Source organism: Theropithecus gelada, chromosome 19, assembly GCF_003255815.1.
Source record: "Theropithecus gelada isolate Dixy chromosome 19, Tgel_1.0, whole genome shotgun sequence".
Lineage (NCBI taxonomy): Eukaryota > Metazoa > Chordata > Mammalia > Primates > Cercopithecidae > Theropithecus > Theropithecus gelada.
In genome coordinates this window covers 29,351,442-29,495,620 of record NC_037687.1, presented here as the reverse complement: position 1 = coordinate 29,495,620, position 144,179 = coordinate 29,351,442, and the positions used below count along the sequence as shown (strand labels likewise).

The window sequence follows — 144,179 nt, the reverse complement described above, 5'->3', positions numbered from 1 at the left end:
GCCGTCAAGGCTGCCCCCGACCTCAGACACCAGTTCCAAGTAGTAGGTGGTCACATGTTCTTCTGACCAACCAGCTGTTAAGTTGAGTTTCGTCAACCCCTTTCTTGGGTTTGATTACTTTGCTAGGGTGGCTCACAAAACTCAGTGAAACATTTTCTTGAGTTCATGATGAAGGATGTTTCACAGGACACAGATGGACAGCCAGATGAGATTCACGGGGTGGGGCAGTAAAATGTAAATCCATAGTCACTCTCTGATATAACAGTTCCACACATGATTGATATAAAACAGAATACAAAGACTATCACACAAAATAGGAAAATGATTATTAAATAAATAAAATCCAACATCATGTATAATATGTAGAAATGAATAACAGTGTACTGAACACTAGAGGCATCTTTCCAGGGAGCTGTGCTCCGCATAAGGAGCGAGGGAAGGTTCACTGGGTGTGCCGTGCCCCAGGCCCTGTGTGTGTTCAGCATTTGGAAGCTCTCATCTCCCGTAGTTTAGGGATTTGCGTGGAGGCTTCATCACAAAGTCATGATTGATGGTAACTCAGTCTCCAGCCCCTCTCTCCTTCCTGGAGGATGGTGGATGGCAGTGACTGTCCATGCCCCTAGGCCTAGCCTGTTCTTGCTGGTGATCAGCTCCATCCAGGAGACCATAGAGGTTGCCTCATTAGGACAAATCATGCTCCCGCACCCAGGACGTCCCAAGGTCTTTGGAGCTCTGTGTCAGGAACTGGGCAAAAGACCAATATATGCATTTCTTCTTATTCCACAAGGCCCCTCAGCCATTCTTCAGTTGTGCTTCATCCACACTTTCCTGGTGTGTGTCACAGGGGAGTAGGTGACTGTTCTGAGATGGTTACTCAGCTGAGTGGGAAAGACAGTTGACAGAAAGACCCTGTATTGGGGCCCAAGGTCCTTGTGGGGAGCATAGGTCACTGGAATGATGCCTCTGGTACGAAGTTCACTTTTATTTGGTTAAGCCACTACTTTCATCTTGGACATTTCTATATATTACACATGATCTTGGATTTTATTCATTTAATCATCAGTTTCTTTGTGTGTGTGTGTGTGTGTATGATGAAGTCTTGTTCTCTCTGTCACCCAGGCTGGAGTAGAGTGGCACAATCTTGGCTCACTGCAGCCTCTACCTGCTGGGTTCAAGTGATTCTCCTGCCTCAGCCTCCCATATAACTGGGACTATAGGCACCCACCACCACGTCCAACTAATTTTTGTATTTTTAGTAGCTATGAGGTTTCACTATGTTGGCCAGGCTAGTCTCAAACTCCTGACCCCAGGTGACCCTCATGCCTCAACCTCCCAAAGTGATAGAATTCCAGGCATGAGCCATGCACCCGGCCTCCCTCTACTTTTTTATTGTTCAGCGCTCTTGTAGTTTTACCCATTATTGAAAGTGGAATGTTGAAATCTCCTAGCATTACAATGGAGCCATTTTTTTTTTTTAGTTCTGTAAACATTGGCTTTATATATGGAGCTCTCATATTCATGCATATATCTCTAGTTATTGTATATTCTTGGTGAATTGACCCTATTATCATGATGTAATATCTTTCCTTGTCTCCAGGAAAACATTTTCAAGTTAAAATATGTTTTAGGTCTGGGTGCGGTGGCTCACGCCTGTAATCCCAGCACTTTGGGAGTCCAAGGTGGGCAAATCATGAGGTCAGGAGTTCCAGACCAGCCTGACCAACATGGTAGAACACTGTCTCTACTAAAAATACCAAAAATAGCCAAGCATGCTAGTGTGCACTAATTCCAGCTACTTGGGAGGTGGAGGGAGAAGAATTGCTTGAACCCAGCAGGCAGAGGTTGCAGTGAGCCGAGATCACACCACTGCACTCCACCCTGGGTGACAGAGCAAGACCCCATCTCTAAAAAAAAAAAAAAAATTTCTATAACCACCTCTGCTCTCTTGCGATGACATTTGCTTGGAATATTATTTTTATTTTTTGTGTTATTTTCTACTTAAAAATTTTTTTAGATAGAGTGTCTCACTCTATCCCCCAGGGTAGAGTGCAATGGTGGGATTAGGGCTCACTGCAGCCTTGGATTCCTGGGCTTAGGCGATTGGCCCATCTCAGCCTCCCTCGGCAGCTGGTACAGGTGCATGTCACCATGAGGGGCTAATTTATCACTTTTATTTTTCTTAGAGACAGTGTCTTACTGTGTTGTTGAAGTTGGTCTTGATCTCCTGGGCTCAAGAGACCCTCCTCAGCCTCCTGAGTAGCTGGGGTTACAGGCACCAACCTCCATAACTAATTATTGGTTTTTATTTTTTAAATTTTAGTGTATGTGTGTCCATAGGGCTAATGTGAGTCTTCTATGAACAACACGTAGTTGGTTCCTGTTGATGGAGCCAGTCTTCGCCTGCTGAGTGCAGAGTTAAATATTTGCATTTGAAGTATTCCTGATGGAAAAGACCTTACCATTGCCTTTCTGTTACATCTTATCTGCGTGTCTTGTAGGTTGCTTTGTTCTTCATTTCTCATTTACTATTTTTTGTGTATAATTGCTTTTTTGTGTAGATGTGCTTTGACTCCCTTCTTATTTACCTTTTTTTTTTTGTTTATGATGAAGTCTCACTCTGTTGTCCAGGCTGCAGTGCAGTGGTGTGATCTTGGTTAATCACAGCCTTTGCCTGCTGGGCTCAATGGATTCTTATGCCCCAGCTTCCTGAGTAGCTGCAACTACAGGCACGCAGCACCTGCCCAGCTAATTTTTGTGTTTTTAGAAGAGATGGAGTTTCGCCATGTTGGGCAGGCTGGTCTCAAACTCCTGATCTCAAGTAATCCATGTGTCTTGGCTTCCCAAAGCACTAAAATTACAGGCACGAGCTGCCGTGCCCAGCCATTGTTATTATTTTAAATAGTTTTGTCTTTTAGTTTTTAGTAAACATATAAGTGGTTGAAGCATGATTCCAGTGAGACTATAACAACCACGTTAGTGTCCATTCCTTTCAATATGAAGAACCAAAGTGTGTTGTATAGATGTTTGGGCGAGGTTATTGTTGAAGGTATGTTAAACATTTTAAAGTGGTAGCATAATAATGAAACTTGAAATTTCCATTACCTGGCTGGGTGAAATTCTGTCTCTACTGAAAATGCAAATGTTAGCCAGGCATGGTAGTGGGCACCTGTAATCCCAGCTACTCAAGAGGCTGAGGCAGGAGAAACACTTGAATTTGAGAGGTGGAAGTTGCAGGAGCCGAGATGGTGCCATTACACTCCACCCTGGGAGACAGAGTGAGACTCCATCTCAAGGAAAAAGAATGAAACAAAACAAAACAAAAATTCCATAACCTGCAAAAACTACTCTATCTCCACTAGAACTCTTTGTTATTTATGTCAGAATTAGTTCTGTATATGTTGTATTTTCATTAACATATACGTAGTGTTTTCTTCATGCTTTTTTCTTCTAAATGGAAAAGTTGAGTTATAAAGAAAAGGCACACTTATACCGGTTTCTGTATCTGTTTGTTTGTTCATTTATTTATTTATTTACAAGATGAAGTTTTGCTCCTGTTGTCCAGGCTGGAGTGCAATGGCATGATCTCAGCTCACTGCAACCTCTGCTTCCTGGGTTTAGGTAATTCTTCTGCCTCAGCCTCCCGAGTAGCTGGGATTACAGGCATGTGCCACCACGCCTGGCTAATTTTGTATTTTTAGTAGAGACAAGGTTTCTCCTTGTTGATCAGGCTGGTCTTGAACTCCCAAATTTAAGTGATCTGCCCACCTTGGCCTCCCCTCCTGAAGTGCTGGGATTACAGGTGTGAATCACCTTTGGTGGGTGCACAGCAACATATTCAAGCTTATGTACAAGGCATTTGAGGTTGAGGCATGGAAAAATACTGAGGCACTGTGTGTATGTTATTTGTGCATGAGACTGTAACTCCTTGACCCTGAAATCAGGACAAGGAGTAGACTGTGTGATAAGAAATGCTGCAAACAGTCTCCTGTGAATGTGGTCTAAGTGCTTTTACAAGGCCATATGTGCCTCATGACCTGACTGCACAGAGCCCCGAGGTGGATGCATTTTGTTTGTCTGAAGTGTCATTTATTATTATTATTATCATTATTATTATTATTATTATTATTATTATTTTGAGATGGAGTTTCACTCTTGTTGCCCAGGCTGGAATGCAATGGCACAATCTCGGCTCATTGCAACCTCTGCCTCCTGGATTTAAGCGATTCTCCTGCCTCAGCCTCCTGAGTAGCTGAGATTACAGGCTTGCATCACCACCCCAGCTAATTTTGTATTTTTAGTAGAGACATGGTTTCTCCATGTTGGTCAGGCTGGTCTTGAACTCCTAACCTCAAGTGATCCGCCCACCTCGGCCTCCCAAATTGCTGGGATTACAAGCATGAGTCACCACGCCAGGCTGAAGTGTAGTTTAAACAAGCCCTTTAAAAAAATACTTGGAGGATGGATTCTGGGGCGGCACTCTCTCAGAAGGGTTGATCTCTGCCCCCACTCAGCTGGAATTGTCTGAGTACTTCATTCTTGGAGTTCACTGCAAGCTATAAGCTGCACCATGGCGCCTGGCCTATCTGCTTTTTATTTGCCTTTAATGGAGAACTTTATATATATGTGTGTGGGTTGGAGTTACTCTTTAGCCTTCTTTAATTCCTTTTGTTAATTTTTTTTTTTTAATTTTTTTATTTCAAAATGGAGGCTCAGTCAGTCACCCAGGCTAAAGTGCAGTGATGTGATCTCAGCTCACTGCAACCTCCACCTTCCAGGTTCAAGCGCTTCTCCTAACTCTACCTTCCAAGTAGCTGGGACTACAGGTGCGTGCCACAATGCCCAGCTAATTTTTTTGTATTTTTTTTTTTTTTTTAGCAGAGACAGTTTCACCGTGTTAGGCAGGATGGTCTCGATGTCCCGCCTCAGCCTCCCAAAGTGATGGGATGACAGGCGTGAGCCACCATGCGTTGCTTGCCTCAAGGTTTTTAAAACATGAGAGTGCTATTAGATGGTTTGAAGTATTGCAAGGTTTGTAGTACAGACTGTAAACTTCCTTTGTTTAAACAGATTTGTCAGCCTTCAGTGCTGATGATGAGATGCTCCTTCTCCTGTCTCCGTTATCTCGCTGTCCTGTCAGAAAGAGTTTACATTGGCTGGCCTGGGTGGGTCACACCTCTAACCCCAGCATTTTGGGAGGCTGAGGTGGGCAGATCGCTTGAGGTCAGGAGTTTGAGACCATTCTGGCCAACGTGATGAAACCTCGAATCTACTAAACAAAAAAAAAAAATGGGCCAGGCACGGTGGCTCACACCTGTAATCCCAGCACTTTGGGAGGCCAAGACAGGCAAATCACCTGAGGTCAGGAGTTTGAGACCAGCTTGGCCAACGTGGTAAAACCCCATTTCTACTAAAAATATAACAATTAGCTGGGCGTGGTGGCTTGCACCTGTTATCCCAGCTACTCAGGAGGCTAAGGTAGCAGAAATACTTGAACCAGGGAGGCAGAGGTTGCAGTGAGCCAAGATCATGCCACTGCACTCCAGCCTGGGTAACAGAGTGAGACTCCGGGCTGAGGAGGGAGAATCTCTTGAGGCAGGAAAATTGTGCCACTACACTGCAGTCTGGGTGATAGAGCATCACTTGGTCTCAAAAACAAACAATAAAGGAAATAGCTTAAACTGGGAGGCTGAAGACACAGACATTTATTTCTCATGAATTTGGAAAGTTGGAAATCCAAGAGCAAGGTGCCAGCCAAATTGGTTACTTGTGAGAGCCTTCTTCATGGTTTAGTTCAGCCATCTTCCTGCCGTATTCTCACATGCTGGAAAGAGAAACAGGCAGTGAGCTCTTTAATATCTCTTTTTATAAAAGCACGAGTCCTAGTCACTAGTAGTCAACACCCATGACCAAATTCTCTCAAAGGCCCCATCTGCAGGAACACCCTATTGGAGAATAAGAACTCCGAACATGGCTTTTGGTCAATAAGAACATTCAGACCTGGGAACCTGAATCATGTTTATGTTTTTATTGTGCGATTTGTTTTCTAAAATGTTTCCTATAATCTCAGTTTATAAATTTACCCAGTACACATTCTATGTTTTGTATGTTATGCATAGTAAACTAGATAACTAAGGGCAATGCATATATATAGAATTGCTCTGAGGCTGGGCACGGTGGCTAACGCCTGTAATCCCAGCACTTTGGGAGTTCAAGGTGGGTGGATCACCTGAGGTCAGGAGTTGGAGACCAGACTGGCCAACATGGTGAAACCCCGTCTCTACTAAAAATACAAAAAATTAGCCGGACATTGTGGTGCACACCTGTAATTCCAGCTGCTCAGGCATCTGAGAAAGGAAAATCGCTTGAACCCGAAGGTTGTAGTGAGCTGAGATCACGCCATTGGACTCCAGCCTCCAGCCTGGGCAACAGGAGCAAAACTCTGTCTTAAAAAATAAAATAAAATTAAATTAAATTAAAATATAAATAACAAAAAGAATTGCTACATTGCCTAGCTGTTACATAACTGCAGTTGTCACATCATAATTACAATCTTTGACACCGTTAGTCATAACTTTTTTTAAATTTTTTTTGAGATGGAGTCTCAGCCTGTTGTCCAGGCTGGATTGCAATGGTGTGATCTCGGTTCACTGCAACGTTATAATGCTGTGTATTTTCTTGACCTCATACATCAGAAGGTAGTGATCTTAACATGTATTTCAGTTCTTATATTGTGTGCTGGTGGTAAGTAGAAGTTGTGGCTTTTTTCTTAATGGAATTGTTTAGAATTCAGCAGGCTGTATAAATATACTTATTATTTGCTTGCTGGTTTTACGAATTACAATATTTTACTAATTAAGTTTTGTGATTTTACATCAGGCTTTTTGGTATGTGTTATGGAATATAACTGACACACTCCACTCATTAATGTCAAAAGTGCCACCGGGAGCCTTGGCTCCTGCCTGTAATCCCAGGAGTTTAAGAGGCTGAGGCGGGGCTGGGCGCGGTGGCTCAAGCCTGTAATCCCAGCACTTTGGGAGGCCGAGACGGGCGGATCACAAGGTCAGGAGATCGAGACCATCCTGGCTAACCCGGTGAAACCTCGTCTCTACTAAAAAATACAAAAAAAACTAGCCGGGCGAGGTGGCGGGCGCCTGTAGTCCCAGCTACTCTGGAGGCTGAGGCAGGAGAATGGCGTGAACCCGGGAGGCGGAGCTTGCAGTGAGCTGAGATCCGGCCACTGCACTCCAGCCTGGGCGACAGAGCGAGACTCCGTCTCAAAAAAAAAAAAAAAGAGGCTGAGGCGGGTGGGTCACTTGAAGTCAAAAGTTTGAGGCCAGCCTGGCCAACATGGTGAAACACCATCTCTACTAAAAATACAAAAATTAGCCAAGCATGGTGGTGTGTGCCTGTAATCCCAGCTACTCAGTAGGCTGAGGCAGGAGAATTACTTGAACCCAAAAGCAGAGGTTGCAGTGAGCCGACATCAGGCCATTGCACTCGAACCTGTTATGATAAAGCTAGACTTCATCTCAAAAATATAAAAATACAAAAAACTTTTTAAAAATGTCACAACATGCCTTTTCTGCATGGATATAAGTAATTTTATGACAGTTATTCAGAAAAATGCTCTGTTAATTTTTTTTTTTTTTTTTTTTTTTTGAGATAGAGTCTCACTTTGTCAACCAGGCTGAAGTGCAGTGATGTGATCTCGGCTCATTGCAACCTCTGCCTGTTGGGTTCAAGCCATTCTTGTGCCTCAGCCTCCCAAGTAACCAGGACTACAGGCATAGGCCACCATGCCTAGCTAATTTTTGTAATCTTTTCTTATTTTCTCAGTGCTATGATTGTTTGACAATACAGAATTTCCATTGATTTTGGTTGTCCTTACAGTAGCTTGTTGTGGATTATTTATCGATATAGTATATTGTGTGGTTCTTTAGCCTTTATTTGTACACAGTAAATATGCTGTAAATATGAAGAATATGTATTTTTTCTCTTCTTTGATGTGACAGTGATATGTTTTTTGCAAACGGTTATACACCTTAAGTTCACATTGGAAAAATACTCCTTACTTTAGGCTTATACATGTTTGCCCCCATCAGTGTTTTGTCATGATGTTGGAAATAGGCTTCCATACAAATGATTTGAAGTACATGTAATTGTCCTTATTTATTAAAGAACCTTACTCCTTTTGTGTTCCTAAACTTGGAAGATCATGTTGGGAAGTTTTTTGTTTTTTTTTTTTTTGAGACAGTCTCTCGCTTAGTCGCCCAGGCTGGAGTGCAGTGGCGCGATCTCGGCTCACTGCAAGCTCCGCCTCCCGGGTTCACGCCATTCTCCTGCCTCAGCCTCCGGAGTAGCTGGGACTACAGGCGCCCGCCGCCTCGCCCGGCTAATTTTTTGCATTTTTAGTAGAGACGGGGTTTCACCGTGTTAGCCAGGATGGGCTCAATCTCCTGACCTCGTGATCCGCCCGCCTCCGCCTCCCAAAGTGCTGGGATTACAGGCGTGAGCCACAGCGCCCAGCCGGGAAGTTTAAAAATAAGTATTTTTTTTGTGTCATATACACATTTTAGTATTATTTACCATCTGTACTTAATTGGAAACCTATTGGTGTTTATATTTTGTAGCTATCTCTTCCAAATGCAGGATGAAGAAGTTCTCTTCAACAGGGCAAGGCAATACAGAAGTGATCCACACAGGGACATTGCAAAGACAAGCAAGTCATCACATTGGAGATGTTTGCTTCCAGGAAATTGAGAAAGATATTCATGACTTTGTGTTTCAGTGTCAAGAAGATGGAAGAAATGGCCATGAAGCACCAATGACAAAAATAGAAAAGATGACTGGGAGTACAGACCGATATGAGCAAAGGCATGCTGGAAACAAGCCTATTAAAGACCAGCTTGAATCAAGCTTTCATTCACATCTGCCTGAACTGCACATATTTCAGACTGAAGAGAAAATTGATAATCAAATTGAGAAGTCTATCAACAATGCTTCCTCAGTTTCAACATCCCAAATAATTTATTGTAGGCCCAAAACACATATTTCTAATAAGTATGGGAAGAATTTCCTGCATTCTTCATTACTCACACAAAAACAGGAAGTACACATGAGAGAGAAATCTTTCCAATGTAATGAGAGTGGCAAAGCCGCTAATTGTAGCTCATTCTTTTTTTTTTTTTTTTTTTTTTTTTGAGACGGAGTCTCGCTCTGTCGCTCAGGCTGGAGTGCAGTGGCCAGATCTCAGCTCACTGCAAGCTCCGCCTCCCGGGTTCACGCTATTCTCCTGCCTCAGCCTCTGGAGTAGCTGGGACTACAGGCGCCCGCCACCTCGCCCGGCTAGTTTTTTGTATTTTTTAGTGGAGACGGGGTTTCACTGTGTTAGCCAGGATGGTCTCGATCTCCTGACCTCGTGATCCGCCCGTCTCGGCCTCCCAAAGTGCTGGGATTACAGGGGTGAGCCACCGCGCCCGGCTGTAGCTCATTCTTAAGGAAACACCAAATAATGCCCTTAGAAGAGAAACAATATAAATGCGATGTATGTGGCAAGGTCTTTCATCAGAAGCGATACCTTGCATGCCATCATAAATGTCACACTGGTGAGAAACCTTACAAGTATAATGAGTGTGGCAAGACCTTCAGTCAAAATTCAGCTCTTGTAATTCATAAGGCAATTCATACTGGAGAGAAACCTTATAAGTGTAATGAATGTGGCAAGGTTTTTAATCAACAATCAAACCTTGCACATCATCATAGACTTCATACTGGAGGGAAACCTTACAGACGTGAAGAATGTGACAAAGTTTTCAGTCCCAAATCACACCTTGAAAGACATAGGATAATTCACACTGGAGAGAAACCATACAAATGTAAGGTTTGTGACAAGGCTTTTGGGAGTATTTTACACCTGACACTACATACTAGAATTCACACTTGAGAGAAACCGTACAAGTGTAATGAGTGTGGCAAAGCTTTTGGTGGGTAGTCAACACTTATTCACCATTAAGCAATCCATGGTATAGGGAAACTTTACTAATGTAATGATTGTCACAAAGTCTTCAGTAACGCTACAACCATTGCAAATCATTGGAGAATCCATAATGAAGTGAGATGTTACAAGTGTAACAAATGTGGCAAATTTTTCAGACATCTTTCATACCTTGCAGTTCATTGGCGAACTCATACAGTAGAGAAACCTTACAAATGTGATGATTGTGGCAAGGTCTTCAGTCAAGCTTCATCTTATGCAAAACATAAGAGAATTCATACAGGAGAGAAACCTCACAAGTGTGATGATTGTGGCAAAGCCTTTACTTCACGTTCACACCTCATTAGACATCAGAGAATGCATACTGGACAGAAATCTTACAAATGTCATCAGTGTGGCAAGGTCTTCAGTCTGAGATCTGAGGTTACTCCTTGCAGAACATCAGAAAATTCATTTTTGAGATAATTGTTCCAAATGCAATGAGTATAACAAACCATCAACCATTAATTGGCAATAGAGTCATTTCAGTACTGACTTGAGTTTGAGTTGACTTAACATTGAGTTCAAGCATTAACTGACATTAAAGTGTTTATGTTAAGAGGATTGGGCCATGCAGGGTGGCTCACACCTGTAATGTCAACACTTTGGGGGGCCAAGATGGGTAAATCACTTTAGGTGAGGAGTTTGAGACCAGCCTGGCCAACAGATGTGAGTCACTTTTCCCAGTTTGCTTTTTGTTTCTTTAACAAAAACTGATAGGGATTTTCATGGGTATTGTGTTGAATCTAAATCACATTGGGTTATATAATCATTTAACAATATTAATTTTTTCCAGTCCATCAATATGGGTTGTATCTCTATTTAATCATTTTGATGAATGTTTGTAGATTTCAAAGTAGAAACTGTTTGGGTGAAGGAGAAAGGACAAGATGGAGGAAGGTGAACAAGAAGGCATAATCCATGTTGCTTCCGGGTTCTTCCTCACCAACTTTCCCGCGCGCGGGAAGATGCAGATCAACCGAGCATGCTCCAGGTGATGTCAATCCGAAGAGATCAAAACTTACCCGGCCACGCCTATGGAGACGCCCCTATCACGCCCTTATCCTGCCCACTGCCCTCCCCCTTCCAGTACCAATGCATAAAAGTCTGCCACTGGCAGGAGCCAGCGTGACTTCTTCGGCCCCCGCATTTGTGGACCGGAGAACATCACCCGAGAGCGCCGGTGCGACTTCCCTGGCCCCCCACACCTGAGGACCAGAGAACCTCGTCCGAGAGTGTATGCATATTTGCAATAAAAGACTGCCACTTTCTTATGTACTTTGGCCTCATGTTTAATTACTTAGCTCTCCCAAATTAAGTTACATTAAATGAAATCAAAACAGTTAGTGCCAAATTAAATTAAATTAAAACAGTTGGTGCCGAAACCCGACCCAGGAGGAGACCCTTCCTCAACATCCCCTAAGGGTCTAACGAACCTCCTCCACAGCGAACCGGCTCCCAACCCAACCAGCCACGAACACCAAACAAGTGTTCCAGCTTTCCACTGGTGCCGCTCTGAGAATTTCTTCTTCGGTGAGTACTCCCCTTTGTTAACCATCTCCGTCCGTTTCCGTGTCCTTGGCCTAGAGTCGTACGTACGCCCAAGGACGTAGCCACCCTGTGGCGCAGTGAGGCCTTCAACCCGGAGACGTCCGTCTTGAAGTTCCTCAATTCTCCGTTAGTGGCTCCAGGAGCCCCCGGTCCCCAGCAGCGGCAAAGGACGCTTTGCCACTGCATGAGGTCGGTTTCCATTTCTGGTGGTTAAACAATGGGAACCTCACAATTGAAAATCCCTACGAACACCCCTTTAGGGTGTCTCCTCCAAAACTTGGAAGCCTTACATCTAGCTCAAGATTTAAAACGAAAGCGGCTAATTTTCCTCTCCACTGTGGCATGCCAAAAACCCGGGAGGAGACCCCTCCTCAGGGCCCCCTAAGGTCCGAGGAGCCTCCTCCTTCACGCCGCGGACAGACCAGGACCTAGACATCGCTTTCCACACCTCCAAGTCTCCTAGGGGTGAGTATCTCTTGCCTCCCTCTCATACTCCTTGGCCAGAAGTCCTGCGCAGGCCCAAGGTTTTTTGGTCACCAGGTGACCCACAGGAGAGTTCCCAAAGGTAGAGACGTCTGCCCAAAGGAACTCCATTCCAGTCCATGTGAGACCCGTCCAGGACGGAGACGTCCGCCTGGAGGTAATCTCCATTCCGGCTCCAGGAGCCTCCCGGTCTCTAGTGGCTCCAAAGGACGCTTTGTAGCCAGGTAGAGTTCGGTTTCCGCCTATGGGTGAGAGAAAGGCAATGGGAAATCCCCAATCCAAAATACCTAGAGACACCCCTTTAGGGTGTCTTCTAACTAATCTCAAAACTTTACAATTACAGCAAGATCTTAAATGAAAGCGACTGATTTTACTCTCCACTGTGGCGTAGCCAGTCTCAACGGCCGCCTGAAGGCACTTTAGACCGTAACATTTTAATTAGATCTCTCTAATTTCTGCCAGAGGCTCGGAAAGTGGTCAGAAATTATCTATGTCCAAGGCTTTTAGGACTTGCGCTCTCGCCCAGACCTGTGCGCCCAGTGTTAAATGGCCCAGGTCTTGTTAGCCTAAACCCCTAAACCCGGCCCTTGGCCCCCACCTCAGCAACTGAGGAGGACTCCACCTCCATTTCAGATGGGGCCGACGGCAGGCGACCTCCCTCCCGACTTTCCAACCCCCCTCCCTATGGACTTCCTACCACCCCTCCCGACGCTCCTCCTTCAGCCACTCCTCTCACCCCTCCCTATGGAGCTCCCACTGCCCCGCCCGACACTCCTCCCTCAGCCACTCCTCTTACCTCTCCCATTTCCATCTACACTCGCTCCAAGACCGTGGTAGCGGCCCCCATTAGTCAGCCCTCTATCAGTCAGCCTGCCTCAACCCCCTCTACCAGTCAGCCTGTCTTAACCTACCCTACTGGTCAGTCTGTTCCAACCTCCCCTGCTAGTTTGTTGCCCCCTCCCCCACCCCAAGAAGTTGCTGGAGCCAAAGGCGTGGTTAGAGTCCACGTCCCCTTTTCCTTGGCTGACCTTTCCAAAACTGAAGAACGACTTGGCGACTTCTCAGCCAACCCCACCTAATATTCCAAAGAGTTTCGATACCTAGGCCAGAACATATAACCTTACCTGGCATGACTTACATGTCATTCTTACTTCCACTCTTAACCCAGAGGAAAGAGAGTGCATTCTCGCAGCCGCCAGGCAACATGCAAATCAATGGCATTTAATCGACGCCACCGTCCTGTTAGGAGAGATGGCTGTCCCGTCCATAGAACCAGATTGAGATTACCAACCACAGCAGCCTGGCCGCCGTAGGAAGGACATTATGGTTCAATGTCTCTTGGCCGGTATGCAGGCAGCCTCTAACAAAGTGGTCAATTTTGATAAACTAAAGGAAATCATCCAGCACCCAGATGAGAACCCGGCTTCCTTCCTAAATCGCCTTACAGAGGCACTAGCCCAATTTACTCGGCTAGACCCCACCTCCCCAGCCGGAGCAGCTGTCCTAGCCTCCTATTTTATCTCCCAGTCAGCCTCACATATTCCAAAAAAGAAAAAAAAAAAAAAAAGGTTGAAGATGGGCCTCACACTCCCATACAGGAAAATTGGCCTTTAAAGTTTTTAACTCCAGAGAAGCAGCAGCTGAGGCCGCAGAGCTAGACAAGGAAAAAAGAAGGGCTGTGCTTCAGGCGCAAGCTCTAGTGGCTGCCCTCCAACCAGCGTTGCCCACTCTGCCGGCAGGGAAGACACAGGGCAAGTCTCCCAGGGGCTCCTGCTATAAATGCGGAGACCCAGGACACTGGGCAAACCAGTGTCCCCAGGCCAAGCCGGCCACTCTGTCTCGTCCATGCTTTAAGTGTGGCACAACTGGGCATTGGGAAAAAAGGTGTCCAAATCCTCGCCTGCCTACCACGCCATGCCCAACCTGCCAACAGGAAGGACACTGGAAGTCTGATTGCCCCGCCAGCAGGGCAGGCATTGCGCCTCAACGTGGTGCCTCTCCTCAAAGGCCGGAAGGCTCCTTCCAGCTCCTACACCTGGACGACGACTGACGGTGCCCACACTCGGAGACCCTGGTCACCCTCGCCGAGCCTAGGGTAACTCTACAGATAGCGGGTAAGCCAATTTCTTTTCTCATCAATACGGAGGCTACCTATTCTGTTTTGCCAACCTATGGAGGTCCTAGCCAGCCATCCACTATCTCAGTAGTTGGGGTAGACGGTAAACCGTCTAACCCTCGCCAGACCCCAGTGTTAAATTACTGCCTGGACTATGCATGCTTTGCCCACTCTTTCCTCATCATGCCCTCTTGTCCCACCCCCCTCTTGGGATGAAACATCTTAACCTAACTCAAAACATCTATTCCCCTTCCCTTTCTCCAGGTGGCCAGGTTCTACTCAAGGATCAACACCCTCCTCAAATTTTCTCGCTTCCTCACCATTCTTCATCTTAACTTAACTGACTTTTCCTTCATAAACCCCATAGATACCCTCCTTCCCGACCCATCTCCCAACCAGTAGGTTTCCCAACTTTTTACTCTCATAGAAGACCTAGCTTGGCAGGGTGCCCTTTGTGATTTCGGCAATGTTGAACTTACCCTCTACACCTTTGTCATCATTATTATGGTTCACTCTAATTCCCCTAGTTACTCCTACTAATCCTAACTTTGTATGGAGATTCTAAACCTGGTCTACAGACAACCAGATACACTCAGTCATGCAGGGCACTGCAGATTGTCCCCCCCCCACCCCCACCCAGGGTTGTCACTCTGCCCTCTCCCTAAATAAAATGTGGACTCATTAGGCCAGGATGAAGGACAGATACAGGGAAGGAGAGGCTGTAACCAGAAGGCAGTAGAAAGCCCAGACCTCCCCAAGGGCCTCTGCTGCACTCAGTCCCTGTTGAGTCAGAGATAGGGAGAAGCCAGGAGGTAGGGGAGTTGGTGAGGGGAGCAGCCTTGGTGAGCGGGAGGTGGAGAGACAGAAACGGAGATGGAGATGGAGACAAAGAGATACAGACAGAGAGAGAGAGAGACAGAGGTGGAGAGAGACAAAGACAGAGATGGGGAGAGACAGAGATGGAGAGAGACAGAGAGAGAGAGAGACAGAGATGGAGAGAGACAGAGGTGGAGAGAGACAAAGACAGAGATGAGGAGAGACAGATGACAGAGAGAGAGAGAGAGAGAGAGAGAGACAGAGATGAGGAGAGACAGAGATGAAGAGAGACAGAGAGAGATGAAGAGAGACAGAGATGAAGAGAGACAGAGTGAGACAGAGATTCCTTTTTGCTACTCTACGCCAAACTCTTCATGGTGTAATTGCACATAAGCTCCCAGCAGGACCCAGACGGCCCCTGTTGGAGGCTACTTTTGGTGTAACCAAACTCTATCTAAAACTCTTAACCATACCTCCATCACCCAGTCCCTTTGCGTTCCGGTATCTTTAGTGCCTAGCTTAACCCTATATAGCAAAGGAGAATTGTCTGAACTAGCTTCCCAGCTCAGCTCCAGCAATAACATCCAAAAGCGGGCTGTTTTTCTTCCCTTAATTATCGGGGTTTCCCTAGCTTCAACAATTTAACGCCCCCTTAACCCCCGGACCACCGGTATGGCTACCGCCTGTAGTACAGCAGATGCTTCCATTCCTAATTCCCATACTAATCCTCTGCCTTATGTTATGTCTTGCTCCCATTCTAATAAAATTTCTCCGAGCCAAGGTTCAAGAGATCACCCGAGTCACCTTCAACCAAATGCTCCTGCATCCCTACACGCAACTGCCAACCTCAGACCCTAACTACGCCCCTTAACAGCAGGAAGCAGCCAGACAGACCACGGCGCCCTAAATTCTTATAATCAATAAGAGGTTGGACTGTTTGGGTGAAGGAGAAAGGACAAGATGGAGGAAGGTGAACAAGAAGGCATAATCCATGTTGCTTCCGGGTTCTTCCTCACCAACTTTCCCGCGCGCGGGAAGATGCAGATCAACCGAGCATGCTCCAGGTGATGTCAATCCGAAGAGATCAAAACTTACCCGGCCACGCCTATGGAGACGCCCCTATCACGCCCTTATCCTGCCCACTGCCCTCCCCCTTCCAGTACCAATGCATAAAAGTCTGCCACTGGCAGGAGCCAGCGTGACTTCTTCGGCCCCCGCATTTGTGGACCGGAGAACATCACCCGAGAGCGCCGGTGCGACTTCCCTGGCCCCCCACACCTGAGGACCAGAGAACCTCGTCCGAGAGTGTATGCATATTTGCAATAAAAGACTGCCACTTTCTTATGTACTTTGGCCTCATGTTTAATTACTTAGCTCTCCCAAATTAAGTTACATTAAATGAAATCAAAACAGTTAGTGCCAAATTAAATTAAATTAAAACAGAAACTTCTCATCTTTTTACTTTTATTCCTAAGTATTTCTTACTTTAAGTAAACCACCTCCCGGGTTCAAGCAATTCTCCTGCGTCAGCCTTTCAAGTAGCTGGAACTATAGGAGCATGTTGCCATGCCCGGATAATTTTTTCATATTTTAGTAGAGATGAGGTTTCACCATGTTACCCAGACTGGTCTTGAACTCCGGAACTTGGGCAATCTGCCTGCCTCAGCCTCCCAAAGTGCTATGGTTAGGTTACAGGCATGAGCCACCGTGCCTGCCCCGGGGATGTATTTCTGAAGGACTTGGGAACTCTCTTTGAAAGGCAAACAACAAGGAAGATAATATTTGTATCTCAGTAAGAAATTAAGTAATTCAAACCTTAAATACTTCCAATTTAAAGCTATGGACCTTTAAATAATTCTGAGCCTTGAGAGGAATGTGGTCCTTCAACCTGAGTCCAGTGGTATGCAGGCGCAACTTCTAAGAGTTTTCCTGTAGGTAGTTAGGAAAACTAAGCAGTCCCAGAGAAAGACCTCCTCTGATCGTTGTCCCTTCTTCTGGAGTGATAAAGTACCTTCCTTGAAGTGTATCAATCTGTAACCAATCAAGTTGCTGCACCCTATGCACTGGTCTTGAATGGAAAATGTGGTGATTCTGCTAAAGCTTTTCTGGCTTTCCCTATGTCTGTGAAACCTTAACGTCTCTACTTGGGAATGCTGATCGCATTCATTTGGAGTTGACGTTTTGAGGTGGCTCTCTTCAAACTATGTGTTCAAATGATCTATACTTAATCATGTAGTTTAAATTTTATTATGTACTGCTGACATCAGTTTCTGTCGTATTGTAGGAGCCTCACAAGAGAGGTCACCTTTCACCATGTTGTAAAACTCACACTTGCCAAAAAGACATGGGTTTGGGTTTTTCTCCCTTCTTCTGGATGAAGTTAAGTAGCTGACACAGATGGTCAACTATGTTAACAAGTAGAGCCCGGATGAACTATGTGTGACCAAGAGTGTTATCAGTTCCTCTCCCCTGAGGACTGATTAGTGTTTATGTTGAAAACATGTACTTAATGGGTTGTATAGAACAGGGAAGTTGCTTTCTCTCTTTTCAACCTCTCAGCCGTTTGCCTCTATCTCCCATTGTCAGGCCTCTGAGCCCATGCTAAGCTGTCAGATCCCCTGTGACCTGCATGTATACATCCAGATAGCCTGAAGCAACTGAAGAACCACAAAAGGTGACATTCCACCACTATGATCTGTTCCTGCCCCACCCTGACTGATCAATTGACCTTATGACAATACACCCTTCCTGTCCTTGCGATAATGAACTTTGTGATATTCTCCCGCCCTTAAGAAGGGTACTTTGTAATATTCTCCCTGCCCTTGAGAATGTACTTTGTGAGAGCCACTGCTTGCCCACAAAAAATTGCTCCTAACCCAACCGCCTATCCCAAACCTTTAAGAACTAATGATAACCCGACCACCCTTTGCTGACTCCTTTCTCGGACTCAGCCCGCCTGCACCACCCAGGTGAAATCAACAGCCTTGTTTCTCACACAAAGCCTGTTTGGTGGACTCTCTTCACATGGATGTGCATGACATTTGGTGACAAAACCCTGGACAGGGGGACTCCTTTGGGAGACCAGCTCCCTATCCTCACCCTCACCCCATGAGGAGATCCACCTACAACCTCAGGTCCTCAGACCAACCAGCCCAAGTAACATCTCACCAATGTTAAATTGGGTAAGCAGCCTCTTTTTACTCTCTTCTCCAACCTCTCTCACTATCCTTCAACCTCTTTCTCCTTTCAATTTCTGTGCCACCCTTCAATCTCTCCCCTTAATTTCAATTCCTTTCCTTTTCTGGTAGAGACAGAGGAGATGCGTTTTATCCGTGAACCCAAAACTGCAGCGCCGGTCATGGACACGGGAAGACAGTCTTCCCTTGGTGTTTAATCACTGAGGGGACACCTGCCTGATTGTTCACCCACATTTCAGAGTTGTCTGATCACCGTGGGGAAGCCTACCTTGATCCTTCACCTTGGTGGCAAGCAACACCTCCCCTGGGGGGCAACTACCTTCCACCCCCATCTCTCCATGTCTCTACCCTTTCTTTTTTCTGGGCTTGCCTCCTTCAGTTTGGGCAACCTTCCACCCTCCATTCCTCCTTCCTTTCCCCTAGCCTGTGTTCTCAAGAACTTAAAACCTTTTCAACTCACACCTGACCTAGAACCTAAAAGCCTTACTTTCTTCTGCAACACCGCTTGTCCCCAATACAAACTCGACAATTGTTCTAAATAGCCAGAAAATGGCACTTTTACTTTCTCCATCCTATAAGATCTAGATAATTCTTGTCGTAAAATGGGCAGATGGTCTGAGGTGCCTGATGTCCAGGCATTCTTTTACACATCAGTCCCTTCCTAATCTCTGCTCCCAATGTGACTCATCCCAAATCTTTCTTCTTTCTCTCCTGTTCCTTCAGTCTCCACTCCAAACTCTGAGTCCTTTGAATCCTCCTGTTCTATGGACCCATCTGACCTTTCCCCTCTCCAGGCTGCTCCTCACCAGGCCAAGCCAGGTCCCAATTCTTCCTCAGCCTCCACTCCTCCACCCTATAATCCTTCTATCACCTCCCCTCCTCACACCTGGTCTGGCTTACAGTTTCATTCTGCAGCTCGCTCTCCTGAACCTGCCCAACAATTTCCTCAGAAAGGTGGTTGGAGCTGAAGGCATATTTAGGGTACCTGTGCCTTTTTCTCTATCAGACCTCTCTCAGATCAGTCAGCATTTAGGCTCTTTCTCATCAGACCCCACTAAATATATACAGGAATTCCAATATCTAACTCTGTCCTACAATTTAACCTGGAGTGACTTAAATGTCATCTTAACTTCTACCCTCTCCCCAGATGAACGGGAAAGAGTTTTTTCTCTAACCGTCTTACAGATGTGGCTGGAGCTGAAGGCATAGTCAAGGTTAATGCTCCTTTTTCTTTAGCCGACCTCTCCCAAATCAGTTAGCATTTAGGCTCTTTTTCATTAAATATAAAAACAGCCCAGTTCATGGCCCGTTTGGCAACAACCCTTAGACGCTTTCCGGCCCTAGACCCAGAGAGACCAGAAGGCCGTCTTATTCTCAATATACACTTTATTACCCAATCCACTCCTGACATTAGAAAAAGCTCTGAAAATTAGATTCTGGCCTTCAAACCCCACAGCAGAACTTAATTAACCTTGCCTTCAAGGTGTATGATAATAGAGAAGAGTTGCAATTATTTGCCTCCGCTGTGGGAAAAACCCCAGCCACATCTCCAGCACACAACAACTTCAAAACACCTGAACTACAGCAGCCAGGTGTTCCCCTAGGACCTCCTCCCCCAGGATCTTGCTTCAAATGCCAAAAATCTGGCCACGGGGCCAAGGAACGCCCACATCCCAGGATTCCTCCTAAGCCATGTCCCATCTGTGTGGGACCCCACTGGAAATTGAACTGTCCAACTTGCCTGGCAGCCACTCCCAGAGCCCCTAGAGCTCTGGCCTAAGGCTCTCTGACTCCTTCCCAGATCTGCTCGGCTTAGTGGCTCAAGACTAATGCTGCCTGATATTGCCTTGGAGGCCTCCTGGACCATCACGGATGCTGAACTTCAGGTAACTCTCCCAGTAGAGGGTAAGTCCATCCCCTTCTTAATCAATATGGAGGCTACCCACTCCATGTTACCTTCTTTTCAAGTGCCTGTTTCCGTTGCCTCCATACCTGTTGTGGGTATTGATGGCCAGGCTTCTAAACCCATTAAAACTCCCCAACTCTGGTGCTAACTTGGACAACATTCTTTTATGCACTCCTTTTTAGTTATGCCCACATGCCCAGTTTCCTTATTAGGTCGAGACATTTTAACCAAATTATCTGCTTCCCTGACTATTTCTCGGCTACAGCCTCACCTCATTGCCACCTTTCCCCCCAGTTCAAAGCCTCCTTCGCGTCTTCCTCTCATATCCTCCCCACCTTAACCCACAGGTATGGGACACCTCTACACCCTCCCTGGGAGGGAGAAACATTACAAATGTCATGATTGTGGCAAGGTTTTCAATCAAACTTCATCTTATGCAAAACAGGAGAATTCATACAGGAGAGAAACCTCACAAGTGTGATGATTATGGCAAAGATTTTACTTCACGTTCACACCTCATTAGACATCAGAGAATTCATACTGGACAGAAATTTTTAAATGTCATCAATGTGGCAAGATCTTCAGTCTGAGGTTCCTCCTTGCAGAACATCAGAAAATTCATTTGGGAGATAATTGTTCCAATGCAATGAGTATAACAAACCATCACGCATTAATTGACATTAGAGTCAATTCAGCATTGACTTGAGTTTGAGTTGACTTAACATTGAATTCAAACATTAATTGACATTTAAGTGTTTCTATTACGAGGACTGGGCCAGGTGCGGTGGCTCATGCCTGTAATCCCAACACTTCAAGGGGCCAAGACGGGTAGATTACTTGAGGTCAGAAGTTTGAGATCAGCCTGGCTGACAAACATGAGCCACTTTTCCCAACCTGTTTTTTGTTTCTTTGACAAAAACGGATAAGGATTATTATGGGTACTGTGTTGAATCTAAATCACATTGGGTTAAATAATTATTTAACAGTATTGATTTTTCCAATCCATCAATATGTGCTGTATCTCTCTTTATATAAAGTTTTTAATCATTTTGATGAATGTTTATAGGTTTAAAGGTACAAAGTTCTCACCTTTTTACGTTTATTCCTAAGTATTTCTTACTTTAAGATCTCTAGCAAATGAAAGTGTTTTTAAATTTTATTTTATAATTATTTATTAATGTATCAAAATTCAACTAATTTTTGATGCTGATAATTTATTCTGTAAATACACCGAATGTGTTTATTAGTTACAGTAGTATTTTGGTTGACTCTTTATGATTTTTTTACACAGAAGATTACATCATCTACAAACTAATATAATTTTACTTCTTTCTGATTTGGATGAGTTTCTTTTTTTTTTTGAGACGGAGTCTCGCTCTGTCGCCCAGGCTGGAGTGCAGTGGCCGGATCTCAGCTCACTGCAAGCTCCGCCTCCCGGGTTCACGCCATTCTCCTGCCTCAGCCTCCAGAGTAGCTGGGACTACAGGCGCCCGCCACCTCGCCCGGCTAGTTTTTTGTATTTTTTAGTAGAGACGGGGTTTCACCGGGTTAGCCAGGATGGTCTCGATCTCCTGACCTCGTGATCCGCCCGTCTCGGCCTCCCAAAGTGCTGGGATTACAGGCTTGAGCCACCGCGCCCGGCCGGATGAGTTTCATTCGTTTTGCTATTTAATTGTTCTGGCTAGGACAGCCAATATTTATTGAGTAGAAGGAGTGAGAGCATTTTTGCATCATGTGAAATTCTACAGGAAAAGCATTCCATTTTCCCTGCTTGGTTATTTCTGCATTGGTCATTTCATGGATGCTCTTTCTATTGTTGAGGTAAATTTCCTTCTCTATTTTGTTTTGGATTTCCATGATGACTGGATGTTGAATTTTGTGAAATGCTTTTTCTCCATCTATTGAGATGATGTGGTTTTCACCTTTCATTCTGTTCAAGTGGCATATCACATTGATTTGCTTGAGTATGTTGAACCATCCTTGCATCCCAGAAATAAGTGGCACTTGAATATCTACAATCCTTTTTATATCCTCTTGAATACAGTTGCCTGTACAAGGGGTCCTTAAGAAGTTCATGGAAAAATACATATTATGAGAAAATTGTGCATAAATTTCACACCCTTTACACCCAAATGAACCGATACAAATCTGTTTTAACATGTCTGAACAGGCTCTAGTTTGAGGCACTCAGAAGAATAAGACATGAGTTTGAAAAGAGACTATATCAAAGCAGTACAAATTCTGCTAAAATTGAAACAAGAAAAAACATCAACTTTCTGATTAGAACAGATGAAGTGGGGCAGGCCTGTAATACCAGCACTTTCAGAGACTGAGACAGGTGTGGCATGTGAGCGCAGGTATTCGAGACCAGAATGGGCAACATGGCAAAACCCCCTTCTCTACAAAAAAATCTAAAAATTATCTGGGCGTGATGGCATATGCCTGCAGTCTCAACTACTGTGGAGTCTGTGGTGGGAGGATGGCTTGGGCTTGGGAGGTCGAGGCTGCAGTGAGCTGTGATCATGCCACTGCACTCCAGTGTAAGTGACAGAACAAGACACTGTCTCAAAAGAAGAATACTTACGCTAAAGTTTGGGTAGAGAAATAATTAAATCATTAATCCTTTATGAAAATGTTATGGTGATGATGCCCCCCAAAAATCACCAGTTTGTAAATGGATAACTCATTTTGAGTTGGTACAAGACAATGTTGAAAGTGATGCATGGAGTGGCAGGCAGACCATTCACATCAGTTTTACAGACAAAAATTAATCCTATTTGTGCCGTAATGAAGAGGACTGACAGCTAACAGATGAAAAAATAGGAGTTTGAGACCAGCCTGGTTAACATGGTGAAACTCCATCTCTACTACAAATACAAAAATTAGCTGGGTATGGTGGTGGGTGCCTGTAATCCCAGTTACTTGGGAGGCTGAGGCAGGAGAATCGCTAGAACCCTGTAAGTGGAGGTTGCAGTGAGCCAAGATGGCACCATTGCACTCCAGCCTGGGGAACAAGAGCAATACTCCGACTCAAAAAATAAATAAAAATAAATAAAAATAAATAAAGATGTCAAGCCCCTTCTTTTCTTTTCTTCACCATCGTAGCACTTGACTCTGCTTCTCACCATGTCCTCTCAAGAGAGTTTCAGGATTAAGAGATTCCTGGCCAAGAAACAAAAGTAAAATCATCCGATTCCCCTAGTGGATTCAGATGAAAACTGGTAATAAAATCAGGTACGACTCTAAAAGGGTACATTGGAGAAGAACCAAGATGGGTCTATAAAGAATTGCAGATGAGATAGCACACATATTTATGCTGTCTAAGCGTCACAATCACGTTACCATATCAAACTGAAAATGTCACCACTATCTGGAGAGTTGGACATTTTTTATTGCTAATATATTTTTTCTCTCTGACTCTGTTATAAATGCATACATTGGCTGGGTTCAACAATAAATATGTGAGACTTTTCATTTCAAAAAAATAAAGTAAAATGATGTAATTCCATAGAGATCCATAATTTGTGAACTGCTTTTGGATTTTTTGAGATGGAGACTCCACTGGGTTCAGTGGATCACACCTGTGGTCCTGGCACTTTGGGAGACTAAGGTAGGATGGTTGCTTGAGGCCAGGAGACTCCTGGGAATCTTCTTGTCTCTCTTAACCCACTTCATGATAGACCCTTGGACTTCACTGTTATGGAAAAATCTATATAAAGCAATATCAGTGTGTCAAAGCATTATGTCAGTCACAAGCTTGTGAAAGAAAAATAAAAATTGCTAAGCCAAAGAGAAAAGTCAAGCTGGGAACTGTGTCAGACAAACCTGCCTCCCATTTTATTCCTAGACAAGATAGCTACAAGTATTTAAAAAACAGTTACAGAGAGGCTGGGGGCGGTGATCACCTGAGGTTGGGAGTTTGAGACCAGCCTGACCAACACGGAGATACCCCGTCTTTACTAAAAATACCAAATTAGCCAGGCATGGTGGTGCCTGCCTGTAATCCCAGCTACTCAAGAGGCTGAGGTAAGAGAATCACTTGAACCCAGGAGGTGAAGGTTGCGGTGAGCAGAGATTGGGCCACTGCACTCCTGCTTGGGCAAGAGTGAAACTGTCTCAAAAAACAGGAAGGAAGGAAGGAAGGAGAAAAGCTACAATACTCCCCTCACTAACTGGGAACCTCAAGATCTTCACCCTAAAATAGTTCTGTTGAATTACTCCTTGGTAAGGTAAACTGGTAGCTTATCTGCCCAAGTGTGGGACAGAACCCATCCCTCTGCACACCTGAGACAAATGCCTATCTGATTGCTTCACCTGCCCTATTTATGTAAAAATTCAGAGCCACTGAGCCAGACTAAGGCATAGGTGACTATCCTCTACTCCCTCTCATATATAAATTGTGTATTCAGTGGAAGGCTGATCAGTCACTCAAAGAATGTGATCATTTGTTATCTACCTGTGACCCGGAAGCCCCCAGTTCGTTTTTCCACCTTTCCAGACCGAATTAATGTACATCTTCTATGTACTGATTGATGTCTCATGTCTCTGTAAAATGAATAAAATCAAGTTACAGCCTGAACACTTGGGCACACGTCGTCAGGACCTCCTGAGGCTATCGGGGTGCATTTTTAACATTGGCAAAATAGATTTCTAAATTGATTGAGACCTGTTAGATACTTTTGGTTCACAAGCTCATGAACACAGAAAAAAAAGACTAGCACAAAATCAGTTCCAGAATGACCGAGATGCCGCCTTTGCACTCCAGTCTGGGCAACAAGAGAGAAACTGCGTCTCAAAAAACAGTAAAAGAAAAGAACTAGGTGTAATGCAAAACACTAAATCAGTTCCAATTTCTGAACGACTTCATATTTATTCAGCATAGGGAAATGCTCTTCAACTTTGTGTGATTAGATTCCATTTGTGAATGATAGATTTCTAATATTTGATTAAAACAAAAACCCATGCTATGTAATTTTAGCCAATTTAAAGCTGCAGATAATAAATGATCAATTATATACATACATGAAACTTACTAATATTTCACTCAGTATTGCTATTGTTATGTTCTTGAGGCAGACGCTCAGTCAGATACATTACCAGAGATTGGTGTCGTCCATATTTGTGCTTAGGACTCTGTGGTACATGAGTGTATAAATTGTTAAGCAGGAACCTAGGAGAGCTAGAGCGTGGGGGCGATACCTGGAACAAGACTGGGGCGGGGCAAGAGGGAGGAGGCTGCCTGGGGTCAGGCCATACAGCGGGAAAGGGCAGAACCAGAGGGTTATCGTCATCTTGGGGGCGGGGTCTGGAGGGGGTGTTGTTCTGAAGGGCGTGGGCCTGCAAGGGTCGGGTTTGGGCTCAGTTGGGCCCCGGATGTCGCCTACCGTCATCCTCTTGCCGGCCTGGACTAAATCCTCCGGGTTCTGATTGGTGGATTGGTTCTGATGTGCCGTGATATTACCCCTAATATCATAGACCTTTCCTGCCCGTTTCAAGTTAGTGTTTCAAACAATCGAAGGTAAAACAACATATTGTAGTGGGCCATCAGTACTGAACGCTGAATCGTTTTTCCTCTTAAGTAGAAAATGGTTTTTTTTTTTGTTTTTTTTTGAGACGGAGTCTCGCTCTGTGGCCCAGGCTGGAGTGCAGTGGCCGGATCTCAGCTCACTGCAAGCTCCGCCTCCTGGGTTTACGCCATTCTCCTGCCTCAGCCTCCCGAGTAGCTGGGACTACAGGTGCCCGCCACCTCGCCCGGCTAGTTTTTTGTATTTTTTTTAGTAGAGACGGGGTTTCACCGTGTTAGCCAGGATGGTCTCGATCTCCTGACCTCGTGATCCGTCCGTCTCGGCCTCCCAAAGTGCTGGGATTACAGGCTTGAGCCACCGCGCCCGGCCAGAAAATGGTTTTAATGTAAAGCGCCTTGTTTGAGCAGGTAGAGTCCTGGAGGCGGGGCGGGCGAGCTCCCCTCAGACTGGGGCAGCGAAGTGGGGAGGGGCAGGGACCTCCGTAAAGGGGTGGAGTTGGGGACTGGTTGAAGAGGGGACTGACAATTAGAATCAGGAGAACTGCTTGAAACCAGGAGGTGGAGGTTGCAGTGAGCTGAGATTACACTCCTGGGCGACAGAGCAATACTCCCTCTCAAAGAAAAAAGAGTTTTCCTGTCAATAATTAGGAAGACTAAGCAGCCCCAGAGCTAAGACGTCATGGGATCATTGTTACTTCTTATGGAGTGATAAAGTAGACTTCCTCAAATTGTATCAGTCCGTAACCACACAAGTTGCTGCAGCCTATGCACTGGTCTTGAATGAAAACTGTCATGATTCTGCTAAAGATTCTCTGTCTTTCCCTGTATGTGAAACCTTAACGTCTCTACTTTGGAACGCTGATCCCATTCATCTGGAGTTGATGTTTCCAGGTGGCTATCCTCAAGCTTTGTGTTCACGTAAACTCAATACTTAATCATATATTCTAAATTTTATTATTTACTGCTGACATCAGTTTCTGTTGGATTACAGGCACCTGACCAGAGAGGGCACCTGTCGCTATGTTGTAAAACTCACACTTGTCAAAAAGGCACGGGTTGGGGTTTTCCGCCTCCCTCTGGATGAAGCTAATTAGTTGACACAGATAGTCACCTCCATTACCGGTGTGAGCCAGGATGAACTATGTGTGACCAAGGGTGTTGTTAAGTCCTCTTCCCTGAGGGCTGATTAGTGTTTACCTTGAAAACGTGTATTCAACGGGTTGTATAGAATAGCGAAGTTTCTTTGTCTCTTTTCAACCTCTCAGTTGTTTGTCTCTATTTTCCCATCATATTCTGGCTTAAGGCTTATTTATTAATAAAGTGATTTTTATTTCTCTCACTATTATCGTCGTGAAGATGACTTCTCATTTGGGAGAAGATTTGGTTTTGTTTTGTTTTCCATTTTATTTTCTCAAAATTTAAAGAGTAAAATAAGGAATATTTTTGGGGCCAGGCATGGTAGCTTATGACTATAATCCCAGCACTTTGAGAGGCTGAGGCAGGCAGATCACTTGAAGTCAGAAGTTCGAGACCAACCTAGACAACATAGTGAAACCCCGTCTCTAAAAATTAGAAAGGAGGTTTTTAAAATACAAAATTAGCTGGGCATGGTTGCGCGCGCCTGTAATGTCAGCTACACCAGAGGCTGAGACAGGAGAATCGCTTCAACCCAGGAGACAGGGGTTGCAGTGAGCCCAGATCTCGCCACTGCATTCCAGCTTGGCCAACAGAGAAAACTGTGTCTCAAGAATAGAAAAAAGTAAATATAAAAAAGAAAATAAGCCAGGAGCGGTGGCTCACGCCTGTAATCCCAGCACTTTGAGAGGCCGGGGCGGGCAGATCATTTCAGGTTGGAAGTTTGAGACCAACCTGACCAACATGGAGAAATCCCGTGTCTACTAAAAATACAAAATTAGCAGGGCATGGTGGCACGTTCCTGTAATCCCAGCTACTTGGGAGTTTGAGGCTTGAGAATCGCTTGAACCCAGGAGGTTGCGGTGAGCCGAGATCGCGCCAATGCTCTCCAGCCTGGGCAAGTAGAGCAAAACTTCATCTCAAAAAAAAAAAAAAAAGTAATAGATCTCTAACACAAATACGCTGGGACAACTAACTAGATATCCACGTGGAAAAGAATAATGTTGGATCCCTATGTAACAGCATCAAAAATGCTATTATAAAAAAAGCAAGAGAAAGAGAGAGACGAGGAAGGGAGTCCTGCGGGAGGGGGTGTTTATCGAGGAGTCCAGGCCAGCCTTTGTCGCCCAGGCTGGCCTGGACTCCCAGGCTCAGCGATCCTCCCTCCGCTGCTTCCTGAATAGCTGGGACCTCAGGCTCCAGCTCCCGCGCCCGCACCCCTGCTGTGTCTAAGCCGCAGGTGGTGACCTCACCTCTCCTTGGCCTGAGCACTCCGTCCTGCATCTCATGCAGTGACCTGAGTCTCTGAAGCTAAGCACAGGGTGGACTCTCTCCCAAGTGAGAGAATAGAAAGGGAGAGGATTTCTATTTGGTTCTGTGGGCCGTCAGCATGAAATCGTACTTTTCGCCCAGGCAGGGCTTTGCATTTCCCATTCTAGTTTGCATCTTCGTTCCAGACAATTCCAGGGCTTTTGAATCATGCCTCAGCCTTCCTGGTCGGTCTCGCCTCCAAAACCGGAAAAACAGACGCGCTGAGAAGGAGGCTGAGAGAGGCACAGGTCCCGCCCTGGCCCCGCCCTCTGCCGGTTCTAAAGAGGAAAGTCTCTCCGCTTTCCGCCCCGCCCCTACTCCTCAAGGCCCCGCCCACCTCCTCCCGGCCCCCGCCCAGACCTGGCTTCCGTACTGCGTGCGCAGATTCGCGCAAACCGGGAAGCGGGTTTGGTGGAGTGAAGGTCACACTGCGGCGGTGAGTTTCGCTCTTGTATTAAGTCTGGGCTTACCAGGTCCCCTGCGCTTCTATACCTGAAACGTGGGGTCCCTACAGACCTGGAAATTCTCGCCCTTCTTCCTTCACCCAGGACAAATTGAGACGTCCCCGTGAGAGTCCGGATATCGCTTCCTTTTGGGTTTAAAGTCGCCCTGAGGCTGGGCCGGCCCCGGTCTTTCTGCTATAGGGCAATGTTACACTTCCTGTCGCGTAGTTTTCCTGCTCAAAACCATTTTCTGACTCCTCCCGCCCCGCGCTTTTTAAAGTCCTCACCGGGGAGCTGAATTCCCTCCCTAGGCGCCTCCCACCCTCGCCTTGGTAGGCCACTGGAGCGTAGCGCAGGGACCTCAGTCCCACGGAGGCCGCGTCCTCTGCCTGGTCCTGGAATCCTGCAGACCCCCACCCTTGTCTTAAGACGCCCCCACCTCTCTCCTCATGCCGGGCCCTGCAGTTCCCCAGGTCTCCCCTCTGCAGTCACCGCTTCCCCTGAGACCGCGTTGGGGAGGTTCCCAGGGCCTGTCCTGTGATATGGGGTGTTCTTGTCTGCCCAGCTCCAGCCCCTGGAAAATGCGCTCCCCCGGGATGCAGGCTTCCTACTCCAAACCCTCCTGTGATTGTGTGGGTCAAGGGCTTCAGGAGACAGAGCAGTAGAAAACCTGAGACAGACAAAAGAAGAATGAGAAAGACCATAACAGATGGCAAAGTAGAGGATGGGTGAGGGATTTGCCCGGAGACAGCAAAAGTGAAAAGAAAGCGATAAGAAAGCAGGAGGAGAAAAGCAACTGGAGAAATGTAGAGCAAAGCTAGATGTGCAGAGAGATGAAGGACAGCAAGGTAGGGAGAGGGGCAGCAAAGAGGGAGGCTCATCAGAGTGAGGGAGACGAGGAGGGATTTGGAGCCGGGGCAGACAGAGCAGAGTGGTGCTGGTGGCAAAGAGAACAGAAGGAGAACCACAGCAGGGAGGATACCTGAGGAATGGAGTTCTAGAGAGTGGGGACAGGGAGATATAACAGCGAAGAGAGAATTTGACAGGGAGAGCAGAGGAGGTACAGAGATGGGAGAAGAGACGGAAATATATCAACATTGAGGATGATCGAACGATTGGGGAGAAGGAGCAGCAAGAAGTTAGGTAAGTTGCGAGGATGGAGCAGAAGAGGTGGAAGAGAAGGAATGGAGGGAAGAAGGGGATAAACAGCAGAAGAGGAGAGGGGTACAAAATGAGCAGAATCCCAGGGAAATTAAAACAAGAGCTAGAGAGAGAAGGGGAGAGAGATAGGTACAGAATTAGAAAGGGAAGCATAGTAATGAAGAAAGAGGGGCTGGGCGCAGTGGCTAATGCCTGTAATACCAGCACTTTAGGAGACTGAGGCAAGAAGATTGCTTGAGTCCAGGAGTTCAAGTCCAGCTTGGTCCACATAGTGAGACACCCCCATCTACGCCAAAAAAAAAAATTAACGGCATGAGGGTACGCACCTGTAGTCCTAGGTACTCTGAAGGCAGAGACAGAAGAATCACTTGAGCCCAGGATTTCCAGGCTGCAGTGAGGCGAGAGCATGTCACTGCACTCCAGCCTGGTCAATAGAGGAAGACCTGTCTCAAAAGAAAAAAAGGGGTGGGGGACTTTGGGTTTAGATGAGTGGGTGCGCTCATTGGATACGATTAGTTGTGACGTGTTGACTTCTTTGTATATAATCTTGTAACTTAAAACTTGCTTAAATTATACAGATGAGATTGAGAGTTTTAAGAATCCTATCTATAAGATATGTACATTCTATAAATCTTGGCCTCAGAGGTTAGCTTCCACTTGGAATCCCTATTCAGCCAGAGTGGAGCGACTTATTCACTTCTAAGTCACTCTGTTCCCTTTTCCCAGAGTGGGGTAGGGAGTGGGGCAGTGAAGTGGGAAAAAAATTCCTTTCTGTTGTCACATAATTTTTAACTTAATTAATTAACTAATATTAAGAGACAGGGTCTGGCCAATTGCCTAGGCTGGAGTGCAGTGGCATGATCTCTAACTGCAGCCTGGTCCTCCTGGGCTCAAGTAATCCTACCTCAGCTTCTTGAGTAGCTGGGACCACAGTCATGAGCCACCAAAAAGCCCATCATTGTTTTTTTGTTTGTTTGTTTTTTGGTAGAAACGAGGTTTCACTGTGTTCCCAGGCTGGTCTCAAAGTCCTGGGCCCAAAGTATCCTCCTGCCTTGGCTGCCCAGAGTACTGAGATTATAGGAAAGAGCCACCGAACCTGGTCTACATAGTTTTTTGATTTTTTGCTTGTTTGTTTGTTTTAGATGGAATTTACCAGCCTGGGAACGGCTGAAGTGCAGTGGCGTGATTTTGGCTCACCACAATCTCAGATTCCCAGATTCTCGGGATTCTCTTGCCTCAGCCTCCCAAGTAGCTGGGATTACAGACGCCCACCAAGCCCAGCTGCTTTTTGTATTTTTAGTTGAGACGGGGTTTCACCATGTTGGCCAGGCTGCTCTCGAACTCCTGACGTCAAGCAATCTGCCCGCCTTGACCTTTCAGAGTGCCAGTATTACAGGCATGAGCCACTGCGGCCGGCCCAATTTTTGTATTTTTAGTAGACAGAGTGTTTCAACATGTTGGCATGCTGGTCTCGAACTCCTGAGCTTAAGCAGTTCTCCCACCTCAGCTTCCAAAGTAGCTGGGACCATAGACACACAGACATGCACCATCATGCCTGACTACGTTTTTTTTTTTTGTATTTTTGGTAAAGATGGGGTTTCACCATGTTGCCCAGGCTGATCTCAAACCCCTGAGATTAAACGATCCACCCGCCTCGGCATCCCAGAGCGCTGGAATGACAGGCACGAGCCACTGCACCAAGCCTCTGCATGGCATTTGGTCAGGGCTGCGTCTGTGCCCTGAAGAGGTGCTCATTTCAGCCAAGCTCCCCACTGCTGCAGGGTGTGTGGGCTTCTCCCGGAGGGTGCGGGAGTTTTCCTGTAGGAGTTTATTGTCTCTGGGGCAGTGGGCAGCACAGGGGACCATATTTCCTCAGTGTGGGGTCTCCTTTGTATGTGTGGTTGTGTTACAGGGACGGGGTGTGTTGATTCTGAGCAATAAACAACGTATTTTTAACATTCAGGACTGACTTCTAAAGACTCTTGGTCCATGAGGAAGAAACTCGGAAGAGGAAGAGGAAAGCAAAGGAGTCAGGGATGGCTCTTCCTCAGGTGAGATGATATTTCGGTGGATTGTTCTGTCTCCTTCCTTTCAGAAACGCTGGGCCTTGCAGTTGGGAATCTTCTCTGAGTCTGAAGCGTCCTGCCTGACAGGTTTGCTCACACTCACCCATGCCTTCCCTCAGTCCCTCTCATCTCACTTAGATTCCATCTCTCGTGACCCAGTGACATGAACTTGGGAAGAGGCGGCACCGGGCATGGGCCTGGGAAGGGCTCACACCAGACATGGATGGAGACGGGGTGAGGGTCCCGTGGCGTCAGTGCTGTTGGGCAGCAGGGATTGTTCAGGGACCACATCTGGATGCACTGTCAGCCCTCTGTGGATCAGGAGTAGAGCAGCTGCCAATGGAAGTCATCTATTAATGGGCACAAAGTATGTGGTAAATTCTAGAAAAGGAGACCAACAAGGGGAAATCTTTTCTCCCTGATTTTATACTACATTTTTAGGTAATTGAGTGAGTTACTGTGTTCCTGACTCGAAAAATCTTACTAATTAGAATGGAAAGTTCATACACAGACATGAATGATACAAGGTGTTTTATTCCATCATTATTTTAAGAATATGAAATCAACCTAAATAATAACTAGAGATTTTTTTTTTTTTTTTTTTTTTTTTTTTGAGGCAGAATCTCGGTTGCCCAGGCTGGAGTGCAATGGTGCGATCTTGGCTCACTGCAACTTCTGCCTCCCGGGTTCACGCCATTCTCCTGCCTCAGCCTCCCAAGTAGCTGGGACTACAGGCACCTGCCACCATGCCCGGCTAATTTTTTTTTTTTCTGTATTTAGTAGAGACGGGGTTTCACTCTATTAGCCAGGATGGTCTCGATCTCCTGACCTTGTGATCCTCACGCCTCGGCCTCCCAAGGAGCTGGGATTACAGGCGTGAGCCACCACACCTGGCCCGCTAGAGATTCTTTAAACCATTGTTAGCACACTAAGCTCTTGGAGATTGTGGTGTTACTGTGGAGAGGCTTGTGAAACAGGTGTTTTCGGTAAAAATAGTTACAGTTGGGGCCGCCATGTTGCAGCAGGATAGTAATGATGACACTGAAGATGTTTCACTGTTTGATGCAGAAGAGGAAACGACTAATAGACCAAGAAAATCCAAAATCAGACATCCAGTAGCATCATTTTTCCACTTGTTCTTTCGAGTCAGTGCAATGGTCATCTGTCTGCTCTGTGAGTTCCTCAGCAGCAGCTTTATTACCTGTATGGTGACAATTATCTTGTCGTGTGACTTTTGGGCAGTGAAGAATGTCGTAGGTAGACTCATGGTTGGCCTACGTTGGTGGAATCACATTGCTGAAGATGGAAAGAGCCACTGGGTATTTGAATCTAGAAAGGAGTCCTCTCAAGAGAATAAAACTGTGTCAGAGGCTGAATCGAGAATCTTTTGGTTGGGACTTATTACCTGTCCAGTGCTGTGGGTGATATTTGCCTTTAGTGCACTCTTCTCCTTCAGAGTAGAGTGGTTGGCGGTGGTTATCATGGGTGTGGTGCTACAAGGTGCCAACCTGTATGGTTACATCGGGTGTAAGGTGGGCAGCAGAAAGAATTTAACCAGCATGGCTACTTCACATTTTGGAAAGCAGTTCTTACGACAAAACACTGGAGATGATCAGACTTCCTGAATAGAGAAAACTTACGTGCTTTGTTACATTGGGGAACAACTGAAGAGATTCTTGACTCTGAACCTTTTAGAGCTTAGTCCATGTTGCAACGAGGAGTGTTGGCTCTGTTTTTCCACTTAAAAACTTGATTTATAAAAAGGAAAAGTAGTTTTCATATTAAGTTTTTATTTGTTTTCCAGCATTTGGGGCTAGAAAGTATATGTTGGCACTAGAAACATTGTCAGGATTTATTCTGTGGTGTAGGTGTGCACGTGTTCCATAGGTATGCACACAGCCGTGTAATATCAGTATATCCCAAGTTAATGAAAGTGGTCATTTACATAGGTAATGGAGACCTTTGCATTTTGATCCATAAAACATAGGAGGATGTTCTTAGTCTGTCTCAAAGTTCTATGTGTTTCCATATTATTTCTGTAGACTATTTTCAGGAGCAAATTTTGCTTCCATGGTAAGAGTGAGCACTTTGGCTTATGTATAAGTTAGAAATTATTGTTAGTTTTCAATTTGTACTTCATGGGGAAATTTCTTAGACATATGCAAGCAAGTGAAAATAATTAGGGCCAGTGGTATTAATTATTTTCTAAAATTTTATTTTTATTTGGAAGAAGTCATTTACTTAAGGCCCAGTTAATATAAATGGAATCATCATAGTTTGTTTAAGGAATACCCAGAGATTGCTGCTGTTCTATTTATTTTACAGAAAGGACAGCTAGATTGAAAGCTTTTCAGTGGACCTTGAGCTAATAATCTTTTACCACTAGAAGAGCATTATTCTCATGTCATAATGAGAATAATCATTTACATACTTGGCATAATAAATGCCTAAAAGATATTTTCTGAATCTATTTTTTTCTTGCTATAATGGGGATATTGTAAATTATGCATTTGTATTAATGGTATTTCTTAAAGCATTCTGTGTAACTGTAAACCAATCCAGAAACTATTATAGGCATTTGTAAATTCTGTTATAGGTATTATAAACTTTGCTGAAGTCTTAATCAGCAGGTTATGTTGTGAATATATTCGTACATTGTTAAAATAGTTTTTAAGATTATTTGTTTAATTGAATAAGTGTCTTATTGGAGTGATAACTTTGAAGGTGCAAAACTTTATATTTGTATAAAATTCTACTGTTTACAAGGAAAAAAAAAGTTACAGTTTTTCTCAACAATGGGAGAAGTACTTTCATATCCTAGACGATTGAGCCATATTCTCATTCCACCTGTTATTATTATTATTATTATTATTATTATTGTTGAGATGGATTCTTGCTCTGTCACCCAGGCTGGGGTACAGTGGCATGATCTTGGCTTACTGCAACCTCTACCTTCCAAGTTCAAGTGATTCTCCTGCCTCAGCCTCCCAAGTACCTGAGATTACAGGCATGTGCCACCACACCTGTCTAATCTTTTTGTACTTTTAGTAGACACGGGGTTTCATCATGTTGGCCAGGCTGGTCTCGAATTCCTGACCTCAGGTGATCCTTCCGCCTCAGCCTCCTATAGTGCTGGGATTACAGGCGTGAGCCACGGTGCCCAGCCCCACCAATTATTAGTAAATATATATGTTTACACTTAAACATCACATGATGTATGTATTTGTTATTTATTTATTTTGAGAGCGTTTTACTCTTGTTGCCCAGTCTGGAGTGCAATGGCGTGATCTTTGCTCACCGCAACCTCCACCTTTTGGATTGAAGTGATTCTCCTTCCTCAGCCTCCTGAGTAGCTGGTACTACAGGCATGCGTCACCATGCCCGGCTAATTTTGTATTTTTAGAAGAGATGAGGTTTCTCCATGTTGGCCAGGCTGGTCTCGAACTCCTGACCTCAGGTGATCCGCCTGCCTTAGGCCTCCCAAAGTGCTGGGATTACAGGCATGAGCCACCGCACCTGGCCAATGAATATATTTGTTTTGTGGTAAAACTAAGCAAAGCTGCATCTAAGTCCCTTGGCCACAAAGCATCTCCTTTCTCTGTCACATCCTCCACCCTCTTTCCAACCTCACTGGGGAGCCGCTACTGTCAATTCTGTGCCATGTGTCAGAGCAAGTCTCGTATATGTGTATTTCTGCATCGTTATAAGACTTCAGAAAAAAATCAGTAAATTTTTTAAGAATTCATTTTTTAACTTTAGGTTTGGCGCTACATGTGAAGGTTTGTTACACAGGTAAACTCGTGTCATTGGGGTTTTGTTGTACAGAATATTTCATCACTTTGGCATTAAGCCCAGTACTCAATAGTTATTTTATGTAGTTTTTTGAGACTGAGTTTTGCTCTTCTTGCTCAGGCCAGAGTATACTGGCATGATCTCAGCTCATTGCAACTTCCACCTCCTAAGTTCAAGGGATTCTCCTGCTTCAGCCTCCTAAGTAGCTAGGATTACAGGCGTGAGCCACCATGCCCAGCCCCAAACGGATTTTTTTTTTTTTTTTGCGCCTCTCCTTCCTCCCACCCTCCTCCCACCCTCCACCCACCCTCCACCCTTAAGCAGACTGCAGTGTCACACTTGTCCGTGTGAAGTGACCACCAAACAGGTTTTGTGTGAGCAACAAGACTGTTTATTTCACCTGGGTGCAGGCGGACTGAGTCCGAAAAAGAAGTCAACAAAGGGAGATATAGGGGTAGGGCAGTTTTATAGGACTGGGGTAAGTAGTGGAAAGTTACAGTTAAAGGTGGTTACCTATTATCAGCAGAGAAGGGGGTCACAGGGTGCATGGTGGGAGATCATAAGACTCATTGTCTAGAAGAAGGTCTCGAGGTCAATCGATCGATCAGTTGGGGCAAGGCAGGAACAAGTCGTCATGGAATGTCGTAAGGTTGGTCAATCAGTTAAGACGGGAGCTGGCTGTTTCACGTTTGTACTTTTTGGTTGCCTCAGACCATCTGGACGTATACATGCAGTCTTGGGCTCAGAGGCCTTACATTCCTCTTATATTCAGAAAAATAAAACAGTGGTGAGGTGTTGGGGTGGCAAAAATTTTGGGGGGTGGTATGGAGAGATAATGGGTGATGTTTCTCAGGGTTGCTTCAAGTGGGATTAGGGGCTGCATGGGCACCTTAAGGAAAATTTTATAATGAGTTACAAGGAATAGCGATTTAGGCTGTGGGGAGATCTTGGTGCAGAGGATGGTACTGTGGGGTTGTTAAAAGTAGCATTTGTTGTATAAAATGATTGGTGATGGTCTGAATGTGGTTTTGAATGAATTGAGAAATGAAATGGAAGACACAAGGCCTGAATAAGACAAGGAGAAAAACAGGTACCAGGGGACTAAGACTAGGGAGCAGCCAAGACACTCAGAAAGTGTCCAGGTGGGTCCAGAGTAATTATTTGCGTGGTTGGCAAGATTTTGGACTCTATCCTTGAGTTTTTTTATGTTGTCATATACCAGGCCAGACTGATTTAGGTGAAAACAATACTCTTCATTTAAAAATATACGGAGTCCTCCTTTTTCAGCAGTAAGTCGAGGCCTCAGCGATTTTGGAGGACAACTGCGGCTAAGAGTCGACTTGGCCTGAAGGACTGATAAGTTTGTGATATATCTGTAATGCTAGTAGAAATGTCATTTGAAAGGCTATGGAAGGTCGTGACAGAAGTTGAAACGCCTGCCATTCCAGCTCCAAGGGCAATAGTGGAAGCAGAAAGCCCTAACCCTACAAGTAGAGGGATTAGAAGAATAACTCTTTTTTTGTCTGGTTGGTGTCATGAGCAGGACAGGAAGTTGTTCAGTCCCATTTGCAAATTGAATTTTGGGAATAAGAAAAACGAGTGTACCTGTCCAATTAACAGGTAGACACATGTAAGTGGAGGAGCCACAGGAGAAGGGGTCTTGTGCAATGCAAAATTGGAAATACAAAGTGAAAAGATGAGGAGTACTAAAAGAGGTGTCTTGTACCCAGACTCCTAGGGATGCAGCTAGGGCGGCAGCCATCAGAGGTTGTAATGGGGACTGATGGGGTAATTGTATAGAGGGGGAGGTTCGATTTTCTTGGTGTTTGAGAAAGTGTCAAGTGTCTACGAGCAACATTTCACTGTTATTTATGGGGCTGGGTATAAGTAAACAAGAAGAGGCCCTGGGAGGAGAGTCTGAAGAGGAAGGGGAAGGTAGCCAAGGATGGAGTGAAATACAGGGTAAATGTTCTCCTAAGCAATAGTAACTGCTAATGTTTTTAAGTTTGCCAGTCTTGATAGAGGGCTTATCTGTAATACAGAGCTGGAAGGCCCCAGTTGTTTCAGTGATATGTGTAGTTGGGCTTTGGAGATGAAGAGTGAAGGAGCATAGAGAAGGTGAAAGGTTACCCAAGGGAATTCCAGTGGGTCTTTACCGAGAGATGCATAATGGAGCAGCCACAAGAATAGTAACTTGTGTTGTGGGGAGTCCAAATATGAGGGGAGTATCTTTGCAGCAAGATACCATCCTGCTCCTTCAACATTTATTTTCCAAAGGATATCAGGTATCCCCCTCCAAAGCTCAAATTTCTTCCCCATCCATTACCTACCTTGACATAATTCTTCATGAAAACACTCATGCTGTCCCTGCCAACTGTGTCCGGCTGATCTCTCAAATCCCAACCCAAGCTTTGCGAAGACTCAAAGGAGGGATTACAGAGTAGAAGGTCATTAATGTTTGGAATAAGGTAGGAAGCAGAGGAGTGGAAAGTAAGTAAATGATGAGAAAGAGCTTGGCTGAAGTAACGAGGGCTATCCCGGAAACTTTGTGGCAGTACAGCCCAGGTAAGCTGCTGGAAGTGGTGGGTCTCAGGTTCAGTCCAGGAAAAAGCAAAGAGGGGCTGAGACGAGGTGTGCAGGGGAATAGTGAAAAAAGCATCTTTAAGATCAAGAATATGGCCAGGCGCAGTGGCTCACACCTGTAATCCCAGCACTTTGGGAGGCCGAAATGGGCAGATCACGGGGTCAGGAGATCGAGACCATCCTGGCTAACACAGTGAAACCCCCTCTCTACTAAAAACAAATACAAAAAATTAGCCAGGCGTGGTGGCGGGCGCCTGTAGTCACAGCTACTCGCCGAGGCTGAGGCAGGAGAATAGTGGGAACCTGGGAGGCAGAGCTTGCAGTGAGCCAAGATCACGCCACTGCACTCCAGCCTGGGTGACAGAGCCTGACTCTGTCTCAAAAAAAAAATGATCAAGGATGGAATAGTGAGTTGTGGAGGAAGATATTGAGGAAAAAGGGTGTACCGGTTGGGCACCACAGGGTGGATAGGCAAAACAATTCGGTTTAAAAGGCACATATCCTGAACCAACCTGTAAGACTTGTCCATTTTTTGGACAGGTAAAATGGGGGAATTGTAAGGAGAGTTTGTAGACTTTAGAAGCTCATGCTGTAGAAGGCGAGTGATAACAGGCTTTAATCCCCTTAAAGCCTGTTGTGGGATGGGATACTGGTGTTGAGCAGGGTAAGGGTGATTAGGTATGGGTGTGTGATTGGTTGCCAGGGAGGGAGTAGAGGTGTCCCATACCTGTGGGTTAATGTCAGGGGAGACAAGAGGAAGACGTGAAGGTAGCTTTGGGTTGGAAAGAAGGGCAGCAATGAGATGTGGCTGTAGTCTGGGAACAGTCAGGGAAGCAGGTAATTTGGTTAAAATGTCTCAGCCTAATAAGGGAACTAGGCAGGTGGGGATAACAACAAAGGAGTGCATAAAAGAATATTGTTCAAGTTGGCACCTAATTGGGAAGTTTTAAAGGGTCTAGCAGCCTGGCTTTCAATACCCACAACAGTTATGGAGGCAAGGGAAACAGGCCCTTGAAAAGAAGGTAATGTGTAATGAGTAGCCCCTGTATCAATTAAACAGGGGATGGACTTATGCTCCACTGTGACAGTTACCCAAAGCTTGGCATCCCTGATGGTCCAGGGGTCTTCCGAGGTGATGGGGCAGTGTCAGTCTCCAGCTGCTAAGCTGAGCAGATCTGGGAAGGAGTCAAAGAGCACGGGGCCAGAGCTTTAGGGGCTTTAGGAGTGGCTGCTGGGTGGGCTGGGCAGTCTGATTTCCAGTGGGTCCCTGAACAGATGGGACATGGCTTGCGAGGAATCCCTGGCTGCAGGCATTCCTTGGCCCAGTGGCCAGATTTCTGGCACCTGAAACAGGATCCTGAGGGAGGAGGTCCTGTAGGAATGCCTGACCACTGCACCTTAGGCATTTTGAAGTTCTTGTGTGCTGGAGGTGCAGCTTAGTTTTGTCTCACAGCAGAGGCAAGTAATTGTAACTCAGAAATGCATTGCCACTTGGCTGCCTCCTATTATTTCACACCTTAAAGACGAGATTGATTAATTCCTGTTGTGGGGTTTGAGGAATGGATTCCAATTTTTGGAGCTTTTTTCTAATGTCAGGAGCTGACTGGTTGATAAAATGCATATTGAGAATGAGATGGCTTTCTGACCCTTCAGGGTCTAGGGCTGTGAAGTGTCTCAGCATTGCTGCCAGATGGACCATGAACTAGGCTGGGTTTTCATCTTTACCTTGGATAGTTTAAGTTTGTCATAATTAACAGCTTTGAAATCTGCCTTTTTAAGCACTTCAACTAGGCAGGAAATCATATAATCTCACCTACCTACACCTGGCGAGCCTGTCTGCTATTCCCACTTGGGATCTTCTTGGGCAACTATACTGATGCCTTCTTGAAGGTCTTGCTCATGACGACAGTGGGTGTCAGTGTGGGACTGGGCTAGGGTATAAACTATCTCGCTCATCTGGGGAAAGGGTAGAAGTTAGGATGACATTTAAGTCACTCTAGGTTAAGTTGTAGTACTCGGTTAAATACTGGATTTCCTGTATATCTTTAATGGGGTCTCATGAGAAGGGGCCTAAGCACTGATTAATTTGGGAAAGGTCTGATAGAGAAAATGGTACATGCACTCTGACGATGCCCTCAGCTCCAGCCACCTCTTGAAGAGGAAATTGTTGGGCAGGTGGGGGAGTATTTGCTGCAGAACGAAATTGTAAGCCAAACTGGGTGTGGGGAGGGGAGGTGACAGCAGGGCTATAAGGTGGGAGAGCAGAGGCTGAGGAAGAATCGGGACTTGATTCAGCCTGCTGAGGAGTGGCCTGGGAAGGGGGAGAGAGGAAAGAGGGGTCTGCAGAAAAGGAGGATTCAGAAGACTCAGCAGCACTTGGGTTTGGGACTGAAGGGACAGGCAGGAGGGAAAGAAGAATTTGGGACTAGTCACATTGGGAGCAGAGGCTAGGGAGGGAGCAAAGTGTAATCTTGTAGGATGGAGAAATAAAAAGTGCCATTCTCTGGCCATTTAGAGCCATTATCAAGTTTGTATTGGGGCCAAGCAGTGTTGCAGGAGAAAATAAGATGCTTAGGTTTTAGATCAGGTGGGAGTTGAAGAGGTTTCAAGTTTTTAAGAACACAGGCTTAAGGGGGAAGGAGGAGGAATGGAGGGTGGATGGTTGCCCATAGTAAAAAGATACGTTTAGAGAAAAGAAGGGTAGAGACACAAGTGGGGGGTGGTACTTGCTGCCCAGAGGCAGTGGTACTTGCCACCAAGGTGGAGGATCAAGGCAGGTGTCCCTGCGGTGATCAAACAAATCTGAAATGTGAGTGAATAATCAGGCAGGCATCCCTGCAGTGATTAAACACCAAAGGAAGACTGTCTTCCCAAGTCCGTGACCAGCGCCGGAGTTTTGGGTTCATGGATAAAACAAGTATCCTCTGTCTCTACCAGAAAAGGAAAGGAACTGAAATTAAGGGAAGGGAGAGACTGAAAGGCAGTGCTGAAATTGAAAGAAGAAAAAGGTTGAGGGATAGTGAGAAAAGTTGGAGAAGAGAGTAAAAAGACCACTTACCCAATTTGAATCCTTGGGCTGGTTTGTCTGAGGACCCGAGGTCGTAGGTGGATCTCCTCATGGAGTGGGGGCCAGGACAGGAGGTGAGTCTCCCGAAGGAGTCCTCCTGTCCTGGGTCTCACCAAATGTCATGCACGTCCGTGTGAAGAGACCACCAAACAGGTTTTGTGTGAGCATCAAGGCTGCTTATTTTACCTGGGTGCAGGCAAGCCGAGTCCGAAAAAGGAGTCAGCAAAGGGAGATAAATGAGAGGCAGTTTTATAGGACTGGGGTAAGCAGTGGAAAGTTACAGTTAAAGGTGGTTATCTATTGTCAGCAGAGGAGGGAGTCACAAAGTGCATGGTGGGGAGATCATAAGACTCATTGTCCAGAAGAAGAATGTCATGAGGTTGATCCATCAATCAGTTGGGACAGGACAGAAACAAGTCATAATGGAATGTCATAAGGTTGGTCAATCAGTTAAGACAGGAGCTGACTGTTTCACTTCCTTTGTACTTCTCGGTTGCCTCAGGCCATCTGGATGTATACATGCAGGCTTGAGCTCAGAGGCCTGACACCCAGTGTCTGTTGTTCTTTGTGTTTTAGTAAATATTTTACTCTGATATTTGATCCTGCTGGTTGTGAAAATTTACACGTTCTCATGTTAGTAAACATGGCTACCTTCCTCTTTGACACCTGCATGGAAATTGGCTGAATGACATGTGGGTCCTTTGTGACTTTTCTCTGTATAAAGAGTGTCATAGTCACTGCCTCTGTGCTCGCCTGCATTACTACCAATATCTGAGGATTCCTCCAGGGAAGGCTGTTAAAAGAGTGATTGCTTCTAGGATGGGTAATCTGCTATTTTCTTAGATCTGAACAGATTCCCCCCCTGCCTCCAACTGCCAAAATATCCTTTTCCACCAAGATGAGATTCCTCTTCAGTTAAACAAAACTTGCTACTTTTTATATTTTTAAAACCTTTATATATATACACACACACGTACATATTTTGAAAATCTGGGGAAAATGACAACCCTTTGCATTCAACTCTAGTTTTTTGTGAGTCTGTGTATATTATTTTGTGGATATATATATATATATACACAAAATGTTTGTTTGTACTTTGAGTAATTTTGTTTTCATGTATTTTATTTTATTTTGAGATGGGGCCTCACTTTGTTGCCCAGGCTGAAGCTCAGTGGTGCGATCATAGCTCACTGCAACCTCTACCCTCAGGGTAAAGACATCCTCCCACCTCAGCCTTCCAAGCAGCTGGAACCATAGGTGCCTGCCACTATGCCCAGCTAAATTTTTTAATTTTTTATTTATTGATTTATTTTTTGAGATGGAATTTCTGTTGAACAGGCTGGAGTGCAGTGGTGTGATCTTGGATTACTGCAACCTCTGCCTCCCAGGATCAAGGAAGTCTCCTGCCTCAGCCTCCTGTGTAGCTGGGATTACAGGCATGAGCCATTGAGCCCGGCTGACATTTCACTGTGAATATTGTCATCTTTGAAGGCATTACTCATGCTCTATCTCATCTAGATACTGAGTGTCACTTGGTGTGTCAAAAATTTCTAACATTTCTTTCTTTTTTATTTTCTTTTTGAGACAGAGTCTGTGTTGCCCAGGTTGGAGTGCAACTGTGCGATCTCGGCTCACTGCAACCTCCACCTCCCGGGTTCAAGCAATTCTCCTGCCTTAGCCCCCTGAGTAGCTGGGACTACAGGCATCTACCACTATGTCCAACTAATGCTTGTATTTTTAGTAGAGACAGAGTTTCACCAGATTGTCCAGGCTAGTCTCAAACTTCTGACCTTGTGATCCACCTGCCTCAGCCTCCCAAAGTGTTGGGATTACAAGTGTGAGCCACCACACCTGGCCAAAAGTTTTTAACTTTTCTATAATGGGAACCAGGCATTTATTATTTATTTGAGCGTCTCTTGTATTCTTCACAAACATAAGAAATTTATACCGAGAGGGTATTATGACCTGTTCAAAAAGTATAATCAAACACCACTGGGAAGACATCATGTTGTGAAAAATCCCATACTCAGATTTGTCAGAACATTCACTACAATTAAATCCTTGTTGTCACCACTCTCCTCTTCTCACTTCTGTAAAGATAAGAACTCCTCCCATAAGCATTTGGTTAAAATGTGTTTTCATTTCAGGGTCTACTGACATTCAGGGATGTGGCCATAGAATTCTCTCAGGAGGAGTGGAAATGCCTGGACCCTGCTCAGAGGACTCTATACAGAGACGTGATGCTGGAGAATTATAGGAACCTCGTCTCCCTGGGTGAGGATACCTTCCCTCCAGAGGTGGGGGTGTGCCCTTGCATATCTTTGTATTTTCTCCAGTTGCCTCCTGGGAGCCCCATCCTTGCTTGACTGAAATGGAAGCTGTATTGATTTCAAAATGAAAAGCGTCATGATGTAGCATCTGGACTTTAACTGTGCCCTTTGTTTAGATGTTCTGCATTCTTCGTGATAGTTCAGTGGGGTTTCCAGAAGTAAAGTAGGCTTAAAACCTTATGGCTGGCAAGGCATGGTGACTCATGCCTGTAATCCGAGCACTTTGGGAGGCCAATGCTTGTGGATCACTTCAGGTTAGGAGTTCGATACCAGCCTCACCAACATGGTGAAATGTCGTGTGGTGGCACACGCCTGTAATCCCAGCTACTAGAAAGGCTGAGGTAAGATTATCACTTGAACCTGGGAGGCAATGGTTGCAGTGAGCTGAGAACACGCCACTGCACTCCAACCCTGGCAACAGAGCGAGACTCTGTCTCAAAAAACAAAAACAAAACCTTATGGCAGACTTTAAAGATATCCAGATTTCTGTTTGCTACTCCTGTGCTTTCGATTCTGTAGTTCTTGGAAGAGAGCTTGATGTCCACACATTACAATGCTCTTTAAGGATTCAGAATAAGGCAGGCAATGGAGGAATTTGAGATATTTTCCTAGGTCCATCTGTAATGTCTTCTTTCCTACAGAAACGTAGGGCTGGGGCTCTAGAAAAGCTCCAACATGTCATGTTTCCTACTTTTTATAAGCAGGAGTCTCTTTCTGACCTGTTGGAGCAAGGCAAAGAGCCCTGGACTATGTAACATAAAGTGAAAATAGCAAAAAAATTCAGATGGGTGGGGATTATTTATTTATTATTATTTTTTTGAGCCAGAGTCTCACTCTGTCTCCCAGGCTGGACTGCAGTGACACGATCTCAGTTCACTGCAACCTCCACCTCTTGGGTTCAAGCAATTCTCCTGTCTCAGCCTCCTGAGTAGTTGGGACTGCAGGCACATGCCACCACGCCCAGCTAATTCTTGTATTTTTAGTAGAGACGGGATTTCACCAGTTTGGCCAAGATGGTCTCCTTGTGATCCACCTGCGTCGGCCTCCCAAAGTACTGGGGTTACTTACAGGCATGAGCCACTGTGTCCGGCTGGGAATGTTTTACAGATGTAAACACAGGTAAGAGGTCAGATGGGCAGAGTGGAAGCTCCATTTTCAAATAGTGTGTGGGGAAACTCTTTGCAAGTGAGAGAATTCTGTGGGAAAAGCATCATTTAAATCCTGAGATCTCTGAATGGACATATTTCTTTGCCTCACTTATCCCTCTGCTCGCTCTTTTTCTCTTCTTTTCTTTTTACAGGTATGCACCACCACCACACCTGGCTAATTTTTGTATTTTTAATAGCGACGAGGTTTTGCCATGTTGGCCAGATTGGTCTCGAACTACCAACCTCAGGTGATTTGCCTGCCTCAGCCTCCCAAAGTGCTGGGATTACAGGGGTGAGCCACCACGCCTGTGCCCTGTGCTCTTGAGATGTGTGTTAGTTTGACCTTTTGCCCTCTAGTGGTGCTGCTGCAGCTCAGAGACAAAGGCAGGGTGTTTATCCTGATGAGCAGCACCCTGTCATCTGGCTTCTGTCACCTCTTTGTTTTCTTGAGTCTGCGGGCTGTGTCAAAGGGGTCTCTTTCCCCTGTGGTCTCTCCTTGATTCCATCTGATGCTCCATTCTCTGTCCCTATAGATCAGAACTGCCCCGTCCCTCTAGATACACCTGCCCCTTGACCTATTCAGGTTCCATCCCATTTCCTGTACTTGGAACACCTAATTAGGAGATAGAAAAATCTGGGCTGCTCCTCCTTTGCATCTGGGTCGCAGGATACTGCGCAGAGCCCTCTGTACTTGTTCAAATAGTCTGGTTGTCTATTTGAAATAGGAAAAATGGCCACATACAGTGGCTGCCTGTAATCCCATCACTTTGAGAGGCTGAGGCAAGCGGAACACTTGAGGTCGGGGGTTTGAGACCAGCCTGGCCAACATGATAAAACCCTGTTTTTACTAAAAATACAAAAAGTAGTCGGGCGTGGTGGCGGGTGCCTGTAGTCAAGAGACTGAGGCAAGAGAATCTCTTCAACATGGGAGAAAGAGGTGAGCTGAAATCATGCTGAATCTATACGCTGGATTTGTTGAATATGTGCCTATAAATAGAATTCATAGGTCAGTTTGACAAATTTCATAGGATACATTATAAGAGATATAAACCTGCTTCCTTCCCACCTTATCATACTGACTTTTAAAAATTTCTTCCATTTTTGCTGCACAATTGCAATTTTTCCCAGAGTTGAAGATAGGGTTCTTTTTTTTTTTTTGAGACCGAGTCTTGCTCTGTCATCAGACTGGAGAGCAATGGCACGATCTTGGCTCACTGCAACCTCTGCCTCCCAGGTTCAATTGATTCTCCTACCTCAGTCTCCTGAGTAGTTGTGACTACAAGCACGCACCACCATGCCCGGCTAATTTTTTCATTTTTAGTGGAGACAGGGTTTCATCATGTTGGCCAGAATATTCTCGATCTCTTGACTTCGCGATCTGCCTGCCTCTGCCTCCCAAAGTGCTGGGATTACAGGTGTGAGCCACCATGCCCAGGCAAGGATGCAATATTATTAATGCTCTTTAATAAATCAGTTCTTTTCCACTAAAGTCAAAATTTTAACTGATGAACTATAATTATATATTTTTTCACATGGAGTCCTGCTCTGTTGCTCAGGCTGGAGTACAGTGGCATGATCTCTGCTCACTGCTATCTCCTCCTCCTAGGTTCAAGTCATTCGACTGCCTCAGCCTTTCCAATAGCTGGGATTACAGGCGCCAAACTCCACCTCCAGCTAATTTTTGTATTTTTAGTAGACAGGGTTTCATCATGTTGACCAAGCTGGGTTTGTACTCCTGACTTCAGGTGATCCACCTGCCTGAGCCTCCCAAAGTGTTGGGATTACAGGCGTGAGCCACTGCTCCTGGCCTACTGTCACTTATTAACATATTGTATTTCTGACCACCTCAATATCCACAGTACTCTCTCAGACCCCACACTACTCTCATTATGTAAGGAAAGACACATGCTTATCCATTGGACAGTCTTCTCAGGATACAGCCTAAACCAATGTCTGCTCTGTATGATGGTTGACATGCCACTGTCTAAATTTTACTTTAAGTTCTGGGGTACATGTGCAGAATGTGCAGGTTTGTTACATAGGTATACATGTGCCATGGTGATTTGCTGCACCCATCAACCCGTCATCTAGGTTTTAAGCCCTGCATGCATTAGGTGTTTTTCCCAATGTTCTCCCTCCTCTTGCCCCCCACCCCGATAGGCCCTGCTGTATGTTGTTTCTGTCCCTGTGTCCATGTGTTCTAATTGTTCAACTCACTTATGAGTCAGAACATGCAGTGTTTGGTTTTCTGTTCCTGTGTTAGTTTGCTGAGCATGATGGCTTTCAGCTTCATCCATGTCCCTACAAAGGACATGATCTCATTCTTTTTTTTTCTTTTCTTTTCCTTCTTTTTTTTTTGAAATGGAGTTTCGCTCTTGTTGCCCAGGCTGGAGTGCAATGGCATGATCTCGGCTCACCACAACCTCCGCCTCCCGGGTTCAAGCGATTCTCCCGCCTCAGCCTCCAAAGTAGCTGGAATTACAGGTATGCACCACCTTGTCTGGCTAATTTTGTATTTTTAGTAGAGACGGGGTTTCACCATGTTGGTCAGGCTGGTCTCCAACTCTTGACCTCAGGTGATCTGCCCACCTTAGCCTTCCAAAATGCTGGGATTACAGGTGTGAGCCACTGTGTCCTGCCAGTCTCATTTTTTTTATGACTGCATAGCATTCCATGGAATACATGTGCCACATTTTCTTTAACCAGTCTATCCTTGACGGGCATTTGGTTTGGTTCTAAGTCTTTGTTATTGTAACTATTGCTGCAGGAAATATACATGTGCGTGTGTCTTTATAGTAAAATGATTTATAATCCTTTGGATATATACCCAGTAATGGGATTGCCAGGTCAATACTACATCCACTTTTAAGAACATGTCTGGGTCTGCAGCCCAAGATCAAATACCATTGACCTCACTTACTTTCAGTGTAAATTGGTGGACCTACTCTATTTATTTGAAAAGCAATAATTTACTCCAAATTTCTTTTGGCAAGTTAGTGTTTGTTGGTAGATGGCTGGGAATACTGCAGAGTTTTTGTGAAGATGGAAAAGTTACTTTAGTTAAGAAAAAAGATTTATCAGTCTCTGTCAGGTTTATTAGATGGAGCTTTTCATGTCTTAACCACCTCAACCTACCGTAAGAAATACTGTAGATTGAGATGCTTAACACCTTAAACTGCAGGAAATAATTTCTCATAAATCTGTAAGCAGTGAAGTCCAAGATGCATAAAAACACTTCCTGGGTGGTGCCTTCTTTCTATTTTACCCTAGTCTGCTTTTTTCTTTTTAATGGAGTTTTGCTAATTTTTGTATTTTTAGTAGAGATGGGGTTTAATAATGTTGGACAGGCTGGTCTCAAACTCCTGACCTCAGATGATTCACCCACCCTGGGCTCACAAATTGCTGAGATTACAGGCCTGAGCCACTGCACCTTGCCCCAGCCAGCTTCTTGCTGTGTCTCTCATATGTCAGAGTGAAAGGAAGCAAGCACTCTAGTGGTTTTCCTTATACAGGCACTAATCCTGTTCATTAGAGCTTCCTCCTCATGGCCTAATTGTTGCCCAATGTCCCCACTTCCAATAACATAATATTGGGGAATAGGATCTTAGTAGACTAATTTTGGTCAGTGCAAACATTTAGACCATGGGTGCCTTCGTTGTGTTGTATACCTTTTATTTTTCAGTTTGCTCCAAAGAATGTTTTCTCTGACCTTAGTCCATAAATTTCCCAATTCCAAAATTCTTTTCAATTACTAGACAGCCATGTTTCCCTTCTATTGCAGTATGCCCAGGCTTCATGTTGGAAAAATTCTCCTTTTTGGGGAGCTAACCTAACTAATTTTTGCAATGTAAGTGGTTGGTCGTAGCTTTCTTTATACTACTGTTCTGCAGTTAGTTTGAATTATGTGCAGTCACCCTTTCTCTATTAGAAAATATCTGTTCCTGGCCGGGTGCAGTGGCTCACATCTGTAATCCCAGCACTTTGGGAAGCCGAGGTGGGCGGATCATGAGGTCAGGAGATCGAGACCATCCTGGCTAACATGGTGAAACCTCGTCTCTACTAGAAATATAAAAAATTAGCCGGGCGTAGTGGCGGGCGCCTGTAGTCCCAGCTACTTGGGAGGCTGAGGCAGGAGAATGGCGTGAACCCGGGAGGTGGACCTTGCAGTGAGCCGAGACTGCGCCACTGCACTCTAGCCTGGGCGACAGAGCAAGACTCCATCTTAAAAAGAAAAGAAAATATCTGTTCCTTTTGTTCTCCAAAAAATTAAAAATCATGATTGGGAGTTTTATAATTTCCTTTAACATAAGTATTACTCTTAGTGTAATATTACATATTTCAATAGGAGATATTTATTGACTATCTGTAATTAATTGGAAACTGTGGGTTCCTTATGTCTTATAGGTATTTTTTCTAAATATGAGATCAAGGAATTACCAACAAAAAAGGAGAGTAACACAGGAGAAATATTCCAGACAGTAATGTTGGAAAGACATGAAAGCCATGACATAGAAGATTTTTGCTTCAGTGAAACCCAGAAAAATGTACATGACTCTCAATGTCGGTGGAGACATGATGAAAGACATTACAAACGAGTGTGTGTGACCTATAAGGAAAGTCTCATTGGTAGAAGAGACATGCATGGTAGAAAGGATGATGTACAAAACAAGCCTATTAAAAATCAACTTGGATTAAACTTACAGTCACACCTACCAGAACTGCAGCTATTTCAAGCTGAAAGGAAAATATACAAATATGATCACACGGAAAAATCTGTCGATAGTAGTTCCTTAGTTTCCCCACCCCAAGGTATTTCTTCTACTGTCAAAACCCACGTTTCTCATACACATGAATATAATTTTGTGGATTCGTTATTCACACAAAAAGAGAAAGCAAACATTGGGACAGAACACTACAAATGTAATGAGTGTGGCAAGTCCTTTCACCAAGGCTTACATTTTACTATACATCAAATAATCCATACTGAGGAGAAGCAGCTTAAATGTGATATATGTGGCAAGAGCTTCAGTAAAAAATCAAACCTTGCAAGTCATCGAAGAATTCATACTGGAGAGAAGCCATATAAATGTAACGAATGTGGCAAGGTCTTCAATAATATTTCACACCTTGCACAGCATCGCAGGATTCATACTGGAGAGAAACCATATAAATGTAATGAATGTGGCAAGGTCTTTAATCAAATTTCACACCTTGCACAACATCAAAGAATTCATACTGGAGAGAAACCTTATAAATGTAATGAATGTGGAAAGGTATTCCATCAAATTTCTCACCTTGCACAACATCGGACAATTCATACTGGAGAAAAACCTTACAAATGTAACAAATGTGGCAAGGTGTTCAGTCGCAATTCCTACCTTATACAACATCTGATCATTCATACTGGAGAGAAACCCTACAAATGTAATGAATGTGGAAAGGTCTTCAATCATATTTCACACCTTGCACAACATCGGAGAATTCACACTGGAGAGAAACCCTACAAATGTGATGAATGTGGCAAGGTCTTCAGTCACAAGTCATCCCTAGCAAATCACTGGAGAATCCATACTGGAGAGAAACCTTACAAATGTAATGAATGTGGCAAGGTCTTCAGTCGCAATTCATACCTTGCCCAACATCTGCTAATTCATACTGGTGAGAAACCTTATAAGTGTGATGAGTGTGACAAAGCATTCAGTCAAAATTCACATCTTGTACAACATCGCAGAATTCATACTGGAGAGAAACCTTACAAATGTAATGAATGTGGCAGAGTCTTCAGTCAAAATTCATACCTTGCATATCATCGGAGAATTCATACTGGAGAAAAACCTTATAAATGTAATGAATGTGGGAAGGTCTTCAGTCTAAACTCATCCCTAGCACATCATCGGAAAATTCACATTGGAGAGAAACCTTACAAATGTAATGAATGTGGCAAAGCTTTCAGTGTGCGTTCAAGCCTTACTAATCATCATGTGACCCATACTGGAGAGAAACCTTTCAAATGTAATGAATGTGGCAAACTCTTACGCAACAGTTCATATCTTGTTGGTCATCAGAGATTTCATGCCAGAGAGAAATCTAACAAATGTAATTAATGTGGCAGAGGGTTCAGTCAGCATTAAAGCCTTGCAACACATACAGTAATTTATACTGGAGAAAAACTTTGCAAGTATAATGAAGGTAGCAGAGCCTTTAGTTTTGTTCAAGGCTTAATAACCATTAGCTAGTCCATAGGGGAGAGAAACTTTACTAATGTATTGAAAGTGGCAAGGCCTTAAGGTGAAAGTCTGAGATCAGGATTTTTCAAAGAATTCTTGCTGGTGAGAAACCTAACAAATGTAATGAAAGTGGCAAGGTCTTCTGGCACAACTCTCACATTGTACAATATTGCAAAATTTCATACTTGAGAAACAAAAACACTGAGTGGGAAACCATTATGACTTCAAACATTCATCAGTATCAGAGAATCCATACTAAAGAGCCTTTATATAATTATATGTGATAGAGATTTTCTGCAGGCCATAGTCTTACTAGGCATCAAAAACTTTGATGAAACCATACAAAGGGAATGTGCATGCTTAGGCTTTTACCCAAGCATCAAAACTGGAACATCACAGGGTTTATACTGGAGAGTAACTACACAAAGATAATGAATGTAATAAGCCTTTCAGTGTAATATTCATTATTTTGTCATGAGAGATCTACTCAGTAAAAACCAAGTAAATGTAGTAAATCTGGAAAGGTCACTAGTCTAAGATGCATTCTCATGGTTCATTAAAAATTCATAGTGGAGGTGGCGGTGGCTCACGCCTGTAATCCCAGCACTTTGGGAGGCCGAGGCAGGCGGATCACAAGGTCAGGAGTTCGAGACCATCCTGGCTAACACGGTGAAACCCCGTCTCTACTAAAAATACAAAAAATTAGCCGAGTGTGGTGGTGGGCGCCTGTAGTCCCAGCTACTCAGAAGGCTGAGACAGGAGAATGGCATGAACCCGGGAGGCGGAGCTTGCAGTGAGCCGAGATTGCGCCACTGCACTCCAGCCTGGGCGACAGAGCAAGACTCTGTCTTTTAAAAAAATATATATATATATTCATATTGGAGGGCTGGATGCAGTGGCTCATTCCTGTAATCTCAGCACTTTGGGAGGCCGAGGCCGAGGCGGGTGGATCATTAGATCAAGAGATTGAGACCATCCTGCCAACCAACATGGTGAAACCCTGTCTCTACTAAAAATACAAAAAATAGCTGGGTGCACGCCTGTAGTCCCAGCTGCTCGGGAGGCTGAGACAGGAGAGTTGCTTGAACCTGGCAGCCAGAGGTTGCAGTGAGCCAAGATCGTGCCACTGCACTCCAGCCTGGTCGAGAGAGTGAGACTCTGTCTCAAAAAATAATTCATAGTGGATTCCAGGTGTGGTGGCTCACGCCTGTAATCCGAGCACACTGGGAGGCCAAGTTGGGTGGATCATGAGGTCAGGAGTTTGAGACCGGCTTGACCAACATAGTGAAACCCCATCTCTACTAAAAATACAAAAATTAGCCAGGTGTGGTAGTGGGTGCCTGTAATCCCAGCTATTTGAGAGGCTGAGGCAGGAGAATCACTTGAACCTGGGAGGCGGAGCTTGCAGTGAGCTGAGATCTCACCACTGCACTTCAGCCTGGGCAACAGAGTGAGACTCCATCTCAAAAAAAAAATAATAGTGGAACAAACACAAATGTAGTGATATGGTAAATTAACCAATTCACAGACTATAATCCATCTGAGAGCTCATAGGAAGTCTAATTCTCTGCCATTAATCTTTTATATTACATTCTGCAGAATAATTACAATTCAAAATATGTTAAAAGTCATGACATACATCAAAGACTCAAAGACATTTGGAAATGGCCAGTTACCTTCAGGTCATAAAATAATTGATTACATTGTTGAAGGAGAAAGACTTCTTTACCAATGTTAACTTTTTTTTGTTTTGTTTTGTTTTGGTTTTGGTTTTGGTTTTGGTTTTTGTTTTTTGAGACGGAGTCTCGCTCTGTCGCCCAGGCTGGAGTGCAGTGGCGCGATCTCGGCTCACTGCAAGCTCCGCCTCCCGGGTTCACGCCATTCTCCTGCCTCAGCCTCCCGAGTAGCTGGGACTACAGGCGCCCGCCACCTCGCCCGGCTAGTTTTCTGTATTTTTTTTTTAGTAGAGATGGGGTTTCACCGGGTTAGCCAGGATGGTCTCGATCTCCTGACCTCGTGATCCACCCATCTCGGCCTCCCAAAGTGCTGGGATTACAGGCTTGAGCCATCGCGCCCGGCCTACCAATGTTAACTTTCAAGCTGACATTAGAAATGTTTTTATGATGTCTTTCTTAGTCATTTCATGATCTATAGGCAAGAATAGGAAAAAATGGCCTACTTCATTAGGTGAGATCATTTCTCTCCATATTCCTGTGAAACAGGGACACTATCTTTTTGAAATTAAATATTGGCTGAATATTGGCTAATCCCAGCACTTTGGGAGGCGGACATGGGTGGATCACTTGAGGTCAGGAGTTGGAGAACAGCCTGGCCAGCATGGTGAAACCCCATCTTTACTAAAAATAACAAAAATTAGCCAGACATTGTGGCTGGCACCTGTAATCCCAGCCACTCGGGAGACTGAGGCAGAATTGCTTGAATCTAGGAGGCGGAGCTTGCAGTGGGCCGAGATTGCGCCACTGCACTTCAGCCTGGGTGACAGGTGAGACTCCATCTAAAAAAAAAAAAAAAAAACACAAAGAAAAGGAAACAGAACCAGACGGAGATTGTTGCCTACGTATGTGCTTCTGTGATGCTCCTCAAAAACAACAATGGGCCAGGCATTGTTGCTCACTCCTGTAATTCCAACACTTTGGGAGGCCGAGGCAGGTATATCACCTGAGATCAGGAGTTCGAGACCAGCTTGGGCAAGAAAGTGAAACCGCATCTCTACTAAAAATACAAAAACACGCCAGGCATAGTGACGCACGCTTGTAATCCCAGCTATGAGAGGCTAAGGCAGGAGAATCACTTAAACCCGTGAGGCGGAGGTTGCAGTGAGCCTAGATTGTGCCACTTCACTCCAGCCTGGATGACAGAGTATTTCAAAAAAAAAAAAAGGAAAAAAACAGCTGAATTAAGATTTGTAAGGGGCTGAGAATAATGTAAAGCTGTGATATCAGTCATATTATTGCATACAGGGCATTCTTCACAGAGGGCCAGTGTGGATTATAGGAAAGAAATGCTCTAACCAACCAATCATGAAACAGAGCAATCCAAGACCTCAAGAGACTGCAGTTTTTACTGGAGGAGATTAATACGTTAATAGGAAGTGATTACATGTAAGGTAGAGGTAATGCAGGGGAAATGTTAGCCACATCTCCATTGAATGGCAGTAGCTGTCATGTAGCAAGATTGAGGAAAAATTGATCTTAATCTTGAAATTGAAAAGAATAGTTATCACAGAGAAGAGGATTTTTTAGCATTTTTTTCTATTTGTAGAGACGAGGTTTCGCTGCGTGTCCCAGAGTGGTTTTGAACTCCTGAGCTCAAGTGATCCTTCTGCTTGGCTTCCTAAAAGTGTTGGGATTATAGGTGTGAGCCACTGTATCTGGTCCAAAGAGGAGAGTTTAATTATTAAAAAAAAAAAAACCACAATAGCATGTCAGGCGCCCGCTACCACGCCTGGCTAGTTTTTTGTATTTTTAGTAGAGACGGGGTTTCACCATGTTAGCCAGGATAGTCTCGATCTCCTGACCTCGTGATCCACCCGCCTCGGCCTCCCAAAGTGCTGGGATTACAGGGTTGAGCCACCGCGCCCGGCCTGTTATAGGTTTTCTAACCATACCTGACAGAAAGAGAAAACAAAGAAAAGGTATAAAATAACTTATAGGGCCGGGCGCAGTGGCTCACGCCTGTAATCCCAGCACTTTGGGGGGCTGAGGCGGGCGGATCACCAGGTCAAGAGTTAAAGACTAGACTGGCCAATATGGTGAAACCCCATCTCTACTAAAAATACAAAAAAAAGTTAGCTGGGAGTAATGGTGCATGCCTGTAATCCCAGCTACTTGGTAGGCTGAGGCGGGAGAACTGCTTGAACCCAGGAGACAGAGGTTGCAGTGAGGCAAGATAGTGCCACTGCACTCCAGCCTGAGTGACAGACTGAAGACTCCGTCTCAAAAAAAAAATAAATAATTTTAAAATACCTTATAATTGGCTGGGCATGGTGGCTCATGCCTGTAACCCCAGCACTTTGGGAGGCCGAGGCAGGCAGATCACTTGAGCACCGGAGTTCGAGACCAGCCTGGCCAACATAGCGAAATGGCATTTCTACTAAAAATACAAAAATTAGCCAGGCGTGGTGGCACACCTGTAATCCCAGCTACTCAGGAGTTTGGGGTAGGAAAATTGCTTGAACCTGGGAGGCGGAGGTTGCAGTGAGTCAGGATCACACCACTGCACTCCAGCCTGGGTGACACAGTGAGACTGTCTCAAAACAAACAAACAAAACCCTTACAATTTGCCAATAAAAAGTATCTTTTCTAGTTACTTTCAGAATGCACGTAAAGTGAATTGAAAATTCTGCCCTGGTGAAAGTTCATCCTATCAGTTGGGTCACCCTTGCCATATCCAACTGATACAGGAGGTAGAAAGAAATTATTTAGGCAGATAGTGAGGGCAAAAACTCCTCTGCAGAGCTTCCCTTCTAACAAAAAGCTGCCCAAAATATCATTTTGTTCTAATGAAGAGCAGCCTGAAAAATTGATCTGAAAACAGGTAAGCAAGCTGGAAGCTTGCATGGAGGAAAGTCAGCAGCTGCGCCAATAGGAAAGGGGCAACCTTGGGGCTAGGCATGCCCACAATGGAAGCTCCGTCTTTCCTTTTTTGTTAGCACGTGTACAGTAAGAAAGAAATGGGCAAGATGGCGCACATCTCAGGCACAGAACCCACCTGCATAATAAAAGATTGGGGAGGGGGCTACCAGAAATTCATGCTGTATGCAAATGACACATCTGGTCCTAACGAGTTTTTCACGCCCTATGTAGATAAGACACTGCCTCCCCACCAGCTCATCAATAAAACCCCTACATTTTACCACGAACCCTCAAACCATTTTTCCAGGACCCCTCTCTGTAGCAGAGAGCTATTGACTTTCTTTCGCCTATTGAACTTCCACTCTAACGTCACTCTTGGGTGTCCACGTACTTGATTTCCGTGGCCATGAGACAGCGAACCTCAGGTATTACCCCAGAAAATGAGGCTGCTTCATAACTAAACCAAAGTCAAGAGGACAGATGAAAAATAAACTCAGGACACAAACATTGCTTCAAGAACGTGGTTCTCCGAAGTATGGCTGCTGAAACTTCCTGTTGTAAACAGAAGCCAGCTTTTTCTTCTTTTTTTTTTTTGGACAGAGTCTTGCTTTGTCACCAGGCTAGAGACAAGTGGCACAATCTCGGCTCACTGCAAGCCACGACTCCCTGGATCAAGCAATTCTCCAGCCTCAGCCTCCGGAGTAGCTGGGATTAGAGGCACGTGCCAACACGCCTGCTAATTTTTGTATTTTTACTAGAGAGAGGGTTTCACCATCTTTGCCAGGGTGGTCTTGAACTCCTGACCTTGTGATCTGCCTGCCTTGGCCTCCCAAGGTGCTGGGATTACAGGCATGAGCCACTGTACCAGCCCAGATTTTTCTTATAGCTGCTAAAATAAATCACCTGGGACTTTAAAAATAGTTTGTGAACCAAGTATCTGAGACGTCTCAATCAGTTTAGAAAGTTTATCTTGCCAAGGTTAAGAGTATGCGCATGACGCAGGCTCAGGAGGTCCTAATGGCATGTGCCCAATATGGTCTAGGTAGACCTTACATTTTAGGGAGACAAGTCATATCAATCAGTAAGTGTCAGATGTACATTGGTTCAGTCGGGAAAGGTAGAACTCAAAGCCGGGGAGGGGGGTTCCAGGACATAGGTAGATAAGAGACAAATGGTTGCTTTCTTTTCAGTCTCTGATTAGCCTTTCGTACTTTGAGTGATTTTTGTTCTCATATATTTTATTTTAATTTAAGATGAGGTCTTGCTCTTTTGCCAGATACTCGGGAGGTTGAGGCAGGAGAATTGTTTCAACCTGGAAACGGAGGTTGTGGTGAGCCGAGATCACGCCATTGCACTCCAAGATGTGGTTGGGGAGAAATCCACAAATTTTGGTGATCAGAACGGAGGCATTCTGTGCTCAGTGCCATGAGAGTAGGAAAAAATACTTTTTTGGGGGGGGCGGGGGAAGGGAGTCTCGCTTTGTCGCCAAGGCAAAGTGTAGTGTCGGAATCTCAGCTCACTGCAAAGTCCACCTCCTGGTTTCAAGAGATTCTTCTGCCTCAGTCTCCCGAGTAGCTGGGATTATAGACACCCATCACCACGCCCGGTTGCTTTTGGTATTTTTAGTAGAAACGGGGTTTCACCATGTTGGCCAGGCTGGTCTCAAACTCCCGACTTCAAGTGATCTGCCCTCCTCAGCCTCTCAAAATGATGGGATTACAGGTATAAGCCACAGCACATGGCCTTTTTTCCTATTTCAAATAGGCAAGCCAACTATTTGAACAACCAGAGAGGGCTCTGTGCAGTATCCCGGGCCCCAGATGCAGAGGAGCAGCCCAGGTTTTCTGATCTCCTGATTATGTGTTCCAAGTACAGGAAATGGGATGGAACCTGAATAGGTCAAGGGGTAGGTGTATGGAGGCCTCAGTTCTGATCTACAGGAACAGAGAACAGAGCATCAGATGGAATCAAGTACAGAAGGAGAGACCACAGGGGAAAGAGATCCCTTTGACACAGCCCTCCCTGTGCCGCAGAGTCAAAAAACCAAAGAGGCCACAAAAGCCCGATGACAGGGTGTTGCCCATCAGGATGAAGACTCTGCCTTTGTCTCTGAGCTGCAGCATCACTAGAGGACAAAATAAATCAAACTATCACACATCTAAAGAGCAGAAGGGCCTGGAGCGGTGGCTCACACTTGTAATTTCAGCACCAGGCAAATCACCTGAGGTCAGGAGTTCGAGAACAGCCTGGCCAACATGGTGCAACACCATCTCTACTAAAAATAAAGAAATCAGCCTGGTGTGGTGGTGATGCATGACTGTGTTTCCAGCTACTTGAGAGGCTGAGACAGGACAGTCACTTGAACCCAGGCGGCAGAGGTTGTAGTGAGCTATTGTGCCACTGCACTTCAGTCTGGGCAAGAGAGGGAGACGCTGTCTCAAAAAATTAAATAAGTAAGTAAATAGCAGAGAGATAAGAGGGGGCAAATAAAGATGTTCACTCAGAGATCTCAGGATTTAAACTTTTCTTTTCCCACAGAATTCTCCCACTTGCAGAGTTTCCCCACACACTAGTGGAAGGTGGAGCTTCCACTCTGCCCATCTGAGCTCTTACCTGCCTTTACGCCTGTAATACATTCCCACCCAGCTGGATATTTTTGCTATTTTCACTTCACTCTCCACAGTCCTGGGCTCTTTCCCTTGCTCCAACATGGAGACAGCAGGGCAGAAAGAGACTCCTGCTTATAAAAAAAAAAGAAAGGTGACATGCTGGAGCTTTTCTAGAGTCCCAGCCCTAGGTTTCAGTAGGAAAGAAGACATTGCAGATGATCTAGGAAAACATTTCACTAATTGCTCCGCTGACTGCCTCCCTCTGAATGCTTGGGGAGCATTGTAATATGTAATATGTGGACATCGAGCTCTTCCAAGAACTACTGAATCAAAAGCACAGAAGCAAACAGGCAAACGGATATCTGTTTGTTTTTAGGCAGAGTTTCGCTCTTGTTGCCCAAGGTGGAGCGCAATGGTGCTATCTCAACTCACTGCAACCTCTGCCTCCCGGGTTCAAGCGACCTCTCTCGCCTCAGCCTCTCGAGTAGCTGGGATTACAATCACGCGCCACCACCCCTGCCTAATTTTGTATTTTTAGTAGAAACAAGATTTCTCCATGTTGGTCAGGCTGTTCTCAAACTCCCTACCTCTGGTGATCTGCCCGCATCAGCCTCCAAAAGTGCTGGGATTCCAGGCGTGAGTCATCGCGCACGGCCAGAACTGGATATTTTTAAAGTTAGCCAGAAGGTTTTGTTTTGCTTTTTGAAACAGAGTCTCGCTCTGTCACCTGGGCTAGAGTGCAGTGGCAGGATCTTGGCTCACTGTAACTTTTCCCTCCCAGGCTCAAGAGATTCTCCGATTCTCTTTCCTCAGCCTTTCTAGTATCTGGGATTTCAGGCGAGTACCATCATGCCCTGCTAATTTTTGTATTTTTAGTAGAGACAGAGTTTCATCATGTTGGCCAGACTGGTCTCGAATCCCTGACCTGAAGTGATCCACTAGCCTTAGCCTCCCAAAGTGCTGAGATTAGCCTTAGCCTCCCAAAGTGCTGGATTAATTAATATTTGGGACAGGCTCTGGCTTTATCGCCCAGGCTCACGCCTGTCCCAAATATTAATCAATTAAATTAAAAGTATTATGTAATAACACCAATTTTTCTTTCCCCACTTCACTGTTCCACTTTATACCCAACTCTGAGAAAAGGCAAGAGAGTGACTCACAACTGAATAAGTCACTGCCCTCGGGCTGAATAGGGATTCCAAGTGGAAGCTGACCTCAGATGCCAAGATTTACAGAATGTAAACGTCTCATAGATAGGAGTTTAAAAATTCTCAACCTCATCTGTATAATTTAAACAAATTTTTAAAGTTACTAGATTACATACAAAGTCAACATGTCACGACTAGTAGTATGAACTCACCTACTCATCTGAACCCAAAGTCCCCCGCTCCTTTTTTTCTTTTGAGACAGGGTCTCTGTTGACCAGGCTGGGGTGCAGTGGCATGATCTCGGCTCACTGCAGCCTGGACCTCCTGGGCTCAAGTGATCCTCCTACATCGGCCTCCAGAGTAGCTAGGATTACAGGTGTCCACCATCATGGCCCGTTAACTTTTTTTTTTCTTTTTTCGGTCAGAGACGTGGGTCTCATTATGCTGCTCAGGCTAGTGTCGGGCTCCTGGACTCAAGCAATCCCCTTGTCTTAGTCTCCTACAGTGCTGGGATTACAGGGATGAGCCACTGCGCCCAGCCTGTCTTCATTACTGTGCTTCCCTCCCTAATTCTGTACATATCTCTCATTCTCCTCTCCTCTCTCCAGCTCTTGTTTTCTTGTCTTTTTCCCTGGGATTCTGCGTCTCATATTTGCCCCTCTCCTCTCCTGCTGTTTATCCCCTTCTTCCCTTTATTCCTTCTCTTCCACCTCTTCTGCTCCATCCTCACAACTTATTTAACCTCTTATTGCTCCTTCTTCATAGATCTTTCAATCTTTCGATTGTCCTCAGTCTCCATAGATTTCTCCCTCTTCTCCCATCTCTGCGCCTCCTCTGCTCTCCCTGTTAAATTCTCTCTTCCCTGTTATATCCCCCGTCCCCACTCTATGGCACTCTAGACCCACAATAATCCTCCCTGCTGTGCTTCTCCCTCTGTTCTCCTTGCCATGTCTCTGTACATCTAGCTTTTCTCTACATTTCTGCAGTTACTTTTCTCCTCCTGTTTTCTTTTCTTATCTCAGGTTTTCTACTGCTCTGTCTCCTGATCCCTTTGGCCCACACGATTACAGGGGGGTTTGGAGTAAGAGGCCTGCATCCCAGGGGAGCACATTTTCCAGGGGCTGGAGCTGGGCAGGCAAGAACAGCCCGTGTCACAGGACAGGCCCCGGGCACCTCCCCAGCGCGCGCTCAGGAGAAGCGGTGACTGCGGAGGGGAGACCTGGGGAGCAGCAGGACCTGGCACGAGGAGGGAGGTGGGGGGCGACGGCGCCTTAAGACAGTGGTGGGGTCTGCAGGATCTCAGGACCAGGCAGAGGACGCGGCCTCTGAGGGACTGGGGCCAGGGCGCTACACTCGGCAAGTCAACGAAGGCGAGGGTGGGAGGCGCCCAGGGCGGGAATCCACCTCACCTGTGAGGACTTTAAAAAGCGCGGGGCGGGAGGAGTTAGAAAAAGGTTTTAAGCAGGAAAACTACGCAATAGAAAGTGTATACATTGCCCTACAGCAGAAAAACCAGACCGCACCAGCCTCAAGGCGACTTCAAACCCAAAAGGAAGCGAACCCGACTCTCAATTTGCTCTGCATGAAGCAAGACGGGCGAGAATTTCCAGGTCTGTAGGAAAGGAAGTGAACCCCAGACTCTCAAAGGGACGTCTCAATTTGCTCTGCATGAAGGAAGAAGGGCGAGAATTTCCAGGTCTGTAGGGACCCCAGGTCCCAGGTACAGAAGCGCCGGGGAACTGGGAAACACAGACTTAATACAAGACAGAGAGAAACTCACGGGTTGCAGTGAGACCTTCACTCCACGCTATCCGCTTTCAGGTTTGCGTGAATCTGCGTGGGCAGGACAGAAATAAGGCCTGGGCGGGGTCCACGAGGAGGTGGGCGGGGCCTGGGCAGGGCGAAGCGCGGGCGCCACGGGGAGAGACTTTGCCCTTTAGAACCGGCAGAGGGCGGGGCTGGGGCGGCACCTGTGAGTCTCAGTCTTGAGCCCAGCGCCTCTGTTTTTCCGATTTTGGAGGCAAGACCGGCCAGGAAGGCTGAGGCTTGATTCAAAAGCCCTGGAATTGTCTGGAATGGGGATGCAAACTAGAATGTGAAATGCAAAGCCTTGCCTGGGCGGAATGTACGATTTCATGCTGCCGGCCCACAGAACAGAATAGAAATCTTCTCCCTTTCTATTCGCCATTCACTCTGGGGGGGTGGGAGTCGGGGTGGGGGAAGGGTCTACCCTGTGCTTAGCTTCAGAGACTTCCCTAGGGCCACACCTGGGATGCGGGACGGAGTGCTCAGGCCAGGGAAGAGTGAGGTCACCACCTGCTGCTTAAACACAGCAGGGATGCGGGCGCTGGGGAGGGAGCCTGAGGTCGCAGCTACTCAGGAAGCAGCAGCGGGAGGTTCGCTGAGCCTGGGGTTCCAGACCAGCATGGGCGACAAAGTAATAGTCCCTCCCGCAGTGCTCCCTTCCTCATTCTCTAAATTTTTAAAATAAAATTTTGATTCTGTAGGGATCCAACATTATTCTTTTCCATGTGAATATCCAGTTAGTCGTCCCAGCACATTTATGAAGGAGATCTAATACTTTCTTTTTTTTAATTTCCTTTTTTTTTTTTTTAAGACAGTATTTCTCTGTCTCCCAGGCTGGAGTGCAGTGGCAAGGTCTCAGCTCAGTGCAGCCTGTACACCCTGTGTTGAAGTGATTCTCCTGCCTCAGTCTTCGGAGTAGCTGGCATTACAAGCGCGCCACCATGTCCAACTAATTTTTGTATATTTGGTAGAGACGGGGTTTCACCATGTTGGCCAGGCCGGTCTCAAACTCCTCACTTGAAGTGATTCACCTGCCTCGGCCTCCCAGAGTGTTGTGATTACAATCGTGAGCCACCAAGCCTGGCCCAAGAAATACTCTTTACTTCACCATTTAAATGTTGAGACAATATAATTGAAAACAAAATGATCTTCCCCCGAATGAGAAATCATCTACACGACGATAACAGAATAAGAAATAAAAATGATTTCATTAATAAATAAGCCTTAGACCAGAATGTGATGGCAAATAGAGGAAAAGAGCTAAGAGGTTGAAAACAGAGAAAGACACTTCACTGTTCTATACAACCCATTAAGTACATGTTTTCAAGATAAACACTAATCAGTCCTCAGGGACTGATTAAGTACATGTTTTCAAGATAAACACTAATTAGTCCTCAGGGAAGAGGACTTGACAACACCCTTGATCGCACATGGCTCTACTCTTGGTAATGGAGGTGACCATCTGTGTCAGCTAACTAGAGTCATCCTGAGGGAGGGGGAGAAACCCTAACCCATAACTTTTGGCAAGTGTGAGTTTTACAACAGGGCAGCAGGTGCCCTCTCTGGTGAGGCTCCTACAATCCGACAGAAACTGATGTCAGCAGTAAATAAAACTTAGAGTATATGATTAAGTACAGAATTTACTTGAAGGCAAAGCTTGGAAATAGCCACCTGGAAACATCAACTCTAAATGAATTGGATCAGCATTCCAAAGTAGAGATATTAAGGTTTCACACACATAGGGAAAGACAGAGAATCTTTAGCAGAATCACCACATTTTTTTATTCAAGACCAGTGCATAGGGTGCAGCCACTTGCTTGGTTGTGGATTGATACACTTTAAGGAAGGTCAAAGTGTACCTTATCATTACAAAAGAAGGGACAATGATCCGAGGAGGTCTTAGCTCTGTGGCTGCTTAGTCTTCCTAATTACTTACAGGAAAAGTCTTAGAAATTGCCCCTGCATAACACTGGACTCAGGTTGCATGACCACATTCCTCTCAAGGCTCAGAATTACCTCAAGGTCCATAGCCTTAAATTGAAGTCATTTGATGTTTGAATTATTTAATTTCCTACTGAGATAAAGATACTGTCTCCCTTGTTGTTTGCCTTTCAAAAAGAACTCCCAAGTCCTGCAGAAATACATCCCTGGGTCATTAAACTGAAAAAAGGTTTAGTTTCGCCGGGCGCGGTGGCTCAAGCCTGTAATCCCAGCACTTTGGGAGGCCGAGACGGGCGGATCACGAGGTCAGGAGATCGAGACCATCCTGGCCAACACGGTGAAACCCCGTCTCTACTAAAAAATACAAAAAACTAGCCGGGCGAGGTGGCGGGTGCCTGTAGTCCCAGCTACTCGGGAGGCTGAGGCAGGAGAATGGCGTGAACCCGGGAGGCGGACCTTGCAGTGAGCCGAGATCTGGCCATTGCACTCCAGCCTGGGTGACAGAGCAAGACTCCGTCTCAAAAAAAAAAAAAAAAAAAAAAGGTTTAGTTTCTAAAAGAAAAAAAGAAAAGTTAGCCGGGCATGGTGGCTCATGCCTGTAATCCCAGCTACTCGGGAAGCTAAGGCAGGAGAATCGCTTGAACCCAGGAGATGGAGGTTGTGGATGAGGCGAGATCGCGCCTTGCACTGCAGCCTGGGTAACAGAAAAAAACTGTCTAAAAAAAAAAATAACACCTCAGAAGACAGAGAAAATGAATTTACAAATTTTCTAACTGAATATTCTAAGAGATAAAAGGAAATAAAATCTCTTCCCTTACTTTTAAAGGAGGAATTACACTTCTCATTTATTTGCTTGTTTGTTTGAGACAGGGTCTAGCTTTGTCACCTAGGCTGGAGTGTGGTGGTGAGTTCAGAGCTCACTGCAGTCTCCAACTTTCTGGCTCAAGTGATCCTCCCACCTCAGCGCCCCAAGCAGCTGGGACCACGGGCGTGGACCACCACACCTGGCAGATTTTTTTGATTTTAAGTAGGGACGAGGTCTCACTATGTTGCCCAGGCTGATTTCGAACACCTGGGCTCAAGCGATCCTCCTGCCTTGGCTCTTGAACCTGCTGGGATTACAGGTGTGAGACACCACTCCAGGCCGTGACTTTATTTCCATGAAATATGAAATTATCCTCCACTCCTGTGTGTAATAGGCAGTTTTGCATGTCACCTTTCAGTTTCCATTATCCACTCAAACAACCCAGGATCTTGCTTAGTTTAATAAGCCATTCTAATTACCAGTCCCCGCTGCAACCAGCGCCCCACTCCACCCCTTTACCAAGATTCCTGCCCCTCTCCCCTACCCTGCCCCAGACGGAGGGGAGCTTGCACCGCCAGCAGGATGCGTGACTCTACCTGCTCAAAAAAGGTGCTTTGTATTAAAACCATTTTCAACTTAAGAGGAAAAACGATTCAGCGATCAGTACAGGTGGCCTACTACAGTAAGTTGTTTTACCTTCGATTGTTTGAAATATTAACTCAAAACGGACAGGAAGCATCCCTGTGATATTAGGGGTAATATCACGGCATATCAGAAACAATCCACAAATCAGTAACCCGGGAATCCAGTCCTGCAGGATGGAGGATGGAGAGGATGACAGCAGGAGACATCTGGGGCCCAGCTGGGGAGAAAGACAGCACGCGGCCCCTCCAGACCCTACACTTCAAAACATCCCTTCCAGACCTCGCCCTCAAGATGATGATCTCTCTCTGGCCCGGGCGTTCCCACTTTCCAGCCCGGCTCCCAGGCAGCCTCCTCATTCTTGCCCCGTCCAGATCCTGTTCAAGGCCCCGCCCCTTCTAACCAGGCGCCACCCCTACAGCCGCCTCCACACTCTCATAGCCAGGAGTGGCTGTGATCTATCAGCCTTGGCCTCCCAAAGCATTGGGATTACAGGCGTCACCCACCCCACATAGCCCAATCTTCTTAACATAAACACTTTAATGTCAATTAATGCTTAAACTCAATGTTAAGTCAACTCAGTCTCATGTCAATGCCTAATTGGCTCTAATGTCAATTAAAGCTTTATGATTTTCTATAGTCACTGTATTTGGAACAATTATCTGAAAAATGAATTTTCTGATGTTCTGCAAGGATTGACCTCAGACTGAAGACCTTGCCACCCTTATGACTCCAACTCAAACAATTTTGGAAACTCACTGAGTTAAGAGACAGCTTCAAGAAATCAAAAAACCAATGCATGAAGAAAATGAGAAGGTCAACCAACATACAGAAATTATGAAGAACTACACAGAAGCTCTCGGGCTAAAAATACAGTAACTAAATGGAAAAATTCAATACATGGGTTCAAAATCAGAATTCATAATGTAAATTAAAAATTAGACTGGGGGACTGGCAAGGTGGCTCACACTAGGACTTGGGGAGGCCGAGGTGGGTGGATCACCTGAGGTCAGGAGTTTGGAGAACAACCTGGTTATTATGGCAAAACCCTGTCTCTACTAAAAATACAAAGATTAGCTGGGTGTGGAGGTGGGCTCCTGTAGTTCCAGTTACTCTAGAGGCTGAGGCAGGAGAAGCACTTGAACATGGGAGGCAGAGGTTGCAATGGGCCGAGATCGCTCCACTGTACTCCAGCCTGGGTGACAAAGCAAGACTGTCTCAAAAAAATAAAACAATTTAAAAAATAGGCCAGGCACGATGGCTCACGCCTGAAATCTCTTCACTTTGGGAGGCCAAGGTGGGCAGATCACCTGAGATTAGGAGTTTGAGACCAGCCTGACCAACATAGAGAAACCCCGGCTCTATGAAAAATGTAACAATTAGCCAGGTGTGCTGGTGCACACATGTAGTCTCAGCTACTTGGGAGGCTGAGATAAGAGAATCACTTAAACCCAGGTGACAGAGGCTGGAGGTGAGCCGAGTTTGCACCACTGCACTCCAGCTTGGCAACAGAGCAAAACTTCATCTCAAAAAATTTTTTTTTCAAGTACCAGAAGTCCCAGAAGACAGTGAGAGGAAGAAAGGTATAGAAAAGCCTGTTGGAAGACATTAATGACCAAAAATTTCTAATTTCAGAAGGCAAGAGAAATTATGGCCATCATGGTGAAACACCATCTCTACTAAAAAGTACAAAACTTAGCTGGGAGTGGTGGCGCCTGCCTGTAATCGCAGCTACTCGGGAGGCTGAGGCAGAAAAACTGCTTGAACCCGGGAGGCGGAGGCTGCAGTCAGTCAAGATCATGCCATTGCACTCCAGCCTGGGTGACAAGAGCAAAACTCAGTCTTAAAAAAAAAAAAGCGGGCATGTGAAAGAACATTTCTGTTTTATCCTAAAAAAAATGCATAATATGAACAAATCACCAGGACAGAAATAAAGAACAAAAGAATACAAAATAGCTCTCAAAATACATGAAAAGAATGCTTTCAGCAAAGTATTAAAATCTATTTTAAATATACATGTCCACGATTAATGACATCTACTCAGACTCTCAAGGAATAGAAAATATAAATAAAAAGGGCTTTCATTTTCACCGAATACAAAAAAGGACATGGTGGTAAGACCACAGTAGTAAGCCTTGCTTGAAAGAGTGAGAATGGCCGGGCGCGGTGGCTCAAGCCTGTAATCCCAGCACTTTGGGAGGCCGAGACGGGCGGATCACGAGGTCAGGAGATCGAGACCATCCTGGCTAACACGGTGAAACCCCGTCTCTATTAAGAAATACAAAAAACTAGCCGGGCGAGGTGGCGGGCGCCTGTAGTCCCAGCTACTCGGGAGGCTGAGGCCGGAGAATGGCGTGAACCCGGGAGGCAGAGCTTGCAGTGAGCTGAGATCCGGCCACTGCACTCCAGCCTGGGCGACAGAGTGAGACTCCGTCTCAAAAAAAAAAAAAAAAAAGAAAGAGTGAGAAATTTCTCATGTTCTCAGTCAGAGAGGGCACCTTTGCAGCTGGGGGGGTCCGGATGGAATCTTCCCATATCTAAAAGAGGAAATGGCAAGTCCAAAAAGAAGTAATCGGTTTTGCAGGAATTCTCCAGATATCTGCAGTGAAGTCACCACACTCACAGGCATCCAGTATGTTATTCTTAGTAACAGTGAAAAACTGTCAAGGAGATTATGTGAAGTCAGGGGCTTGAGACCAGCCTGGCTAACATGGTGAAACCCTATCTCTACGAGAAATACAAAATTAGCCAAGCCTGGTGGCGGACGCCTGTAATCCCAGCTACTTGAGAGGTTGAGGCATGAGAAATCACTTGATCCTGGGAGGTGGAGGTTATAGTGAGCCCAGATTGCTCCAGTGAACTCCAGCCTGGGCAACGGAGGCAGATGGAATTTAAGATGAGAGAGACTGAGAAAAGGCATGGGTGAGTTGTGAGCAAACTTGTGAGGTAGGACGCTTCAGAATCACAGAAGACTGGCTACTACAATACCTGCTATTTTATTTATTTATTTATTTATTTATTTATTTATTTATTTTTTGAGACGGAGTCTCACTGTGTCGCCCAGGGTGGAGTGCAGTGGCCGGATCTCAGCTCACTGCAAGCTCCACCTCCCGGGTTTTTACGCCATTCTCCTGCCTCAGCCTCCCGAGTAGCCGGGACTACAGGCGCCCGCCACCTCGCCCGGCTAGTTTTTTGTATTTTTTAGTAGAGACGGGGTTTCACCGTGTTAGCCAGGATGGTCTCCATCTCCTGACCTCGTGATCCGCCCGTCTCGGCCTCCCAAAGTGCTGGGATTACAGGCTTGAGCCACCGCGCCCGGCAATACCTGCTATTTTAGAAAAGAAGGAGACAGAAGAATCCACTGAGGAATGTCACTTTACCTGAGGAACAGCCATCCCTGGCTCCTTTTCTTTGCCCTTTGTGGTGGCTTCATTACATAGCAAGAGTCTTTGGAAATCAATCCTGTGTGTAAAAAAATATGAGATTTAATTTTTCCTTTTTTTTTTTTTTGAGATGGAGTCTAGCTCTGTCACCAGGATGTGGCTCGGTGGCATGATCTCAGATCACTGTAACCTCTGCCTCCCTGGTTCTAGCGATTCTCCTGCCTCAGCCTCTTAAGTAGCTGGGACTACAGACATGAGCTGCCAGGCCCAGCTAATTTTTCTATTTTTACTAGAGACGGGGTTTTACCACGTTGACCAGGATGGTCTTGATCTCCTGACCTCATGATCTGCCCACCCAGGCCTCCTAAAGACTCGGGATTGATGTGAGCCACCGCACCCAGCCGAGATTTAGTGTTTAGAAATCACTCATTCCTTTCCTGTGACAAAACACGCACACACAGGGGACACCCCACCCGGGAGAAGTCCTCTGCTGCCCACTGCACCAGAGATTATGCAGAGATAACAATGTCCCACAGGAAGATCTACAAGGGTAATTTTGACTTGTTTTTAGATTCCACTCCCCCCTCCCTGGAAAAGTCCAAACACATGCTGCAGCAGGGCACAGACCTTCAGGGCACAGATCTGGCACTAACCAAACCCCACACAGAGCACAGCCCCCTCACCTCCCTGTGGATCACAGGCTGATCTCAGCTCTCAACATGGAGGAAACTGCCTTGACGTTCAATGCTGGACACAGATGAGAATCACCAGCGCCATTATAAGTATTATTGAGGGTGGGTCCCATCCTATGATAATAGCAATCTCTGATAAAACAGCATAAAACATGTATTTGCAAAATGTCTGAGAACCCTCATGTAAAGTCAGGGTTGAGCTCCACTCAGAGGGCACCAGCCCAGCACAGCCCCACCTTCTGGCTCTGCTCTCTGCTTGGTGATTTGTTCTCACCAGAATCCAGTGAACAGTAAAGGAGCAAAAAGAATCACACAGAATAGGCAATATGGACCAGAGGTGGGGGTGAAGGTGGGGTTGCCATGTCAAATGGGGGACTGTAGGAGATCACAAAGGTTTCCATAGAGAAAGTGATGTCAGAACCAAGACTTAGGGAAGAAAGGTTGCTTGTCACTTGCAGCTGCAGGGCCAGAGTACTAGGCAGAGGGACAGCCCAGAAGGCCCTGAGACAGGAGCAACCTCAGTCCCAGAAAAAAGAAAGAGGCCTGTATGGCTTGAGCCGTATGGCTGGAGGCCTGTATGGCTGGAGCAGATGAAGTGAGGAGGACCCAGGCAGGAGATGAGGTCAGAGGGGTCCTGGGAGCACAGATCCATAGGGATGAGGTCTTGAAACATTTTTCCCCCACACCTCAAAAGAATTTTGGAAATGATGTATTTTCTCACTCCTTTCACGTATACATGTAATTTTCTCTTTACCTTATAAATTACAACACTTACAAATAATGTATTTCCCATATTTAAAATACATGGTGTCGACCTCAGCTAAGCCCCTAGAAGTACATTGTCACCCTCATCTGAGACGTGTAGGACTGCAAGGGAATGTTTGGGGGTTTAGGAAGTCACTTATGGACATGTGAAGGTGGAGACGCCTGTTTGATGTCCCAGGAGAGAGAGGAGGGAACTGGGCACAGGACTGTAGAGCTCAGGGGAGAGGACTGCAAGGGACATGGAGCCATGTAGGTGGGTTAAAGCCATGAGATGAAAAGGTTCAAGGTGATTTGAGTCTAATCACCTGTTTTTCGGAGGACTGGAATCCATTTAAAATTCAAATTACAACTAAGCATCACCCTCTCCTACAGGAAAAGCCACACACTCCATTTTGCCCATCATTTCAGGGTCAGTGTCACTCTGACTGAGTTTTTCTGGTCTTCTCCCTCACCTGTATGTTACAGGCGGGCTCACCGAGGTTCACAGCGGGGGACGTTTCCCCAAGTCATCCTGAGAAGCTCTGAGTTTTGGAAGGAGGAGTCGCTGGTCTTCATGTGATGGCCAGGAAGGGTCCATAGGCTGCGTTGGTCATCCTCCTCTAGAAAATTCCAGGACTGGCCACGTGTGGTGGCTCACTCCTGTAATCCTAGCACTTTGGAAAGCCGAAGCAAGCGGATCAGTTAAGCCGGATCAGTTAAGCTGAGGAGTTTGAGACTAACCTGGGCAACATGGTGAAACCTGTCTCCTGGATAGACGAGAATCGGCCTCCCACAGTGCTGGGATGACAGGCATGAGCCATTGCGCACGGCCTATATGTATATTTTTTAAAAACCAAGAAATAAGGCGGGCATGGTGGCTCAAGCCTGTCATTCCAGCACTGAAGGAGGCCGATGCTCCAGGATCACTTTAGCCCTGCAGTTGGAGCCCGACCTGGACAACAAGGCAAAAGCCTGTCTCTACCAAGAACATAAAAATTATCACGGTGTGGTGGCGCGTGGCTACTCTAGAGGTTGAGGTGGGAGGATCCCTTAAGCCCAGGAGGTTGACGCTGCAGCGAGCTGTGATGCTATCACCGCTCTCCCACCTGTGTAACAGAGTGAGACCCCGATATCCCAAAAAAATAAATAAATAAATAAAGAATCTAAAACCAATTAACGTGAACTTTCCAAAACTAGACTAAAAGGAAAAACCCCATCTTCCCACCCGAAGTAACAAAGGATCAAAGGCTGCTCTCCCTAGCGCCCTCCCCCTTCCACCAGGTATCAGATGGAAAGAGCAAGAGCCCAGGAGTGGCCACAGCCAAGCACTGGCCACCACTTACTCTGCGTAGGGCACCCATCTGCTCTGGTCTCAGGCGAATTCACCTCAGTATTTCGTTGGCCAAGGGCCAAATCCTTCATCCAGATATGGGGTAGCCCATAGGGACCTTAAAAACAACAACAACAAAAAACTTTAACCTCTAAAAACTTTGTAAACGGGGCCCTGGAGACGCTTACTCGGGCCCACTCCCACCCTGTGGAGTGCTTTCTTGATTAAATTTCTGCTTTCGCTGCTTCATTCTTTTGTTACTTTGTGTTTTTGTTTGTTTGTTTGTTTGTTTTTCAATTATGTTTAATATCCAAGAACCTGGAAACTGCACACTCCAGGCCTGCCTTCCGGGAACAACAGGGAGAGGGTGGAAAAACAGGGTTGCCTCCAGCAGGAGCACGTTTGCCAGGAGTTGGAACTGGGGAGAAGCAGGGCTGGGTACGAGGAGGGAGGTGGGGGACGATGGCGCCTTCGGACAGGGGTGGGGTCTGCAGGATCTCAGGACCACATAGAGAACGTGGTCTCCCCGGGACTGGGGCTGCAGCGCTGCGCTCCAGGAGCCGAAGAGAGCAAGGCTGGAAGGCGCCCAGGGTGAGAGTCCAGCTCGAGGGTGATGGTGAGGACTTGAAACAGCACGAGGCGGGAGGATGGGTCGGAAGGGTTTTGAGAAGGAAAGTTTCGCGACAGGAGGTGTCTGCACGGCCCCACAGAAAGACAGGGACCGGACCAGCCTCAGGGAGACTTTAAAATCAAAAGGAAGCGACTCATGGACTCTCACCCGGACTTCTCAATTTTCCCTGAGTTGAGAAAGAGGGGGCAGAATTTCCAGGTCTGTGGGGACCCCACGTCCCCGGTATAGCAGCACCAGAGAACTGGGAAGCTCAAACTCCACGGTACAACCTTCAGTCCATGCCATCAGCTTCCGGGTCTGTGCCAATCAGCGCAGGGCAGAAGCCAGACCAGGGGTAGAGGTGGGCGGGGCCTGGATCAGGCCAGAACGTGAGGGGAAGAGGTGGGCGGGGCCTGAGTCAACCAAAATACTAATGGATTCGGTGGATTTGCACAGTACAGTATCAGCATCAAAAATTAGTTGAATTTCCATACATTAACAATAAACACTTTTAAAAGAAAATTTAAAAACACTTCCATTTTCTGGGGATCTTAAAAAACACTTCCATTTGCTAGAGATCTTAAAGTGAGAAACACTTAGGAATAAACGTTAAAAACTGAGAATTTTGTACCTTGAAATCTACAAACATTGACCCAAATGATTAAAAACATATATAGAGATACAACTCATATTGATGGTTTGGAAAAATTAATATTGCTAAATTATTACGTAACCCAGTGTGATCCAGATTCAACACAATACTCATAAAAATCCCTATCGGTTTTTGTTAAAGAAACAAAAAGCAGGCTGGGAAAAGTGACTCACGTCTGTTGGCTAGGCTGGTCTCAAACTCATGATCTCAAGTGATCTACCCACCTCGGGCTCCTAAAGTGCTGGGATTACAGGCGTGAGCCATCGCACCTGGCCCAATCCTCTTAATATAAACACTTTAATGTCAATTAATGCTTGAACTCAATGTTTTAAGTCAACTCAAACTCAAGTCAATGCTGAATTGACTCTACTGTCAATTAATCCTTGATGGTTTGCTATGCTCATTGCATTTGTAACTATTACCTCAAAAATGAACGTTCTGATATTCTGCAAGGAGTAACCTCAGACTGAAGACCTTGTCACACATATGACATTTGTAAACTTTCTGTCCAGTATGGACCCTCTGATATCTAATGTGGTGTGAACGTGAAGTAAAGACTATGCCACAATCATCATATTTGTGAGGTTTCTCTCCTGTATGAATTCTCCTATGTTTTGCAAAAGATAAAGCTCAACTGAAGACCTTGCCATAATCATCACATTTGTAAGGTTTCTCTCCTGTACAGGATCGCCCATGAACTGCAAGGTGTGAATGATGTCTGAAAACCTTGCCACATTTATTATGCTTGTAAGACCTCTCTTTATTATGGATGCTCCAATGTTTTGCAATGGTTGTAGTGTTACTGAAGACTTTGTGACAATCATTACATTTGTAACTGACCACTAAAGGCTTTGCCACACTCATTACACTTGTACAGTTCCTTTCCAGTGTGAATTCCAGTATGTTGTGCCAGGTGTGACTCACACCTGAAAACTTTGTCACAAACCTTACACTTCTATTATTTCCCTTCAGTATGAACTCTCCTATGTATTTCAAGGAGTGATTTGAAATTGAAAACTTTGTCACATTCTTCACATTTGTAAAGTTTCTCTCCAGTATAAAGTCTGTGATGACAGGCAAGGTTTGATTGTTGCCTAAAAACCTTGCAAATTAATTACGTTTATAAGATTTCTTTTCAGTATGAAGTCTATGATGACATTCAAGGTTTGATTTTCGACTAAAAACCTTGCCACATTCATTACACTTGTAAGGTTTCTCTCCAGTATGAATGACTTTATGCATTACAAGAGATGAATTTTGAACGAAGGTCTTGCCACACTCATTACACTTGTAAGGTTTCTTTCCAGTGTGAATTATAGTATGTTGTGCCAGGTGTGAATCACGTCTGAAAGCCTTGTCACAAACCTTACATTTGTATGGTTTCTCTCCAGTATGAATTCTCCTATGTCTTTCAAGATGTGATTTGCGACTGAAAACTTTGTCACATTCTTCACATTTGTAAGGTTTCTCTCCAGTATGAAGTCTATGATGACGTGTAAGGTTTGATTGTTGATTAAAAACCTTGCCACATTCATTACACTTGTAAGGTTTCTCTCCAGTATGAATTGCCTTGTGAATTAAGAGGCCTGAATTCTGCCTGAAGGTCTTGCCACACTCATTACACTTGTAAGGTTTCTCACCAGTGTGACATCTATGATGGCATGCAAGGTATCGCTTCTGATGAAAGACCTTGCCACATACATCACACTTATATTGTTTGTCTCCTAAATGGATTATCTGATGTTTTTTAAAGAGTGAGCTATGATTAAAGGCTTTGCCACTCTCATTACATTGGAAAGATTTTTCTCTCATGTGTATTTCCTGTTTTTCTATGAGTAATGAAGAATGAAGGAAATTCTTCCCATACTTATTAGAAATATGGGTTTTGGGCCTACAGGAAATTCTTTCGGATGCTGAAACTGAGAAAGCATCATTGATAGGCTTCTCAACTTGATTGCCAATTTTCCCTTCAGGCTGAAATACGTGCAGTTCAGGCAGATGAGAATGAAAGCTTGATCTAAGCTGATCTTTAATAGGCTTATTTCCAGCAAGCCTTTGATCATATCGGTCTGTACTACTCATCAACATTTTTATTTTTGGCATTGGTGCTTCATGGCCATTTGTTTCATTTTCTTGCCACTGAAACACAAAGTCATGAATATCTTTCCCAATTTCCTGGAAGCAAATATCTCCAATGTGATGACTTGCTTGTCTTTGCAATGTCCCTGTGTGGATCACTTCTGTATTGCCTTGCCCTGTTGATGAGAACATCTTCATCCTGCATTTGGAAGAGATAGCTACAAAATATAAACACCAATAGGTTTCCAATTAAGTACAGAAGTTACACAATACTGAAATGTGTAAATATGACACAAAAAACAATACTTATTTTAAACTTCCCAAACATGATCTTCAAAGTTTAGGAACACAAAAGGGGTAAGATTTTTTAATAAATAATGGGCAATTACATATTCTTCAAATCATTTTTACTGAAGCCTCTTTCCAATATCATGACAAAACACTGACAGGGCACAAACATGTGTAAGCCTAAAGTAAGGAGTATTTTTCCACTGTGACCCTAAAGTGTGTCATAATTTGCAAAAAACATATCACTGTCACATCAAAGAGGAGAAAAATATATATTCTCCATATTTATAGGGTATTTACTATATACAAATAAATGCTAAAAAAACCAGACAAGGTATTATATTTTTTAATAATCCACAATAATCTCTTGTAAGGATAATCAAAATCAATGGAATTTCTATATTGTCAAACAATCATAGCACTGAGAAGAAAATATTACAAAAATTAGGCAGGTGCGGTGGCCACGCCTGTAGTCCCAGCTACTCAAGTGGCTAATGCACAAGAATTGCTTTAAGCCAAGAGGCAAAAGTTGCAGTGTACCAACATCGCACCACTGCACTACAGCCTGGGTGAAAAGTGAGAATCCACCTCAAAAGAAACAAGGCAGGGCATGATGGCTCACACCTGTAATCCCAGTACTTTAGGAGACTAAGTCAGGCAAATTACCCGAGGTCAGGAGTTCAAGACCAGCCTCGCCAACATGGTAAAACCTCTTCTCTACTAAAAATACAAAAAGTAGGCGGGCGTGATGGCAGGCACCTGTAATCCAAGCTACTTGGGAGGCTGAGACAGGAGATTTGCTTGAACCCGGGAGGCCAAGATTGTGGTGAGCTGAGATCGTGCCACTGCACTCCACCCTGGGTGACAGAGTGAGACCACATCTCAAAAAAGAAAAATGTTAATACCATATTTTTCTAAATAACTGTTACAAAATTACCTATATTCATGTGCAACAGGCACTTTGTGACTTTTTAAAAATTTTTTTGACTTTTTATTTTTTTGAGATGGAGTCTCGCTCTGTCATCCAGGCCAGAGTGCAATGGCATGAGCTTGGTTCACTGCAGCCTCTGCCTCCTGGGTTCAAGCAAGTCTCTTTTCTAAGCCTGCTGGGTACCTGGGATTACAGATACGCACCACCATGCCTGGCGTCCTGGAATTACAGGCAGGAGCCACTGCGCCCGGCAGCACTTTGTGACATTAACAAGTGGAGTGTGTCAGTTACATTGCATATCACATACCGAAAACTCACAGGTAAAGTCATGAAAATCAGTTAATGAAATATTGTAACCCTTGATAAAAGAAGTCAGAAAATAATAAGTACATGTATACAGCCTGCAGAATTGTAAACAATTCCCCATTAAGAAAAAAGCCATAACTTGTACTTACCACCAGTACACAACATAAGAGCTGAAATACATGTTAATATCACTACTTTCTGATTTATTAGGTCAAAAATATACACAGCACTATAAGGAATAAGAATTAACTAATGTCCAGGCACAGTGGCACATGCCTGTAATCCCAGCACTTTGGAGGTCCGAGGTGGGTGAATCACGAAGTCAGAAGTTCGAGACCAGCCTGGCCAACATGGTGCAACCCATATCTACTAAAAATACAAAAACATTAGCTGGGCATGGTGGATGGTGCCTGTAATCCCAGCTACTTGGGAGGCTGAGGCAGGAATCGTTTGAACCTGGAAGGCAGAGGCTGCAGTGAGCCAAGATCGTGGCAGAGCACTCCAGACAGGGAGACAGGATGAGACTCCGTCTCAAAAAATAAGATAAATAACTACTTTTCAAATAAGCTTTGGTATATTTGGTATTCTTTAATAGGATGTTCCTGCAGATGCAGACTTTGAAAGAATTTAGTTATGAGTGTTTACAACTCGTTAATAGAACTAGTACCTTTATGAAGAGACATTAAAGAGCTCTTTCTACCATGGTTCCTCTTTCCACCATGTCAGGACATGGCAGGAAGATGACTGGGCTAAACCATGACAAAGGCTCTCACCAGGAACCAATGTGGCTGGCACCTTGCTCTTGGATTTCTCACTTTCCAAATTCATGAGAAATAAGTTTCTGTGTCTGAAGCCTCTCAGTTTAAGCTATTTCCTTTTTTGTTTATTTTTGAGATGGAGTCACGCTCTATCACCCAGGCTGGAGTGTACTGGCAGGATTCTCCTACCTCAAGTGATTCTCCCTCCTCAGCCCAGAGTCTCACTCTGTTGCATGGGCTGGAGTGCAGTGGAGTGATCTTGGCTCACAGCAACCTCCACCTGCTGTGCAGATCAAGTGATTCTCCTGCCTCAGCCTCCCAAGTAGCTGGGATTACAGGCATCTGCCACCATGCACAGCTAATTTTTGTATTTTTAGTAGAGAGAGTTTCACCATATTGGCCAGGCTTGTCTCAAACTCCTGACCTCAAGTAATTGGTCCATCTCAGCCCCCCAAACTGCTGGGATTACTGGGAGCCACTGTGCCTGGCCCATTTTTGGCATTTAGTACATTCGATGCTTCACCACATTGGCCAGACTGGTCTCAAACTCCTGACCTCAAGTGATCTACCCACCTCAGCCTCCCAAAGTGCTGGGGTTAGAGGTGTGAGCCACGGCAGCCGGTCAGTCTAAATTATTTCTGACAGGACAGTGAAATGACTGAGACAGGAACAGGAGCATCTCGTCATCAACATCACCAAAAGCTGACAAATCTTATTAAACAAAGGAAGTTAAGAGTCTGTACTGTAAAACTTGCAATCCTTGAAGCCATCTAATAGCACTAATGTGTTAAAAAAAAAAAAAAAACCTTCAGATGAGCCGGGCACGGTGGCTTACACCAGTAATCCCAGCATTTTGAGAGGCTGAGGCAGAAGGATCACGAGGTCAGCAGATCTAGACTATCCTGGCTAACAAGATGAAACGCCGTCTCTACTAAAAAATACAAAAAATTATCCCAGCATGTTGGCACTCACCTGTAGTTCCAGCTACTTTGTGGGCTGAGACTAGAGAATTGCTAGAACCTGGGAGGTGGAGGTTGCAGTGAGCCAAGAGCCAAGATCACACCACTACACTTTAGACTGGGTGACAGACTGAGATTTTGTCTCAAAAAAAAAAAAAAGAAATGAAAGAAGTCTAAAGAGTAACTCCAACCCACAAACATATATGAAGTTCTCCAGTAAAGATAAATTAAAAAAAAACAAAACAGGCCAGGCATGGTGGTTCACACCTGTAATCCCAGCACTTTGGGAGGACGAGCCAGGTGGATAACCTGAGGTCAGGTGTTCCAGACCAGCGTGACCAACAAGGAGAAACCCTTCCTCTACTAAAAATACAAAATTAGCTGGGTGTAGTGGCGCATGTTTGCAATCCCAGCTACTCAGGAGGCTGAGGCAGGAGAATTGGTTGGAGGTGGAGGTTGTGGTGGTGAGCTGAGATTGCAGCATTGCACTTCAGGATGGGCAACAAGAGCAAAACTCTGTCTCATAAATACAAAAATTAATTAATAAGAGGACAGATACAGAAACTGACATATGTGTACCTTTTGTTCAGAACTAAACTTTTATAATATTATTTAAAATAAAAAGGCATGAAAAAACACTACATATATGTTACCAGAAATGCAACATACACAGAAATAATTCTGACAAAAATTTAAAAAGTTCTAGAGAAGTAGTTTTTGCAGGTTATGAAACTTTTTTTTTGAGATAGGGTCTTACTCTGTCTCCCATGTTGGAGTGCAAAGATGCAATCTCAGCTCACTGCAACCTCCACCTCCCGGGTTCAAACAACTCTCGTGCCTCAGTCACCTAAGTAGCTGGGATTACTGCCACCCACCACTGTGCCTGGATAATTTTTGTAATTTTAGTACAGATGAAGTTTTGCCATGTTAGCCAGGCTGGATTTGAACACCACCTCGGCCTCCCAAAGTGCTGGAATTATAGGCATGAGCCACTACACCTGGCCAGGTTATGAAAAGTTTAAGTTTCATTATTATGCTATAACTTTAAGATCTTTAACATACCTGCAACAATAACCACTTCCCAAAACTACTACTCCTCTATAACTTTTTATTTTTGTCAGAATTATTTCTGTGTATGTTGCATTTCTGGTAATATATAAGTACAGTGTTTTTCATGCCTTTTTATTTTATTTATACAACACACTTAACTTCTGTTTACTGAAAGAAATGGGCACAAACGGGCACGGTGGCTCACGCCTGTAATCCCAGCACTTTGGGAGGCCAAGGTGGGTATATCACGAGGTCAGGAGATCGAGACCACGGTGAAACCCCGTCTCTACCAAAAATACAAAAAAAAAAAAAAAATAGCTTGGCGTGGTGGTGGGCGCCTGTAATCCCAGCTACTCAGGAGGCTGAGGCAGGAGAATGGCGTGAACCCTGGAGGCGGACCTTGCAGTGAGCCAAGATCGCGCCACTGCACTCCAGCCTGGGCAACAGAGCGAGACTCCAACTAAAAAAACAAAAAGAGGCCGGGCGCGGTGGCTCAAGCCTGTAATCCCAGCACTTTGGGAGGCCGAGATGGGCGGATCACGAGGTCAGGAGATCGAGACCATGCTGGCTAACACGGTGAAACCCCGTCTCTACTAAAAAATACAAAAAATTAGCCGGGCGAGGTGGCGGGCGCCTGTGGTCCCAGCTACTCGGGAGGCTGAGGCGGGAGAATGGCGTGAACCCGGGAGGCGGAGCTTGCAGTGAGCTGAGATCCGGCCACTGCACTCCAGCCTGGGCGACAGAGTGAGACTACGTCTCAAAAAAAAAAAAAAAAACAAAACAAAACAAAAAGAAAGAAATGGACACTAACGTGGTTGCTATATTCACACTGGAATCATGCTTAAACCACTTACATGTTTACAGAGAACTAAAAGACAAAACTATTTAAAATAATAACAATAGTTGTGCATGGCGGCTCACGCCTGTAATCCCAGCGCTTTGGTGTAGGGTCCAGCCCTACGGAGCTTACCGGGTGTTCTCCCCGTGTGTGGAGATGAGAGGCTATAATAAATAAAGACACAAGACAAAGAGATAAAGAGAAAACATCTGGGCCGGGGGGCCACTACCATCAAGACGCCGAGACCCGTAGCAGCCGAAATGGCTGGGCATTCTAATGTTTATTGCATACAAGACAAGGGGCAGGGTAAGGAGGGTGAATCTTCTAGATGATTGACAAGGTGAAGCAAGTCACGTGATCAGAGGACAGTGGGCCCTTGCCTCTTATGTAGCCGAAGTAGAGAGAAGGCAGCATACATCGGCGTTTTCTTCTATGCACTTATAAGAAAGATCAAAGACTTTAAGACTTTCACTGCTTATTCTACCACTATCTACTATGAACTTCAAAGAGGAACCAGGAGTACGGGAGGAACATGAAAGTGGACAAGGAGCGTGACCATTGAAGCACCACAGGGAGGGGTTTAGGCCTCCGGACGACTGCGGGCAGGCCTGGATCATATCCAGCCTTCCACAAGAAGCTGGTGGAGCAGAGCATTCCCTGACTCCTCCAAGGAAAGGAGACTCCCTTTCATAGTCTGCTGAGTAACGGGGGCCTTCCCAGACACTGGCGCTACTGCTTCACCAAGGAACCCTCAAGCGGCCCTTATGCGGGTGTGACAGAAGGCTCACCTCTTCCCTTCTAGGTCACTTCTCACAATGTCCCTTCAGCACCTGACCTTATACCTGCCGGCTATTCCTAGGTTATATTAGTAATGCAACAAAGAGTAATATTAAAAGCTAATGATTAATAATGTTTATAATAATGATTGACAATTGCCATGATCATCTCTATATCTAATTTATATTATGACTATTCTTATTTTAACTATTTTCTTTTTTCTTTTTTTTTTTTTTTTTTGAGGCGGAGTCTCGCTCTGTCGCCCAGGCTGGAGTGCAGTGGCCAGATCTCAGCTCACTGCAAGCTCTGCCTCCCGGGTTTACGCCATTCTCCTGCCTCAGCCTCCTGAGTAGCTGGGACTACAGGCGCTCGCCACCGCGCCCGGCTAGTTTTTTGTATTTTTTAGTAGAGACGGGGTTTCACTGGGTTAGCCAGGATGGTCTCGATCTCCTGACCTCGTGATCCACCTGTCTTGGCCTCCCAAAGTGCTGGGATTACAGGCTTGAGCCACCGCGCCCGGCCAACTATTTTCTTTATTATACTGAAATAGTTTGTGCCTTTAGTCTCTTGCCTCAGCAACTAGGTAATCTTAGGCCCACACTTTGGGAAGCCAAAGCAGGTGGATCACTTGAGACCAGCCTGGCCAACATGATGAAACCCTGTCTCTACTGAAAACACAAAAATCAGCTGGGCATGGTGGTGAGTGCCTGCAGTCCCAGCTACTCAGGAAGCTGGGACACAAAAATCCTTTGAGCCTGGGAGGCAGAGGCTGCTGTTAGCCAAGATCATACCACTGCACTGTAGCCGGGGCAACAGAGTGAGACTCTTTCATAAAATAAGAAAAAGAAAGGAAGAGCAGAGGGATAAGAGGAGGCAAAGAAAGATGTTATTTCAGAGATCTCAGGATAGAAACTTTCCTTTTCCCACAGAATTCTCCCACTTGCAGAGTTTCCCCACACACTAGTGGAAGGTGGAGCTTCCACTCTGCCCATCTGAGCTCTTACCTGCCTTTACACCTGTAATACATTCCCACCCAGCTGGATATTGTTGCTATTTTCACTTCACTCTCCACAGTCCTGGGCTCTTTCTCTTGCTCCAACATGGAGACAGCAGGTCAGAAAGAGACTCCTGCTTATCAAAAGAAAGGACCATGACGTGCTGGAGCTTTTCTAGAGTCCCAGCCCTATGTTTCAATAGGAAAGAAGACACTGCAGATGATCTAGGAAAATATTTCACTGACTGCTCCACTGACTGCCTCCTTCTGAATGCTTGGGGAGCATTGTAATATGTAATATGTGGACATCGAGTTCCCTTCCAAGAACTACTGAATTGAAAGCACAGGAGAAGAAAACAGGGAACTGGATATCTTTAAAGTCTGCCAGAAGGTTTTGTTTTTGTTTTTGTTTTTGTTTTTTGAGACACAGTCTTGCTCTGTCACTCAGGCTGGAGTGCAGTGGTGTGTTCTCAGCTCACTGGAACCTTGGCCTGCCGGGATCAAGCGATTCTCTTTTGTCAGCCTTTCTAGGAGCTGGGATTACAGGCATGCACTACCACGCCTGGCTAATTTTTGTGTTTTTAGTAGAGATGGGATTTCTCCATGTTGGCCAGGCTGATCTTGAACTCCTGACCTGAAGTGATCCACACGCCTCAGACTCCCAAGGTCCTGAGATGACAGGCGTGAGCCACCATGCCTGGTCTGCCATAAGGTTTTATGCTTACTTTACTCTGGAACCCCCCCGAGCTATCATGAAGAATGCAAAACATCTAAACAAAGGGGACAGTGAAAGTCCAGAAGCTACATCATGAAGCTTTTCATTTCAAAATCAACATGACTTCCACATTAGTCAAGCAAGGATGCAGCTCCCAGGAGGCAACAAGAGAAAATACAAAGATACAAAAGGGCACATCCCCTCTTCTGGAGGGGAAGTTATCCTCACCCAGGGAGACCAGGTTCCTATAATTCTCCAACATCACGTCTCTGTATAGAGTCCTCTGAGCAGGGTTCAGGCATTTCCACTCCTCCTGAGAGAATTCTATGGCCACATCCCTGAATGTCAGTAGACCCTGAAATGAAAACACATTTTAACAAAATGGCAGGCCGGGCGCGGTGGCTCAAGCCTGTAATCCCAGCACTTTGGGAGGCCGAGACGGGTGGATCACGAGGTCAGGAGATCGAGACCATCCTGGCTAACACGGTGAAACCCCGTCTCTATTAAAAAATACAAAAAACTAGCCGGGTGAGGTGGCGGGCGCCTGTAGTCCCAGCTACTCGGGAGGCTGAGGCAGGAGAATGGCAGGAACCTGGGAGGCGGAGCTTGCAGTGAGCTGAGATCCGGCCACTGCACTCCAGCCTGGGCAACAGAGCGAGACTCTGTCTCAAAAAAAAAAAAAAAAAAAAATGGCTATGGGAGAAGTTCTTATCTCTACAGAAAATGAGAAGAGGAGAGAGGGGAAAGCATGGATTCAATTGTAGGAATGTTCTGACGAATCCAAGTGAGGGATTTTCCACCACATAATGTCTTCCCAGTGGTGTTTGATTACACTTTTTGAAGAGGTCAGGATACCCTCTCAGTATGAATTTCTTATGTTAGAAGTAAATAATTAGCTGGGCATGATGGCAGGCACCTGTTGTCCCAACTACTTGGAAGGCTGAGGTGGGAGGATGGCTTGACTCTGATGGTGGAGGTTCCAGTGAGCTACGATTGCTCCAAGGCGTTCCAGCCTGGGCAACAAAGGAAGACTCCATCTCAAAATAAAATAAAATACATGAAAATAAGATTAATTAAAGTACAAAACTCTATTTTGTATAAGTTCAAAAAATAATAAAACCTACACACACTCACAAAAAACTACATGTTAATACAAAGTGGTGTCATTTGTCCCAGATTTTCAAAGTATGCAATATTTTCAAAATACATACATATGTGTATATATGTATGTGTATGTATATATGTGTATATATATAAAGGTTTTAAAATAAAAAGTAGCAAGTTTTGTTTAACTGAAGAGGAACCTCATTTTGGTGGAAAAGGATACTTTGGCAGCTAGAAGTACTGCTCCTATACTTCAGAAAAATTGTAACCAGTTTTACAAAAAACACCTGTTTCACAAGACTCTCCACAGTAACACCACTGTCTCCATCAGGTTAATTTGTTAAGAATGGTTTAATAAATCTCCTGCTGTTATTTAGGTTGACTTCATATTCTTAAAATAATGATGGAATAAAACCCCTGTATCATTCATGTCTGTGTATGAATTTCCCATTCTAAGTACTAAGATTTTTTGAGTCAGAAACACAGCAACTCACTCAATTACTGAAAAATTTAGTATAAAATCAGGGAGAAAAGATTTTCCCTTATTGGTCTCCTTTTCTAGAATTTACCACGTACTTTGTGCATATGAATATGTGACTTCCATTGGCAGCTGCTCTAATCCTGATCTACAGAGAACTGACAGAGCATCCAGATGTGGCCCCTGAACAATCCCCACTGCCAAACAGCACTGACACCATGGGACCCTCACCCTGTGAGCAAGATGAGAGGGACTGAGGGAAGGCATGGGTGAGTGTGAGCAAACCTGTCAGGGAGGACACTTGAGACTCAGAGAAGATTCACAACACCAAGGCCCAGGGTTTCTGAAAGGAAGGAGACAGAACAATCCACCGAGAATATCATCTCACCTGAGGAAGAGCCATCCCTGACCCTTTGCTTTCCTCTTCCGTGTTTTTTCCTCACGTACCAAGAGTCTTTAGAAGTCAATCCTGAATGTTAGAAATATGTTGTTTATTGCTCAGAATCAACACACTTCCTCCCTGTAACATAATGACACATACAAAGGTGCCCTCACCCTGAAAAAATACAGTCACCTCTGCTGCCCACTGCACCAGGGATGATACATTTCTACAAGACTCTCACTTCCCTCCTGGAGAAGCCCACACACACACTGCAGGATTGAGGAGCCGGGCTGGAATGAGCTCCCCTTCAGGGCACAGACCCAGCCCTGACCAAACCCCGTGCAGAGGCTGGGTGTGGTAGCTCATGCCTGTCATCCCAGCACTCTGGGAAGCCAAGGTGGGTACAATTGCTTGAGCTCAGGAGTTTGAGACCAGCCTGGGCAACATGGGAAACCCCATCTCTACCAAAAATACAAAAATTTGGCCACGTATGGTTGGTGCACGTCTGTGTGTCTCTGGTCCCAGCTACTTAGGAAGCTAAAGTGGGACGATCACTAGAACTCAGGAGTTTGAGACCAGCCTGGCCAACATGGTGAAACCCTGTCTGTACTAAAAACACGAAAATTGGGCTGGGCGCGATGGTTCATGCCTGAAATACTAGCACTCTGGAAGGCTGAGGTGGGAGGATTATTTGAGGTCAGGAGTTCGAGAGCAGCCTGGCCAACATGGTGAAACCCTGTATCTACCAAAAATACAAAAAGTAGCCAGGCTTGGTGGGGTGTCAGTAATCCCAGCTACTCCGGAGGCTGAGGTTGCAGGATCACTTGAACCTGGGAGGTGGAGGTCGCAGTGAGCCGAGATGGCACCACTGGACTCCAGCCAGGGCAACAGAGTGAGACTCAAAAATAAAATAAAATACAAATACAAAAATTAGCCGGGTATGGTGGCACATACCTGTAATCTCAGCTACCTGGGAGGCTGAGGCACAAGAATTGCTTGAATTCAGGAGACAGAGGTTACAGTGAGCCAAGATCACAAGACTGCATTCACATCCTGGAGGACAGAGTGAGACTCTCTGGGAAAAGAAAAAAAAGCATGTTTCTGATGTGATTGACGCAGAGATAATAAAACCTGAGTAATGTGATAGAGCCTGACAGGCAGAGGGAACTTCAGATGGGGGTGGGAGAGCATGGGAGACATTTCTGAGCCAAGACCTGAAGGAGGAGAAGGGGACAGTGCTGTGAGCATTTAGGGACATAGGGTAAGAGCAGTGAAAACAACCTGAGACAGGAAGGGTTTTGAGGTTTGGGAAAAGAGAAAAAGCAAATGCGACTGGGGCAGAGGGAGACATGAGATGAGGGTAAGCTCCCAGGAGGAGGCTGGACACTGGAAGGGGCCCTGGACACAGGGCTGTGGAGCCACAGTGAGGAGCTGGACTTTTGTCCTGGGGAACACGGGAAGCCGGTGGAGGGTTCCCTGCCAGGGACTGACAAGACCTGCTTTAGATTTCGCTGTGATATCCTCAGAACAGGGACATTTTCAATGAGTTACGCTGAGAAGGTCTGAGATGAGTGAGAAGATGTGCCTGAATTCTGACATGGTGGCCTGGAAGCGCTAATGGAAAGAGCTGGCCTTATCAAAATTATCCTTGAAACTTAGAGAAGCATCTTTCACATACCTGGGATAAAGAAACTTCTTTTGTCAGGTTCTGATGCCACTGATTCCCAACATTTAATTCTTCCTCACAAGAAAATTACAGTAACATTTATAAAATGCAGAAGTATAAAGACACAGCTAGTGACCTTGAAAACAGAGAGGCTTGGCCGGGCGCGGTGGCTCATGCCTGTAATCCCAGCACTTTGGGAGGCCGAGACGGGCGGATCACGAGGTCAGGAGATCGAGACCATCCTGGCTAACACGGTGAAACCCCATCTCTACTAAAAAATACAAAAAACTAGCCGGGCGAGGTGGCGGGCGCCTGTGGTCCCAGCTACTCGGGAGGCTGAGGCAGGAGAATGGCGTAAACCCGGGAGGCGGAGCTTGCAGTGAGATGATATCCGGCCACTGCACTCCAGCCTCGGCGACAGAGCAAGACTCCGTCTCAAAAAAAAAAAAAAAAAAAAAAAAAAAGAAAACAGAGAGGCCAAGTGCAGTGGCTCACACCCATAATCCCAGCACTTTGGGAGGCCGAGGCGGGCGCATCACCTGAGGTTGGGAGTTCTAGACCAGCCTGACCAACATGGAGAAATCCCACCTCTACTAAAAATACAAAAATTATCTACAAGTGGTGACACATGCCTGTAATTCCAGCTACTCAGGAAGGTCAAGGCAGGACAATCACTTGAAACTGGGAGGTAAAGGTTGCAGTGAGTAGGCCAGGCTTGGTGGCTCATGCCTGTAATCCCAGCACTTTGGGAGGCTGATGCCGGCGGATCACCTAAGGTCGGGAGTTCGAGACCAGCCTGACCAATATGGAGAAACCCCATCTGTACTAAAAATACAAAATTAGCCTGGCGTGGTGGTACATGCCTGTAATCCCAGCCACTAGGGAGGCTGAGGCAGGAGAACTTCTTGAATGAGAAAGTCAGAGGTTGCAGTGAGCCGAGATCGCATCATTGCACTCCAGCCTGGGCAACAAGAGGGGACCTCCCATCTCAAAAAAAAAAAAAAAAAAAAAAAAGGCTTGCGGTGACGTGAGATCGCTCCATTGCACTCCAGCCTGGGCAACAAGAGCGAAAGTGCGTCTCAAAACAAACAAACAAAAAACAGGGAAAGAGGGTCAGCTGTAGAACTAAGACATAAGCAAACTTTTTCAATCAAGAATGCATGGGTGGCCAGGTGCGGTGGCTCACGCCTGTAATCCCAGCAATCTGGGAGGTCGAGGCGGGTGGATCACCTGAGGTCAGAAGTTCAAGACCAGCTTGGCCAACATGGTGAAACCCTGTCTCTACTAAAAATACAAAAATTATCTGGGTTCCATCCTCACATCTTGTTTAACCTCTTGTTGCTCCTTCTCCCCAATCTTTAGATAGTCCTCAATCTCCATGTATTTCTGCCTCTTCTCCCATCTCTGCTCCTCCTCTGCTTTCCCTGTTAAATTCTGTCTTCCCTGTTATACCCCCTGTCCCCGCTCTCTGGCACCCCAGATCCCCAGGTGTCCTCCCTGCTGTGATTCTCCCTCTGTTCTCCTTGCCACCAGCACCACTGTGCTCTGTCTGCCCTGGCTCCAAATCCCTCCTCCTCTCCCTTACTCTGATGAGCCTCCCTCTTTGCTGCCCCTCTGTACCTTGCTGTCGTCCGTCATCTCTCTGTACATCTAGATTTTCTCTACATTTCTCCGGTTGCTTTTCTCCTCCGCTTTCTTTTCTTTTTTTCTTTTTTCCCCCCACTTTTGCTGTTTCTTGTAGCTTTTCTCTACATTTCTCCTCCTGCTTTCTTATCTTTTTTATTTTCACTTTTGCTGTCTCTTCACAAATCCCTCACCATCCTCTACTTTGCCATCTGTTATGGGTCTTTCTGCTTTTCTCTGTCTCAGGTTTTCTACTGCTCTCTCAGTCCCTCTCTCTGTCTCCTGATCCTTTTGGCCCACACAATCACAGGAGGGCTTGGAGGAAGACGCCTGCATCCCGGAGAAGCTCATTTTTCAGCGGCTGGAGCTGGGCAGGCAAGAACACCAGGTGTCACAGGACAGGCTCCGGGCTCCTCCCCAACGCGGGCTCAGGAGAAGCGGTGACTGCTAAGGGGAGACTTGGGGTGCAGCAGGGCCCAGCATGAGGCGGGAGGTGGGGTGTGAGGACGCCTTCGTACAAGGGTGGGGTCCACAATATCCCAGCACCAGGCAGAGAACGTGGCCTCCCCGAGACTGGGGTCGAGGCGTTTGCGCTTCAGGGGCCTTCAAGGGTGAGGCTGGGAGGCGCCCAGGTCGGAAATACACATCTCGGGTGAGGACTTTGAAAAGCGCGGGGAGGGAGGAGTTAAAAAACGGTTTTGAGCACAAAAACTACGCGATAGGAAGTGTATACATCGCCCTGTAGCAGAAGACCGGAGACGGGAACAGCCTCAGGTCGACTTTAAGCACAAAAGGAAGCGACTTCCGAATTCCCAGAGGAATGTCCGCATTTTCTCCGGTTGAAGGAAGATGGGCGAGAATTTACAGGTCTGCGGGGACCCCATGTCCCAGGTGCGGAAGTGCTGGGGACCTGCAGAGTGCACACTTAATACAACACAGAGCAAAACTCACCGCCGCGGCGCGATTTTCACTCTAGGGGATCTGCTTCCGGGTCGGCGCGCATCTGTGCGCACAGGACTAAAGCCAGGCCTGGGTGGAGCCAAGGAGAAAGTGGGCTGGGCCTGAGCAAGGTACAGGTGGAGCCCCAGGCGGAGAGACCTCGCCCTTTAGAACCAGCAGAGGGCGGGGCCGGGGCGGGACAGGTCCCTCAGCCTCGCTCCCAGCGACTCTATTTTTGGGACTTTGGATGCCAGAGAGGTCAGGAAGGCTGAAGCAAGATTCAAAAGCCCTGGAATTGTCTGGAACGGGGTTGCAAACTAGAATGTGAAATGCAAAACCCTGCCTGGACAGAACGTACAATTTCATGCTGACGGCCCAGAGAACAGAATAGAAATCCTCTCCCTTTCTACTCTCCATTCACTCAGAAGGGAGAGTTCACCCTGTGCTCAGCTTCAGAGACTTCCCGAGGACCCCTGCATCGGATGCGCGATGGAGGGCTCAGGCCAGGGAGGAGTGAGGTCACCACCTGCTGCTTAAACACAGCAGGGATGCGGCCGGGTGGGCAGGAGCCTAAGGACCCAGGGGCGGGAGGATCGCTGAGCCTGGGGGTCCAGGCCAGCCTGGGCGACAAAGTCACACCTCCCGCAGGGCTCCCTTCCTTGTCTCTTTTAATTTTTAAAATAAAATTTTGAGTGTGTGAGATAGGGATCCAACATTATTCTTTTCCATGTGGTTATTCAGTTAATTGTCCTAGCACATTTGTGGAAGAAATCTATTACTTTCTTTTTAAATTTCTTTTATTTTCCTTTTTTTTTTTTTTTTTTTTTTTTGAGACAGAGTATTTCTCTGTCGTCCAGGTTGGAGTGTAGTGGCTAGATCTCGACTCAGTGCAGCCTCTGCCTCCTGGGTTCAAGCGATTCTCCTGCCTCGGCCTCTGGAATAGCTGGCATTATAGGCGCGCGCCACCACACCCGGCTAATTTTTGTATTTTTTGTAAAGACAGGTTTTCACCATGTTGGTCAGGCTGGTCTCAAACTCCTGACTTGAAGTGATCCGCCTGCCTCGGCCTCCTGAAATGCTGGTATTACAGGAGTAAGCCACTGTGCCTGGCCCAAGAAATACTCTTCACTTCGCTTTTAAATGTTGAGAAAATATAATTGAAAACTAAAAAATCTTCCCTTAAATGAGATATCATCTTCACGACGATAACAGCGAAAGAAATAAAAACTGTTTTATTTTTTTTATTTATTTTTTTTTTTGAGATGGAGTCTCGCTCTGTCGCCCAGGCTGGAGTGCAGTGGCGCGATCTCGGCTCACTGCAAGCTCCGCCTCCCGGGTTCACGCCATTCTCCCGCCTCAGCCTCCGAGTAGCTGGGACTACAGGCGCCCGCCACCACGCCCGGCTAGTTTTTTTTGTATTTTTAGTAGAGACGGGGTTTCACCATGTTAGCCAGGATGGTCTCGATCTCCTGACCTCGTGATCCACCCGCCTCGGCCTCCCAAAGTGCTGGGATTACAGGCTTGAGCCACCGCGCCCGGCCAAACTGTTTTATTAATAAATAAGCCTTATACCAGAATGTGATGGGAAATAGAGAACAGTTGAGAGGTTGAAAAGAGAGAAAGAAACTTAACTGTTCTGTACAACCCAAGTTCATGTTTTCAAGATAAACACCAATCAGTCCTCAGGGAAGAGGACTTGACAACACCCTTGATCACACATAGTTCATCCTGGCTCTACTTGGTAATGGAGGTGACTATCTGTGTCAGCTAATTAGCTTCATCCAGAGGGAGGGGGAGAAACCCTAACCCATGTCTTTTTGACAAATGTGAGTTTTACAACATGGCGACAGGTGCCCTCTCTGGTGAGGCTCCTACAATCCGACAGAAACTGATGTCAGCAGGAAATAATAAAATTTAGAATACATTATTGTCATGCGCGTCCATTTGAAGAGACCACCAAACAGGCTTTGTGTGAGCAATAAAGCTTTTTAATCACCTGGGTGCAGGCGGGCTGAGTCCGAAAAGAGAGTCAGCGAAGGGAGATAAGGGTGGGACCATTTTATAGGATTTGGGTAGCTAAAGGAAAATTACAGTCAAAGGAGGTAGTTCTCTGGCGGGCAGGAGTGGTGGGGGTCACAAGGTGCTCCATGGGGGAGCTTTTGAGCCAGGATGAGCCAGGAAAAGGAATTTCAGAAGGTAATGTCATCACTTAAGGAAAAGACTGGCCATTTTCACTTTTTTTGTGGTGGAATGTCATCAGCTAAGGCAGGGACAGGGCATTTTCACTTCTTTTGTGATTCTTCAGTTACTTCAGGCCATCTGGGCGTATACATGCAAGTCACAGGGGATGCGATGGTTTGGCTTGGGCTCAGAGGCCTGACAATTATTAATTATAGAGTTTATTTGAACACAAAGCATGAGAATAGCCACCTGGAAACCTCAACTCCAAATAAATGGAGTCAGTGTTCCGAAGGAGAGACATTAATGTTTCACACAGATAAGGAAAGATGAGAAGCTTTAGCAGAATCACCACTTTTTCCATTCAAGTCCAATGCATAGGTTGCAGTAGCTTGATTGGTGACAGACTGATACACTTCAAGGAAAGTTACATTATCACTCTGTAAGAAGGGACAATGATGCCAGGAGGTCTTATCTCTGGGACTGCTTAGCTTTCTTATTTACATGAAAAAATTTTTAATTGATATTAGGAAACTCAATTGTATAGCACATTTTGTTTTGTTTTATTTTGGTACGGAGTCCTGCTCTGTTGCCCAGGCTAGAGTACAGTGGCACGATCTCGGCTAACTACAACCTCCACGTCCTGGATTCAAGCAGTTCTCCTGCCTCAGCCTCCCAAGTAGCTGAAAATACAGGCGTGCACCACCATGCCCAGCTAATGGCTTTGTGTTTTCAGTAGAGACGGGGTTTCCCCATGTTGGCCAGGCTGGTTTATAATTCCTGACATCAGGTGATCCACCCACCTCAGTCTCCCAAAGTGCTGGGATTACAGGTGTGAGCCACCGTGCCTGGTCAGGAAAACATGTAGAAGTTGAGCCTGCATGCCACTGGACTCAGGTTGCATGACCATGTTCCTCTCAAGGCTCAGAATTATTTAAAAGTCTGTAGCTTTAAATTTGAAATATTTGATGTTTGAAATATTTAATTTCCTACTGACAGTCCGAGTGACCTCGGACTGAAGCCTTTGCCACACTGATGACATTTTTAAGATTTCTGTACAGTATGGATTCTCTGATGTCTAATGAGGTGTGAACATGAAGTTAACGCTCTGCCACAATCACCACAGTTGTGAGCTTTCTCTTCTGTATGAATTCTCCTGTTTTGCATAGGATGAAGTTTGACTGAAGACCCTGCCACAGTCATGACATTTGTAAGGTTTCTCAGCGGTATGAGTTTGCTGATGAACTGCAATGTATGAACTGTGTCTGAAAAATTTGCCACGTTTATTACACTTGTAAGATCTCTCTTCATTATGGGTTCTCCAATGATTTGCAATGGTTGTAGCATTACTGAAGACTTTGTGACAAACATCATGAGAGGTGACAGTGCACTAGCAGCCCTCACTCTCAGCGCCTCCTCAGCCTATGTCCACTCTGGTAGTACTTGAGGAGTCCTTCAGCCCGCCACTGCACTGTGGGAGCGCCTTCTGGGCTGGCTGAGGCTGGAGCCAGCTCCCTCTGCTTGTGGGGAGGTGTGGAGTGAGAGGCACAGGTGGGAACTGGGGCAGTGCACGGCGCTCACAGAGAGTTCCAGGTGGGCATGGGCTTGGCGGGCCTCACACTTGGAGCGGGCATCTGGCACCGCCAGCCCCGGGCAGTGAGGGACTTAGCACCCGGGCCAGGAGCTGAGGAGGGTGCGCCAGGTCCCCCAGTACTGCCAGCCCAACTACGCCATGCTTGAATTCTCACAGGGCCTCAGTGCTTCCCCACGGGGCAGGGCTCAGGATCTACAGCCCACCATGCCTGAGCCCAACCGCGCCCTGTGGGCTCCCGCGTGGACCGAGCCTCCCCGAGAGGCACCGCCCCCTGCTCCATGGCTCCGAGTCCCATCGACCACCCAAGGGCTGAAGAGTGTGGACATGTGGGACTGACGGACAGCTCTGCCTGCGACCCCAGCGCAACATCAACTAGGCAAAGCCCGCTGGGCTCCTGAGTCGGGTGGGGACTTGGAGAACTTTATGTCTAGCTAGAAGATTGTATATGCTCCAATCAGTACTCTGTGTCTAGCTCAGTGTTTGTAGATGCACCAATCAGCACTCTGTATCTAGCTAATCTAGTGGAGACTTGGAGAACTTTTCTGTCTAGTACTCTGTGTCTAGCTAAAGGATTGTAAACACACCAATCAGCACTCTGTATCTAGCTAAAGGTTTATTAACACACCAATCAGCACCCTGTAAAAATGGATCAATCAGCTCTCTGTAAAGTGGGCCAATAAGCACTCTGTAAAATGGACCAATCAGTATGATGTGGGAGGGGTCAAATAAGGGAATAATAGCAGGCTGCCCCAGCCAGCAGTAGTATCCTGCTCGGGTCCCCTTCCACACTGTGGAAGCTTTGTTCTTTCACTCTTTACAATAAATCTTGCTGCTGCTCACTCTTTGGGTCCACGCTGCCTTTATGAGCTATAACACTCATTGCAAAGGTCTGAAGCTTCACTCCTGAAGTCAGTGAGACCATGCACCCACCAGAAGAAAGAAACTGTGGACAAATCCGAACATCTGAAAGCACAGACTCCGGATACACCATCTTTAAGTACTGTAACACTCACCGCGAGGATCCGTGGCTTCATTCTTGAACTCAGTGAGACCAAGAACCCACCAATTCCGGACACAATTACATTAGTCAACTTTCCCTAAACCATGAATTGCCTGATGGTGAATAAGCACTGACTGCTCACTAAAGGCTTTGCCACACTCACTACACTTAAAAAGTTTCTCTCCAGTGTGAATTCTACTATGCCTTTTAAGGTGTGATTTGCGACTGAAAACTTTGTCACATGCTTCACATTTGTAAGGTTTCTCTCCAGTATGAATTCTATGATGACTTGAAAGGTGTGACTGTCGATTAAAAACCTTCCCACATTCATTACACTTGTAAGGTTTCTCTGCAGTGTGAATTGTAGTATGTCTTGCCAGGAGTGAATTACGCACAAAAGCCTTGTCACAAACCGTACATTTGTAAGATTTCTCTCCGTTATGAAGTCTACGATGGCATATAAGGGATGACCAGTGACGGAAGGTATTTCCACACTCATTACACTTGTAAGGTTTCTCACCACTATGAAGTCTACGATGGCATAGAAGGGATGCCTTCTGGCTGAAGGTCTTGCCACACTCATTACACTTGTAAGGTTTCTCACCACTATGAAGTCTATGATGGCATACAAGGGATGACCTGTGACTGAAGGTCTTGCCGCACTCATTACACTTGTAAGGTTTCTCTCCACTATGAATTCTAGTATGTTTTGTCACGTAGGAACGACACGTGAAAGCCTTGTCACAAACTGTACATTTGTAAGATTTCTCTCCACCATGAAGTCTTCGATGGCATACAAGGGATGACTTGTGACTGAAAGTCTTACCACACTCATTACACTTGTAAGTTTTCTCTCCAGTGTGAATTCTGGTATGTCGTGCCAGCTGTGAATTCCACGTGAAAGCTGTGTCACAAACCTTACATTTGTACGGTTTCTCTCCAGTGTGAATTCTCTTGTGTGTCTCAAGGGTTGATTTGCGACTGAAAACTTTGTCACATGCTTCACATTTGTAAGGTTTCTCTCCAGTATGAATTCTATGATGACGTGAAAGGTGTGATTGTTGCTTAAAAGCCTTCCCACATTCATTACACTTGTAAGGTTTCTCTGCACTGTGAATTCTAGTATGTATTGCTAGGACTGACTTACGCACGAAAGCCTTGTCACAAACAGTACATTTGTAAGACTTCTCTCCAGTATGACGTTTACGATGGTATACAAGGGATGACCAGTGACGGAAGTTATTGCCATACTCATTAAACTTGTAAGGTTTCTCACCACTATGATGTCTACGATGGCATAGGAGGGATGACCTGCGACTGAAGGTCTTGCTGCACTCATTACACTTGTAAGGTTTCTCACCACTATGAAGTCTACGATGGCATACAAGGGATGACCTGTGACTGAAGGTCCTGCCACATTCATTACACTTGTAAGGTTTCTCTCCACTATGAACTCTACGATGGCATACAAGGTATGATCTGTGACTGAAGGTCTTTCCACACTCATTACACTTGTAAGGTTTCTCACCACTATGAACTCTACGATGGCATACGAGGTATGACATGTGAATGAAGGTCTTGCCACACACATTACACTTGTAAGTTTTCTCTCTAGTGTGAATTCTTCTATGTCGTGCCAGCTGTGAATTACACGTGAAAGCTGTGTCACAAACCTTACATTTGTATGGTTTCTCTCCAGTGTGAATTCTCTGATGTATCTCAAGGGTTGATTTCTGACTGAAAACTTTGTCACATTCTTCACATTTGTAAGGTTTCTCTCCAGTATGAAGTCTATGATGACGTGCAAGGTTTGATTGTTGGTTAAAAGCCTTGCCACACTCATTACACTTGTAAGGTTTCTCTCCACTATGAATTCTAGTATGGTTTGCCAGGTAGGAATGACACGTGAAAGCCTTGTCACAAACCTTACATTTGTAAGGCTTCTCTCCAGTATGAAGTCTGTGATGACGTGAAAGGTGTGATTGTTGATTAAAAGTCTTGCCACATTCATTACACTTGTAAGGTTTCTCTCCACTATGAATTGCCTTATGAATTACAAGGGCTGAATTATGACCAAAGATCTTGCCACACTCAATACACTTGTAAGGTTTTACTCCATCACATTTATATTGTTTGTCTCCTAAATGGATTATCTGGTGTTTCCTTAAGACTGAGCTACAATTAAAGGCTTTATCACTCTCATTACATTGGAAACTTGTTTCTCTCATGTGTACTTTCTGTTTTTGTGCGACTAGTGAAGAATTTGGGGAATTACTCTCATAGTTATTAGAAATATGGATTTGGGGCCTACAAGAAATTCTTTGGAATGTTGAAAGTGAGGGAGCATCATTGGTAGACTTCTCAAGTTGATTAGCAATTATACCTTTGATCTGAAATAAGTGGAGTTGAGGCAGATGCGAATGAAAGCATGATCCAAGCTGATCATTAATAGGCTTGTTTCCAGCTTGCCTTTGATCATATCGGTCTGTACTCCCAGCCAACATTTTAATTTTTGTCATGGGTGCTTCATGGCCATTTCTTTCATCTTCTTGACACTGAAAATCAATGTCATGAATTTCTTTCTCAATATCCTGGAAGCAAAAATCTCCAATGTGATGACTTTCATGTCTTTGCAATGTCCCTGTGTGGAACACTTCCGTATTGCCCTGCCCTGTTGACAAGATCTCCTTCATCATGCATTTGGAAGAGATATCTACAAAATATAAACACCAATAGGTTTCTAATTAACTACAGATGGTAAATCATACTGAAGTGTGTAAATGTGACACTTCAGTATGACACTTCATATTTATATGAAGAAGGCTCTCACCAAGAACCAATCTAGCTGACATCTTGCTCTTGGATTTTCCACTTTCCAGATTCATGAGAAATAAATTGCTATGTCTTAAGCTTTCCAGTTTAAGCTATTTCTTTTTTTGTCTGTTTTTGAGATCGAGTAATGCTTCATCACCCAGGCTGGAGTGTAGTGGCACGATTCTCCTCCCTAAAGAGATTCTCGTGCCTCAGCCTCTTGAGTAGCAGAAACTACAGACACATGCACCATGCCTCACTAATTTGTTTTTGTTGTTGTTGTTTTTTTTCTCTTTTTTTGGGAAATGGAATCTAACTCTGTCACCCAGGCTGGAGTGCAGTGGCACGATCATGGTTCACTGCAACATCCACCTCTCAGGTTCAAGTGATTCTTCTGTCTCAGTCTCACAAGAAGCTGGGATTACAGGTGCATACCAACACACCCAGCTAATTTTTGTATTTTTACTACAGACGGGGTTTCACCATGTTGGCCAGGCTGGTCTTGAACTTCTGACCTCAGGTGATCCGCCTGTCTCGGCCTTCCAAAATTTTGGGATTATAGGCATGAACCATCATGCCCGTCCAATTTCTTTTAATTTAGTAGATTCAAGATTTCATTATGTTTGCCTGACTGCTCTCAAACTCCTGACCTCAAGACATCTACCCACCTCAGCCTTTCCAAGTGCTGGAATTAGAGGCGAAAGTCACTGCAGCTGGCCAGTCTAAGCTATTTCTGACAGAACAGTGAGATGAGTGAGACAGGAAAATGGGCATCTCATCATCAACATCACTGAAGGCTGACAAATCTTACTAAACAAAGGAAGTTGAGACTGTAGTATAAAATGTATATGAAGTCATCTAATAGTATTCACTTGTTTTAAAAAGCAGGTGAACGAAATCACCTGAGGTTGGGAGTTCGAGACCAGCCTGACTAATATGGAGAAACCCCCTCTCTCCTAAAAATACAAAAATTAGCCAGGTTTGTGCCAGGCATAATCCCAAATACTTAGGAGCCTGAGGCAGGACAATCACTTGAACCCAGGAAGTGGAGGTTGCGGTGAGCCGAGATTGCACCATTGCACTCCAGCCTGGGCAAGTAAAGGGAAGCTCCATTAAAAGAAAAAAAAAAAAAAAAGAGGCCGGGTACAGTGGCTGATGCCGGTAATCTCAGCACTTTGGGAGGCTTAGATAGACAGATCATTGAGGTCAGGAATTCGAGACAAGCCTAGCCAACATGGGGAAAATTCATCTGTACTAAAAATACAAAATTAGCCAGTGTGGTAGCACATGCCTGTAATCCCAGCTACTTGGCAGGCTAAGGCAGGAGAATCACTTGAACCCGGGAGGTGGAGGTTGTAATGAACTGAGATTCTGCCATTGAACTTCAGCCTGGGCAGCAGGAGCAAAACTGCATCTCAAAGAAAAAAAAAAAAAAAAAAACCCTGGAGGCAAATTAACATAATTTCTCAAATAACGACAGCAGGCCCACAGTGTTCATGTACATGATCCAAATTTGCACATACGGTAAGTGAGGGACAAGACTTGATCCTGGACCTGAAGGATCCCACGACATCTACTTAGGCACAATAGTCAGCCCAGGCATTACAGGAAATGACTGCACACAGAAAATACAAGCAGAACAGAAAGAAGTACACCAAGGGGGATACAAGGGCTGGGCTGGGACAAAAGGGCTGAGCTGTGCTGCTTACAGTGGTGCCAAGTCATCCCTCATGGATCATGTGCTGAGTCATCATGCCCTGCACACATTGATTCAGGCAGCCTCCTATAATTTTGTCCAGTAGATGAACAAGGTCTTGACTTACTCAGTGAGAGTAGTGTTGGAGGAGAGGGGCTCACGGGGAAATTGGAGTGTTCAGCATTACAAAATCAATAGACTGGAAAGAAACTGTATTTGCATCCAGATCAATGTATCATGTGAGGCAAGGCCAGGAAAGGAAGGGTAAGTGTGGAAGGCAGGAAGTAATTGGCACGTAGGAGCGAACTTTGTGCGTGCACATCTGTGGGAATAGAATTCCACTAGGATAGACCAAATCTTGAGCTTGGAGGAAAGTGGAACTAATTTAGCAATGGTAAAATATTGACCCAAGGTTAACTATGCAAATTACAATATGGGCAAGGGACAAGAATGAACGAGATCCAAACAAGCAGCAGTATGGTGGCCTGAGGTGAAAGCAGTTTTACATCTCTTAAATTCAATACCTCTGATTTCTAGTTTCAAGCATATACTCAACAATATGCCTTGTGTAGATTCCAGAAATACATACACATACACACACACACACACACACAAAACAAGTAAACTATGAAGAGTACAATAGAGCAATGCAGGAGACCACGGGGGTGAACAAGGATCCTCTGGCTGAGTAGGTAGAGATGTGTTTGTGAAAACAGAGCCAGGCTGAGTGAAGTGGCTCATGTCTGTAATCCCAGCACATTGGGAGGACGAGAGGGTGAATCACGAGGTCAGGAGTTTGAGATCAGCCAGGCCAGCATGGTGAAACACTGTCTCTACTAAAAAAATAGAAAACATTAGCCGGGCATGGTGGTGCACATCTGTAATCCCAGTTACTCAGAAGGCTCAGGTAGGAGATTGCTTGACCTGGGAGGCAGAGGTTGCAGTGAGCTGAGATTGCATCACTGCACTCCAGCCTGGGTGACAGAGCAATACACCATCTTAAAAAAAAAGAAACTATACCTTTAAAAAAATGTGGTTTCACCATGTCGGCCAAGCTGGTCTCAAACTCCTGACCTCAGGTGATTCACCCACCTCAGCCTTCCAATGGGCTGGGATTACAGACATGAGCCAACGCACCCAGCCTGGCAGTATTATTTATAATAGTAAAGAGAAAAAACCAACGCAGATATCCATTAAAAACAAACTCGGATAGGCAGTGGCTCGTGCCTGTAATCCCAGCACTTTGGGAATCCAAGGCAACCGAATCACGTCAGACGAGGCTATCAAAACCAGCCTGGCCAACATGGCGAAACCACCATCTGGAATAGAACTACCAAAAATTAGTCGAGTGTGGTGACACATGCCTGTAATCCCAGCCACTCAAGAGGGTGAGGCAGGAGAATCACTTCAACCCAAAAGGTGGAGGTTGCAGTGAGCCAAGATCACACCACGGCACTCAAGAGACTCTGACTCAAAACAAACGAACAAACAAACAAAAAAAACCATAGAAACGAGCAACTTGAAAGCCACTGTGTATCTTAAGGAAATGACAGTAGAATTAAACTATGGAAACCTCATTCAATCTCACAAGCTCCCTCAACAACATTGATGAAAACCATATCTGCTACAGGGTTGATCCTACAACAAACTGAACAGAGGTTTTCTTGTTAAAAATGAACAATGACACATATTGGTATGAAAATGTGAAATGAGCAAGAGTTCAGTGAAGAGCCTCATACATATGAGGCTGTGAGCCCGAATGACGTCCTTGCTGGGAGGAATTTCAACACCACTGACTGCTGCTTAGAGAACATGATCATTAGTTTATGAGATGAACATTGTCACAGTGCCAGTGAGAGATGCTTCTGTGATGCTCCTCAAAAACGAGAATGAGCTGGGCACGGTGGCTCATGCCTGTAAACCCAGCAGTTTTGGAAGCCAAGGTGGGTGGATCATCTGATGTCAGGAGTTAGATATGAGCCTGACCAACATTGAGAAACCCTGTCTCTACTAAAAATACAAAATTAGCTGGGCATGGTGGCACATGCCTGTAATCCCAGCTATTTGGGAGGCTGAGGCAGAAGAATCACTTGAACGTGGAAGGCGGAGGTTATGGTGAGCCAAGATCACACCATTGCACTCCAGCTTGGACAACAAGAGTGAAACGCCACCTCAAAAAACAAAAACAAAAACAAAAACAAACATGTATGGGGCAAAATCACAAAAGAGAATACAAAACCAGGAAGAGCCAAGACAGACAACAGCAGACTCCTCAGGCCTACAGGGACATTTTCCTCACCCACAGACTCCAGGTTCCTGTAGTTCTCCAACATCACTTCCCTGTATAAAGCCCTCTGCGCAGGGTTCAGGCATTTCCACTCCGCCAGTGAGAATTCTATAGCCACATCCCTGAAAGTCACGCGTCCCTAAAATGAAACACACATTTCCACAAAACATTATGGAGGAGTTATCACCTTCACAGGAAATGAGAAAAGAGAAAAGAAGTATGTATTTGATCAAAGACCATGTTCTGACAAAACCAAGTTAAGGTATTTTTGAATATTTTTTCCCTATAGTTGCATTTTTTTTTTTTTTTTTTTTTGAGACGGAGTCTCGCTCTGTAGCCCAGGCTGGAGTGCAGTGGCCGGATCTCAGCTCACTGCAAGCTCCGCCTCCCGGGTTCATGCCATTCTCCGGCCTCAGCCTCCCGAGTAGCTGGGACTACAGGCGCCCGCCATCTCGCCCGGCTATTTTTTGTATTTCTTAGTAGAGACGGGGTTTCACTGTGTTCGCCAGGATGGTCTTGATCTCCTGACCTCGTGATCCGCCCATCTCGGCCTCCCAAAGTGCTGGGATTACAGGCTTGAGCCACCGCGCCCGGCCTATAGTTGCATTTTATTATACTTTTCCTTGAAAGATGTTAAGATCCCATCAGTCATTAGGGAAGTCTGGATTTTATGGACAATATAAAAACTATATAAATAAAAAGGAAACACAGGGTCAGGCGTGGTGGTTCATGACTGCAATCCCAACACTTCAGAAGGCCAACACAGACAGATTATTTGAGGTCCTGAGTTCAAGACCAGCATGGCCAACATGGTGAAAACTTGTCTCTACTAAAAATATAAAAATTAGCCGGGCATGGTGGCAGGCACCTGTTATCCCAGCTACATAGGAGGCTGAGGCAGGAGAATCACTTGAACCCAGGAGATGGAGGCTGCAGTGAGCCAATTGTGCACCACTGTACTCCATCCTGGGCAACAGACTGATACTCCATCTAAAAAAAAAAAAAAGCAGTGATGGGCAGTCGCTCTCGCCTGTAATCCCAGCACTTTGGGAGACCAAGGCAGGCAAATAATGTGGTCGAGAGATTGACACCATCATGGCCAACATGACAAAACTACGTCTCTACTAAAAATACAAAAAATTAGCTGGGTGTCATGTTGTGGGTCTGTACTCCCAGCTACTCAAGAGGCTGAGGCAGGAGCATCGCTTGAATCTGGGAGACAGAGGTTGCAGTGAGTCGAGATCACACCACTGCACTTTAGCCTGACAACAGAGAAAGACTCCATCTCAAAAAAAACAAACAAACAAACACAGAGTTTTCTCTACAGATATGTCAGATATTACGTTCCACATACAGGTGACCTTTAGTCTCTAGGTGAGCTAAAATACAAGTGCTGTTTCAGAGAGGACAAAGTGCAATGTCTTTGAAAGAAAAGTATGAATCTAAAAACTATCATGATTGGTCAGGCACAGTGGCTCATGCCTGTAATCCAGCACTTTGCGAGGCTGAGGTAGGTGGATCATGAGGTCAGGAGTTCGAGACCAGTCGGGGAACATGCTGAAAACTCTTCTCTACTAAAAATACAAAAATTAGCTGGGCGTGGTGGTGGGTGTCTGTAATCCCCGACATTCAGGAGGCTGAGGCCAGAGAATTGCTTGAAACCAGGAGGCAGAGGTTGCAGTGAGCCAATATCATGCCACTGCACTTCAGCCTGGGTGACAGAGCAATACTCCATCTCCAAGGAAAAAAAAAAAAAAAAAACTGTCATGATCACAGCAATAGCCATGACTAACATTTTTGAATGCTTCACATGTGCCACACACTGTTCTAAGTGCTTCCCGTGTCTTAGGCCACAAAATAACATACTACCCCATGAAGAAAGATCTGTACTTGGAGACAGCTGCATCACACACACTATAGGAAACTTGCCACAAATCAAATAGCTAAAAATATCAACACAAGCACCCGAATCCAGATGTCTGGGTTTCACATGTGAATATAAACACCTAAGTAACAGACACAGCTTTAAACTAAACTGACACTGACACAAGTCTATCCACTGGAGAGAATGTGATAAAAGTCCAAGGGTAAGAACATGGAGCATCCTACAAGGTCACTGAATGGACACACACAGGCATGCATATAATCCTTCACGATACTTCTTATTTTATTTTTTTCCCAGACGGAGTCTCACTCTATTGCACAGGCTGGAGTGCAGTGGCACGATGTCTCAGCTCACTGCAACCTGTGCCACCCAGGTTCAAGCCATTCTCTGGCCTCAGACTCCCCAGTAGCTGGGGTGTGAGGTACCTGCCACTGTGTCCATCTAATTTTTGTATATTTAGTAGCAACGGGGTTTCACCATCTTAGCCAGGCTGGTCTTGAACTCCTGACATCTTGATCTATCCACCTCAGCCTCCCAAAGTGCTGGGATTAAAGGTGTGAGCCACCAAGCCTGGCCCCTTCTTACTATTAACTCATTATGATGATAGTTGACAACAATGAAAAATACTTAAAATCATTACAATTATTATAAAAAATAAAACTTATTGCAAATGTGTTTCCTACATAAACCATGGGCTTATCCATCCATGTGTTCATACACACGCATCATGCCATTATACCCGTGGTGGTGTGCACTTCTAATCCCAGCTACCCGAGAGGCTGAGGCAACAGAATCACTGTAATCCGGGAGTCAGAGGCTACAGGGAAACGAAATCACACCACTGCACTCCAGTCTGGGCGAAAGAATGAGAGTCAATTCAAAAATAAAATAAAATAAAATAAAATCAATGATATAATAAAGCATCCTGTACCACTGATGCCTATCTCCACTTCCCATTCCACCATGAGTCATTAAAAGTGCAGAGTTTGGGCCGGGCGCGGTGGCTCAAGCCTGTAATCCCAGCACTTTGGGAGGCCGAGACGGGCGGATCACGAGGTCAGGAGATCGAGACCATCCTGGCTAACAGGGTGAAACCCCGTCTCTATTAAGAAATACAAAAAACTAGCCGGGCGAGGTGGCGGGCGCCTGTAGTCCCAGCTACTCGGGAGGCTGAGGCAGGAGAATGGCGTGAACCCGGGAGGCGGAGCTTGCAGTGAGCTGAGATCCGGCCACTGCACTCCAGCCTGGGCGACAGAGCCAGACTCCGTCTCAAAAAAAAAAAAAAAAAAAAGTGCAGAGTTTGGCCAAGCACGGTGGCTCAGGCCTATAATCCCAGCACTTTGGGAGGCTGAGCCGGAAGAATCACAAGATCAGGAGTTCAGCCAGCCTGACCAATATGGTGAAACTCCATCTCTACTAAAAATACAAAAAAAAAAGACTGGGCGCGGTGGCTCACGCCTGTAATCCCAACACTTTAGGAGACCGAGGCAGGCGGATCATGAGGTCAGGAGATCTAGACCATCACGGCTAACACGGTAAAACCCTGTCTCTATTAAAAATTTTTTAAAAATTAGCCGGGAGTGGTGGTGGGCACCTGTAGTCCCAGCTACTCAGGAGGCTGAGACAGAAGAATGGCATGAACCCGGGAGGCAGAGTTTGCAGTGAGCTGCGATTGCGCCACTGCACTCCAGCCTGGGTGACAGAGCAAGACTCTGTCTCAAAAAAAAAAACAAAACAAAAAAAAAAAAAATTAGCAAGGCGTGGCAGCAAATGCCTTACTCGGGAGGCTGAGGCAAAAGAATTGCTTGAAGCCAGAAGGCAGAGGTTACAGTGAGCTGAGATCCCGCCACTGCAATCCAACCTGGGCAACAGAGCGAGACTCCATCTCAACAACGTGCAGAGTCAGGCCGGGCTGGCTATCTGCCATCAAGAATGTCAGCAATTTGGGAGGCCAAGACGGGAGGATCACTTGAGGCCAGGATATCAAGGCTATAGTGAGCTATGATTGCACCATGCACTCCAGCCTGGACAACAAAATAAAAATATAATATAAAAAATAAGGCCGGACACAGTAGCCCACACCTTTAATCCCAACACTTAGGGAGTCTGAGACAGGCAGATCATGAGGTCAGGAGTTCCAGACCAGCCTAACCAACATGATGAAACCCCGTCTCAACTAAAAATACAAAAATTAGCTGGGTGTGGTGGTGCGTGCCTGTAGTCCAGGCAACTTGGGAGGCTGAGGTAGAAGAACTGCTTGAAACTGGGAGGGGGAGGTTAAATTGAGCCAAGATGGTACCATTGCACTCCAGCTTTAGTGACTGAGTGAGACTCCATCTTAAAATAAAGAAATATGTACATACATACATACATACATACGGTGACCCATGTCTATTATTCAGGCTCTTTGGGGGGTTAAATTAGGGATTAGTTGAGCCCAGGAGTTTGAGGCTGCTGTAAACTCTGAATTGTGCCATTGTACTCCAGAACGAAGCCACAGAGCGACACCTTCTCTCTCTCTCTCTTTTTTCTTTTGAGACAGAGTCTCACGCCATTTCCCAGGCTGGAATGCAGTGGCACAATTTCGGTGTACGGTAACCTCCACCTCCCGGATTCAAGTGATTCTCCTGCCTGAGCCTCCTGAGTAGCTGAGATTACAGATATGCACCACTACATGCAGCTAATTTTTGTATTTTTAGTAGAGATGGGGTGTGAGCCCTTCCCACAACCATGCCCAGTAGAGCCTCTTCCCAAGTTCATGTCACTGGGTCACAGGAGACAGAATCTCAGAACAGGTGACAGGAATTGAGGGCAGGCATGGGTGAGTGTGAGTGAACCTGTTAGGCAAAATGCTTCAGACTCAGAAAAGACTGGCTACTACAATTCCTGGCATTTCAGAAAGGAAAGAGACAGATTAATCCCCAGAGGAACATCACTTCACCTGAGGAAGGGCCATGCCTGACTGCTTTCCTTTCCTCTTCTCAGCTGCTTCCTCACGTAACCTGAGTCTTTAGAAATCAATCCTGTATGTGAAAAAAAAAAGTGAGACTTCATGTTAGAAATGACTCACTCCCTTCCCGTGACAAAAACACATGAACAGGGGAGACCTCACCCTGTAGAAAGATGGTCCCCCACTGCCCACTGCACCAGAGACCATGCAGAGATAAGAAAGCCCCACAGGAAGACCTATAAGTGTACGTTTGACCCTGGTCTTCAGATCTCACTCCCCTCCTGGAGAAGCCCCCACACACGAGGCAGCAGGGGGAAGCTGGGCTGGACTGATCTCCCCTTCAGGGTACAGACTCTTCCCTCATCAAACCCCACCCAGAGGACAGTCCCTCATCTCTCTGTGGATCACAGGCTGAGCTCAGCCGTCAGAAACGGGGGACACAGAGCTTCGATGCTCAATGCTGCACACAGATGACAAGCACCTGGGCCACTGCAGCTATTACTGAGGGTGGACTCCAGCCCTTCAGAATAAGAATCCCAGTAAAGCAGCACAAAAGCTCTATTTGTAAAATGCTCTGCAGTCTAATGTGAAGCCAGGGTTGAGCTCCACTCAGAGGGGCGAGCCCAGCACAGCCCCACGTTCTGGCTCTGCTCTTCCCTTGGGGCCTTGTTCTCACCAGGATCCAGACAGTGGATGGCAAAGGCACAAAAGTAATCACAGTGAGGCCGGGCACGGTGGCTCACGCCTATAATCCCAGCACTTTGGGAGGCAGAGATGGGTGGATCATGGGGTCAGGAGTTCAAGACCAGACTGGTCAACATGGTGAAACACTGTCTCTACTAAAAATACAAAAATCAGCTGGGCATGGTGGTGGGCACCAGTAATCCTAGCTATTCAGGAGCCTGAGGCAGGAGAATTGCTTGAAGTGGGAGGCGGAGCTTGCAGTGAGCTGAGATCCCACCACTGCACTCCAGCCTGGGTGACAGAGCAAGACTCCGTCTCCAAAAAAAAAAAAAAAAAATCACACAGAACAGTAAATGTGGACCAGAGGTGGGATGAAGGTTGGGCTATAAGGAAAATAAACCTTGGGCCCCCAAATCACTAAGCAAAAGAGAAACGTCAAGGTGGAAACTGCTTAGGGAACAAGACTCCCCTTCTATTCAAAGTCACCCCTCTGCTCCCTGACATAGATGCATATCTGAGTGCCTCCTTTGGAAAGGCTAATCAGAAACTCAAAAGAACCCAGTACAGTGGCTCAGGACTGTCTGTCATCCCAGCACTACGGGAGGCCTAGGCAGGCAGATCACTTGGGGTCAAGACATGGAGACCAGCCCAGCCAGCATGGTGAAACCCCATCTCTACTAAAAATACAGAAATGATCGGGGCATCTACTTGGGAAGCTGTGGCAGGAGAATCACTTGAACCCAGGGGGCAGAGGTTGCAGGGAGCCGACATCCTGCCACTGCACTCCAGCCTGGGTGACAAAATGAGACTTCATCTCAAAAAAAAAAAAGGAAACTCAGAAGATTGCAACCATTTGTGCCTCAGTTCTCTGTGACCTGGAAGCCCCCGCCCTGCTTCAAGTCTTCCTGCCTTTGTTTAAAGTTGGCCACCATGCAGACCAAACCAATGTACTTCTTACATGTACTGACTGATGCCTCATGTCTCCATAATATGTGTAAAATGAAGCTCTGCCCCGACCACCTCGGGCAAAATAAACTTTCTAAATTAACTGAGATCTGTGTAAGATTTTCTGGTTTCACAGCTGCAATGTCAAATGGGGGGCTGTGGGAGATCACAAAGGAAACCCAAGAAGATGATATCAGAACAGGGAACTAGCAAAGAAAGGCTGCTTGTCACCTGCAGCTGAGGGGCAGAGAGTCCTAGACAGAGGGACAGCTCAAGCGAAGGCCCTGAGACAGGAGCAACCTCAGCAGCAGGAAAAGGAAAGCGACCCATGTGGCTGGAGCAGTGGAAGAGAGGAGGGCACAGGTAGATGAGGTCAGAGAGGTCCTGGGGGCACAGACACATAGGGATACGGTCTTCAAACATTTTTCTCCCACAACCCAAAAGAATTTTGAAAGTCAACTATGATCCTAGCTACTCGGCAGTCTGAGGCAGGAGAACTCCTTGACCCCAGGAGACAGAGGTTGCAGTGAGCCGAGATCGTGCCATTGCACTCCCCCTGGCCCACAAGAGTGAAAATTTGTCTTAAAAAAAAAAAAAATTGGAGGTGATGTATCTTCTCACTCTTTTCACATATACATGTAAGTTTCTCTTTATATTATAAATTACAACACTTACAAATAATGTAATTTATTTTCCATATTTAAAACATACTTCAAGTTCGGCTAAGTTTCTGGAAGAACACAGTCACTCTCAACTGAGCTGTGCAGACTGCAAGGGAATGTGTTTGGGGATTTAGGAAGTCACTTATGGACACCTGAAGGTGGGGATAACTGTTTGATGTCCCAGGAGAGAGCTGAGGAGACAATTGGACACAGGATTGTAAAGCTCAGTGGTGAGGCCTGCAGGGGACATGGAGTCGTGTAGGTGGCTGAAAGCTCTGAGATGATAAGGTTCAAGGTGATTTGAGTCTAATCCCCTGTTTTTGCTCATCTTGGAGAGCTGGAATCCACTTGAAATTTGAGTTTCAAATGAGCAGTAACCTCTCCCAGAAGAAAAGCCACACACTGTATTTTGTCAGTCATTTCAGGGGTCAGTGTCACTCTGACTGAGCTTTCCTGGTCGTATTCCTCACCTCTATGTTACAGGTGGGCTCACCGAGGCTCACGGCGGGAGACATCTCCCCAAGTTATCCTGAGAAGCTCCGAGGTGAGGAGGAAGGAGGTGTGGCTGATTCCCATGTGATGGCCTGGAAGGCCCAATAGGCTAGCTTGGTCTTCCCCTCTAGAAAATTCCAAGACTAGCCAGGAGTGGTGACTCACCCTTGTAATCCCAACACTTTGGGTAGTTGAGGCAGGCAGACCACTTGAGCCTAGAAGTTTGAAACCAACGTGGGCAACATAGTTAACCCCATCTCTACCAAAAATACAAAAAATTAGCCAGAGCTCATGGCATGCATCTGTAGTCCCAGTTACTTGGGAGGATGATGCAAGATCACTTGAGGCTGGGAGGCAGAGGTTGCAGTGATCTAAGATTGTGCCACTGCATTCCAGCCTGGGTGATAGGGTAACACTTGATCTTACAAAAAAAAAAAAAAAAAAAAAAAGCAGCCAGACAAGGTAGCTCATACCTGTAATCCCAACACTTTGGGAGGACAAACTGGGTGAATCACGAGGTCAGGAGTTCGACACTATCCTGGCCAATATGGTGACATCCCATCTCTACTAAAAATACAGAAATTAGCCAGGTTTGGGGGTTCACGCCTACAGTCCCTGCTACTTGACAGGCTGAGGCAAAAGGATTGCTTGAACCTGGTAGGTGGAGGTTGCAGTGAGCTGAGATCATGCCACTGCACTCCAGCCTGGGCGAAAGAGCAAGACTCCATCTCAAAGAAAAACAAACAAACAAACAAAAATTCCAGGACTATTTTTTATATACCTGAGCAAAGCAAACTTCTTTCAAGTTGTAAGGTTCTGATGGCATCAATCCCAAACATATAATTACTCACTCCCAAAAAAATGTTCAAAATATGCACGACTGTGCACACATAGCAATAGGTCTTTGAAACACTAAAAAAGAGGCAGCTGTAGAAATGAGATCTGAGCAAATGCTTTTCTCATGAACATATGGGCTCAGCTAAACCAAGGTTCCAAGTCAATCCAGCCCATCCTTCAACATCTGTAGAGAATATTATGGACCAGAGGAACCTGAGGGAGACACTTACTTAGAAGCTCACAGATCACCATTTTTTCTGATGACAAAAGAAAATGGAATAGGCTACTTCAACTAAATTTTCATGTTAGGGTAAAGAAAAAAGGTCCCTGATATCATTATCAACTACACACTGAAACAACCTAAAATCATATATCACATAGTAGAAAATGTTTTCGATATACGATAAAGACTAGAAAGCACACAGTCCTCAATGTAAACTGAACACAATTTCATAGAGAAACAATTTTAAAATGGTTAAAAAATATAGATCTAATGAAATCTTGGGTAAAAGGAGAAATATCTGAAAACATATCATACTTTGAAAACAATGAGGCCAGGCATGGTGACTCACACCTATTATCCCAGCACTTTGGGAGGCCGGGGCAGGAAGACCACAAGGTAAGGAGTTCGAGACCAGCCTGGCCAACATGGAGAAACCAGGTCTCTACTCAAAATAGAAAAATTAGCAGGGCATAGTTGTGCACACCTATAACCCCAGCTACTCAGGAGGCTGAGGCACAAGAATCTCTTGACTCCAGGAAGCGGAGGTTGCAGTGAGACCACTGCACTCCAGCCTGGGTGACAAAGACAGTTTCAATCAATCAATCAATATATATATATATATATATATAAACATTAGCCAGGCTACTCCTCCAGTCCCAGCTACTCCAGAGGCTGAGGTGGGAAAATCACTTGAGCCCAGGAGGTTGCCGCTGCACTGAGCTGTGATCCTGCTACTGTACTCCAGCCTGGGAAACAGTAAGAGTGTCTCAAAAAAAAAAAAAAAATTAAAGGCTGGGCATGGCGGCTCATGCCTGTAATCCCAGCACCTTGGGAGGCTGAGGCGGGAGGATCACTGAGGTCAGGAGTTCAAGACTAGCCTGACCAAGATGGAGAAACCCCATCACTACTGAAAATACAAAATTAGCCAGCCATGGTGGTGCTCGCCTGTAATCGTAACTACTCAAGAGGCTGAGACAGAAGAATCACTTGAACCCCAGAGGTGAAGGTTGCGGTGAGCCAAGATCACGCTGTTGTACTTTAGCCTGGTCAACAAGAGCAAAACTCCGTCGGTCCTTATTTAACCTCTTGTTGCCCTTCTCCCCAATCTTTTGATCGCCCTCAATCTCTATATATTACTGCCTCTTATCTCTGCGTCTCCTCTGCTCTGTTAAATTCTCTCTTCCCTGTTACATTCCCCTGTCCCCACTCTCTAGCACCCCAAAAACCCAAGTGTCCTTCCTTCCGTGGTTCTCCCTGTTCTCCTGGCCACCAGCACCACTCTGGGGGTTTGAAGTAAGAAGCCTGCATCCCGGAGAAGCGCATTTTCCGGGGGGTGGAGCTGGGCATGGGCAGGCAAGAATACCCGGTGTCATAGGGCAAGCCCCTGGGACCTGCCCAACGCTGATTCAGGGAAAGCGGTGACTGCAGAGGGAAGACTTGGGGAGCAGCAGGGCCCGGCACAAGGAGGGACCTGGGGGGCAACGGCGCCTTAAGACAAGGGTGGCCCCTGCAGGCACCCAGGACCCAGGAAGAAGACGCAGCCTTCCCGGGACTGGGGCCGGGAGCCTGGGAGGCGAGCCTGGAGGCGCTCAGGGCGGGAATCCACCTCGCGGATGAGGACTTTAAAAAGCATGGGGTGGGAGAAGTCAGAACAAGGTTTTGACCAGGAAAACTGCGCTATAGGAAGTGTATACAGTGCCCTATAACAGAAAGACCGGGTAGGGGACCAGCCTCCGGACGACTTCAACCCCAAAAGGAAGCAACTCCTGGACTCTTAAGGGGACGTCTCAGTTTTCTCTGGGTGAAGGAAGACAGGCAAGAATTTCCAGGTCCGTGGGAACCCCACGTCCCAGGGACAGAAGCGCCAGGGACCTGGGAAGGGCATACTTAACACAAGACAGCGAAACTCACGCGCCGCGGTAGGACCTTCACTCCACGGAATCCCCTTCCGGGTTTGCGCGCGCAGGACAGAAGCCAGGCCTGGGCGGGGCCCAGGAGCAGTGTAGCGGGGCCTGGGCGGGGTAGGGGCGGAGAGACCTTGCCCTTTAGAACCCGCAGACAGCCGGGCCAGGGCGGGAACCGTGCGTCTCTCGGCCTCGCACCCAGCGTCTCTGTTTTCTGGGTTTTTGGAGGTGAGAGCGGCCAGGAAGGCTAAGGCATAATTCAAAAGCCCTGGAATTGTCTGGAACGGGCATGCAAACTAGAATGTGAAATGCAAAGCCCTGCCTGGGCGGGAGGTAGGATTTCATGCTGACAGCCCACAGAACAGAATAGAAATCCTCTCCCTTTCTATTCTCCATTCACTCCAGAGGGAGAGTCCACCCTGTGCTCAGCTTCAGAGACTCCCCTAGGGCCTCCCCCTGGGAAGAGGGACGGAGTGTTCAGGCCAGGGAGGAGTTAGGTCACCACTTGCTGCTTAAACAAAACAAGGTTGCAGGCACGGGGCTGAAGCCTGAGGTCCCAGCTACTCAAGAAGCAGCAGCGGGAGAATCGCTGAAATTGGGGGTCCAGGCCAGTCTGGGCGACAAAGTGACACCCCCTCCCGTAGGTCTCCCTTCCTTGTCTCTCTCTGGCTGTGCAGTGGCAAGATTTTGGATCACTGCAAGCACCTCCTCCTGGGTTCACACCATTCTCCCGCCTCAGTCTTTCCAGTAACTTTGACTACAGGTACCCGCCATGATGCCCCTCTGTTTTGCATTTTTTAGTACAGAGGGGGTTTCACCATGTTAGCCAGGATGGTCTGGATCTCCTGACCTCGTGATCCGCCAGCCTCAGCCTCCCAAACTGCTAGGATTACAGATGTAAGCCACTGCGGCTGGCCTTGTGTGTGTTTTTTCTTTTGTTTTTACCGCTTTTAAATAAAATTTTTCATGGTGTGAGATAGGGATCCAGCATTATTCTTTTCCATGTGAATATCCAGTTAGTTGTCCCAGCACATTTGTGAAAGAGATCTATTACTTTCTCTCGTTTTCACTTTTTTCTTTTTTTTTTTTTTTGAGACGGAGTCTCCCTCTGTCTCCCAGGCTGGAGTGCAGTGGCCGGATCTCAGCTCACTGCAAGCTCCGCCTCCTGGGTTTACACCATTCTCCAGCCTTCCAAGTAGCTGGGACTACAGGCGCCCACCACCTCGCCCGGCTAGTTTTTTGCATTTTTTAGTAGAGACGGGGTTTCACTGTGTTAGCCAGGATGGTCTCGATCTCCTGACCTCGTGATCCGCCCGTCTGGGCCTCCCAAAATGCTGGGATTACAGGCTTGAGCCACCGCGCCCGGCCTGTTTTCACTTTTTTCTTTCCTTTTATTTATGAGACAGAGTATTTCTCTGTGGCCCATGCTGGGGTGCAGTTGTGAGATTGTGGCTCACTGCAGCCTTTGCCTCCTGAGTGGAAGCTATTCTGCCTCAGCCTTTGGAGTAGCTGCTATTACAAGCGCACACGACCACGCCCAGCTAATTTTTGTATTTTTGGTAGAGATGGGGTTTCACCATGCTGGCCAGGCTGGTCTGGAACTCCTGACTTCAAGTGATCCACCTGCCTCGGCCTCCCAAAGTGCTAGGATTACACTTGTGAGTCACCGTGCCTGGCCCAGGAAATATTCTTTACTTCACTTTTTAAATGTGAGAAAATATAATTGAAAAACAAAGAGTATTCCGCCAAATGAGAAATCATCTCTACGACGATAATAGAGAAATTAAAACTATTTTATTAATAAATAAACTTCAGGACAGAATGTGATGGGAAATAGAGGCAAACAGCTAAGAGGTTGAAAAGAGAGAAAGCAACTTCACTGTTCTGTACAACCCATTAAGTTCATGTTTTCAAGATAAACACTAATCAGTCCTCAGGGGAGAGGACTTGAGAAGCCATTGGTTACACATAGTTCATCCTGGCTCTACTTGGTAACAGAGTTGAGAATCTCTGTCAGCTAATTAGCATCATCCCGAGGGAGGGGGAAATACCCTAACACTAACCATAATACAAAAATAATCTGGGCGTGGTGGCAAACACCTGTAATTTCTCTCTATTTTTAATACAGACAGGGTTTCACCAAGCTGGCCAAGCTGGTTTCAAACTCCTGAAGTCAAGTGACTCAGAAGTTTCGGTGTCCAAAAGTATTGGGATTACAGGCTTGAGCCACCAGGGTCAGCCAGGAAAACTCTTAGAAGTTGCGCCTGCATTCCCCTGGACTCAGGTTGCAGGACCACATTCCTCTCAAGGCTCAGAATTACTTAAAGGTCCAAAGCTTTAAATTGGAATCATTTGATATTTGAATTATTTAATTTCCTACTGAGACACAGGTACTATTTATCTTGTTGTTTGCCTTTTCTTTTTTTTCTTTTTGTTTTGAGATGGAGGCTGGCTTTGTTGCCCAGGCTGCAGTGCAGTGGCACAATCTTGGCTCACTGCAGCCTCTGCCTCCCAGGTTCAAGCAATTCTTCTGCCTCAGTCTCCCGAGTAGCTGGGACTACAGGCATGTGCCACCATGCCCGGCTAATTTTTTTTGTATTTTTAGTAGAAACAGGGTTTCACCATGTTGGTCAGGTGGTCTCGAACTCCTGACCTCGGGATTGGCCCACGTTGACCTCCCAAAGTGCTGGGATTACTGGCCTGAGCCACCACACCCGGCTATTGTTTGTCTTTCAAAGCGAGTACCCAAGTTCTTCAGAAATACAACCCTGGGCCAGGTGTGGTGGCTCACACCTGTAATCCCAGTACTTTGGAAGGCTGAGCCTGGAGGATCATCTGAAATGAGAAGTTCAAGACCAGCCTGGCCAACATGGTGAAACCTCGTCTCTACAAAACTATAAAAATCAGCCAGGCATTATGGTGGGTGCCTGTAGTCCCAGCTCCTCTGGAAGCTGAGGTGGGAGAATCGCATGTACCGGGCAGATGGAAATTGCAGTGACAAGAGATCACACCATTTAACTCCAGCCTGGGCAACAAGAGCAAAACCCCGTCTCCATCTGAAAGAAGAAAAGACTATCTCAGAAGACAGAAAACGCATTTGCAAATTTTCTAAATAAATGTCCTAAGAAAAGAGACGAAAGGAAAGAAAATCTCTTTCTTTATTTTCAAAGGAGGAATTGTACCTCTCATGTATTTGCTTGTTTGTTTGAGACAGGGTCTAGCTCACTCACCCACGCTGGAATGTGATGGCAAAAACAGGGCTCACTGCAGACTTCAACGCCCTGGCTCAAGTGATCCTTCCACCTTTTTCATCAAGCATTTGGAAGAGATATCTACAAAATATAAACATAATACATTTCCAATTAAGTCCAGATGGTAAACCATACTGAAATGTGGAAATACGACACAAAAAAATACTTATTTTAAACTTCCCAAACGTGATCTTCAAAGTTTAGGAGCACAAAAGGAGTAAGATCCTTTAATAAAAGGCGATTACATGTTTCCAATATCGTGACAAAACACTGACAGGGCAGAAACATGTATAAGCCTAAAGTCAGGAGTGTTTTTCCACTGTGACCCTAAAGTGCATCACAGTTTCCAAAAAACATATCACTGTCACACAAGGAAAAGAAAACTGTATATTTTTCATATTTACAGAATATCTACTGTATACAAATAAATTCTAAAAGACCAAACAACATACTATATTTATAAATAATCCACAACAAGCTTATGTAAGGGTAACCAAAATCAATGGAAATTCTGTATTGTCAAATAATCATTGCACAGAGAAGAAAAGATTACAAAAATCAGGCAGGCATGGTGGTGGGCACCTGTAGTCTCAGCTACTCAGGAGGCTGAGGCACAAGAATCGTTTGAACCTCGGAGGCGGAGATTTCAGTGAGCCAACATTGTGCCACTGCACTGACAGAGTGACACTCCATCTCAAAAAAAAAAAGTTAATACAATCTTTTTCTGAATACCTGTCATAAAATTACCCATATCCACGCAGAACAGGGACTTATTGAAATTAACAAGTGCAGTGTGTCAGTTATATTACATACCATATACCGAAAAGCCATATGTGAAATCTTAAATATTAATCAGTAAGCCATTGTAACCCATGATAAAACCAGCAAGCAAACAATAAGTACATTTATACAGCCTGCAGAATTCTAAACAATTCCCTCTTAAGAAAAAAGCCACGGCCGGGTGCGGTGGCTCAAGCCTGTAATCCCAGTACTTTGGGAGGCCGAGACAGGCGGATCACGAGGTCAGGAGATCGAGACCATCCTGGCTAACACAGTGAAACCCTGTCTCTACTAAAAAATACAAAAAAAACTAGCCGGGCGAGGTGGCGGGCGCCTGTAGTCCTAGCTACTCGGGAGGCTGAGGCCGGAGAATGGCGTAAACCCAGGAGGCGAAGCTTGCAGTGAGCTGAGATCCAGCCACTGCGCTCCAGCCTAGGTGACAGAGCGAGACTCCGTCTCAAAAAAAAAAACAAAAAGAAAAAAAAAAAAGAAAAAAGCCACAACTTCTACTTCCCACCAGCACCACGCACTATGAGAACTGAAATACATGTTAAGATCACCACCTTCTGATGTATGAGTTCAAGTAAATACACAGCATTAAAAGGAATGAGAACTGACGAACAGCGTCGGAGGGTGTAATTATGATGTCACAGGTACAGTTAGGTAACACCAGGCAATACAGCAATTTTATATATATGCATTGCCCTTAGTTATCTAGTTAACTGTGCATAAAATACAAAACATAGACTGTGTACTAGGAAAATTTATAAACGAAGATCACAGAAAACATTGTATAAAACAAATTGCACAATAAAAACAAGAAAAACCTGATGCCGGCTCCCTGGTCTGAATGATTATATTGGCCAAAAGCAATGTTCAGAGTTCTTATTGTCCAATAGGATGTTCCTGCAGATGGGGTCTTTGAGAGAATTTGGTCATGGGTGTTGACTACTCGAGAATAGGACCAGTGCTTTTATTTTTATTATTTATTTATTTATTGAGATGGAGTTTCCCTCTTGTTGCCCAGGCTGGAGTGCAATGGCACGATCTTGGCTCACTGCAACCTTTGCCTCCTGGGTTCAAGCAATTCTCCCGCCTCAGCCTCCCAGGTAGGTGGGATTACAGGCATGCGCCACCACACCCAGCTAATTTTGTAGTTTTATGGAGACAGGTGTCTCTATATTGGTCAGGCTGTTCTCGAACCCCCAACCTCAGGTGATTCACCCGCATCAGCCTTCCGAAGTGCTGGAATTACTAAGTGTGAGCCACCGCGCATGGCCACGACTACTGCTTTTATAAAGGGAAACATTAAAGAGCTGATTGTTATTTCTTTTTTTGTTTTTTGAGACCAGGTCATGCTCTATCACTCAGGCTGGAGTGCAGTGGCATGATTCTCCTGTCTAAAGAGATTCTCCTGCCTCAGCCTCCAGAGTAGATGGGACTACAGATGCATGTCACCATCCTTGGCTAATTTTTTTTTCTTTTTTTGGGGGGGAGACAGAGTCTCACTCTGTCACCCAGGCTGGAGTACAGTGGTGCGATCGTGGCTCACTGCAATTTCTGCCTCCCAGCCAAGTCCAAGTAATTCTCTTGCCTCAGCCTCCAGAGTAGCTGGAATTAGAGGCATGTGTCAACATGGCCAGCTAATTTTTGTATTTTTGGTAAAGACAGGGTTTCACCATGTAGGCCAGACTGGTCTCGAACTCATGACCTTCAGCGATTTGCTCCCAAAGTGCTGGGATTACAGGCATGAATGAGCCGCCACGCCTGGCTTTGATATTCCTTACTTTTTCTTTATTTTTTTTTTTCAGACGGAGTCTAGCTCTGTTGTTCAGGCTGGCATACAGTGATGGAATCTCGGCTCACTGCAACTTCTGCTTCCCGGGTTCAAGCAATTCTCCCACCTCAGCCTCCTGAGTAGCTGGGATTTTAGGCATCTGCCACCACGTCCGGCTAATTTTTGTGTGTGTGTGTATATATATATATATATATTTTTTTTTTTTTTTGAGACGGAGTCTCGCTCTGTCGCCCAGGCTGGAGTGCAGTGGTCGGATCTCAGCTCACTGCAAGCTCCGCCTCCCGGGTTTACGCCACTCTCCTGCCTCAGCATCCCGAGTAGCTGGGACTACAGGCGCCCGTCACCTCGCCTGGCTAGTTTTTTGTATTTTTTAGTAGAGACGGGGTTTCACCATATTAGCCAGGATGGTCTCGATCTCCTGACTTCGTGATCCGCCCATCTCGGCCTCCCAAAGTGCTGGGATTACAGGCTTGAGCCACCGCGTCCAGCCTAATTTTTGTATATTTTAAGTAGAGATTGGGTTTCACCGTGTTGGCCAGGTTGGTCTCGAACTCCTGACCTCCTGATCCACTCACCTGTCTCCCAAAGTGCTGGGATTACAGGCGTGAGTCACCACGCCCTGACATCCCTTTTAAAAACTGCTATGGCCTCAGCTTGGTGGCTTACACCTGTAATCCCAGCACTTTGGGAGGCCGAGGCAGCAGGTCACCTGAGGTCGGGAGTTAGAGACCAGCCTGGATCAACATGAAGAAACCTCATCTCTACTAAAAATACAAAATTAGCCAGGCATGGTGGTGTATGCATGTACATCCAGCTACTCAGGAGGCTGAGGCAGTAGAATCGCTTGAAGCCGGGAAGCAGAGGTCGTGGTGAGCTGAGATCATGCCATCGCACTCCAGCCTGGGCAACAAGAGCAAAACTCCCTCTCAAAAAAAAAAAGGGGAGGGCTATGTAAGCCAGACACGGTGGCTCATCTCTGTAATCCCACCTGTAATCCCAGTAATTTGGGAGGCCAAGGCAGGAGGATACTTTGAGCCCAGAATTTTGAGATCAGCCTGGAAAACATAGTGAAACTCCGTTTCCAAAACAAAACAAAACAAAACAAAACAAAAACTAGCCGGGCTTGGTGGCTCATGCCTCTGGTCCCAGTTACTCAGAAGGCTGAGGTAGGAGGATCGCTTGAGCCCAAAAGGTTGAGGCTGCAGTTAGAGGAGATCACGACAGTGCACTCCAGTCTGGGTGATAGAGCCAGACCCTGCCTCAAGATATTATTTAATTAATTTAATTAAAAGTATTATGTAATAACAGACAGTGACTTTTTTCCCACTTCACTACCCACGTCCTACCCCATCCTAGGAAAAGGGAAGGCAGTGATTCACAACTGAATAAGTCACTTCCCTCTGGCTGAATAGGGATTCCAAGTGGAAGATACCTCTCATGCCAGGATTTATAGAATGTACATGTCTTATAGATACAAATTTTGAAATTCTCAATCTCATCTGTATAATTTAAACAAGTTTTCAGTTGTTAGATTATATACACGGAAGTCAACATGTCACAACTAATCATATCCAATGAACTCCCGCACTCATCTAAACCCAAAGTCTCTCGCCCTTTTTTTCTTTTGAGACAAGATCTCTCTCTGTTGTCCAGGCTGCAGTGTAGTGACATGATATCAGCTCACTGCAGCCTGGACCTCCTGGGCTCAAGTCATCCTCCCAGCTTGGCCTCCAGAGCAGCTGGACTGAGTACAGGTGCACACCATTAGGCCTGGTTATTTACTGGTTTTGTTTTGGTTTTTTTTGGCAGAGATGGGGGTCTCACTATGTTGCCCAGGCTTGTCTCAAACTCCTGGACTCAAGCAATCCCCTTGCCTCAGTCTCCTGAAGTGTGGAGATTACAGGCGTGAGCCACTGTGCCCAGCCCCTCTGTCTTCATTACGGTGCTTCCTTCCCTAATTCTGTACCTATCTCTCATTCTCCCCGTCTCTCTCTAGCTCTTGTTTTCTTTTCTTTCTCCCTGGGATTCTGTTCTTCATTTTGTACCCTTCTCCTCTTCTGCTGTTTATCTCCTTCTTCCCTCTATTCCTTCTCTTCCACCTCTTCTGCTCCATCCTGGCAACTTATTAACCTCTTAATGCTCTTTCTCCCCAGTCTTTCAGTTGTCCTCAATCTCCATCTATTTCTGCCTCTTCTCCCATCTCTGAGCCTCCTCTGCTCTCCCTGTTAAATTCTCTCTTCCCTGACATACTCCCCTGTCCCCACTCTGTGGCACCCCAGATGTCCAGGTGTCCTCCCTGCTGTGCTTCTCCGACTGTTCTCCTTGACACAAGCACCACTCTGCTCTGTCTGTCCTGGCTCCAAATCCCTCCCTCTCTCCTTCACTCTGATGAGCCTCCCTCTTTGCTGCCACTCCCCCTACCTTGCCGTCCTTCATCTCTCTGTGTCTCTAGCTTTTCTCTACATTTCTCCAGTTGCTTTTCTTCTTCTGCTTTCCTAAGTTTTTTTGTTTCTTTTTTTTCCCACTTTTGCCATCTCCTGGCATATCCCTTACCAATCCTCTATTTTCCATCTGTTATGGGCTTTTCTTCTTCTTCTTTTCTCTGTCTCAGGTTTTCTACTGCTGTCTGCCTCCTAATCCCTTCGGCCTACACAATCGCAGGGAGGTTTGGAGTAAGATGCCTGCATCCCGTAGGAGCGCATTTTCCAGGGGCTGAAGCTCGGCAGGCAAGAACACCCCGTGTCACAGGACAGGCCCCGGGCACCTCCCCAATGCGGGTTCAGTGGAAGCGGTGACTGCGGAGGGGAGAGCTCGGGAGCAGCAGGCTGTGGCAAGAGGAGGGAGGTTGGTTGCGGGGCGACGGCGCCTTAGGACAAGGATATGGTCTGCAGGATCCCAGGACCCAACAGAGGACTCGATCTCCCCGGGACTGAGGCTGCGGCACGGCGCTCCAGGGCCCAACGACGGGGAGGCTGCAAGGCGCGCCCTGGGCAAGAATCCACCTCACCGGTGAGGACTTTAAATAGCGCGGGGCGAGATGAGTCAGAACAAGGTTTTGAGCAGAAAAACTACACAACAGGAAGTGTATACATTGACCTACAGCAGAAAGACTGGGGACGAGAACAGCCTCCGGACGACTTTAAACCCAAAAGGAAGCGACCCCTGGGCTCTCACGGGGATGTCACAATTTGCTCTGGGCGAACGAAGACCAGAGAGAATTTCGAGGTCTGTGGGGACCCCACGTCCCAGGGACAGAAATGCCGGGGACCTGGGAATCGGAGACTTAATGCAACACAGCAAAACTCACCACCGCGATGTGACCTTCACGCCACCCGATCCGCTTCCGGGTTTGGGTTAATCTGCGCGCGCAGGACAGAAGCCAGGCCTGGACGGGAAGCGGGAGGAGGTTGGCGGCGCCTGGGCGAGGCAGCCGGGGGGGGGGGGCACCAGGAGGACAGACCCTGCCCTTTAGAACCGGCAGAGGGCGGGGCCGGGGCGGTACCTGCGCGTCTCAGCGGCTCTCCCAGCATCTGTTTTCAGGTTTTGGAGGCGAGAGCGCCAGAAAGTCTGAGGAATGATTCCAAAGCCCTGGACTTATCTGGAACTGGGATGCAAACTAGAATGTGAAATGCAAAGCCCTGCCTGGGCGGCACGTACGATATCACGCTGACGGCCCACAGAACAGAATAGAAATCCTCTCCCTTTCTATTGTCCCATTCACTCGGGAGGGAGAGTCCGCCTTGTGCTCAGCTTCAGAGACTTCCTTAAAACCACAGGCTGGGGTGCGGGAGGGAGTGCTCAGGCCAGGGAGGAGTGAGGTCACCACCTGCTGCTTAAACACAGCAGAGGCGCGAGGGCGGGAGCCTGAGGTCCCAGGGACTCAGGAAACAAAGGAGAGAATGGCTGAGCCTGGGGTTCCAAGCCAGCCTGGGCGACAAAGTAACACCCACTGCCACAGGTCTCCCTTCCTAATCTCTCTTTCTTTCCCTTAAAAAAAAAATAAAATAAAATAAAATAAATCTTTTTTAAATAAAATTTTTGATGGTGTGATATAGGGATCCAACATTATTCTTTTCGATGTGGATATCCAGTTAATTGTCCCAGTACATTTATGGAAGAAATCTATTACTTCATTTTTTTAATGATTATTTACTTTTTTCTTTCTCTCTCTCTTTTTTTTTTTGAGACAGAGAATTTCTCTGTCGCCCAGGCTGGAGTGCAGTGGTGAGATCTTGACTCAATGCAGCCTCTGCCTCCTGGGTTCAAGGGATTCTCCAGCCTCAGCCTCAGGAGCAGCTGGCATTACAGTCGCGCGCCACCATGCGTGGCTAATTTTTGTATTTTTCATACAGACGGGGTTTCACCATGTTGACCAAGCGGGTATGGAACTCCTCACTTCAAGTTATTTGCCTGCCTAGGCCTCCCAAAGTGCTGGGATTATAGGCATGAGCCAACATGCCTGGCCCAAGAAATATTCTTTACTGTGCTTTTTAAATGTCGACAAAATATAATTGAAAACTAAAAAATCTTCTCCCAAAGGAGAAATCATCTCCACAAAGATAACAGAGAAATAAATAAAGACCATTTTATTAATAAATAAGCCTTGGACCAGAATGTGATGGGAAATAGAGGCAAACAGCTAAGAGGTTGAAAAGAGAGAAAGCAACCTCACTGTTCTATACAACCCATTAAATACGTGTTTTTGCCGGACGCGGTGGCCTACAGAATTCAAAACAATTTCCTTTTAAGAAAAAAGCCACAACTTGTACCTACCACCAACACACAATATAAGAACTGAAATACATGTTACATTCACTACCTTCTGACATATGAGGTCAAGAAAATACATAGCATTATAAGAAATGAACATTGACTAACGTCCGTGTGCAGGGGCACATGCCTGTAACTGCAGACTTTGGGAGGCTGAGATGGGTGGATCATAAGGTCAGGAGTTCGAGAGCAGCCTGGCCAACATGGTGAAACCCCGTCTCTACTAAAAATACCAAAAAAACTTAGCTAGGCATGGTGTAATCCAAGCTACCTGGGAGTGTGAGGCAGGAGTGGTTTGAACCCAGGAGGTGGAGGTTGCATTGAACCGAGATCACGCCGTTGCAATCCAGCCTGGGTGACAGTGCATGTATAAAAAGAGACAGTAAAGAGCTTGTTGCCTGTTCCTCTTTCCACCATGTCAGGGCACAGCAGGAAGATGGCTGGGCTAAACCATGAAGAAGGCTCTCACCAGGAACCAATTTGGCTGGCACCTTGCTCTTGGATTTCCCACTTTCCAAATTCATGAGAAACATATTTCTGTGTCTTAAGCCTCCCAGTTTCAGCTATTTCCTTTTTGTCTGTTTTTGAGACTGAGTCATGCTCTATCACCCAGGCTGGAGTGTAGTGGCACGGCGATTATCCTACCTCAAGTGATTCTCCCGCCTCACTCTGTAGTCTCGCTCTGTCACTTGGGCTGGAGTGCAGTGGCAAGATCTTCGCTCACTGCAACCTCCACCTCCCAGGCTCAAGAGATTCTCCTCCCTCAACCTCCCAAGTAGCTGGTATTAGAGGTGTGTGCCACAACACCCAGCTATTTTTTGTATTTTTAGTAGAGACGGGGTTTCACCATGTTGGCCAGGCTGGTCTTGAACTCATGACTAAAGTGAGCTGCCTGTCTTGGCCTCCCAAACTGGTGAGATTGCAGGTGTGTACTGCACCAGGCCCATTTTTAACATTTAGTAGATTAAATGTTTCACCATGTTGGCCAGAGTGGTCTCAAACTACTGACCTCAAGTGATCTACCCACCTGGGTGTCCTAAAGTGCTGGGATTAGAGGTGTGAGCCACCACAGCCAGCCAGTCTAAGCTATTTCTCACAGGACAATGAAATGACAGACAGGAAAAAAAGCATCTCATCATTAACATCACCGAAGGCTGACAAATCTTATTAAACAAAGGCAGGTGAGAGTCTGTACTGTAACACTTGCAATACTTGAAGCCATCTAATAGCACTAACGTGTTTTTAAAACCTTGAGACAGGCCGGGTGTGGTGGCTCATGCCTGTAATCCCAGCACTTTGGGAGGCCAAGGAGAGAGGATCACAAGATCAGGAAATTGAGACCATCGTGGATAACAAAGTGAAAACCCGGCTCTACAAAAATAAAATATATATGTATATACACACATGTATATATACTTATATATATATTCCAAGAAATAAGACTGGCGTGTTGGCACAAGCCTGTAGTGTCAACTACTCGGGAGGCTGAGGCAAGAGAATCACTTTAACCCAAGAGGTGAAAGTTGCAGTGAGCTGAGAAAGCACCTTTGCACTTCAGCCAGGGTTACAAGAGCAAAACTCCATTTCATAAATATATTAATTAATTAATTAATAAAAGGACAGATACAAAATTGGCATACATGTACCTTTTCTTCATAATGAAACTTTTTTCATATTATTTAGAATAAAAAGGCATGAAAAACACTGTATGTATATGTTAACAGAAATGCAACACACACAGAAATAATTCTGACATAAATAACAAACAGTTCTAGTGGATAAGGAGTAGGAGTAGTTTTTACAGGTTACAATTTTTTTTTTTAATGGTGCCCAGTATGCCATAAGGTTTTATGCCTACTTTAGTTCTGGAATCCCCAATGAGCTATCATAAAAAATACAGAACATCTAAACAAAGGGAACAGTGAAAGTCCAGATGCTACATCATGAAACTTTTCATCCCAAAATCAATATGGCTTCCGTGTTAGTCAAGGAACAATGGGGCTCCCAAGAGGCAACAAGAGAAAATGCAAAGATACACAAGGGCACATCCCCAGGAGGGAAGGTATCCTCACCCAGGGAGACCAGGTTCCTATAATTCTCCAGCATCACGTCTCTGTATAGAGTCCTCTGAGCAGGGTCCAGGCATTTCCACTCCTCCTGAGAGAATTTTATGGCCTAAATGTCAATAGACCATGAAATGAAAACACATTTATACCAAATAGTTCTGGGCGGAGTTCTTATCTTTACAGAAAATGAGAAGAGGAGAGAGGGGAAAGCAGGGATTTAATTGTAGTGAATGTTCTGACAAATCCGAGTAAGGGATTTCTCACCACATGATGTCTTCCCAGTTGTATTCTACTACATTTTTTGAAGAGGTCATGATACCCTCTCAGTATGAATTACTTATGTTTGTGAAAAAATACAAGCAATACATAAATAAAAAAATCAATGCAGGGTTCCCGTTATAGGAATGTTAGGAAGTTTTATTGACACACCAAGTGACATTTATCTGGATGAGCCAGAGCATGAGTGAGGTCTTCAAAGATGACAACATCCACAGCGAAAGATCAGCCAGGCATGGTGGCACATGGCTATAATCCCAGCTACATGGAAGGCTGAGGCAGGAAAATCACTTGATCACTGGAAGCAGAGGTTGCAGTGATCCGAGATTATGCCACTGCACACCAACCTGGGAAACCGAAATTCAGTCAAAAAAAAAATATTAGCCAGGCATGGTTCCAGGCACGTGTGGTCCCAGCTATTTGGGAGACTGAGGTGGGAGGATGGCTTGTTCCTGAGGGTGGAGGTTGCAGTGAGCTATGATCCTGCCACTGTGCACCAGCCTGGGCAACAAAGCAAGACCCTGTCTCAAAATAAAATAAAATACATGAAAACAAAATTACTCAAAATACAAAAATCCATTTTGTATATATATGTCCACAAAATAATAAAACCTGCACAGACTCACAAAAAGCCAGATGTTAATACAAGGGGTTGTCATTTGTCCCAGATTTTCAAAATATAAAAGATATTCAAAATATATACATATGTGTGTATACATGTATTTGTATGTATATGTGTGTGCATGTGTGGGGGGATGTGTATATACATATATAAAGATTTTAAAAATATAAAAAGTAGCAAGTTGTGTTTAACTGAAGAGGAATCTCATCTTGCTGGAAAAGGACACTTTGGCAGTTGGGGGCAGGGGGGAATCTTGTCGGATCTAAGAAAACAGGGAATGCCTCATCCTAGAGGAAGCAATCACCCTTTCACCTGCCTGACCTGGAGGAAGCTTCAGATATCTGTAGGAATGCAGGCATGTGCAGTGGCAGCCACTGTGGCACTCTTTATACAGGGAAAAATCAAAAAGGACCCAAACATTGTCATTCAGCCAATTTCCAATGCAGATGGCAAAGAGCAAGCTATCCATGTTCACTAACATGACATGTAAATTTTTACAACCAATAAGATCAAATATCAAAGTAAAATATTTACTAGAACACAAAGAAGAAAACAACAGAGGCTTGGATCTACTTGAGGGTAGAGGGTGGGAGGAAGGAGAGGAGCCAAAAAAATAACTATTGGGGGCCAGGCCAGGCGCAGTGGCTCCTGCCTGTAATCCCAGCACTTTGAGAGGCCGAGGAGGGTGGATCAACTGAGGTCAGGAGTTCAAGACCAGCCTGGCCAACATAGTGAAACCCTGTCTCCAGTAAAAAATACAAAAATTAGGGAGGTATGGCAGCAGGCACCTGTAATCCCAGCTACTTGTGAGGCTGAGGCAGGAGAATCGCTTGGACCTGGGAGGTGGAGGTTACGGTGAGCTGAGATCATGCCATTATACTCGAGCCTGAGCAACAAGAGCAAAACTCAGTCTCAAAAAATAAATAAATAAAAAATAACTATTGGGTACAGGGCTTAATACAAGAGTGATAGTCTACTACAACAAACCCTGATGATACAACTTACATAACAAAGCTTCACATATAGCCCCAAACCTAAAGTAAAAATCTAGAAATAATCTGTAGAACAAACCCCGATGACACAACTTGACATATGTAACAAAGCTTCACATGTAGCCCCAAACCTAAAGTAAAAATGTAAATATATAAAAAAAAAAATTGGCCACACACAGTGGCTCACACATGTAATCCCATCACTTTGGGGAGGTTGAGACGGGAGAATCATGAAGTCAGGAGTTCAAGACCAGCCTGGCCAAAATGGTGAAACCCCGTCTCTACTAAAAATATGAAAAAAAATTAATCGGGGGTGGTGGCACTTGACTATAATCCCAGTTATTCTGGAGGCTGAAACAGGAGAATTGCTTGAACCTGGGAGGAAGAGGTTACAGTGATCTGAGATTGCGCCACTGAACTCCAGCCTGGGCAACACAGACTTTGTATCCAAAAAAAAAAAAAGAGAGAGAGAGAGAAAAGGCCAGTAGAGGTGGCTGACACCTGTAATCCCAGCACTTCAAAGGCCGAAGTGGGCGGATCACGAGGTTAGGAAATTCAGACCATCCTGGCTAACAAGGTGAAATTCCATCTCTACTGAAATACCAAAGCATGGTACTGGCACCGTGGCACTGACCTGTAGTCCCACATACTCGGGAACCTGAGGTAGGAGAATCACTTGAACCCGGGAGGCAGAGGTTGCAGTGAGCTGAGATCATGCTGCTGTTCTCCAGCCTGGCTACAGAGTGAGACTCCATCTCAAAAAAAAAATTAAGAGAGCATGGTGGTACACACCTGGGGTCCCTGCTACTTGGGAGGCTGAGATTGGGGGATGGCTTGAGCCTGAAGGAGGTTGCAGTGAGCTAAGATCACGCCACTGTGCTCCAGTCTAATCGACAGAGCAAGACCTTGTCTCAAAATAAAATCAAATATATGAAAACAGAATACTCAAAGTATGAAAATCCATTGTGTTTATATAAGTTTGCAAAATAATAAAACATACACAGACTCACAAGAAACTAGATGTTAGTAAAAAAAAAAAGTTGTCATTTTCTCCAGTTTTTTTTTTTTTTTTTAAGACAGGGTCCTGTTCTGTCACCCAGGCTGCAGTGCAGTAATATACTCTTGGCTCACTGCAACTTCTGCCTCCTGGGTTCAAGTGGTTTTCCTGCCTCAGTCACAGAGTAACTGGGATTACCAGTGCCCGCCACCATGCCCAGCTAACTTTTGTATTTTTAGTAAAGATGGGGTTTCACCATGTTGGTCAGGTTGGTCTTGAACTCCTGACCTCAGGCGATCCACCCACCTTGGCCTCCCAAAGTGCTAGGATTACACACGTGAGTCACCAAGCTCAGCAGATTTTCAAAAAATATACATGTATATGTAAATATGTATATATATGTGTGTATGTGTGTGTATATATGTGTGTGTGTGTGTATATATATATAGTCTTAAAAATATAAAAAGTAGCAAGTTGTGTTTAGCTGAAGAGGCATCTCATCTTGCTGGAAAAGGACACTTTGGCAGTTGGGGGCAGGGGGAATCTTGTCAGATCTAAGAAAACAGGAAATGCCCCATCCTAGAGGAAGCAATCACCCTTTCAACTGCCTGACCTGGAGGAATCTTCAGATATGTGTAGGAATGCAGGCGTGCGCAGAAGGAACCACTATAGCACTCCCCATACAGGGAAAAATGGCGAAGGACCCACATGTTGTCATTCAGCCATTTTCCAATGCAGATGGCAAAGAGCAAGCTAGCCATGTTTACTAACATGACAACAGGTAAATTCACAACCAGCAGGATCAAATATCAAAGTAAAATATTTACTGGAACACAAAGAAAACAACAGACACTGGGGTCTACTTGAGTGTGGAGGGTGCAAGGAAGGAGAGGAGCAGAAAAAATAACTATTGGGGGCAGGGCACGGTGGCTCACGCCTGTAATCCCAGCACTTTGGGAGTCTGAGATGGGTGGATCACTTGAGGTCAGGAATTCAAGACCAGTCTAGCCAACATAGTGAAACCCTATCTCTACTAAAAATACAAAAATTAGCCAGGCATGGTGGGGGGCACCTGCAATCCCAGCTACTCAGAAGGCTGAGGCAGGAGAATCACTTGAACCCGGGAGGCGGAAGTTGCAGTAAGCCATGATCTGTGTATGAACTCTCCATTTTAATGAGATTTTTGGAGTCAGAAACACAGTAACTCACTCAATTACCTAAAAATGTAGTATAAAATCAGGCAGAAAACATTTCCCCTTATTGGTCTCCTTTTCTAGAATGTACCACGTACTTTGTGCTGATTAATACGTGACTTATATTGGCAGCTGCTCTAATCCTGGTCCATCCTGGATGACAGAGCAAGACTCTTGTCTCCAAAAAACAAAAAACAAAAACAAAACACAGAAAGAAAAGATTTCCTGAATTCTCAGGTACTTGCGCACATTAGTACATGACTTCTGAGGGCAGCTGGTCTAATCCAGGTCCACAGAGAGCTGACAGAGCATCCAGATGTGGTCCCTGAACAATCCCTGCTGCCCAACAGCACTGACACCACGGGACCCTCACCCCGTCTCCATCCATGTCTGGTTGTGAGCCCTTCCCAGGACCATGCCCAGTGCTGCCTCTTCCCAAGTTCATGTCACTGGGTCACAAGAGATAAAATCTAAGTGAGATGAGAGGGACTGAGGGAAGGCATGGGTGAGGGTGAGCAAACCTATCAGGCAGAACGCTTCAGACTCAGAGAAGATTCCCAACTCCAAGGCCCAGCGTTTCTGAAAGGAAGGAGACAGAACAATCCACCGAGAATATCATCTCACCTGAGGAAGAGCCATCCCTGACTCCTTTGCTTTCCTCTTCCTCTTCCGGGTTTCTTCCTCACATACCAAGAATCTTTAGAAGCCAATCCTGAATGTTAAAAATATGTTGTTTATTGCTCAGAATCAACAACCCCCTCCCCCTGTACCACAATCGCACATACAAAGAAATTGGAAGCTAACCTCTGATGCCAAGATTTATAGAATGTACACATATTATAGACAGGAATTCTAAAATTCTCAATCTCATCTGTATTTTTCTTTTTTTTTTTTTTTTGAGATGGAGTCTCACTCTGTCGCCCAGGCTGGAGTGCAGTGGCGCGATCTCGGCTCACTGCAAGCTCCGCCTCCCGGGTTCACGCCATTCTCCTGCCTCAGCCTCCCGAGTAGCTGGGACGACAGGTGCCTGCCATTACGCCCGGCTAATTTTTTGTATTTTTAGTAGAGCCGGGGTTTCACCGTGTCTGCCAGGGTGGTCTTGATCTCCTGACCTCATGATCCGCCCGCCTCGGCCTCCCAAAGTGCTGAGATTACAGGCGTGAGCCACCGCGCCCGGCCTCATCTGTATAATTTAAACAAGTTTAACTTATTAGATTATATACACGGAAGTCAACATGTCACAACTAATCATATTCAATGAACTCACCCACTCATCTGAACCCAAAGTCGCCTACCCCTTTTTTTCTTTTGAGACAGGGTCTCGATCTGCTGACCAGGCTGGAGGTCTCGCTGTGTTGACCAGGCTGGAGTGCAGTGGCATGATCTCCGCTCATTGCAGCCTGGACCCCCTGGGGTCAATTGATTCTCCTGCCTCAGCCTCCAGAGTAGCTGGGATTACAGGTGAGTACCATCAACCCCAGTTAATTTTTTTATTTTTCGCAGACATGAGTGTCTCATTAGACTGCCCAGACTGGCCTCAAACTCCTGGACTCAAGGAATCCTCTTGCCTCAGTCTCCTAAATTGCTAGGATTACAGGCGTGAACCACTGCGCCCAGCCCCTTTCTTCATTACTGTGCTTCCCTCCCTAATTCTGTACATATCTCTCATTCTCCCCTTCTATGTTCGTTTTTCTTTTTCCCGGGGATTCTGCTCCATATTTTGTACATTTCTCTTCTCCTGTTGTTTATCTCCTTCTTCCCTCTATTCCTTCTCTTGCCCCTCCTCTGCTCCATTCTCGCAACTTTTTTAACCTCTTGTTGCTCCTTCTCCCCAATCTTTAGATCGTCCTCAATCTCCATCTATTTCTGCCTCTTCTCCCATCTCTGCTCCTCCTCTGCTCTCCCTGTTAAATTCTGTCTTCCCTGTTATACCCCCTGTCCCCGCTCTCTGGCACCCCAGATCCCCAGGTGTCCTCCCTGCTGTGATTCTCCCTCTGTTCTCCTTGCCACCAGCACCACTGTGCTCTGTCTGCCCTGGCTCCAAATCCCTCCTCTCCCTCACTCTGATGAGCCTCCCTATTTCCTGCCCCTCTCCCTACATTGCTGTTCTTCATCTCTCTGTACGTTTAGTTTTTCTCTACACTTCTCCAGTTGTTTTTCTCCTTTTGCTTTCTTATCTTTTTTTCACTTTTGCTGTCTCTTGGCAAATCCCTCACCCATCCTCTACTTTGCCATCGGTTATGGGTCTTTTTCATTCTTCTTTCCTCTGTCTCAGGTTTTCTATGGCTCTCTGACTCCCTCTTTCTGTCTCCTGATCCCTTTGGCCCACACAATCACAGGAGAATTTAGAGTAAGACGCCTGCATCCCTGAGAAGTGCATTTTCCAGGGTCTAGAGCTGGGCAGGCAAGAGCACCCGTGTCACAGGACAGGCCCTGGGCACCCCGCGGGCTCAGGGGAAGCGGTGACTAGGAGTAGAGACCTGCGGAGCACCAGGGCCCCGCACGAGGAAGGAGGTGGGGGGCGACGGCGCCTTAAGACAAGGATAAGAGCCGGGCGCGGTGGCTCAAGCCTGTAATCCCAGCACTTTGGGAGGCCGAGATGGGCGGATCACGAGGTCAGGAGATCGAGACCATCCTGGCTAACATGGTGAAACCCCGTCTCTACTAAGAAATACAAAAAATAGCCGGGCGAGGTGGCAGCGCCTGTAGTCCCAGCTACTCGGGAGGCTGAGTCCGGAGAATGGCGTGAACCCGGGAGGCGGAGCTTGCAGTGAGCTGAGATCCGGCCACTGCACTCCAGCCTGGGCGACAGCGCGAGACTCCGTCTCAAAAAAAAAAAAAAAAAAAGACAAGGATAAGAGCTGCAGGATCCCAGGACCAGGCAGAGGACGCCGCCTCCCCGGGGCTGGGGCCGCCGCGCTGCGCTACAGGGGCCGACTAGGGCGAGGGTGGGAGGGGCCCAGGGTGAGAATCTGCCTCCCGGGTGAGGACTTTGAAAAGCACGGGGCAGGAGGAGTCAGAAAAAGTTTTGAGCAGGAAAACTACCAGACAGGAAGTGTACAGAAGCACCCGGGACCTGGGAAGCGCAGACCTAATACAAGACAGAGAGAAACTCACGCGCCGGCGGTGGGACCTTCCCTCCACGTGATCTGCTTCCGGGTTTGCGCAAATCTGCGCAGGCAGAACAGAAGCCAGGCCTGGGCGGGACCCGCGAGGAGGTGAGCCGGGCCTGAGGGAGGTAGGGGTGGGGCGCGAGGCGGAGAGACCTTGCTCTTTAGAACCAGCAGCGGGAGGGGCCTGGGCGGGACCTGTGCGTCTCTCCGCGTCGCTCCCAGAGCCCCTGTTTTTCAGGTTTCGGGGGCGAGACCAGCCAGGAAGGCTGAGGCATAATTCAAAAGCCCTGGAATTGTCTGGAACAGGGATGCAAACTAGAATGTGAAATGCAAAGCCCTGCCTGGGTAGAACCTACGATTTCATGCTGACGGCCCACAGAACAGAATAGAAATCCTCTCCCTTTCTATTCTGCATTCACTGGGGAGGGAGAGTCCACCCTGTGCTCAGCTTCAGAGACTCCCCTAGGGCCTCTGCCTGGGATGCGGGATGAGTGCTCAGTCCAGGGAGGAGTGAGGTCACCACCTGCTGCTTAAACACGGCAAGGATTGGCCGTAATCGCTTAATCCTGAAAGTCCTGAGAGGACATGGGAAGCGTAGTCAAGCACACACCACCATGATGGAGAAAATAAGAGAGGGGATGTCAGGCCTCTGAGCCCAAGCCAAGCCCTCGCATCCCCTGTGACTTGCACTTATATGCCCAGATGGCCTGAAGTAACTGAAGAATCACAAAAGAAGTGCAAATGCCCCGCCTGGCCTTAACTGATGACATTCCACCACAAAAGAAGTGAAAACGGCCAGTCCTTGCCTTAAGCGATATTATCTTGTGAAATTCCTTTTCCTGGCTCATCCTGGTTCAAAAAGCTCCCCAACTGAGCACCTTGTGACACCCCCACTCCTGCCTGCCAGAGAACAACCCCCCCTTGACTGTAATTTTCCTTTACCTACCCAAATCCTATAAAACGGCCCCACCCTTATCTCCCTTCGCTCTCTTTTTGGACTCAGCCCGCCTGCACCCAGGTGAAATAAACAGTATTCAAGAGGATATAAAAAGGATTACAGATACTCAAGTGCCACTTATTTCTGAGATGCAAGGATGGTTCAACATATTCAAGCAAATCAATGTGATATTCTATTGCAGGAAATCAGGGACCCTGAAAAGAGGGACCAGCTGAAGCTGCAGCAGAAAAACATAGATTGTGAAGATTTCATGGGCATTTATTAGTTCCCCAAATTAACACTTTCATAATTTCTTACACCTATCTTTACTATAGTCTCCGAACATAAATTGTGAAAAATTCATGAACACTTATCACTTCCCCAATCAAAACTCTTGTGATTTCCTATGCCTGTTTTTACTTCAATCTCTTAATCCCGTCATCTTTGTAAACTCAGGAGCATGAATGTCGACTCAGGACCCTGTGATGATTGTGTTAACTGCACAAATTGTAGAGCATGTGTGTTTGAACAATGTGAAATCTGGGCACCTTGAAAAAAGAACAGGATAATGGCAATCTTCAGGGAACAAGGGAGATAAGACGTGGAGTCTGACTGCCAGTGAGCCAGTGGAAGAGAGCCATATTTCTCATCTGGTACCAAGGCTGATGTGCAGTGGCACAATCATGGCTCACAGGAGCCGTGACCTTTCAGGCTCAAGCCATCCTCTCTACTTAGCCTCCCAAGTAGCTGGGACTACAGGTGTGCATCACTATGTGTGGCTTTTAAATTTCCTATAGAAACTGGGTATTGCTATGTTGCCCAGGCTGTTCTCAAACTCCTAGACTCAAGTGATCCTCCCACTTTAACCTCCCAATATACTGGGATTACAGGCATGAGTCTCTGTGTCCAGCTGTATGCATAAAATGTTCTGGTAGATTTTTTTTCCCTCAAGATGGAGTCTTGCTCTGTCACCCAGGCTGGAGTGCAGTGGTGCAATCTCACATCACTGCAACCTCCACCTCTCGAGTTCAAGCAATTCTCCTGCCTCAGCCTCCCTAGTAGCTAGGACTACAGGAGTACACCACCATATTCAGCTAATTTTTGTATTTTCAGTAGAGATGGGGTTTCACCATGTTTGTCAGGCTGGATTCAAACTCCTCACATTGTGATCCTCCCGCCTCAGCCTCCTAAAGTGCTGGGATTACAGGTGTGAGCCACCGCACCCAGCCTGATTTATTATTATTATTGTTACTTAATTTGAGATGGAGTCTCCCTCTGTCTCCCAGGCTGGAGTGCAGTGGCACAATCTCGGCTCACTGCAACCTCTGCCTCCCAGTTTCAAGTGATTTTCCTGCCTCAGTCTCCCAAGTAGCTGGGATTACAGGTGCCTGCTACCATGTTGGGGTAATTTTTGTATTTTTTTAGTAGAGACAGGGTTTCACCATGTTGGCCAGGCTGGTCTTGAACTCCTGACCTCAAGTGATCCACCTGCCTCAGCCTTCCAAAGTGCTGCGAATACAGGCAGTGTGAGCCACTGCGCCCAGGCATAATTTGTTTTAAGACTTAGTGGAAAAAAAATCAAACTATATTTTCCTCTGTCTGGTCTCACACCACAAAAGAATAAACACAGAAAACTTCTGTGACCAAATGTGGGTTTTTTCCTCCACCAATAAGCAAGCAATCAATTCTGCAGTGTCTACTGGCTGAGTGCCCTTGAATTCAATTCTGACACTATGTACCTGGAGGTAGCATCAAATCCTACAGGTTGAGGGCTCAGTTCCCAAGATTGCAAATAGACTAGTAGCAAGTCCAGGCCTCCAGAACTTCTGACCAACTGACTTCAAGTTGGGTTCCCATGACTCCCACTTTGAGATTGATCAATTTGCTAGACAGGCTCACAGAACTCAGAGTAACACTTAAATGTGCAGGTTTATTGTAAAAGATATTACAAAGGATGCAAGTGAACAGCCAGATGGAGAGATACATAAGGTGAGGTCTGGAGGGGTCCCAAGCACATGAGCTTCTGTCCCCTAAAGTTGGCTTGTGCCACTCTCCTCCTGGCACGTGGAGGAGTTCTCATTCATCTTACTGTTAGTTTTCATGTGTTCAGCCTTCCAAAACTCTCTAAACCTAGTCCTTTTGGGTTTTTATGGAAGTGTATTACATAGACATTACTGAAATATGGACAAATGTGTCAAAATGTGATTCTAGAGTGTATGATCTAAACCCTGTAAGGCCCATCTTTTCAGATTCTCCTTGACCTCTTCTGGGCAGGATTTTTTTTTTTTTTTTTTTTTTTTGTATTTTTTTAGTAGAGACGGGGTTTCACCGTGTTAGCCAGGATGGTCTCGATCTCCTGACCTTGTGATTCGCCCGTCTCGGCCTCCCAAAGTGCTAGGATTACAGGCTTGAGCCACCGCGCCCGGCCTGGGCAGGATTTTTTCCTCCAGGCTATGGGGCAGAACCCTGTCTGGAATGAGGGTCTTGTGACTCACCATTAGAAAAACAGGAACAGGCCAAACGTGGTGGCTCACACCTGTAATCCCAGAACTTTAGGAGGCCAAGATGGGTGAGATTGCTTGAGCTCAAGAGTTCAAACCAGCCTGGATGACATGGCAAAACCCCATCTTTACTAAGAATACAAAAACTAGGCAGATGTGGTGGGTCATGTCTGTAATCCCAGGTACTCAGGAGGCTGAGGCAGGAAAATTGCTTGAACCTCATAGGCAGAGGTTGTAGTGAGCTGAAATCACACCACTGCACCCCAGCCTACATGACAGGGTAGGACTGTCTCAAAAAAAAAAAAAAAAAAGAAGGCCAAGTATGGTCACTCATGCCTATAATCACAGCACTTTGGGAGGCCAAGGTAGGTGGATCACAAGAGGTCAGGTGTTCGAGACCAGCCTGACCAACATGAAGAAACCCCATCTCTACTAAAAATACAAAATTAGGCAGGCGTGGTGGCACATGTCTGTAATCCCAGCTACTCGGGAGGCTGAGGCAGGAGAATCGCTTGAAGCTGGAAGGCGGAGGTTGTGGTGAGCCGAGATCATGCCATTGCCCTCCAGCCTGGACAAGAACGAAACTCCAAAAATAAATAAATAAATAAATAAATAAAATAAAATAAAAGGCCGAGAGGGGTGGCTCAAGCCTGTAATCCCAGCACTTTGGGAGGCCCAGATGGGCGGATCACGAGGTCAGGAGATCGAGACCATCCTGGCTAACACGGTGAAACCCCATCTCTAATAAAAAATACAAAAAAACTAGCCAGGTGAGGTGGCGGGCGCCTGTAGTCCCAGCTACTCGGAAGGCTGAGGCAGGAGAATGGTGTAAACCCAGGAGGCGGAGCTTGCAGTGAGCTGAGATCCGGCCACTGCACTCCAGCCTGGGCGACAGAGCAAGACTCCGTCTCAGAAAAAAAAAAGAAAAGAAAAGAAAAGAAAAGAAAGGAAAAGAGAAAGAAAAGCAGAAGCAGGTTAAATTCCTGTCTTGAGCAACGGGTCAGAGAGAGAGGTTCTGTTTCCTGCGGCCTTCTTTTGAGGCATAAAGCACCACAACACTATAACACGTGACTATAAGAAGGGCTGTGGGAACTATGAGTCAGGAATCATGGATAAAAACCTCCACACATGCACACACACACATCATAATATCACAAGGACACATTGTATTTTCTATGATATATTTTCAATTTTCTCAACATAATCTGTGCATATTACTTAAACTTCCCTTTCTGTTTGTTGGAACAAATGCTATTTCTAATCATTGTGTTTTCTCTCTAGAGTCCATGTCCATCTTGGTTTAACAAATTAATTTTTAAAAGATCTCCTAGTATTTTACGGGAAATTTAGCCCATTTATTGCACTTCATGGACTTCTCCACTATTTTTTTTATATTACCTGTGTTTTCTGCAAAATTTCTGAAGTTCTGGAAATTACATTCTTAACAAATGAAGATGCTTTGTTCCCAATCTTTCCTTCTATCTGAATTTCCTGTAATGTTCACCTGGTCCGTGTTAATCTACACCCCGGCACTTTCCTGCTGTTCTCTGGCTCTTATTAGCTGCTTATGTTGCTGATGAACTAGTCCATGGGTCTCCACACCATTGCCAGGAAACATTTCTGCACTGTGCTGATACTGACAATGCAGTCAGTGCAAGCCATTTCACTATGGACCATTTACCTATTTTCTCCATAAGGTTATATGTGTTCTTCTGGTGATAATTATGAAATCAAATGTATTAGTTTTAGATAAATGTACATAACTTCCATTCATTCACAGTCACAACTATACATCTACTAATCTGTAAAGTAGTGGACCCCTGATGTTATGACCCTTTTGTTTGTGAAATGTGTGTTATAGTGTTTTACATTGCATGAGCTTAGCGGAGTTTAAATAGATCATTTTTTACTGTTTTTTTGAGTTTAGATTTAATTGATTACCAGGCATATTTAAGCTCACTTCCTTCCCAATTTGAGTTCCCCCCTCCAATTTCTGTTCTCTTGGTATGCATTTGAGCATTTTTAGATATCTCACGTAAGTGGAATCATACAGTATTTGTCTTTTTATGCTGGCTTATTTCACTTAGCATTGTGTTTTCCAGGTTTATTTATTTTGTAGTGTATTAGTGCACTTTCATACTGCTATGAAGAAATACCCAAGACTGGGTAATTTATAAAGAAAAAGAGGTTTTCCACATGGCTTGGGAGGCCTCACAATCATGGCAGAAGGCAAAGGTAGAGCAAAGGCATGCCTTACCTGGTGGCAGGCAAGAGAGCATGTATAGGGGAACTCCCCTTTATAAAACCATCAGATATCATGAGACTTATTTACTATCATGACAACAGCATGAGAAAAACACACCCCCATGATTCAATTACCTCTCACCAGGTCCCTCCCATGACACTTGGGGATTACAGGAGCTACAATTCAAGATGAGATTTGGGTGGGAAAACAGCCAAACCATATTATTCCATCCCTGGCCCCTCCCAAATCTCATGTCTTCACACTTCAAAAACTAATCATACTGGCCAGGCACAATGGCTCATGCCTATAATCCCAGCACTTTGGGAGGCCAAGATGGGTGGATCATGAGGTCAGGAGATTGAGACCATCCTAGCTAACACAGTGAAACCCGGTTTCTACTAAAAATACAAAAAATAAGCTGGGTGTGGTGGCACACACCTATAGTCCCAGCTACTTGGGAGGCTGAGGCAGAATTGCTTGAACCCAGGAGGCGAAGGTTAGTGAGCCGAGATCACGTGATTGCACTCCAGCTGGGTGACAGAGTGAGAGTCTGTCTCAAAAAAAAAAAAAAAAATCAAACTAATCATGCCTTCCCAACAGTCCCCCAAAGTCTTATTTCAGCATTAGCTGAAAAGTTCACAAAGTCTCATCTGAGACAAGGCAAGTCCCTTCCACCTATGAGCCTATAAAATCAAAAGCAAGTTGGTTACTTCCTAGATACAATGGGAAGTATAGGCATTGGGTAAATACACCTATTCCAAATGAGAAAAAATGGTTCAAACAAAGGGGCTACAAGCTGCGTGCAAGTCCAAAATCCAGTGGTACAGTCAAATCTTAAAGCTACAAAATGATTTCCTGTGGTTTTGCAGGGTACAACCCCACTCCTGGCTGCCTTCATGGGCTGGCATTGAGTATCTGTGGCTTTTCCAGGTGCCCAGTGCAAACTGTTAATAGATCTAACGTTCCAGGGTCTGGAGGACAGTGGCCCTCTTCTCACAGCTCCCCTAGGCAGTGCCCAGTGGGGACTCTGCATGGGGGCTCCCACCCCATATTTCTCTTCTACATTGCCCTAGCAGAGGTTCTCTAGGAGGGTTCTGCTCCCATAGCAAACTTGTGCCTGGACATCCTGGCATTTCCATACACCCTCTGACATCTAGGTAGAAATTCTCAAACCTCATTTCTTGACTTCTGTGCAACCACAGGCTGAATACCATGTGTAATCTGCAAAGACTTCGGGCTTGCACCATCTGAAGGAATAGCCTGAGCTCTACACTGGTCCCATTTAGCCATGGCTGGGACACAGGGCACCAAGTCCAAAGACTGCACAAAGCAGCAAGATCCTGGGCCCAACCCATGAAATAATTTTTTCTTCCTAAGCCTCCCAGTCTGTGATAGGAGCGGTTGTTGTAAAAACCTCTGACATGCCCTGGAGACATTTTCCGCATTTCTTGGTGATTAACATTTGGGTCCTCATTATTTATGCAAATTTGTGCAGCAGGCTTGTGTTTCTACTCATGAGTTTTTTTCTATCACATTGCTAGACTGCAAATTTTCCAAACTTTTATTATGCTCTGCTTCCCTTTTAAACATAAGTTTCAATTTCAAACCATATCTTTGAGAATGAATAAAACTGAATGCTTTTTTTTTTTTTTTTTTTTGAGACGGAGTCTGGCTCTGTCGCCCAGGCTGGAGTGCAGTGGCCGGATCTCAGCTCACTGCAAGCTCCGCCTCCTGGGTTCACACCATTCTCCGGCCTCAGCCTCCCGAGTAGCTGGGACTACAGGCGCTGCCACCTCGCCCGGCTATTTTTTGTATTTCTTAGTAGAGACGGGGTTTCACCGTGTTAGCCAGGATGGTCTCGATCTCCTGACCTCGTGATCCGCCCATCTCGGCCTCCCAAAGTGCTGGGATTACAGGCTTGAGCCACCGCGCCCGGCCTGAATGCTTTTAAGAACACCAAATTCACATATTGAAAGCTTTGCTGCTTAGAAATTTCTTCTGCCACCTACCAAAATCCTCTCTCTCAGGTTCAAAATTTCACAGATAAACAGGACAGGGACAAAATGCTGCCAGTCCCTTTGTTAAACCATAGCAAGAATAACCTTTGTTCCAGTTCCCAATAAGATCCCGATCAACATCTGAGACCACCTCAGCCTGGAGTTCTCTGTCTATATCACTATCAGCATTTTGGTCAAAACCATTCAACAAGTCTCTAGGAAGCTCCAAACTTTCCCACATTTTCCTGTCTTCTGAGCCTTCCAAAGTGTTCCAGCCTCTGCCTTTTACTGAGTTCCAAAGTTGCTTCCACATTTTCAGGTATTTTTATTTTTCATTTTTAATTTTTTTAGATGGAGACTCACTCTGTCACCTAGGCTGGAGTGCAGTGGTATGATCTCGGCTCACTGCAACCTCCACCTCCCAGGTTCAAGCAATTCTCCTGCCTCAGCCTCCAAAGTAGCTGGGACTACAGGCACACACTACCACACCCGGTTAATTTTTTCAGGTATCTTAATAGCAGTATCCCACTCCTGGAAACAATTTACTGTATTAGTCCATTTTCTTTTTATTTTTTATTTTTTTTGAGACGGAGTCTGGCTCTGTCGCCCAGGCTGGAGTGCAGTGGCCGGATCTCAGCTCACTGCAAGCTCCGCCTCCCAGGTTCCCGCCATTCTCCTGCCTCAGCCTCCCGAGTAGCTGGGACTACAGGCGCCCGCCACCGCGCCCGGCTAGTTTTTTTGTATTTTTAAGTAGAGACGGGGTTTCACCGTGTTAGCCAGGATGGTCTTGATCTCCTGACCTCGTGATCCGCCCGTCTCGGCCTCCCAAAGTGCTGGGATTACAGGCTTGAGCCACCGCGCCCGGCCTATTAGTCCATTTTCATACTGTTATGAAGAAATACCTGAGACTGGATGATCTATAAAGAAAAAGAGGTCTAATGGACTCACCATTCCACATGGCTGGGGAGGCTACGCAATCATGGTGGAAAGTGAAGAAGGGGCAAAGGCATATCTTACATGGTAGCAGGAAAGAGAGCATGTGCAGGGGAACTGCCTTTTATAAAACCATCAGATGTTGTGAGACTTATTCACTATCATGAGAACAACACAGGAAAAACTCATCACCATGATTCAGTTACCTCCCACTGGGCCCCTCCCATGACAGGTGGGGATTATGGGAGCTACAATTCAAGATGAGATTTGGGTGAGGACATAGCCAAACCATATCATTTAGCATATAAACAAATTTCTAGCCAGGCATGGTTGCTCATGCCTGTAATCCAAGTACTTTGAGAGGCTGAGGCAGGCAGATCACTTGAGGTTAAGAGTTCAAGACCAGCCTGGCCAACAAGATGAAGCCCCCACCTCTACCAAAAATGCTAAAAATTAGCTGAGCATGATGGCACATGTCTGTAATTGCAGTTACTCGGGAGGTTTAGGCATGAGAATCACTTGAACACGGGAGGTGGAGGTTGGAGTGAGCTGAGATCATGCCATTTAATTCCACGCTGGGCAGCAGACCCAGACTTCATCTCAAAAACAAATTTATATCTATATATATATTACAGACAGACACAAGCACACACACACATATACATATGCGTGTATACATTTTTTAAAATTTTTTTTAAAATTTTTTAAAAATACAAGATCTCACACTGTTGCCCAGGCTGCAGTGCAGAGGCATAATTAGAGCTCTTTGCAGGCTTCCAAGTAGCCAGGACTACAGGGGCAGGATAACATGCACAGCGTATTTTAAAATTTTTTACAGAGACACGGTTGTCCTGTGTTGCCCAGGCAGGTCTCAAATCCCTAGTCTCAGGTGATCCTCCCATCTCATCCTCCCAAAGTGCTGGGATTACAGGCATGAGACATCAAACGTGACTTAATTTCCATAGTTTTGGACCAAATAATGGTTTTATGTATATAATACATTTTGTTTCTCCATTAATCTTTTCGTGAACATCTAGCTTGTTTCTACCTGTTTCTTATTTTGAATACTGCTGCAATGAACATGGGTCTCTAAATGTCTTAAGGATACTGCCTTGAATTTTGTGTATAGACCCAGATGAGGAATTATCGGCTATACTGGTCATTCAATTTTGAATTATTTGAAAAAATGTCCTACTTCTTTCCATAATTGCGTCCTTTTACATTACCACCAACAGTACACAAGTCTCCTATTTCTCCACATTCTTGCCAACACTTGTGAATTTCTGTTTTTGTTTGCTTGGGGTTTTTTGTTCCCTACATTAAACGTTCTTCATGGGTACAAATGATATCTCATATTATGCTTTTCATTTATATTTTTCTTTTCTTTTCTTTTTTTGAGACGGAGCCTTGCTTTGTTGCCCAGGCTGGAGTGTGATGGTGTGATCTCGGCTTACTGCAACCTCTGCCTCCTGGGTTCAAGTGATTCTCCTGTCTCAGTCTCCTGGATAGTTGGGATTACAGGCACCCATAACCATGCCTGGCTAATTTTTGTATTTTTAGTAGAGACGGGATTTTGCCATGTTTGTCAGGGTGGTCTCAAAATCCTGATTTCAGGTGATCCACCTGCCTTGGCCACCCAAAGTGTTGGGATTACAGGCATGAACCACTGCGTCTGGCCTCCTTTTTCTTTTTTGTAAGATGAAGTCTCACTCTGTCACCTGGGCTGGAGTGCAGTGGTGCTATCTGGGCTCACTGCAATTTCAGCTTCCTGGGACTAAGTGATTCTCATAACTCAATCTCTGGAGTAGCTGGGATTACAGGCACCCACCACCATGCCCAGCTAATTTTTGTATTTTTAGTAGAGACAGGGTTTCACCATGTTGGCCACGCTGGTCTCAAATTCCTGACCTCAAGTAATCCACGCACTTTAGCCTCCCAAAGTGCTGGGATTACAGGCATGAGCCACCCTGCCTGCCTGACTACTTGCATTTTTCTAATGATTAGTGATATTTGACATCTTTTCATTTGGTTGTTTATTTGTGTGTGGTTTTTTTTTTTTTTTTTTTTTGAGACGGGGTCTCGCTCTGTCGCCCAGGGTGGAGTGCAGTGGCCGGATCTCAGCTCACTGCAAGCTCCGCCTCCTGGGTTCCCGCCATTCTCCTGCCTCAGCCTCCCGAGTAGCTGGGACTACAGGCGCCCGCCACCGCGCCCGGCTAGTTTTTTGTATTTTTTAGTAGAGACGGGGTTTCACCGTATTAGCCAGGATGGTCTCGATCTCCTGACCTCGTGATCCACCCGTCTCGGCCTCCCAAAGTGCTGGGATTACAGGCTTGAGCCACCGCGCCCGGCCCTGGTTGTTTATTTGTATATCACCTCCAGAGAAAGTTATTTCTATTTCCTCTTTTTTTTTTTTTTTAATGCTGAAGGAGATAATTGCTCTGCCACTCAGGCTGGAGTGTGGTGGCATAATCTCAGATCATTTCAACCTCCACCTCCTGGGTTCAAGTGATTCTCCTGTCTCAGACTCCTGAGTAGCTAGGATTATCAACGTGTGCCACTACACCCAGCTAAGTTTTGTATTTTTAGTAGAGATGGGGTTTCACCATATTTGCTAGTCTGGTCTTAAACCCCTGGCCTCAAGTGATCTGCCTGCCTCAGCCTCCCAAAGTGTTGGGGTTACAAGCATCAGCCACCATGCCCAGCCCTTTCCCTATTAATCAGATTGTTTGTTTATTTTTTTATTTTTAGGAGTTATTTATTTATTTAGAGATGGAGTCTCACCCTGTCGCCCAAACTGGAATATGGTGATGCAATCTTGGCTCACTGAAGCTTCCACCTCCCAGGTTCATGCAATTCTCCTGTCTCAGCCTCCTGAGTAGATGGGATTACAGGCACTTGCCACCACGCCCTGATAATTTTTGTATTTTTAGTAGACATGGTGTTTCACCATGTTGTTCAGGCTGTTCTTGAACTCCTGACCTCGTGATCTGCCCAACTCAGTCTCCCAAAGTGCTGGAATTACAAGCGTGAGCCACCATGCCCAGACTGAGTTATTCATATATAATCTAGATATTATCATATCAGAGATATGATTTGCTAATATTTTGTCATGTATCCTGCATTTTCTTTTTATTCCTGTAATTGTTTTTTGCTCTTGTTTTGAGATGAAGTCTTGCTCTGTCACCAAGGTGGAGTGCAGTGGTGCAATCTCGGCTCACGGCAAACTCCAACTCCCTGTTTCAAGTGATTCTCCTGCCTCAGCCTCCTGAGTAGTTGAAATTACAGGCACATGCCACCATGCCCAGCTAATTTTTGTATTTTTAGTAGAGATGGGTTTTCACCATGTTGGCTAGGATGGTCTCGATCTCCTGACCTTGTGATCCATCCACTTCAGCGTCCCAAAGTGCTGGGATTATGGGCATGAGCCATTGCACCCGGCTGTAATTGTTTTTTTTAGAACCATAATAGTTGTCAGTTTTATTGTGCATTTTATGTATTCTTAACTATTTTTTGTGCTTTTGGTGTTATATCCAGGAAAGCGTTATTGAATCTAATTTCATGATGCTTTTTACTTGTGATTTCTTCTAAGAGTTTTATAGTTTTAGGTCATGAATTCACTTTAAGTTACTTCTTGCACATGATGTAAAGTAAGGGTTCATCTTCATTCCTTTGCATGTGGACATCAAATTTCTTCTGTATTATTTATTTGAAGAGACTGTCTTTTTCCCATTGCATAGTCTTAGCACCCATATTGAACATCATTTGACCATATATTTGAAGGTTTGTTTGTGGCCTCTCCATTCTCTGTTGCCTTATACATATGTCTTTATGGCAATACTGTTTTGTTTTGATTAAGGTACCTTGGTAACAAGTTTCATAATCATGCAATGTAACAACACCTCCAGCTTATTTATTTCAACTTTGTTTTGCGATTGAAGCTGTTATGTAATTTTATATTAATTTTAGGATGAATCATGTGGAAAACTTCACTGGTATTTTGCTCAGAATTTCACTCAATCTGTAGCTTTCTTTGGGTATTACTGTCATCTTAACTTTAAGTCCTCCAAACCATAAACATGGACTCTTTTTGCATTATTTGCATCTTTAATTTCAGCAATATTTTATAGATTTCTGTGTAGAAATTTTCCCCCTTTGTTAAGCTTATTCTTAAGTATTTCATTCTTTTTGATGTCATTGTAAACTTAATTATTTTTCTAATTTTGGGGATATGATCTATTTTTTGGTGAAGTGTTCTAAACACATCTGTTATGTGTAATGGGTCTCTTGTGGTGTTTGAGTCCTCTCTTTCCTTAGTGTTCCACTTGATGTTATTCATTTTTGAAAATGGTGTGTTGAAATCTACTTCTATATTGTGGAGCTATTTTTTCATTTAATTTTTCATTCTATATTTAGTTTTTTTGTGTGTGTGTGTGTGTTTTTTTTGTTTGTTTTTTGTTTTTGTTTTTGTTTTTTTGAGATAAGAGTTTCACTCATTACTCAAGCTGAAGTGTGCAGTGGCATGATCTCAGTTCACCACAACCTCTGCTTCCCAGGTTCAAATGATTCTCCTGCCTCAGCCTCTGAAGTAGTTGGGATTACAGGCATGTGTCACCAGGCCTGGCTTTTTTTTTTTTTTTTTTTTGTATTTTTAGTAAAGATGGGGTTTCTCCATGTTGGTCAGGCTGGTCTCTAACTTCTAACCTCTTGTGATGCACCTGCCATGGCCTCCCAAAGTGCTGGGATTACAGGCAAGAACCACTGTGTCTGGCCACTTAGGAGCTTTATATCTTGATAATTGAGCCCTTTATCATTTTCTAATATGTCTCACAACAGGTTTGAGTAAAAGTCTGTTTTCTTTTTCTTTCTTTGACACGGAGTCTTGCTCTGTCACACAGACTGGTGTGTAGTGGCATGATCTTGGCTCACCACAACCTCTGCCTCCCAGATTCAAGTGATTCTCCTGCCTCAGCCCTCCAGTAACTGAGATTACAGGCTCATGTCACCATGCCTGGCTAATTTTTGTATTTTTATTAGAGACAGGATTTCATCTTGTTGGTCAGGATGGTCTTGAACCCCTGACTTCATGATCTGCCTGCCTCAGCTTCCCAAAGTGTTTGGATTACAGCACTGTGATTGTGGTGAGCCACCGTGCCCAGCAATAGTCTGTTTTCTTTGATATTAACATAGCCACCTTGTTTACTGATGATTAACATTTGCATAGAATATATTTTTCCATCCTTTGAATTTCATTCTGTGTATGTCCTTACAGTTAAGGGGGTTCTCTTGTGGACAGATATCAGTTGAATCCTATTTTCTTCTGATTCTAAAGTTATATCATTTAGATTTGAAGTACTCATAGAGAAGTTCTTACTGTTGCATATTTTTACACACTATCTATAGATCTTGTAACATCTTGTAGAATTTTTGTCCTGCATACCTCTCTTCCTATCAGCTTTTGTGTTTTGATTTTTTTTTTTTTGTAGTAATGTGCTTTGATTCCCATCTCACCTCCTTCTGTGTATGTTCTGTAGATTTTCTTTTTGTGGTTACCATTGCAGTTATGTAAAATATTCTAAGTTGAAAATTCTATTTTAAAATGTTAACAGTTTAACTTTGATCATATACAGAAAACTACTTTATAATTTGGCTCTGACTTTATGTTATTAATGGCATAAATTACTTCTATATATGTTATGTTTTTATTAACATAAACTTATAGTGCATTTTAAGTGATTTTGCCTTTTAAATGCTAGGAATGAATTAAAAGTCAAGTTTCAAATGAAAAGTACATGAACACATGCTTGCATATGTGATCACTTAATGACCAT

At 45.5% G+C, this 144,179-nt stretch overlaps 4 protein-coding genes and 1 pseudogene across 14 annotated transcripts in view; 3 read left to right on the top strand and 2 right to left on the bottom strand.

Annotated features, from left to right (window-relative positions):
* Nucleotides 1-9,141, top strand: part of LOC112612460 (putative protein ZNF321) — a gene marked incomplete at its 5' end in the record, with an annotated part of 11,890 nt that extends 2,749 nt beyond the window's left edge. The window contains 2 exon segments of the mRNA XM_025367029.1: nt 8,631-9,101; nt 9,104-9,141. Of these exon segments, the coding sequence (XP_025222814.1) occupies nt 8,631-9,101; nt 9,104-9,141 (509 nt within the window).
* The window catches only part of LOC112612445 (zinc finger protein 83-like), a 77,090-nt gene extending 25,690 nt beyond the window's left edge, over nt 1-51,400 (top strand). Inside the window, exons 1-6 of one of the 3 annotated variants that reach the window (XM_025366991.1) lie at nt 28,470-28,507; nt 31,639-31,726; nt 43,331-43,457; nt 43,630-43,767; nt 47,048-47,145; nt 49,066-51,400. In XM_025366991.1, coding sequence (XP_025222776.1) covers nt 43,748-43,767; nt 47,048-47,145; nt 49,066-50,765 — 1,818 coding nt within the window. In that variant the 5' untranslated portion in view covers nt 28,470-28,507; nt 31,639-31,726; nt 43,331-43,457; nt 43,630-43,747 and the 3' untranslated portion in view covers nt 50,766-51,400. Of the gene's footprint in view, nt 1-28,469; nt 28,508-31,638; nt 31,727-43,330; nt 43,458-43,629; nt 43,768-47,047; nt 47,146-49,065 lie in introns of those variants that run through there. The other 2 variants (XM_025366990.1, XM_025366988.1) reach the window with 2 other exon arrangements.
* On the top strand, nt 32,745-34,517 carry LOC112612458 (annotated as a pseudogene). 2 transcript variants are annotated; one of them, XR_003116864.1, is made up of 2 exons: nt 32,745-32,914; nt 32,989-34,517. The product of XR_003116864.1 is annotated as a Golgi apparatus membrane protein TVP23 homolog B pseudogene, transcript variant X2 (transcript). The 2 variants fall into 2 exon arrangements; XR_003116863.1 differs by having other exon boundaries at nt 32,749-34,517.
* A 20,868-nt stretch (nt 51,401-72,268) lies between the features above and the next one.
* LOC112613507 (zinc finger protein 888-like) lies at nt 72,269-129,786 on the bottom strand. Its single transcript, XM_025369098.1, is given in 7 exon segments — nt 72,269-72,680; nt 72,799-72,947; nt 73,031-73,353; nt 73,438-74,142; nt 81,769-81,895; nt 127,250-127,389; nt 129,743-129,786. Coding segments are annotated over 6 exon segments (1,731 nt in total). The 5' UTR covers nt 127,265-127,389; nt 129,743-129,786.
* On the bottom strand, nt 92,526-119,070 carry LOC112613506 (zinc finger protein 808-like). 7 transcript variants are annotated; one of them, XM_025369095.1, is made up of 6 exons: nt 119,017-119,046; nt 113,111-113,212; nt 104,125-104,206; nt 99,311-99,437; nt 94,191-95,217; nt 92,526-94,106 (listed from the first exon to the last, which is right to left on the bottom strand). In XM_025369095.1, exons 3-6 carry the CDS (start codon nt 104,137-104,139, stop codon nt 92,588-92,590), a joined length of 2,688 nt encoding a protein of 895 aa, XP_025224880.1. In that variant the 5' UTR covers nt 104,140-104,206; nt 113,111-113,212; nt 119,017-119,046; the 3' UTR covers nt 92,526-92,587. The 7 variants fall into 7 exon arrangements, with proteins under 7 accessions (XP_025224880.1, XP_025224876.1, XP_025224877.1 ...); XM_025369091.1 differs by having other exon boundaries at nt 92,526-95,217; XM_025369092.1 differs by lacking the exon at nt 113,111-113,212 and having other exon boundaries at nt 92,526-95,217; nt 119,017-119,070.
* Nucleotides 129,787-144,179: the final 14,393 nt, after the last annotated feature.

Excerpts from the sequence above, each read along its gene's own strand:
- LOC112613506 (XM_025369092.1), bottom strand. Across the intron at positions 95,218-99,310 it reads CAGGAACCTGGAGTCTGTGG|ATATCTCTTCCAAATGCATG; the intron begins GTGAGGAAAATG and ends TATATTTTGTAG.